At 48.0% G+C, this 122,659-nt stretch overlaps 6 protein-coding genes and 1 long non-coding RNA gene across 8 annotated transcripts; 5 read left to right on the forward strand and 2 right to left on the reverse strand.

Moving 5' to 3' along the window:
• The first annotated feature begins 727 nt into the window (after nucleotides 1-727).
• LOC149371778 (uncharacterized) lies at nucleotides 728-28,408 on the forward strand. The gene is made up of 21 exons (XM_089581108.1): nucleotides 728-824; nucleotides 1,428-1,510; nucleotides 2,268-2,350; nucleotides 3,153-3,305; nucleotides 4,405-4,537; nucleotides 5,403-5,521; nucleotides 7,549-7,630; nucleotides 10,624-10,773; nucleotides 10,922-10,957; nucleotides 11,092-11,181; nucleotides 12,698-12,766; nucleotides 12,860-12,949; nucleotides 14,796-14,929; nucleotides 16,577-16,630; nucleotides 16,711-16,749; nucleotides 17,132-17,149; nucleotides 17,234-17,248; nucleotides 17,329-17,358; nucleotides 19,128-19,148; nucleotides 19,357-19,434; nucleotides 28,190-28,408. The coding sequence occupies exons 1-21, from the start codon at nucleotides 728-730 to the stop codon at nucleotides 28,368-28,370; spliced, it is 1,755 nt and encodes a 584-aa protein (XP_089437234.1). The 3' UTR covers nucleotides 28,371-28,408.
• Nucleotides 28,409-38,239: 9,831 nt separating this feature from the next.
• LOC149371779 (uncharacterized) lies at nucleotides 38,240-47,643 on the forward strand. The gene is made up of 5 exons (XM_089585244.1): nucleotides 38,240-38,366; nucleotides 38,924-38,985; nucleotides 43,239-43,343; nucleotides 44,663-44,689; nucleotides 47,538-47,643. Exons 1-5 carry the CDS (start codon nucleotides 38,270-38,272, stop codon nucleotides 47,613-47,615), a joined length of 369 nt encoding a protein of 122 aa, XP_089441370.1. The 5' UTR covers nucleotides 38,240-38,269; the 3' UTR covers nucleotides 47,616-47,643.
• Nucleotides 47,644-49,185: 1,542 nt separating this feature from the next.
• On the forward strand, nucleotides 49,186-53,631 carry LOC149371780 (uncharacterized). The gene is made up of 5 exons (XM_089581118.1): nucleotides 49,186-49,291; nucleotides 49,600-49,661; nucleotides 50,926-51,029; nucleotides 52,687-52,712; nucleotides 53,540-53,631. The coding sequence occupies exons 1-5, from the start codon at nucleotides 49,186-49,188 to the stop codon at nucleotides 53,629-53,631; spliced, it is 390 nt and encodes a 129-aa protein (XP_089437244.1).
• A 689-nt stretch (nucleotides 53,632-54,320) lies between these two features.
• Nucleotides 54,321-61,011, forward strand: LOC149371781 (uncharacterized). The gene is made up of 3 exons (XR_016292020.1): nucleotides 54,321-54,457; nucleotides 54,543-54,614; nucleotides 60,769-61,011. It is a non-coding gene; the product is annotated as an uncharacterized LOC149371781 (long non-coding RNA).
• A 584-nt stretch (nucleotides 61,012-61,595) lies between these two features.
• On the reverse strand, nucleotides 61,596-70,201 carry LOC149371782 (neprilysin-11-like). The gene is made up of 4 exons (XM_089581128.1): nucleotides 69,201-70,201; nucleotides 64,671-64,996; nucleotides 62,888-63,240; nucleotides 61,596-61,967 (listed from the first exon to the last, which is right to left on the reverse strand). Exons 1-4 carry the CDS (start codon nucleotides 70,199-70,201, stop codon nucleotides 61,596-61,598), a joined length of 2,052 nt encoding a protein of 683 aa, XP_089437254.1.
• A 12,787-nt stretch (nucleotides 70,202-82,988) lies between these two features.
• Nucleotides 82,989-86,422, forward strand: LOC149371783 (L-aminoadipate-semialdehyde dehydrogenase-phosphopantetheinyl transferase). The gene is made up of 5 exons (XM_089566073.1): nucleotides 82,989-83,356; nucleotides 83,626-83,848; nucleotides 83,932-84,053; nucleotides 84,120-84,326; nucleotides 86,200-86,422. The coding sequence occupies exons 1-5, from the start codon at nucleotides 83,210-83,212 to the stop codon at nucleotides 86,341-86,343; spliced, it is 843 nt and encodes a 280-aa protein (XP_089422199.1). The 5' UTR covers nucleotides 82,989-83,209; the 3' UTR covers nucleotides 86,344-86,422.
• Nucleotides 86,368-109,467, reverse strand: LOC149371784 (uncharacterized). Of its 2 annotated transcripts, none has more exons than XM_089566071.1 (14): nucleotides 109,314-109,467; nucleotides 108,622-108,694; nucleotides 108,429-108,480; nucleotides 107,478-107,571; nucleotides 104,940-105,004; nucleotides 101,630-102,115; nucleotides 97,739-97,941; nucleotides 95,982-96,063; nucleotides 94,176-94,244; nucleotides 90,807-90,941; nucleotides 89,972-90,161; nucleotides 89,647-89,708; nucleotides 89,451-89,576; nucleotides 86,368-87,851 (listed from the first exon to the last, which is right to left on the reverse strand). In XM_089566071.1, exons 2-14 carry the CDS (start codon nucleotides 108,672-108,674, stop codon nucleotides 87,666-87,668), a joined length of 1,803 nt encoding a protein of 600 aa, XP_089422197.1. In that variant the 5' UTR covers nucleotides 108,675-108,694; nucleotides 109,314-109,467; the 3' UTR covers nucleotides 86,368-87,665. The 2 variants fall into 2 exon arrangements, with proteins under 2 accessions (XP_089422197.1, XP_089422196.1); XM_089566070.1 differs by having other exon boundaries at nucleotides 86,368-87,854.
• Nucleotides 109,468-122,659: the final 13,192 nt, after the last annotated feature.

Below are 122,659 nucleotides of genomic sequence, written 5' to 3' on the forward strand. Positions count from 1 at the left end.
TCATCATCAGCCGAACTACATCCACTATAGGAAAAGGACTCTCCCATATCTTTCCAATTAACCCTGTCCTGTGCCAGCTGCGGCCACCTTACCCCTGCTACCTTCCGTAAGGCCTAACTTCCAGTCAGGTAATCAGACTCGATGTCACCCGCATTTTGCATGAATACAAGCATCGCATAATAAATAGATTTTGCAAAGGCGTATGGGCGCTTCCTTCACCTGTCTCCCACCTTTCCTCCTGATTGTAACACCTGTAGCGTGCCCAGATCCACACCTTTCCACTACTTTTGGTAAAGTCCTTCCCCAAAGGCAGTACCCCCCATCCCCAATCCCACTAATTCTTCCTGGGAGGCTGCTTTACGGACCGCTCAGCCCGCCGGCAAGAAATGGCTGGTGGATCGGGCTTTACGTGAAGCACAAGCCCGTGGACTCCTGAACTAGTAGGGGACCACCCTGGAAGAATTTTTGTGTGTGTGTGTGTGTAATAAAGTTGTTTCCATCCATCCATCTGCATATATTCGAGGTGACACGGTAAAGCTCAGTTGAAGAATGACCCCAGGTGGTTTAAATTATCCGAAGCCCTCCACTAAGGTTTCCCGCATAGCCTCGCTTTGGGACGCTAAACCTTAGGCTAACGAAGAAACTTATTCGGGTTCAGCTAAAAGGGGGAGGGCACAAAATTGTACGCTCCATCTACCCCCGAAACTTGTAGCTGTGGACTACAGCCATGGCCGCGGTGCAACGGTCGGCCTCGTTGCCAGGAGGCCATCTTCGTGACTATGGCGCTGCCAGCAGTACTACTGCAGCCTTTGGCCCTCAGAGTGGTGCGGATTGGACGTCTACTGTTAGGTCGAATTTTAGAGATGTTCTGCGAGCTACACTAATTAAAATACATTGTTTCACTGCGTTAGCTTCGTTTGTGTTAACCTTTATGTAAAATGCATTTTTCTTTGAGTAACTAACGCTTACGGCAGAAAATTTATGCAAGCAAAAATTTGGCCCAAGCAATTTGGTTGCTTGCCTGTCGCTGTCTTCAGGCAGTGGGGCACGGCAATGCCATGGCTGCTCCTGGGGAAAGCCAGACGTCTGGCAGACCTTTATTTTAAACATCGGATGTGTTTATTGGAAAGGCGAATATTAAAGCTTTATTTTGTTAATGCCATCGATCCCTCCTCCGTCCAATTTTCAGATAACCAATACCATTCACGACGACTTCGGAGAAAAATTTAACAGCTCGGTAGAGGCCTTCCTCATGCGTGAGTATTTTAAACATAATTAGATCCTTTATATAAGTCAGTATAACCAATGACAGAAATGAAAAAAAAAGATGTGTGCAGTAAAATTAATAGCAATGTGAAGAAGATTGCGCTCAGCGAAGCTGCCTTCAAGACCTTGTCTTTCAACTTCACTTCCACTTCTTTTTGCAGTCTCACCAATCCAGACCGAATTCGACGAAATAGACCGCAATGACCTCGGGAGGATCAAGAAAATTAACTCCCTCGAATCCGCCGTAAGTGTTTGTTAATGCCGCTCGGGACTGGAGGAAACACACTAAGCAAGGCCTGTAGTTCTCCCGATATTAATCCAGAGGAACCAAAGTCGAACTAGCATCGTCACTTCGTACTCGCTCGTGGGGGATAATTAATGGTTTCTTTCTTTCGCTAAATTTAAGAAGGTTCATACAAGAGATATGCCAGCATTTAATAAAAACATTTAAGAGCTAAGTCAAACATTTTACCAAGTCAAACTAGACTGACTGTCCAGCGTAACGTGATAACAATTATGTCATTTTTACTAAAACAAAGCATTTATAAGCCAAAAAAGTGCTTCGAAAAGACGTACACGTGGCGCCACCACTCGCAGATTCGTCCAGCTGCGGCTCGTGACGTATATATAGCTTGGTTATTAGCGTATTTGTAGCCTGCTTTGTAGCCCTAAATGGACTGATGAGTAATAAGCCCAAGCCTGCACCGCTTTCTACAGCAGGCTGGCAGGGATCACAGCCAGACACCGGTGGGGTTTAGCTGTTTAGGCCTTGAGTTTAGTGCTCGCAGTGGCTGTCTTCTTTCATTCTTCCACCTTTCAATTCTCTGTTCCTCTCCTTAGTTCAGTTTATCTCGTTCTTGCTTTCGTGGTCCCGTATTTAAAGCTCACGCGATTGTCGCTATGTAAGACAAACGCAACTTGCGCAGTAAGGTCATTTGTATACACTCACGCTACCAAACGATGCCAAAGGTTTTCTACGGCTGTGCGTTTCTACTTCCAAGGTACTGGCTACTCGGTATCCCAACGTGACCAGCATGAGCCTCCTGGGCGCCCTGAGCCCGTTCGATGTGGTTTTCACCCGCGGGTAAGCGATTCCACGGGCTGCCACGAAATTTAAGATGAAAAAAATCATGGCACTGTAAAGTGTCGTAAGTTTAATCTATGAGGCATTTCGCACTGACCCAGCGGAAGCTTTCTGAAGGATGCCTGTCGTGGTCATTTCAGAAATACTTTTGCCCTTTGTCTGCAAAGCGTCACGTAATGTCTAACGTCGCGCTTTCTTTCCTTCAACTTGTGTGGCCAACTGGCCGAAAATTTCCCTTCTGCCTTGATTGCGACTACGTATTTCTCTATTACGGCCTCATATTTCTGCGCGGCGCTTGACATCACAGTGTTTTCTGCAGCATATAATATGTTACGTCGTCTGTTCTTTTTTCCAGGTTTATTCTCGCAATACTTCCTGAGCGGAAAATTGTTTTCTTTTAGAGTGATCGCATTCCCTGCACCTGGCAGGGATATGCGGAAATCCGAGCTAAACACCACCACAGTCTTACGCTATAATCTAATGGACGCGCTACAAAGCTCCGCATTAGTCGCGTGCTCTTACCATCAGAGTCTGCACTCCGTGGCGTGGACCATAAGTGCGATGTCTGCCAGAAAGTGGTGGCTGTCTGGAACGTGTCATTCATGGTCACGTGACTAAGGTGGGCTTGAGAGTGGGGGCTGCCGTGCGAAGAAGCGGTACCAGGCTGTCAGTATACCACTTCTCCGCCCCGGGGAAGTGCAGAAAAGTCTCCAAGTGCTTTTTCTCTTGCCTCTTGTGCTTCTCCGTCCGTTCAGTCGGTCGCCATCGGAGAGCTCAAAAGTTACGGGAGGTGACATTGCAGAGAGGAGTACGGCAAGGCGGCGTCCACGGCGGCCATCATGCTCGAGACCGTGGCTGCTGTCTCCTTCGTCGTCGGTATCCTCGCCCACAGCCAGGAGGTGCCCCCCAACAAGCGGAGCTTCGTCTCCAATCAGAGCGGAATCGTGCTGGTCGTGTACGTGTACGAATGGGATGGTATTCACCTTTGAAGAAAAGCACTTATGTTGTGTTGTCCATCTTCTGGTGTAGTCGTGTATCGTGGTTCTTTTAAGATGAAAAAGAAAAACCTTGCTTAACGGCTTTAGATGACTCAAGCTCACTCGAGAGACAAAAAACGAAGGAATTAGAAGAGGAGAGACACGAAAGCAAACCTCGCTCAAGTAAACAGGGTATCCTCAAGAAATACCCGCAACTCGCAGCTCTCTACGGTTTGTGTAAAGCGTTTTTTCCCCTTCTCAAGCAGTCGACTAACAAGTGCGTCGTCACGTAGAACACTGAAGACTGAACTAACCTTACTCCGAGGCTCCAGCCTCAGCCTGGGCAACACATTGACCGTGGATGAACTCGGCCTCAGCGTTTCATGCGACAAAAAGCCAAAGCCTTTAAAGATTTCTCGGAAAGGCAAGGCGCAAAACCTGAAATATTGTGTGTGCACGCGCTTTAGAATGCAGCATTAATTCACCCTTTTCATTTTCAATAAAACTTCTTTTTTGGGCGAGTTGGTTCAGAATGATTTAGTAAAAATTTATAGAGCAAACATAAACCACCACAGGGAGACTGCGCACGCGCGCGCGCATACACACACACACACACACACACACACACACACACACACACACACACACGCACACACACACACACACACACACACACACACACACACACACACACACACACACACACACACACACACACACACACACACACACACACACACACACACACACACACACACACACACACACACACACACGCACACGCACACGTCGTTACTGCGCTCGTCCATGTCGCCTAATACTAAATTTTAGGATCTGCTGACATTTACGCAGGTTAGACGCACGGCACCATGCATTAAGAGGATAAGTCGAAGACGGCCTCATCATCCTTGGCAAGGAAAAGCGAAACATTACCTCTGTACGATGCAAGCATTTATCCTTCAACAAGAAAAGGAGCAGAGAGAGGGAGAAAGATTGTTATGCGCTTGTCCTACTCAAAATGCTCAACATCACGCAGACATCATGCGATCCCTGAGAGCCCCCCTTCTGATGCCGCAGGAGTTCTCTGTTCATGTGGCTCTTCTGCACTGTCATGGCGCCATCTTCGTTGCTGTTCATGATGGGCGGCGTCATCTCGCAGCAGTACATTTGCGAGCCTTACTCGACAGGGCTGCTCCCTTTCATCGACGAGGTGAGGAACGCACGTGACGGTGACCGCCGCCACCGGCGTGGTTTTAAACGAAAAAGTCTTATTCGTGCAGGAGGAACATGACGCTGAGATATATATCTAAACAATATAGTACACTACCGCGCACGGCTTGCGAGGCCACTGGCTGTTAAACATCGCTTGCTGTGAGCATGTTTTTTTTTTTTTTGCCATATATACTGACATACTTGACTGAAGCATCCCCGCTCCTGTCTTGAGTGGACGACCTGGCCACTTACCGGGGATTAAGACCCTACTGACTATAGCCCTAAGCTGTCAGAAGCCCCAACTACTACCCGTTCAAGACTTCTGCTATGAGAAGGTCGTGCGATGCCTAAGGTCGAAACGTTTTAGACGACTTTCTGAGAACTGTGGTCGCAAAACAGCGACTTTTGGTACAGAGAGTGTTGGAAATGGTTGTGTTTGCATGTTATGGCAAATGCGATAGTTGCAAACACTTTCCGCTGTGGAAGTTTCAGCTCAGAACACGCGTTCGATTTTCTTCTCTTCTAATAAATGGTCACAGCGCCATTCAGCATGGGTAAGATTATAAGGGGTGATTGGTTAGGCAATCTCCACTTCAAGACTCGAGAGAGTAGGCGAGTATTCGCAAAAACATTGCATACACCATTGTATCGCTACGGCGGACGGATACAAGAGTGACTGTAAAAGCACAGCTCGTAGTTACGCCAACACCAGAGCCCTCCGAAAACGCACACGTCTCCTGAGATAAGCGTGCTAACGAAAAATACTCTAGTACGTCGTCTAAGAATCTCCTTGAGCACATCTTTCGAGAAAGCGACAGCTGCGCTACCACGTGCACCGCACTTCGTCCTCCATTCCCTTGCAGGTCGTGCTCACGATGTTTGTGCCTCATGGGGATGACGACACAGGTGTGCACCAGGTCGAGTACAACGCCAAGGCGCTGGAGCTCTACAACACCACCATGAAGCCGAGCATCGTGCTGAGGTGAAGCGTACGCGAACTGAGAAAGCTGGGCTTGACTGGCGTGACAAAAGATGGTGACGCTATTGCGTTGTAATTATACGCCGACCGCACTTGTAATCCTGGCTATAGCGACGACCTCACGGCGCTCGAGCTGACGCAGGAAAGGTTAAAGAGAAAGTGGAATAGAACTGAGAGACTTTTCGCGCCTACATGCAGAACTACGAGGTCTTAACTTCAAGAGGAGAGACTATAAAATTCGAAAATGCACTTGCAAGAATAACAACTAACAAATCCAGAAGTTGGCAATAGCATTTAAAAATAATACCTTAGGTGCATGGAGTACGCATACTGACAGAAAGCAAAAAAAGTGCAGCTAATTTATCTAGAATTTCTATCGTGAAAAATCTAAACGAGTACTTAGTACTACATGCGCTGCAGACACGCTCTCTGTCGCGTCTCTGCGTACGTATAATACCGACATGAATCACGCACCTCCGTGCAGGGCCTCGTGCTTTCTTCACTACGGGCAACTGCCTCGGCAGCTTCGAAGTTCAGCTACTGGGGCTGCAATTGCGATAGCAAATCGCGGCTGTGGAGGTGGTGGTGGTGGTGGTGGAAAACATTTATGTACAGGTATAATACAGGAGGTTATGCATGAGCTGACCCAGATGGGGTCAGCCCTTACAAATACTAGGTGGAGGTCCCTAGTTCGGGACCCCAGTGGCGTCGGCCGCCGCCCAGGCTCGCGCGACCAAGGCCCGTTGGGCCTGCAGGTCAGAGCAGCCGAGCAGGGTCGCCTCCCAGTCCTCCCGGGTTGGGTTGGGGTGAGGGGGGATAGCAGGGTTGGAGGGGCAGGCCCACACCATGTGGTAGATGTCCGAAGACTTCTCCGCACAGTGCGGACAGCTGCCCGAGAAAGAAGGGTCGAATTGTTTCAGAGCTGCCGGGCACCGCAAAGTATTAGTATACAGGCGGAGCAGAAGCCGCTCCTCCGCCTTTGAGAGACCTTTACACGGGCGGGGATAAAGACCATGGCCAGATTGATAGAGTAAAACGATGTCTTTGAAGGTGTAAGCTGGAATAAATTCGAGTTCCTGATCGTCAGGGTCGGAGGGGAATGTCCGGTGAGAGAGCGCGCGGGCGGCGGCGTCAGCTGCCTCATTTCCCTCAAGGCCCATGTGAGCGGGAGCCCAAACGATACGCCGGTGAGCGGGGTCACCGGTGTAGACGCTGTTTTGAAGAATGCGGTAGGCTAGATACGGTACCCAGCCCGGCTGGACGTTCCGACATGCCCCTCGCGAGTCGGAAATAATTGTTTTTGAATTGGAATCAGATGCAGCCAACGCAATGGCGACCTCCTCCGCGTGTGTTATGTCACGGGCTCGGAAAGTAAGGCCGTTCACTGTTTTGGATTGGTGGACGACTGCAGCTGTGTACCATCCCCCATGGTGGGGGCCTGAGGCATCCACGTAGAATACGCCGGGTTTCGATCCATAGTGGCGGGCCAGGGCTTCCGCCCGCGCCAGGCGCCGGCCATTATGGTCCTCACGGTTCATGTTCGCGGGAAGAGGGCGGAGGCGGCGAAGCGAAAAGCGAAAACGCTCGAGTGCTGTGCGATGCAACGTTAAAGAACGCCGCTAAGTGGTCGAAATTAATCGACGACTTCTTTCGCAGCCCACATTCAGCTCCGGGACGTTGAACCCGACCCAACACCAGCGCCACTATTGTTAACTGGTTGCCTTTTGCTGATAATGAATAAAGTGCGCTCTCCAGTTAACTATTCCGGTCGCGCCTCAGGTAATGCCTACTGCACACTGAACAGAGAGCAGATGACGTAAAATTGCAATGCTTTGCCCGCTATTACTGTCCTATCCTTCTGCCTCTTTCCCTTTCTCTCGCTTCAGAAATCCGTCGTTTTGGCAATTAGGAATATTTGTATACCTGCGCATAAAATTCCTACCTACAATCAGGCAGCTCGCTTCGCGTTTGCACATCGGCCGGTGTCGGTGGCATCTCGTTCAGAGCGGACTCGTTCTGCCTCCATGCAGAAGCTGCAGTAAGAACGAGACTCTGCTGGCAACCACTGGCTTGAGCGACATCAAGACGCTGGAGACAGCGTTGATAGTAGCCGTAAGTAAACGCGTACCGTCTTTGCCGAAAATAATCGGGCAACAGGGTTTATTTCTTTGCCGTGTAGTGGAGCAGCACACGGCACTCCTTGAGCTCTAAATCAGTGTAAGGCAAGGTAAGAACACTTGCCCTCACCTTTCAAGACCTTTTGGTCTATAGGGGTGCCCAAGAGCAAACTCCGTTGCCTGCAGACGTGACAGTCATGGAATTACTGTATTTTACTTACTTTCACCGGTAATATGTAATGTAATGAGTTACTTTACTGGTCTAGTAATTACTTTAAGGAAGCAATATCGCAGCAACAGTCAATAATTCATTACAAAATTTGTTTTAATTAAAACGCACCACTGCTCTTCGCATCGACAATACCGTAGTCTGTCGTGCGTCCGGTAGGGCGCCTCGAAAGCAAGAACGACGTGCGGCAAGCCTGGGCCAGCGTACAGGGTCGGCAAGTAGAGACCGGGGCCGCCAGTGTACTCTGTAGTCGGGTCGCTGCCGGCGGGTATGCGATGGAGTTGGCGGGTCAACGGGCAGAGGGCTATCAACTACTATCAACATTTCACAACCGGACACCGTCGAGTTGGTTCTCTTGTTTAACTTTTTTGTGTAAGGGGTTCGTCGCGCTGCCCCGGCACCGGTCATCCGGCGGCTGCAAAACAAATACTGCGAATGAGGTGCAGCGGGACCGGCGGTTAACCGATAGCGAGGAGCCTAGTCCTTGGAAGATCACGTTGTTGCCGAGAGGCGAAGCCGACACGGGCCCCTCTGGTTCGTAGAAGGGCGTGGGTCGTCCCAGTTCGAAGACGCACCGCACGACGAAAGACAGATGCCCCAGGGACGGACATGAGAGGGGGAGCGCGCGGCCACATCTGTGTGCGCATCCCCGGCTGCGTGTTAGCATTGTTTCTGTTGTCGATGTCTTTTGGTGTGTTTGCGTTGCATGTTCTAAGAGCGGAAATGCTTAACGGCTTCGTGGGACGCATACAGGCGGAATAGCGTATGGCAGGAATGTTACCAAAAGTAAGCCGCCGAGTTCGATTCCTGTGACCATCGAAGCAATAAAACTGCTTCGAATGCTTCAATCGGTGGATACAGCTCTGAGCAGCAAGGCGTTGTGTTCGCTGCTCGTTTGTGTCTTGAACGCTATGTAAGTGACGAGTGTGCTTCTGTTTTCGACGTTTTGTTGGCGTTGTCTCATCTTTCTAATGGCTCGTGTTCTAGGAAAGAAGAGCGAGGGGGTACTTTTCGGAAGTAATTATAATGTAGTGTCATTACTTCTTGGGACAAATAATAGGTAATATAATTTAATTACATTCGCATGATTTTAGGAGCGTAATTAGTAATGGAATTTAATTACTTTTCAAAAGTAGTTTTTCCATGTATGGTTGCCTGGTTGCCTTTGGCAATACGGTATGTTCTCTGTCGGTCAGGAACAAATTAGGAATGTAATTTAATTACTTTTCAAAAGTAATTTTTCCATGTATGGTTGCCTGGTTGCCTTTGGAAATACGTATGTTCTTTTTCGGTAATGATCAAAACGGATAGGCTTCAATCTCTGGATGATTGGGTAGAGAAGTCGTGAGCAGTTGGCAAAAGGGGAAAAAATGTACAGCCGGTTCATCGGTGACAGCGCTGAGAACACAACTGAAATTAATTTCAACAGCCCATACTTCTATCATCTTACCGGAAGAAAAAAATTTCATGGGCAAAAATATACAGCCCAGAGGATTTTGTTCTGGTCATGCAGGGTGGGTCGTTTTGCATCGCCGGAGTTTCTAATATCTTGGATGTGAGAGGTACTGTCGTCCTCACCCGTCCAAAGCTCAGGAGTTTCTAAGCCGCTACTAAAGCACGACTATGCGTTCAGTAGGAAACATTTTTTGCAGTGTTTTTTCGACAAAAGTCGTACGTATGTCTATTGATACTGTGGCATACGATATTTTCGTTGCGCATTTAAAAACCAGCGTGATTGCATGACAAGGTGTATCGCCGGGCTGATTTTGGGCTTACAATACATGCAGACACTTCCGGAGATGAAGGCAGACCCTTGCTACCGACTGAAATCATTGAATATACATTAAATATTTAGGGACGATCAAATGAATTGATGCGGAGGAAATGACATACCACTTTTATTTCACTCGCTAGTATTTCATTTCTGATTCTGACTTCCAACTCTATTCTTATTCCATTTCTATTGTAATCTCTTCTTAGATTTATTTTTGCTCAGTCATATTTAGTCCCGGCTCTTTCTCCTCTCCTCTACATGTGGAGAGAGGGGAAACCCCCTAAACACCACCTGCCATCTGCTACCTGCCGTGGTCAGTAGGTGGAAGCTTCACACAGGTGTCGACGCCGACACACTCGGCTGAGTTCGGGCTAGTTCGGCAATGGGAGCATGCTCGGGACAGTTCGGAAGAGCGTCGGGACATCTGTAGCCATTAGGGAAGGGCATCGCTCCAACTGCCACCAAGTGGACAGAGGGTGCGAAGATGAAGAGCGAGAAACACGGATGCAAGCACATCAGATGTCAGAAAGATGACGCGAAGAATGAACGCATGCTTTCGTACGTCAACCACTTTTTTTAGTTGTAGACGTTCTAGACTGCGCGGAATCATTTCCCGTTTCTCACACTTGCCGGCAATCGGTCCCATCGGCATCGGCATTATTATGTTCTCTCTCGATAGGATTCTTGCGCTAAACGTTCCCAGGTTCAGTTTCAAACGGTGGCCTGTCCTGGTCGAGAGATTCTCAACGGTCTATGCTGCGGTACGGCTCTCACGACCACCTTGGACCGGTGGTTCGCAACCAGTTGAAGCTGAGACCCACGGGTTGTTTGTTGTAGTCCTATATGGTTGTGATGATGATAGAACGCCCTCAAAAGGAATCCGAATGTCACACCATCTCCCAGTAATTTACTCGAATTTCTGCAAACTGAAAGTATCTCCAATTGCCTCGAATTGTACCATTCACTGAACTCTCATTGTTTTCAGAATCCACCGAAGTACCTCCTAAGGTTGATCAACAGAACAGCCTTCAACGCTAGAGGCTATAGCGAGGACTGGAAAGGCCTCATTGGAACGGACCTTGCAGATCTCGCGACGCCGATTGAAAAACTAAGCGATTCCCTGACTGCTAACTCGGTACGTCTGCAGACTACTGTTGAGATAGTTTGGATGCCTGAAATTGTGCTTCGATATAACCTGCAGAGCAAATTTTTACAGCTCCTTCCTGATTAAAAAGTCTTTTTCGGTACTCGATAATGCGTTGCCATTCCCATCTTTTTTTCAGCAAACCGGCCCCATAAACAACATAGCTAGTGCAAAGGTAAGAAGCAGGTTTGTTTAACAATTTATATTCCGCTTTGGAAGCACTGACGCTTCTTTTGGTTGCAATTCGCGATTGCTTGCTGGGCCGCTGCACTTCAAGGCGGTGCTCACTTCTGCCACGCGTAAACGCAGACGCATGTCGTCAAGTGGAGAGAGGCTGAGAAGAAGCTCTACGATTGCTGGGAGACCATGGAAAATACGCTCTCCGATGAGATGAATGCGGTGAGTGGCTATATGAAATAGGCAAAGCGTTCACAGCGCCTCCCGACGTTTTGAAAGGGGCCAGTAATGTGGAAGGTTGACCTAGTTGGCGCATTCTTGGATGTACTGCAGCAGAGAATAGCACGGCTAAAGTGTAGGCTCAATCTACGGAGGTGATGCTGCCATTACATTAACTTTTGGTGCGAAAGTACTAATACGGGGGTTCAGATCCTAGCAAAATCGTCTAGCGACCATCCGAGAGCAACATGGATCGCAAAAATTCTACCGGTGGCAGCACGTGACATCTCAAAGCACAGCCGCGACAGCACTGCGACAGGAGTGGCACGAGGACTCCCACGGATCTATGAATGTTAAGAAGAGGAAGACAAATTCTGCATATATGGATCGGGTGTGCTTTCCACTGTATACGAATATTGTAAACATTCTTTCTCATTTGGTGTGCCTTTTTTATTTATTCGCTTGCTTTTACATTATCTGATGGCTATATGTTAAACCGACAGCCATGCCATGGTAATTCGACATGTGAAGCGCGAAAAATGAATAAATGAATGTTTACAAAAAAGACAGCCTGAATCCGTTAACTGGGGCAATGCGATAGGGGATGGCAGTGGTGGGGAACTTGCTCTAAGATTGACTTTGTCCTGAAGGGCTATCTATGTCGTATGGAGTCAGTAGTTTTCGATGGAGGCGAAATGCTAGAGGCCCGTATACTGTGCGATGTCAGTGCACGCTAAAGAACCCCAGGTGGTCGAAATTTCCGGAGCCCTTCACTACGGTGTCCCTCATAGCCTGAGCCCTCTTTGGGATGTTAAACCCCCAAAGCCAAATCTTCCTTTAAAATCAACGGAGTCTAAACCTTGCGCTGGTTTTGTGCAAAGGAAAGGCACATAACTGCCTCAATTTGTAGGTGGACGCCACCGAGTACGCACAGCGCGATTGAGGTGTCCACTGACCCAGGTACCAAGTTACACCTGCTACTCAGAGGCTTCACACGGACGGACACAGCTGAAACCCGAGGAGGGCGGCTAGAAGTGCTTTCGCACTAAAAATAAATCAAGCTGTCAGCTTAGAGAGGTCTAGAAGGCATGCTGGATGGAAGCCTGCCGGCGAAGTACCCTAAATTTCCAGCAAGCGTACTGCTACATCAGCAGGCTCGGTGGAATGATTTTTATTTTCAAAGAACGTGGAAAGCAGCATAGCAGGAGTGATTGTGCGCAGGACACAGACCTCATTAAGTGCGTGCGCCATGGTCTCACGCGTAAGCTTTCAATCCAGTTCACACAGTTTCACGTCATTAATTTTTTTACACAAGCAAATACTTCTTATCTGGGAGAATAGCCAGAAAGGCTACCTATACAATCATTTTGAACCCTTTAAAACTCGGTTGCCTCCCTGTCAATTCGTTTTTTGTCCCGTAATCTGAGAAGGCTTTAACTTCTTGAGAGCTGCGAAGAAGAACTTCAACAACTGTAGATATCTTTGTTAGTTACGTGCCATCTCTTTCTTGTTTTCGCAGAACCATTACAACTTCATCATGGGCAAAGTTGGCCCACATATGCAAACCATCCAGAGCCAGACTCTGCATGTAAGTCTACACGCATGCGCCGTTACCTCCACGCCAGGCACTTACCTCAAAAGCTGCCGCAATTTGGTCTTCCCTTACTTTCCTTTCACACAGTTCTACGACGTTGTTGGCAGCTGCCTTCAAGTTGCTGTCATCTACAAGAGGTGCTTCGAAGTGTTCTGCTATGCCGTAGTGGCAAATTTGGTGAGACGCATCGGTTTTATTGCACGCAGATGGCGCTGGGCAAACTAGAGTGCTCGGACTGCACGCCGCAGAGCAAATAGCAAAAAGCGGGAGATTTGAAGATGTGTGACCGTGAACTGCACCGCAGATGCAGTATTACCGCTACTTCCGGAATTATATTCGCTATCACCCCTAATTTTCAAAGAATCTTAAAGGGAAACTGCATATGTTTTAGAAATCAACGAGCTTAAGAGAGTCGAACGTGTGAAACGTGCAGGTAAAGCATGCGAAGTCTTTTAGCGCTAGCACTTGAGATAGTGAAGTAATCGCCGATTAAAATCCGGACGCCTTTCAAGCTTCTCCGCAGCGCACAACTCCAAGTGGTGTGTGTGTGTGTGGGGGGGGGGGGGGGGGGGGGGCACATGATGACGTCATTGAAGTTATCGATACTTTTCCAACGCACAAACGCCTGCTTTGAAGGAAAAAAACCAACGCCACCGAAGGCGAACCCTGCCGAGAGATGTTAGGCAGCGTCTAACGCGTCAGGGCAGGGTGTGGCTGACGACATCGGTAATTTGAAATCATACCTTCCGTGACGTCACACTGAGTTGTTTGCACTCTTCCGGCGCATTGAGAAGAAGCGCGAAATTCAATAGTCAATTACGTCATTATTTTACATGCTAGTGCAGAAACACTTGGCATGCTTTACCTACAGCCTTCATAGACTTGAATCCTTGATAATCGTGAAATTCTCAAAGAAGTGCTGCAGTTGCCCTTTAATGAAATCACACAAACTGTTTAGGTGATTTCGCTACACTTAACCCAAGAAAGTTCTCTTAGATGCTGACTCTGTTACTATATTGTTGGTGGTTAAACAAAAACAATGAAAAAGACATCACGACATAAGCACGCTTTAAGGATACCACCTTACCTTGATTGGTCAACAGCTATATCTAGCCTAGTTTTTTCTTTTAATAAAAAACTGGAGGGGGACATTTAAGCTCCGCCTTAAGGGTACGACTCGATAGCGTTAATGGGCTAATGCCCATTGGTCATTAGCAAACGGGCATTAACCAATTGGTAAGGTTTAACGTTAACGCTAAGTAGACCATTGCTCATTCTCGATTTTGCATACATAGATTCCTGTGAGTCCAAGCGATGAGCCACTGCCCTGCGATGGAAAGTTCTGCCACCGGTGGGGCTTGCTTGTGCGACCCAGGTTGCACTTCCCGAGCAACTTCTTCCGACCAATCATTAATTTAACTGCCACCTGCCACAGTGGTCAATGTGCTCATAATTCGGTGGGCAGGTTGCAATGACGCCACAACATTACTAGGTGGCCGGCTTGCGTCCTATGTTGCTTCTGCGGGGATTTTTCGTCGTTGACCGTTATGTTCGTATAACGGCCGACGAAGTGCCGGATTTTCTGTGACACGAGCTCCTTAATACGCTGAACATTGTATGCGCACCTGTTAACTTGCATGCCCAGCCTCATCAGCAGGTAGTCTTATTTGTTTGTTGGCCACCAGTAGTTAACACCGCGTAACTCGATGGGCATGTTTTAAGCACGTAATTTTGAGAGAAGTATTGTCCCAAGAGATTATGAGCGAAGATGGTGATTATTATGGCCAACTCTTCCTCCTGTTCGCGAGACCAACTATTTCCGACGGCCATAGAAAATCAGTGCGACGTACCGAACATTCGTAACTCCGGCGGTGCATTTGAGTGTTCAGCGCTGCGACGCGCGTGCTGACAAGCGCGCAAATATAGAAACGTTTTCCCAGATTTCCTGGGTCTGGGTAATACCCTAACCGGTGACGTGTTCGCGTTTTACTCATGTTTCATTTATTGCTGTTTTGCCTCGCAGAACGGCGTGTGGTTCGCGCTCTGGCTGGTCTGCTTCTTCTTCTCGGCCACCATCCTCATTATTCTCAAGCTGTCCAAGTACCTGATGCGAATGGACGACTACATGTACGAGGGAATGGAGGTCGAGGAGTCCATGTGAGTTGAGTGCCCTTCCGCTTCACGCTTCTCGGAAACGCGCGGGTAGTGCATTTAAGGAAACACTTTGCGTTTCTTTCGATAGCAGGCACAAAAGCTTGCACAATACAGTCGCCGCCTGCCTTCGTTGTTATACGTACTGCGGCTGATTCTCTGCCTGGTTCGTTCAACATTAAGTACCCAGTTTATTATATTTGCAGCACCTTTTCCGAACATATTATTCTGTAGACAAGGCACTGTCGTGTTCTACCGAAACGTCGTCCAATATTTGCAGACCTCCTAGTTTAGCGTCAGGAGGAAGAAAGTGCAAGACTTGCGATATGCTTATCTAATTGGCAATGCTTCGTCCTGCATCAAAGCCTGATCGAATTCAGTTGCATCGGAGGCAGTTACTTCCATAAGCAACTGTTTTACATCGGCGACTAAGAGTTACGTTCAGCAGTAATGATTGAATTGAAGTGAAATTTTCACTTCCGACCGCTATTCTCCTCACGCTTGCAACGAACACGCTCAAGAGATCTAGCGCGACCAGTCCATGTTGACACGCTGTAACACTGCTATGGTTTACACACTATGAAAACCAAGAACAAATATTTTCTACTGGGAATCGGTTTTCATCAGACTGTGATCGAAATGCTAGTACAGTTTTGTTATTGTTTCGCGGCGTGCGTATGCCACTAAGTTATAAAGCTTTTACGCACACACGCTATATATATATATATATATATATATATATATATATATATATATATATATATATATATATATATATATAAGATATAAGGGTTACGCTGGCGTTGAACCCCGGAACAGAGGACGGTGGCAGGGAGGGGCGGCGATGGTTGGCTCGAGCTGTGTTGCATGATGGCCGGGGCGCGTAACGTTCGGCTGCGAAGTTCCAGGATGAGGACTGGGAAGGGGACCGAGACACCTCCACCAGATGTAACGGTCTCTATTCGGAGCGCAGACTCGTGAGTGTTGAGCGAAGAGCGCCACAACGGACACACTCCCAGGAGTCACTCAGGATTCCCAACTACACTTCGTCTATACCTTTCCGCTGTGTCGCTTGAACTGCAGCCGGTCGCTTCCATCGCAGTGCATATAAACCTAAACTCCCAGGTTTCAGCTCTCTTCCTAGGCAATAATCGAAAGTTTAGCATATCCCCGCTCCTCCGTGCACAGCATTGTTCTTCAATAATAATACCGCTTCAGAGACACAAAATCCGAATCCGCGCATGACCTGCGGCCAGTTTTTGGATGTGGACAGACGGTGTGGCACCTTTAGGCTGAGCAGTCAGGTACTGGCGGTGGTCTGCAATTTTTCCCTTTTCCACCGTAACCATATATGCTCTGAGGAGCGCTGAGCCGTTTATCTGCATGTCCCAAGGAGTCGTGATCAACCAAGCTCAGGGCAGTAAGGCAATCTGAGTGCGACGGATTTTTGATTTGTGGGCCCAAAGGGAATTTATCAACTGGTGTGATAATTGTGCCCTACCGCTACAGGTCACGTGAAATAGTGTATTCGGTGTGCACAAGCATAGTGTCGACAGATCCAGCGCGAAGAAGAAAAAGGCGCGAGCGAGCCGTGCCTGAACGAAGAAGGAAGCTATATATTGTTTCTGCCCTTCTCCTCGCTTTCCGTCACAGCGCCAGCCCACCGGACGACAAGACTTCGGGTCTGAGCGTCAGCTACGCGCCCAGGTAGGCTCAACAGTACGAGCCACTGTCCCACCTCGTCGCTCCTCACAACGTACTAATGCGTAATTTTCACTATACCTCAGTGCCGCTTCCAATATGCCCCCCGGCCAGTACAAATGGAGGTACGTTCCTTTATCACAGTTCATCTTACTCTTCTCCGTATTAGTTCTACTACACGACGCGTTATTTATGTGCCGTTAGCCAACCATGACACGACTTCTCTGCTTTCCTCGAATTTGAGAGGGTGGCTGGCATTACAGAAATTTGAATTGTTAGAGTTATTTCAAGCAGCAATTTGTTAAGAAATCTTCATCCTTGGGCACAAAGTTATTCTTTATCTACGTGCGGATTTTAGTATCTCACCTACATTCTAATGATTGCGCTCCTTTCTAAAATTTCTTCTATTGAGGCAAGCTCCTATTTTTTTGGTATAGAATGACGATCAAATCTCTTCATACCAATAATTGTGAACACTCTTTTGAATGATTTCTGTTTGCTTTACAGGCGACCGAGATTTGACTTGTAAGCACGGGAAAGACGCCGTATTGTTCTGTAGGGTATGCAAAGTAATCGTCTTTGCTAGTAACTAAGGTAATTTTTTTGCAGTGAGGGACGGTTCCAGTAAGTATCTTAAAAACGATTAGCGCGTCGTTTTGCTCATCGATGACCCACAAATTGCTGTAATCTTTCTCCAACACTAGGAAATTTGAAAGTAATCCTTACCAGAAGCCGTAAGTATTCAACATATTGCGTCAGTAGACAGCTGCTTCCAGCTCTACAGTTATATTCCAAACTCTCTTTTCTAGTGGTGGCAATTTTACGTGCAGTATAAAAACTGACCCCACGTAAAAGTAAAAGTCGTCGGAAGGCACCACGCACGTGAGAGGAATATTGGTGCCAGAAAGGTTCACTTAGCGGAAATCTTTACTACAGTAGGTTTTACGAAATTGGTTACTTAGTGGAGGAGTTGTTCTGAAGTACGTACGCGCACAATCTGTCGCAGATATATAGAGCAAGCGCGCAGTTTTTAACAGAAGACACGCCCTCGATTTGTGACGAAAACTCTCCGAACAACTGAAATAAGCAACTTTCAATTCGCTGGCAACATTAGCTTGAAAAGCGAAGAGAGCGCTTTCAGTGCCTTACTCCATGCGCGGAAAGGATTGTTGCTTGAGCGTTCAAGTACAGGTATGGCCGAAAGTTCCCAGGCCAGACGGTCCAGCTTTTGAGCATTGCAGTGGGCCATTTACGAAACACCCCAAGCTAAAGATCTCTACAGCGTGAAATTTCATTCTTTCCCCGCCTTGAGAACGTCGGCGGCTTCGTAGCCCTGGGAACTCTTGGCCAAACCTATGCTTTGGATCTTTCACTTTTAACGGCACGCAGCGCTGCACTGTTCACGAGACTACTTGTGTATCGGGCTGACACGCTCCTTTTGCGGAAGGCCACGCAATACTCGGGAATCCGGGAGCAGTAAAACTGTTTTCTGACGTGTGCAGATAACAGGTGCTAGGCCCATGCACAACTCAGTGAAAGACACCGCGCCACAGGAAACATGGGCTGACCGCACAGAGGGAGATATCATACGCGCAGCTCCATAGGCTTCCTTCACTGGGCCCTCTCGGTGCAGCCCTGTACACCGATATGCACCGGCGAAATATTCGTTTCTGTGCAGTAGCCTGGTGCGCCCAATTAAAATCTGCTTTACAACTTCCTTCTAATTAGCAAAATGCGTGTTTATACCTAATTGGGCACAGTGACCATGCACGGCGATTTAAACTGCTACTGTGTCTGTATATGTTACGCAGCTTGCGTTAGGCATGGGTCTCTCTCGTGACTGGCTGGTCGGTACTTCGCCCGACGCACTATAACTGCCATGTTTATAGTCAGAGCGTGAGCTTTGTTTGATCAAAAGGCTGCCTCAAATAGACACTGCGGGCAAGTTGAAGTTGACCTGCGTTCTAATGGCAAGGAAGTTGTGTCATTAAAAACAGAAACTTTAGTACGCATAAACGTTAAAATATGAAGACAGGCGTCGCCATCATCGGCCGTTTTCGCCAGCGAACTACGAAGCGTGAAGACAGTTTTTTGTGCGGATCCCTGAGGCTAGGCTACACCGCTATTCTCTTTCAAACTGTGATCACGGAACCCTTTTGTCATGACGTCACGAGTTTGAATCAATGATGACAAAAATTTGAAAATCTAATTTTCTCAATAATAAATGCGGCTTTTGCCACTGGGCAAATATTAACTTAGCCAGAAAAAACCACGTAATCAATTTTTATTACGAATAAAGTTTGGGTGCAATTGTCCGCAGTGTCCATTCAAGCACAGACAGCTTTGTGGATCCGAACCCGCTGGAGATTCTCCCAGTTCCTCGAGCAAGACGCGTGATACATAAAGAGAAAAACAATCGCCGATCTTTGCTAGCGAGAATTGAGAGTCAATGTTTTATCAAGCTGGCCTGATAACTAACGAGACTACGTGTTAAACCCAACAGAGACCTTGAGGAATTGATTGGGTAAGTAAATGACACCTTGCATGCGAATATTCACGAAACCCTTTCGCATGCGCTCTGGATTAAAAAAAAATGCTCTCTCATCTTTGTAAAGAGAAGTTTTAATGCGCTTGCGGTCGGAGGTGCACAGCGTGCTTTTGATTCCCTTGTCACGAGACACGAGCTTTGTTTCATTTGCGCTCCATGTCTGCGCTCCATGTCTTCGTTCCAGAGCCGAGATGGATGAATCCGAACTAGATTTTGTGCGCTGGCAACACGACCGCCTACGAGAATTCGTACCGGAAACGCTGTAAGTCATTGCCTCTGAAAAACGTCGTTTCGTTTCGTTACAGTGTGCTTTCGGTGTAGCTTACTTAGGCGCGTTGGCTACACAATCCTTGTTGCATGTTCGCTAGTACAAAGCTCAAAACAACAGAAATACGAACAAGCACGAAACCTTTCTTGTGACTAACCTCCGCTTGTTCTGCTGCTGCTTTGCACTGTGAGACTCGTTCGTACCAGCGAGGCCGAACCATGAACCGTAGTCGAACAACAGCCGAACAATAGTTTGCCCTATAATCACAGATGTGGCACGTATAGGGATACGTGCCTCGTATCTGATTATGCGGCCAACTGAAAATAAAAATAAAGGTCGGTACACCGTCTGGACTGCAGCTACTATTCGGTGCCCGAGTCTGACGGTGCCCAGTATTAAGAGATAGGCCAGAATCACAAACTGCCCGAATGCAATTACGCGCTCCGTTATTGACTGATCCCGACAGCCAGATACGATTGCCAAAGGAACGAATGACAGCGGAGGGAACACGACCATTCGACTCTGTTAACACAGGCCGTTGTTCAAAAATCTGCCGTATTTCTTGAGCTGCGCACAAAGGAGCTCACCAGAAGCGCTAGGTTACATTCCTTCTGATTTAATGTTAACGATCAGCTTAAACTGAGTGTCGTAGTGCTAACTCTAGTTGTTACGTCAGCGCCTCACAAAGCAGTATGACTGCAAAGTCCCGCTGTCTCCTGTTTTGAGATGAAATCCGAATGAGATCAATGCCCATCCCTCGTAGCGCCTTTGAAATGTTAGAACGAGCTATTCGAGGAGTGAACTGCTGCTCAGGCCCACACAGTTAGTAAGCAGCACCAATCCACATGTATCATTATGTGCGTAGATTTGTTAGGCACACTGCACTGGTAAACACCATACGGTGTTTCAGTAAAGAAACACAGCGTTGTGAAAGCTGTTGAACTGCTGTCATTAAATTAAAGGTCGACATCAAGCGGTCGATTTCTAAAATTTGACATTAAGTAAAAAGATCTGCAGTTGGATGGCGCAGCGACGCTCTATCCCTCGCGTTAGGCGACGATTTGTTAATAGGGCGCGGAAAACCTACGGACCGGTCTTGTGCGCAAGCGGCATTGCTAATCCGGTTCCTGATTTGAAGACGTCCACGCTTGCTTGCATTTAACTTTGGGCTTGTCACACACTGAAGAACTCTGGCCGCGCACATAATAGCAAACATGTCACGGCTCCGAGGCCTCTTCTGTCTTTTAATGCGCACAAAATCAAAGTGACGTGAAGAAAAAGTTGGCGTGCGCAGCTTGCACTCAAGGCTTTATGCACGTACTTTTGTTAGCGCTGAGCAACCGGGCCTTCAAAATGGCTGCTGGCACTCGATACGCTTCCACCCCTGGCTTCAGCCGCATCATTTTTAAAGCGAAAGCCTTTAATGGCTCATACTGTCGTCCGTTAACAAAGCGTGTCACACGCGTTTAACTATGGAACTATAAAAGATAGAAGAAAACCAATGGTTGCTTCAGATATAGGAGGTAAAAATGAACCTAGAAGCCAAGTTTGATGACTGCAGATTGATTAGTTAATATAATTATAGGCAAAAATTTCGAAATTGCGTCGAAAAAGCGCGGACGTCGATGTAGCCACGTGAACGATGGGACGACACATGCACTAGAAATCAAAAATCAAATCAAGTTTATTTCATATTTACAGTACATGGTTTATGGGGTATATACATCAGGAGGCCCAAAAGTCGAGACTGCAAATAGGGCCTCCTATGGCTACATGAACAGAATACATAAACCGACGCATGCACAACAATTCGAGGTAAAAAAAAAAAGGCAAATAAAGCGACAAAAAAGAAAGAAGTTGTCGTGTCCGGTCGCTGTGTTGAATGCAGCGAAAGACGCACACGGTACTTTAAGACTTCGTTTATTTAAAGCCGATGAGGGTGCGACCAGCGTCGACCGAGGCAGGAGCCGAACTGGCTGCCCGAAGAAAGGAGGGAGCGGAGAAGCGTCCACGGGAGGGAGTGGCTTCCCAAAACAGGAGGAGGATGCGGGGGCGCACCATGGGGGGGCATCTGGCGACAGCGTGCGACGAAGGGCAAGTGGTCGTTAGGAGGAGGATGCGAGTGGTCGTTAGGAGGAGGATGCGAGTGGTCGTTAGGAGGAGGACGCGGGGGCGCACACACACAAAAGCAATAAGGGGACACAACACTTCCTTCCCCCTTAGAAAGTTGCCTGGTATCGTGCAGGGGGTCGGCGCTCACGCGTGGAGGCGCGCTGGCTTTGTGCGCTCGGGGGAGAAACACTTGTAGGCTGGCTGTTGTTCGCTGTGTCTCCTAGGTCTGTCCTGGGCGAAGTCTCTTCTTCCGGGAAGAGGTGCCAGGCTATGTGGGAAGATGGTGCACGTGCTCTCTCCGCTGGCGGACAGCTCTCAGACGGCGTCGTAAATCTACGCAGCTGGTTGAGATGTCGGCGTGCTACTGTGCCATGTATGTTGACGAGCCAAGAGCGCAGGCCTATGCGTCTGACAATTGTAGCTTCCTCCCAGCGTGGCTTTTTCAGAAACTGTCGGGCGAGGACGCGCTGCCCCTCATTAAGCGTGCCGCAGCGCGGAATTGCTTTTTCTTCCCGGAACGTCTCTGCCTTTGGCTCGGGGAGGATGGCTGTGAGCTGGGTTCGCATTTCACGCTCGAACATCATTTTCGAGGGGGTCTCGCCTGTTGTGCTCTGAACCGTCGTGTGCTGCTTGAAGAGAAAGCGCGCAAGGCGGCGCTGCAGCGAGCCTGTCTGATCTCTTTCAAGGGCGCGTTTTAGCTCGGCTACGTAGCGCTCGGCTTGTCCGTTTGTCGCTGGGTGGTAGGGGGCCGATGTAACTGATGAGATCCCGTTGTCGCGATAAAACTTGAGGATCTCCGCAGACACAAACGGTGTTCCGTTGTCCGACACTACCTTGCGCGGCAGGCCGAACGTTGCAAATAGTGATCGGAGGTTGTCAATGACTGCTGCCGAAGTCGTCTGTCCCATTTGCCTTATCTCAAGCCACTTTGTGTAGGCATCTACGACCACAAGGAAAGTGCAGCCCTCAATTGGTCCTGCAAAATCAATGTGCAGTGTGTGCCATGGTGTGTCTGGCTTTTCCCATTCTGGGACAGGAGCTTTCGGCGGGGCGCTCCGGCTGCTCTGGCAAGGCTTGCATTCTCGCACCACTGTTTCGATGTCGTTGTCAATGCCAGGCCACCACATGTAGCTTCTGGCACACTTTTTCATTGCAACGATGCCCCGATGTCCGGCGTGGATGAGAGACATAGCTTGTGCGCGTAGTTCTCTCGGCATCACAACTCGGGACCCAAATATGATGCAGCCGCGATGGGTGCTCAACTCTGTAGCTCGCCTGCGGTAAGCGTCGAAGTTGTCCCCTTTGAGTTTATGCACGTTGCCTTGTTGAACAGCTGTGTAAACTAGCCGGAGAGCTGCGCACTTCTGCGTAGATGCTGCAACTGTGCCTGCTGTAAGCGGAGGTTCTGGCAGTGCTTCGAACATCAGAACGTCTCCTGGTGGAAATGGTTCGTCAACAGTTGCGTCTAGTGGCAGACGGCTTAGCGCATCGGCGTTTTGATGTTTACTCCCATTGCGGTAGACCAGAGCGTAGTCGTACGCTGAGAGTTTGATGCACCAACGTGTCATTCGCGGAGACAAAGTTGGTGGCATAGGCCTTTGTGGTCCCAGAATGCCCAATAGCGGTCGGTGATCGGTTATAAAGGTCACCTTCCGGCCGGCAATGTACTGGTGAAAATGTGTCGCCGCGTAGACGATGGCTAGCCCTTCTTTGTCAAGTTGCGCGTAGTTGCGTTCTGCTTGCGACAACGTACGTGAGGCGAAGGCGATGGGAGCTTCCCTTCCTTGCTCGTCAGTTTGCGATAGAACCGCGCCGACTCCGTACGGTGATGCGTCGCAAGCCAAAAGCAGAGGCTTCCTTTCGTCGTAGTGGCGGAGGACTGTACATCTTCGAATCAGGTCTTTCAGGGCATCGAATGACTGCTGATGGCGTGGCGACCATGTCCATGTCACATCTTTCCGAAGGAGTTGGTATAAGTCGTTGGCCACGGTAGCTCTTTGTTCCAAGAACCGGTCGTAGAACGTCAAGAGTCCGAGAAAAGCCTGTAGCTCCTGCTTGTTTGTTGGAGCTCGTGCTTCTGTGATCGCTCGCACTTTGTCCTCGGTAGGGTGAATGCCTTCCGCATCAATTCGGTGTCCCAGAAATTGCACCTCTGGCACCGCAAAACAGCACTTCGATTTGCTTATGCACAAATTAGCGTTTGCTAGTCTTTCGAGAACGAGCTCTAGGCGCACTGCATGCTCTTCAGTGGAAGTGCCACTGATGATGACATCGTCAAGGTAGACACAAACTCCTGGGATGCCCTGAAGCACTGTCTCCATGAATTTTTGAAATATGGCCGGGGCTGCAGCTACGCCAAAAGGCAGTCGCTTGACTTTGTACAAGCCTTTCAGTGTGTTAATTGCCAATAATTCAGCAGTTGACTCGCTCACCTTCAGCTGCTGATACGCCTGGGTGAGGTCCAATGTGCTGAAGACTCTTGCGCCACGTAGTACACTGAATACTTCTTCAGGTGTCGGTAGCGGGTAAGAGGACGCTTTAGTCGCAAGATTGACGGTGCTCCGGTAGTCTCCGCAGAGGCGTATGGTTCCGTTCTTCTTGCGAACTACGACAAGTGGTGTGGCCCATTCTGAATGCTGCGTCGGCTCGATGACACCTTGCTGCTCCAGTTTGTCCAACTCTTTTTCAACTGAATCTCGGAGAGCAAACGGCACCGGCCTGGCCTTCAGAAATTTGGGTTGCGCGTTGTCCAACAACTCCAGTGTGACCGGGGGCCCTTCGTTTCCTGGAATCTCTTCCGAGAATACTCTTTCGTATTTCTCTTGCAGTTGCTCAACCATGTTCTGGCTCGGCGTCTGGTGTATGCCGCATATCATCACGCCTAGTGGAGAAAACCAGTTTCTCCCTAGAAGGCTTGATCCTGTGCCCTTCACAACAAGCAGAGGTAGCGTATGGGTCTGGCCGTTGTAGTTAACCTGCACGTTGGCAGAGCCCAATAGTGGCAGATTCTGTCCTGACCACGTTCGCAGGTGCGTGTCGTCTTGTTGCAGGGCGGGTGCGTCAGATGGCCATGAAGTTCGGAACGTGTCCTCACTGATCAGAGTACAGGCTGCGCCGGAGTCCACCTCGAACTTAATCAGCTGGTGATGTACGCTTACTTCTGTAAAAATCTTCGGTCGCGTGCCGAGATTCATGGTGTTCAGGTCGTACAACACAGATGGTGTTGCTGATGTTGTTCCATGGAGATCAGATAGCGGCGTATTCTCTGAGGCGTTGACGCTGTGATTAGGCTGGGAAGGTGACTTTATCTTGGCAAGTCTCCGTTTCGTAATGCATGCTCTTTCGATATGCCCTCGCTTGTGGCAAAAATTACACGTGGCTGACTGGAATCGACATCCCTGGGGGTTGTGTTGGTCGTCACACCGCCAGCAGCGTTGTGCCTTTTTGACCGATTTTACAACAACAGAAGGCTTGCGCACCTGGTTGCTTGTCTGGTGTACCGGCTCGGTGTTCCGGCGAATCCCTCTCTGCTGGTGACCGGCGCTCTCCGCTCGAACGGCGATGTCGTAAGCTTTGCTGAATGTGAGGTCCTTCTCAGCGAACAGGCGCTGCTGCAGTGACTCGTCACTCAGTCCGCACACAAATCTGTCGCGTAACATCACGTCCAAGGGAAGCATGGTGGTGTTAGCAGAAGAAGCTGCGTCTCCCTCCTGCCCGGTAGCTGTTGTCGACAGCGTTCCAAAATTGCAGTCGGCAGCGAGCTTCTTGAGCGCGGCTACGTAGGCGCTCACAGTTTCTCCTCCCAGTTGATCTCGTCGTTGGAAGCGAGCCCGGCTGTAGACCTCGGATGGCCTTGGGTCGTAGTGCTTTTGCAGCGCTTTTACGATGTCGTCGTAAGACACTGCCGCTGGTGTGCTTGGCTGAATAAGGGCGCAGACAGTATCGTAGGTCTGCTCCCCGCACAGCGTCAGCAGGTTGGCCCTCTTCAAGGCTGGGTCTGTGATGTTGTTAGCTTCAAAGTAGAACTGAAGGCGTCCAACCCACGATGACCACGATGAGCCGTTGAACTCTGGTATCTGATTGGGAAACCCTCGCGTAGCCATGGCTTGTCAATAGCGTTGCGTAGCGCGGGTCGAATCCACTTTCTCGTCGCCACTGTCGTGTCCGGTCGCTGTGTTGAATGCAGCGAAAGACGCACACGGTACTTTAAGACTTCGTTTATTTAAAGCCGATGAGGGTGCGACCAGCGTCGACCGAGGCAGGAGCCGAACTGGCTGCCCGAAGAAAGGAGGGAGCGGAGAAGCGTCCACGGGAGGGAGTGGCTTCCCAAAACAGGAGGAGGATGCGGGGGCGCACCATGTGGGGGCATCTGGCGACAGCGTGCGACGAAGGGCAAGTGGTCGTTAGGAGGAGGATGCGAGTGGTCGTTAGGAGGAGGATGCGAGTGGTCGTTAGGAGGAGGACGCGGGGGCGCACACACACAAAAGCAATAAGGGGACACAACAGAAGTGTACAGCAAATGAATGTTACATAGTGATTGCAAACACAAAAACGTTATTAAGCATCTAAGGATTCAAACAAGTGGTTTTTTAACATTTTTTTGAATTTGTACAATGACATTGGGGTTTTCAGTGAAGGGAGCAAATTATTCCAAGTGGAGATGGCAAAGAACGATGTAGTTTGCTTTCCATAATTAGTCCGTACTTTTGGCAACAATAAATTGTTCGACAAAGCAAAACGCGTGATGTTATTATTTGTAATTATATTTTCAGGGACAAAATTAACACATATGTACTTATTGATGACTTTGAAAAGAAAAACCAGGACCTGAAATTTGTGGAGATGTTCAAGGGGCAGGACATGTAGTGAATGGAACAAAGGTGCAGACGGCTGGGTAAAAGAAGAAGAAGTGATGATTCTAAGTGCTTGTTTTTGCATAGAAATGAGTATAGAAAGATGAATTCTGTATGTGCTACCCCATGAAGTGATACAGTAATTAATATGGGAGTGTATGAATGCGTAATAGATTGAAAGCAACGTATCTAAGCTAAAGAACGGCCTTGTTCTGATGAGAGCCCTTATTCCGAAACGAATTTTATTAACAACGGAGGCAACATGATGATTAAACTTCAGGTTTGAGTCAACTATCACACCTAGAAATGTAGCAGAATGTGTTTGCGGTATTGAAATCGTCACGGCATAGTGAAAATTGTCACAGAATGGTCAGAAAAACGTCGGATTTGTGTCAAATTAGATAGGAAAATGTGTACTTAAAAACATTTTTCTGTGTTTTCTGCCTTAGTTTGCGCTGTTTTTTTCACCATGTACTTAAAAACACTTAGATCCCCGAAATATGTATAATTTGGGTATCGATATAGCCACGGAAACAGTGTGACGTCACATCCACCGGAAGTCGTCACAGCATAGTGTCCTCGGCTTTCGCCTCTCAACACTTTAGTCGCCAAAGTGTCCCCGCAATATTTTTTTTTTCACTTTTTTTGGCTTTTAGCAAGCTTAGGTGCCTCCCTGGAGCTCGCCAGCGTAACCTGTGCACATCTCGAGGGAGTTTATTGCTAGACTAGTTGGTGGCGGTTTTTCGAGAACATCAGCAGTAATTTTGGACGCACGATTGTTTATGCATCTTTCAGTAAGTGCTGCAAGGATTCAAATTCACCTGATAGTTTAGTTGTAACTGCACATATATTCCGTTACGTTCGACACAGAGAAAATTTTATTTCTCACGACGCAGTCGGGCGCTCCAAGCAGCTATCACTCGATCCTATTCCCAGCGCGTCGTGGACGTGCTGGATTTACTGAAGTAGTAACTGTTTGCAACGGTTTCATTCGTGAAGCGAGCCAGTTCTCCCAAGCTAATGTGTAGTACGAGTGAGGAATAAACTAAGACGAAAAAAAAATTGACGATGCTTCACTGCTAAGCAGCTGCATACAAGTACTTCTCGAAGCATTACGAACTAATCGGTGTCTTCAGTATGTTGAACGCTGTCGTCCACCACAACTTACTCTGCCTTTTTTTTATTAGATCAGCGAACCTTCTTTGATTTATTCAGGCATCTTCATCTATCATTACATATCGTTTTATGCCCCCAGGCAATCAACATCGCTTTAAAAAAAACTGCATTTATACACAAACATAAATTCATAGCTTTCATAAGTAATCCATCATCAAACTCTAGTTCAATGGAGATGTGCTGGAACCACCTCAGAACGATATGAGTTGGCCGCAAGGGGCAGATGTCCAGATTCGCTGCATAGGATTTCCAACGGCGCAACACACACACTCACAGAAGGAAGGAAAGACCTCCACGACACCACACAGCACCGTGGCTTGTGTTCTGTCGCCACCCCCCCCCCCCCCTTTTTTTTTGCTTTCCGCTACATTCACTTCTTCACGAAATCGCCCACTTTCGGAGTCTCCTTACCGATGCGCGTATATTGACCATGAGCAAGGAGCCCTCCTTGAGTCAAGCCAGGGTGCTGAGATGTCCTCGTGCGCGCATTCGTCGTAGTATGCCGTAGTCTGCATGTCGTAATATTTGGAAGTTAAAGGGGCGTTGATACAGTGTGAGATCGCTTGACCCACCACACAACTCACCTCTCGTGTCAATGGCGTGTGCAGGGACGGCGAAATGAAGCGCGTCAAAGAGATGCGCCAGCGGCTGGGCCTTCCGGCCAACCAGCCGCTTCCCATCGGCGGTGCCGTGCCCATGCGCCACAGAGGCCCCGCGCCGAGAGGTCCTGCGACCGGGACTCAGCCGCGGCCGCCGCGCCCACCACCACCCCCTCCCAAGGCGCCCTGAGGGCAAGCCGCACACCTCTATCAGCGTTCGGCGTGCTCTCCACGTCGCGCACGTGTCTTTTATTAAACGAACGCTGCAAGACGCTCTAATATCTTTTCTCTTTTTCTCAACGGCCCGTGTACTGTGCGATGTCAGTGCACGTTAAAGAACCCCAGGTGGTCGAAATTTCCGGAGCCCTCCACTACGGCGTCTCTCATAGCCTTAGTCGCTTTGGGACGTTAAACCCCATAAACCAACCATCTTTTTCTCAACGCTCATATTTTCCTTGGAGGTGAGCTCCAGCTTACATCAGCAGAGTTTGCTACTGGCATTTCTCTAACGCAGTTACCATGCTTAAGCTAAGCGCCTCCTTAAGGTGTGCATCCCTGGGAAGACGCCCAGTTGGCAAACTCGCAAAGCTGCTTACAAGAGCTTGTCCCGTCGTCTTTTTGCTTTATTTTTTTTTGCATTGATTCGTGCTGAGACAGTTTGCAGAAGCTGTACCCACTTTACTCACCACGGTGGCTCAGTGTTTAGAGTGCTCAGTGGTTAGGGTGCAGGGGTTAGAGTGGTTAGGGTGCTGAGGACGCGGGTTCAATTCTGGCCGCAGCAGCCGCGTTCTGATGCAGGCAAACGCAAAAGGAGCCCGTGTGCTATCCGGTGCTACTGCTCGTTAAAAACATTATTCTGCAGTCTTCCACTACAGCTCGTCTTTCTCATTTCATTTTTTCACTCCTTCCATCATCCCTTCCATCACGGCGCTGTTCTAGTGTCCACTGAGAAGTGAGACAGTTACTGAGTCTCCTTTTCTCAAAACGAATTTTCATTTTTGAAGCGAAAGCTACACTGGCCTACCCTCAGCGACTTCGCCGGTGTTTGAAAGTGTGTGTCGCAAGCGCGTCGTCACTATGGCAACTGGTTTCGCCACAGGTAAGCCGCGCGACAGCTGCGCCGCCACCGCCGCTCGCCGGGGCCGCCGCCGGCTCCTCAATCACGCCACAGGTGCGCAGTGCGCATGCGCCCGGCACTGAATGTAGCGGTCTCTTCAGTGCAGCCTTCCATCATTTTCGTCCGCTGGGTCCCTGGGCATTCAGGGATTGACGGCAATCAGCTGGCCCATCAGCTCGCCCGCGACTCACTTATCTGGGCACCGTTGATCCCCTGGCAAAAGCCCTCGGAGGACGATGGAAGACTCACCCTTCGCCGCACCATAAAAGAGGTCTACCTGGAGCTCCGCCTCGACAAACGCCTTTACCCTCCCCCTCATCCATCACTCACGGTGCCGAAGTGTCGCCTTCTTCGGCACATCCAAATGAATGCAGTCATCACCCCGTCCCGCCTCTTTCTCTATCGCTATCGATCGGACCTATCCTGTCCCAACTGCCCCAGTGTCTATGCTGACCTAGCCCATTGCCTCTTCTATTGTGCGGCTGCTCAGCAGTCGGGTTTCTACCCCCCCCCCCCCCCCCCCCCCACGTTCTCTATCCATCACCACCTGTCTCGACTGGCTTGGCGCTGAAGGGGAGGAAGAACAGCGACTTCTGGTCGCCCAGGCGGTCGACATGCTCGGCCTGTAAATTATGGTCGAATAAAGGTCTTCTACTACTACTAATAGAATGTGTACTTGGCGCCGGGAACAACAGTCAAGCAGACAATTGACGTGGTTGCCACATGTGTGCTTGCCTACGGCCCGGTCTCGGTGTTGTGTGTGACGTTGCGAGATTTCAACCGCAAAGAAGACAGTCTTAGCCAGAACATGAAAGACAAGTATAACTCCGATCTCGCCTCGAACCCTCTCGTTCAGACTACCCAATGGGGAACCGCCATCAACTTGGTCGATCAGAGGGAGACAATCAAGTTAAGTACTGTACAGACAAGGTTGAAACGGCGTCATACTACTTCACGGACCATAAGACAGTCATCGTAGCAATCAAAGAAAATGCTGAATAAAGCCATGTATCAGCCAGTGTCTCTCTTCATTAAGCATAGCCATAGATTAACCAAGTATAACCATGCCAAACGTAGCTTTCGCTACGTATATCCTGGCATAGCCGAGCTAAGCCACTGCAATTTTTTTCTATTTCCCCGTCCCTGCGAGATGTGTTTGTAATGATAGGCGATGAGGCGGCCGCTCAGGCGGCAGCCAGTATCAAATGTATGCCTTCAGACGGGACGGTACAGCAAGAAAGCTTTGTGCGTATTCCCGGTATTCGTTTCCTGTATTCATCAAAAAACGATTTACATATTAGTTCTAAATTAAGACTCTGCGATATCCTGCTATATGTATCTCTAAAAATTGTGCGTCATTCTTTGATACTGCTAACGGCAAATAATTCGGCCTTCAGAGCGGCCAAAACGAAGCGATGCACCTCTGCGGACGCATTTAATAAGTGCGGTTCAGTGAAGACGTCTGCAGCCTTTGTCATAAGTAAACGGCCCAAGACATTTGCTTCTAAGTCGCATAGTCTGGCCCTTGTGGCATCTGTGCTACTCCTAACCTTTTCAGCGGTCAGGACCAGAGATCTTCCCACCTTCAATAGATTCGGAACGCTTTCGACAGCGGCTCTTTGGCCCCTCTATACTTTGGATCCATATACAGGAAAAAACATCTTAAAACTTCATACAGCGCAAAGGATCGCAGCCCAATTTATTTGCAATAGGTGCAAAAAAATCATGGTCGATTTGCGTAGTTAGGCCAGATACGATTTAGGTGCGCTGGCAGTTTGGCTTTCACTGCGGTTCCGGTATACGGATCCAGTGTTCAGGGATGGCATTTGTTCGAATAGCGATTCTAGTTTTGTGCACCCGCACGTTAAAATATAAACGAAACCACACGCAGACTTCCCTAACCTGTCCTAGGATTAGATAGGTCAGGCGGCGGATGCGGGAAGAAGAGAATTTAGAATTGGCTATGGGCACATGGATAGGAGAGCGTGAGATTTCGAAATGATCGTGACAGAGACGAGCTTCTTTTCAGGAGCCCTCTGCCACACCAGGGAACGTTTGCTGAGGTCTCCGGCCCTCTGAGACTGGGAACCCCAACAGAGCGACGAACTAGGGCCGCACCGAGCATGAGGGCGTTTCGGCACCTACTCCAAAGTGCTAGACCCGAAACTTACCTTATGACGGTTTTTGCATCCGGCATTAATGTTCGACTGGTTCTGATAACATAGGCCACACTCAGGATATTTTATACCAGCCACAACTAGCTAGGCGTAAAGAGCGCCTTCGTCTCTCCACATCCGTGCTGAAGTGAAAACGCGCAATGGTTCTAACCCGCACGTTTTTACGCGGTTCCATGGTGTTTTCAGTTGTTCAGAGTTAAGATCCCGGGTTGTTGCGCACGGGGGCCATCAGGCAACGCACACCCAGCAGCCGCAGCTTAACTCTCTTTGGTTTTCTTTGTAACTTCAGGTCTGGGCTCCCTCCTCGAAAGGCTGTCCCCCCCCCCCCCCCCCCCCCCGGTGCCGTTCGAACGTGTCTACTTTTAAAACAAACGTGGACCCCTTGGATTTCGAGGGGGTCGCGCGTAAGTTCTTGGTTTCGACGGCACATCACACACGGCACACCGTCCCAGAGACGAGCAGCGAAGGGTGGGAGCGCGACTAGGGCAATACGAGCGGTTAGGACTGTGTGTTCGCCTTGTCTTTGTTTTCGCTGGCGTTTTTGTATGTTTGTCTCTGTGCTGTAACTACAAACGGAAATGCGTAGCGTCTTCACAGTATTCACGCGGTGCTCGTGAGTCAACAACCTCCAGAGCAATGTCGTGCTATTGGCTTCTTCAGTTTGAACAAAATTCTCCTCACTGGCTCTGGCAAGCGCATTTCCTATAGGTTACAAAAAGGGTACCCAGAATGCTGGGAACGGGGATTTAATGGCTGCTGTTTGGCGTGAAAGAGGGAGATCGGAGGAGATCGGAGGACAGATCAGACCAGGGACTCGTGGATCTCCGAGATAGACTTCGTTAAGGGAGAGTTTGACGAGCGAGCCATGATTCGTGACAGACAGAGTGGCGCCTGCCTACACTCTGGCCTAGTGCAAGTGTTTTGCTTGATCCGTGTAATAAAGTGTACATATTGTTACATGGGGGCAAGCAGAAGAATGAGACATGATGAAAGATGGCTATGAGATGTTTTAATGGCGGCTGGCCTAGTGTGAGCTCTCCGCCCGGCGTCACTGCCAGCTTCGTCTCCTTCGTGACACTATCGTAGCCATCGAGCGGTCGTACCGATCCTCAATGAAGATCACAGACGACGAGACCCCCGCAAAATGGTGATGGCTTGACAGGACGGTACAACAGAAATGGCAAGGTGGTGAAGTGCTGGCTGCCACGATGAAAGAGATCGGCGAATGAGTCCTGGCCCACGAAGCTTCCGGACCGCAGGTCACCAGGAGCCGACGGCCGAGGCCCTTGGATGCGCCGAACGGCACGGGCAGGGGGTCGGTGTCCTCACATATGGGAGGCGTCTCGTGTCAGTGCGGTCAGTAGGTCGGGTCACAGCGTCAGCTGCAGTTCGGCGTGTTTGTTGATCGGGGCGGGGGAACAACGGCGAGGTCGCTTCTGGTCTGGCAGGCTGGGGCAGAGCAGGGCGACGCAGACCAGGAACCCGCAGCCGACAGACGAAAGCAGACATAGGGCTCCGAAGCACGATGACCAGAAGGGTGAGAGTTGAGAAATAACCCCCAAGCTCCACCAAATGTTACGTGTCCTGAAGAAGTTGTGCAGTCTAGTCTGCAATGTGTCGCCAGATAACCGAACCAGCAGGGGACATCAAGACCAACAAGATCGTTCTTCGATCCCCAATATCGATCACCAATCCTTCAGAATTAACTCTCAGCTTATAATACTTTCAAATGACATGCAATGGATCTGCGGCCACTGGTGGCACGTGTTAAGTTGCTCCTGCTTTGTTGTAGGTATCCAGCTCCTGCCGAGTACGTCGTCGCTTTTGCCGCTGTCAGTCAGCAGCACATCAGTTCAGCAATCTGCGCCTTATCGACCTGCAAGCAAGCCCTTGGTGGTGACGTCATCACCGCTGACCGCGCCACCTGGATACATAAAAGGAACGGACAGCCCCCGGACCCTTGGGATCTGCGGCCACTGGTGGCACGTGTTAAGTTGCTCCTGCTTTGTTGTAGGTAGGGTTCTGTCTTTTTCTTTGTAGCTATATTTGTTAGTACATTGTGGCCGCTGATCCCGTTCTGGTCTGTTGGATGTTTGCAACTTGTAAACGCACCTTGCAAAATGGGCATTGATGTGAACACGTACCGCGCTCGCATTGGCACCTTTCTACCATCTTCACATCGCTGCAGTACATTAACCGTCCAAACAAATACCGCTTCCGCGCTACTTCAAGCTCTTTTACCACGACCTTCTTATGTACTAGCATCTGTATGCTTAGCGCTGCTCCTCCTTTCTGCTGGAGACATTGAGGCCAATCCTGGACCTGGAAAGGTAGAGGACGTTCTTAACTTGCTGAAAGACTTCATTGCTGAAAACGACCAAAATTTCAAGGCTACGACAGCCACGTTGGAAGAAATCAAGCGCGATGTTGTTGACATTAAATCACGGATTGATGTCATTGAGCAGAATATGGGTGGCGTGTCCGGCATTAAGGAAAATGTCTGTTCTGTTCATGGGGCGATTACTGAAGTCAAATCTGTGGTTGCAAGCACAAGCAATGACCTTGGAAATGTAGTTGACGATCTTAACAATAGAATGAGGCGAAACAACCTGTTGGTAAAGGGCATGCCTGAAACAGAAGGCGAAGAGTATGAAAATACCGAAAGCAAAATACTGGAATTCATTTCCACCCACCTTAAAGTTAAACTGGATGCAAACGACATTGAACGAGCCCACCGCATCGGCCGGCGTCGCGATGATTACAAGCGTCCAATCATCATCAAGTTCCTAAATTTCAAGGTAAAGGAAGAAGTCCTACGGAATGCATTCAACCTAAAAGATGTCGTGCCCAAAATGTGGTTGGAAGAAGATTTTTCACCCAAAATCCAACTACAACGAAAAAAACTTAGGGATTATGCAAAAAATATTCGGGAGGAAAATGAGCGATTCACTATTCGGTTTAATAAGCTGCAGTTACGTGGTGCAACCTACAAATATGACCCCGCTTTGGAACAAGTTGTGAAGGTATTCGAACAAGAAGCGCGCAGTCCTAAATGACCGGAAACTCAAAGCAAGTGGTCATCCGGCAAGCTTCGAGAAATTTCTGTGCTTCTTGCAAACTTCCGCAGCATTGTTCCCAAACTTGACACCGTGAAAGGCATAATTTTTACGTGCTCTCCAGACATCATTCTTGGCACCGAGACATGGCTAACGCCCGACGTTTCCAACAGTGAACTATCACTTCCTGAGGACCTAACTGGTTTTCGAAAAGACAGGAAAGAGGGTAGGGGAGGAGGCGTAATGATCGCCATACGGAGCGATTATCGGCCATGTCCTGTCGCCTTTGAAACGTGTCTTGAGCTGCTGTGGGTCATGGTTCGGCTCAAAGGTGTCACATATGTCATAGGTGCATGCTACCGGCCTCCAAACAGTCTTCCCGATTTTGTCGATCACCTGCACGATGCACTAGAATACATTTTCGCTACATACCCCCAAAGCATTGTACTGGTAGGAGGCGACTTCAATTATTCCGCTATTAACTGGAAAACGTCATCTGTCACTTCCGGATCGAATCGCCATGAATGTTCCCGCCTGCTTGATACAATGACAGCGTTTCATTTAACTCAGCTGGTACAGGAGCCCACCCGAGGTGATCACGTTCTAGATCTGTTATTTACAAATCTTCCTACTCATTCCCGCACCTACGTACTCGAAGAGATAAGCGATCACAGATTCGTCCACAGTTTAGTACCCATGTACGTTCCTGCCAAGCATATTACGACCAAATGCATCCTAAACTACCCGAAATGCGATCATGAAAAAATGAACCGCATGCTAAGAGACTTCGCGCATACTTTTCAAACCGCCTTTGTAACTCGCACGGCAAACGAAAATTGGTTGTTATTTCGCGATAAGTTGAAAGAAATCGAGCATGCCTGCATCCCAAAAATACACGTCAAAACAAGAACTGACTCCCCCTGGTTCACAAAAGATGTTAAGAAGTGTCTAAACAAAAAGAAAAGAGTGTACCGCAGAGCTAAGGAAGTTAACTCTGACAGCGCCTGGCAACAGTACAAAGACGTATCTGCTACGACCGAAATCGCCATAAAGAAGGCTAAAAACAAATTTTTTAACCACACTTTACCCGACTTGTTAAGAACCAACCCTGCAAAATTCTGGCAAGTGATAAACCCTAAGGGCAGCCATGAGATACCAGTATTGAAAGATGCGGACGGACGTGTGGCACCTCCAGAGGCAATGCCTGACCTATTCAACAAGCATTTTACAGATACCTTTACAACCGAATCAGTGCCTTTTAATTACCGTGAACCTCAACAACCGTTACTGCTTCATCCATCAGAACCAATCATCATTAGCGCAGCTGGTGTTGCCCGAGCTATTGAGCGACTTCCACTTAATTGTAGCCCTGGTCCAGACGGTATCAATACCAAACTTCTTAAACTTACCGCGCACGTGTCGGCTGCCTTACTAACTTTAATATTTCAGCAGTCTTTAGATACAGGATGCATTCCCGATGACTGGAAAACCGCAAACGTCAGCCCAGTTTTTAAATCCGGTGATAGCACGTCACCGGAAAATTATCGCCCCATATCACTAACATCTATTTGTTGCAAGTTGCTTGAACATATCCTCTTTTCAAACATAATGACCCACCTAAACGCTAATAACTTGCTTATTGCTAACCAGCATGGCTTTAGGCAAAAAAAGTCCTGTCAAACACAGCTATTTGAGCTCTTAACAGATCTTCATGAATCGGTACACGAATTAATATATACTGATGCCATATTTATAGATTTTTCAAAAGCTTTCGATCGCGTTCCCCACATAAGACTAATGAAGAAAATTAACAACCTAAAACTGCATCGCGATATCATCCGTTGGATCGGAGAATTCCTAAGTAATCGCTCCCAAAGCGTCAAAATTAAAGAGTATTCATCGAGCAGTTCACGAGTCATATCGGGAGTCCCACAGGGATCCGTTTTAGGGCCATTACTATTTTTAATTTACATTAATGACATAGCATCTAACATATCATCTAACGTGCGACTGTTCGCTGACGACTGCGTGATCTATAGAAGGATAGTCACCCCCCTTGATGCAGTTATTCTACAGACCGACTTAGTGCGCCTAAATGAATGGTGCGAGCTATGGCAGATGGAAATTAATATAAAAAAAACAAAGTTGATGACCTTTTCCACGCGCACTAATATACCTTCTAATGTCTACACAATTAATGAGAATACAGTTGAAAGAACGGATTGTTTTAAGTACCTAGGTGTTTATCTCAGTGCTGATTTAAGCTGGAACACCCACATAAATCACATCACAAACAAAGCATTTAAGAAACTGGGACTCATCAAACGTCGTCTATATCTTGCCAACCCCGAGACAAAGCTTCGCGCGTATACTACACTCATAAGGTCGGCTTTAGAATACGCATCTTTAATATGGAGTCCAAGTAGCGTTTCATTAATTAACCGTCTTGAGTCTGTGCAAAATAAAGCTGTCAGGTTCATCCTTTCTTCATACTCAGCGTATGAAAGTGTGTCATTATTGAAGCAAACTATCAGTATTCCCGACCTTATCACTCGACGCAAGTTCTCTCGTTTATCGTTTTTTCGTTCCTTGTACTACGATGGCTCCCCGTTCACAGCTGATCGCATCGCCCCTGCCCATCATGTTTCATCCCGGTCTGATCATTCCCACAAAGTGCAACCCATCTTCGCACGAACACTGAAATATCAAACATCACCCTTACTATTATCTATGGCAGAGTGGAACTCGTTACCGGCTGACATAGTTTCTGAAACTGAGTTATCACATTTCCAAACAAAACTTTCATCGCACCTTGGCCTACAAAATTCACAGTGATATTTTCAGTATTGTCGAAGCATTGTCTTATACGCTCAACCTATGTATCTTTCAGCGACTGCAGTGATGTGTACTTGCAATTTGTCTATAGTTATTCTTTGTATTTGTTAACTACTGTGTGCCAATAATCTGTATTGTGTTGTTTTCATGCCCTCCCCCCCTATGTAATGCCCACTTGGGCCTTTAGGGTATTTAAATAAATAAATAAATAAATAATCTGAATAATCCCAGAGTACTTGACATCCTCTCAGCCAGCTCAGCTTAGTTCTGCTTAATTGCGTAACTAGAATAAGGCGCAACTTAAACGCTTGTGTTAGTCGTCTCGTTGTTTGTGTAGTCTATGAAGCGCCTAATTCTAATGAATCATGGGACACTCTAACCTGCACTAAGGTCGCATTGCACATGGGCGTTTTTGCATCTTGACTCATCCACCCTATTGTGCATGCCGTAGCCACCGCGGCAGTTCGAGTGCAAATATGAACAAAAGGGAAAACGCGCACCTGTACAGAAACCTAAGCTCGCTCTCTTTTCGCGCTTGTTCTCTGTTTTTTTTTTGGTTACCACAGTAGCCTGTTGAAAAGGAGAATGCAGCCTGACGTATACACCGACGGCCCAGCCCAGCTGAAACAACAACAACAACAAAAAAAAACCCGTAGTCGCAGACAGTCATTAGCGGGATAAAAAAAAAATGTCATCAAGGGTCGTACTGCAATTATTTCCTTCTTTTCACAGATGGTCAAACAAAACGCTGCGGCAAGGGGCGTTTGCAGCTGAGCTTGGCGATTGGTGTTGCTAAAACAAGGTTGCAAAAAAAGAGGGGACACCGCCGTATGGTTTCGGCCGCGACTCCGTCTCTGCACTGAGTGTTGGTCGCGCGCCTGCCGAGGTAGGAAGCTTGCGAGGCATGCGAAGTGCGCACGCTTTGCTACTCGTCTGGCTATGCTTAGCAACAGGACCCTGGAGATTTTTCCGCCAAAACGCGCTCGCCTACGACCCCTGCAGTGAGTGCGACTACTGTACTTTCTAGGTTGGTTTTGGTTTATGGGGTTTAATGTCCCAAAGCGACTCAGGCTATGAGAGACGCCGTAGTGAAGGGCTCCGGAAATTTCAACCACCTGGAATTCTTTAACGTGCAATGACATCGCACAGTACACGGGCCTCTAGGATTTCGCCTGCATCGAAATTCGACCGACGCAGCCGAGATCGAACCCGCATCTTTTGGGTCAACAGCCGAGTGTCATAACCAGTGAGCCACCGCGGCGGCGTACCCTATAGGCATGAAATTCTTCTGCAGTGTCAATGAAGTAAAAACCAGGCTTCATAACAGTAGAAATGTATATCGCCACTGGTAATCGGACACAAAAGCCAAGGAAGTCGTATGCAATGGGCGAGAGGGCAAATTTATAACTGCTTTATGCTGAGTTCAGTTTTCATCTAATCGTCACACTCTGTAATTAGCGTAGAAAGTAACCTTGTGAAGCATTCTTGAACTGATATGGTGAAAAAGAACTTAAGAAAGCGGCGCTAATGTTTCGTAACTGTTGCGTTTTCGCCCCAGCCTACCCAGGAGCCCATCTTGAGGCGATGTTTCGTTGCGCCATGAGCACCATACCGGATGAGGTAGGCCTGGCGTCATTTTTGTGATTTCCTTTTCGTTCACAGCACAGACGTGTTTAGTCGAAGATTGCCGCAGACTATATGAATACTGATCTTGCTTTTACTTGCGTCAATGAAAACTTTCGTTGCAAAGTAAAGAAACAGAGGGGGGGGGGAGGAGATGTTGTGGTAAAGGAAGTATGTGTGCCAAAAATTGAATATAAAGTCGTGTTTCTTATGCGAATATGAATCTACGATAGTACACCGATTCAAATGGCTTTTCAGAACAAATGTTCAGGATTTCCGTACGAGGTTCAGAGGAGACAACTATTGGATGCATGCGAATGCATTCAAGAGAGAAAATTTCGTGATCGTATTAACCAGGCCCCTATCATTTAAAATGTTTGCTTCTGACAATTCAACACGACTGACGACTCTCATATCATAACTTTGCCATTTCATAAGGAAAACGATGTCACACCTGGGACTTGGCTCCCGTTTTTCCTTTTCCGTTTTTCAGGCGTTCCTCTAAAGTAATTTTTAGAGTACGTTTAACTCAATACGTTTGAAAGTATGACTATCACAATTTTTTGTAAAGTGAATAATATTATCAAGGCTGTTGGAGACGGAGGGGCCCTGGTGCTGCATGGCTGACTCGTTCAGCCCCGCAGGTCCCGCCTCCGAGGGACGGTGTCGAACTCCGTTATGGAGGAGACTGTGCAGTAGGTCTATTTTACATATTTACAGTCGAGAAAGGAGCGCTTCGGTCACAAAAGAGCATCCCGTTAAATACGCTTCGTATTCCCCAGACCTCTTACAGGGGAATAAAGTTGTGCGTCGACCTCTGTCAAGCCTTCTCTCTGGCTTTTTGTCGGCGCACCCAACATCCTCAAGATGTTGAATAAAATTGAATTGAATTGAATTTAATTGAATTGGAGAACGATATCCAATCAGATGGGCAGTTGTGGACACTGGTGGTCCCACCCACGGCAGGGGGCGGTGCTGATGCTCTCTCGCAGCTCGGTCGATGGAAAGGGAAGAGTCTGAGTCATCAAACACTGATGTGTCAATTTGACCACTGCGGCAAGTCTTCTGTTCGTTGCCTCCATGGGAAAGAAGTCTCCCGCAGTCTCCCAGCAGGTGAATGAACGTCCTCGTAATCCCCCGCCGGATGTCCAAAGCACGAGACCTCTGTCGAGGGCATAGCCGTCTTTCAACTAATAGCAACAGCTTGACCTCTCGCCGTACCAATCTGTCAGGCGACCCGAGGGCAGACTCGGCCACTGACGGCGCCGCCGTCGCCGCTGCTTCCGCCGCTGCTGCACCGTCGCCGGCCCTCGCCGCATCTTTGCTTCACGATGACTCACGTCAGGTAGTAATTCCTCCCAGGCTTGTGTTCTCCGATCTTAACAAGGCGCAAGAATTACTTGCCGCGTTAAGCGTGGCCCGCATGGAGCGCTTTCCCGCGCGATTCGTCGGCGTCGACGGCAGTGGCGCGTTCTTTTGCCGCCGGAGGGGACGTTTTTGATAAATCGTCGGGGTCTGGCAGGACAGAAAAAACGCCGACGCCGCACCGACGCCGGGAGAGGGCAGCGACAGAGGGCCAATGAGAGCCGGAGCGGGCGTCATGTGATTCTGGACGGAGCCACGCCGGCCGAGACAGACGCGCTCGCGAGCTTGAGCTTGAGAAGGCACTGTATCTTGACCACGACCCCCTAGGAGGTCGTGAGCTTTACACACAAAACTGCGTCGTGCTTCCCGGAAAGACGGGCGTTTGGCGCTCCGAGAGTACCGAGGCTTGGGTTTCGGGTTTCTCGGCCGAAACGGCCGAAACGGCCGAATAGCGTGTCGCCTTTCGGAGTCACTCCGCGGACGAGGTTCTAGAGCACTGTAGTCCGGGCATCGGCCACCGTGCATTTCTTTATTTTTTTAGTCTAGCTAGCCAGAGTGGCGAGCAGCTTCGCTGGTGTGTGCTTCTTTTCTACATGAAGCGTTTAATTCTGGAGAAAGTGGCGGGAAAATTGTTCATTGGTTGTGGTGTTGCGGGGGTGTTGTTATTAGACGCTTTTAGTTGGGCTTACGCAGAAGCTTGCGCACGCATCGTTTATTGTGTCGCGTGCGCTGCAAATAGTCTAAACACGACACTTTTAGCTGGCCGTGCCGTCTCCAGGTTGCTCTTCCCAAGGAACCTCGCGCGACCAGTGAATAATTTAATCGCCACGTGCCAGGTTGCATGTGCAACACTGCGCCAGGAGCTAGGACTCCCACGGATATATGAACGTTAAGTATAGAGAAAGACCAATTTTATTTATTTATTTATTTATTTATTTATTTATTTATTTATTTATTTATTTATTGAAAGTACCTACAGCGCCCATGAGGCATTATTGTAGGGGGGTTATTACTATATACAATAACACATGCAAAGAAGATATTGGAAAACATGTCAGCAAGGATAACACAACATATTAAAAGAAGACTAAATGAGTTTACAACTAGTATGAGTGATGGCACAGTGCTGGTAAACACACGAATTCTGCATGCATGGGCAATAACCATTAACTATCGCGTCATATTAAGGCGGAGCACGGTAGGGCGGCGACTGCCTTCACGAAGACAGCGCAAAGATAAGAAGGGGTGCGGCGGCGTTGCGGCGGCGTCTACGTAGAGCCATGCAGAGGTTGAACTGCCAGCTGCGTGGCATCGGATTGCACCACGCCGCAGCGCGCGGCGACTGCGTTCACTAAGGGCCCATTCACACTTGCGAGTCGCAAAGGGCACGCGACCAGCAGTCGCTTGCGACCAGGCAGCAGCTCGACAACACCGTTGTTCGCACTTGCAAGCGCGACCAGCGGGTCGCCTTCCCGTTAGATTCTCGTTTGAAGCGAAAACTCTCGGGAGTGGAATTGTTCGCACGCTTTCGAGAGTTTCATCCGTTTTGGCCGCGGTCCTCTAAACTGCTATTCGCATTGTACTACAACGACCCGAGCGAAGATGTGGATGTCGTGACGGTTTTGGGGTGCACCGCGGTTGTTCAAGCGTCATGATGACAGAGGCGTGCTTCTCTGGTGGGCCAGCCTACCAGACTACCAGCCTACCAGCCTACCAGCCTGCAGTATGACGGCCGCCGGCGTCAGAAAAATGCGCCAATAGTGCTTGCTCGCGTTCATACCAAGCCCTTGGGTAGAGGAATGTAAATGAAACATTTTTGAAGGTCGCTGGCCAATACCGAGATGCTGGTAGAAGTGATAACTGCGACACAAGCAAATTTCCTCCCATAGCCGCTTCGCTGCTGCTGCACAATGCGGCTCCACTGTTGTCTGCTAGCCCCGCTGCTGAACGCGTCGCAGAAGTCGAGCATGTTTTGATATTATTATGATACGAGGTCCACAACAAAGCGGTGACGAAAACAGCATCTTAATTACTAGCGGTGGCCAGGATCCGAACCGCCCTCAGCTGCGGCATCGATATGAAACCGGCTAGGCTTAGTGACGACTAGAGCAGCGAGATGGGAGCAGCGCAGGTCGTCGCCCGGCGCGCCCGCGAGTGGTGTGGTTACCGGAAGCTTGGCTCGCTCGCTGATTGGTTCAGCGGCTGGCGACTCGCAGTCGCAAGGCTGGAAAATCGAGCAGGGAGCGACTGGCCTGCGACTGTCGCTTTTCTACGACGGTGCGGGCCGGGCGCTATGATTTTTCATTCCTTTTACTGGCTCACCCTAATTTTTGTCGCTTTTCTACCAAAACGGTCGCGCGACCTCTGCGACTCGCAAGTGTGAACTGGCCTTAACAGAGCGGGTGGGGAGAGCGGGGTTTGTCACACACAAACAGTCTTCAAAGTCTCTGCCGAGTTTTAATTCCGAGCGGGAAAGCGCTTGTGAACGCAATTTCTTCATATAATGCAATGTTTCACTATAACAACCATTACATCCTCAGATAACCCGACGACACTTTTGCATTTCTTGTTCTCTTAACGTTTTTGCAATCGTCGAGAGTGTTCCCCATTGATTTTTTTTTATGGCAGTCTTAACTGTTCGATGCGATATTTCCATATTTCCATGACACAATCTTACAATTTTCAAAATTTTTGTCCGAGAATGTTGTACATGTTTTGTGTGTCTGTTTGGAAAGCAAGTCGCCATCGTGAGAAGGTCGCCTCTTTGTTGATTTCAAAAGCGTCAAAAAACAAATAGGGCGGCACATGAATAGAAACGATGAGACGAAGTGGTACTTTTCTCTCTTTTTTTCAGTCATGTTCACTTTTCTTTTTCTTTCTGGCAGGTGGCCGCTGAGGTGAACGTGATAATAAACCGCGTCCCGGGCCTCGCGCTGCGTGATATCGTGGATCTCATGTGCAAAGCGAACAGACAGTCTGGGACCGTCATGGTACGTCAGCATGCCAGGCCGTGTTTCGCGCAGCACGACTAGAAATGAAAGCGTAGCAAATGTTCAATCTTGCTCTGTATTACAATATTGCAGGATATATTTGAGCGTCAGTCCGTGGCAGTCTCAGTGTCGGTGAATCGTCCATTTTAGTGCCATTTTCACTCGAGGACAACCACAACAAATTACGAAAGCACCAGGACAATCTGGATCTGAGCTAGTTGTTTCACACTGCACTAAAAATAGCAGCCAACGAGGGACAGCACACAGCAAGGAGACACGACACGTTGGTTGCTGCCCCTCGTTGGTTGCTGCTTTAAGTGCAATACGAAAGCACATTGTTGACGCTTTACCAAGGTGCATTTATTAGTCCATTGTTCTTGGTGTTTTGCAGGTCCATAGAGTTCGATACAGGGTAAGGACAGGGCTAATTGTATTGAAGAGGCCTTTGTCCTGCAGTGGGCGTAATCAGGATGATGATGATGATGGCGACAGTTTGATACGAACCTAGCGCTATCCTTTCCACAAAATAACAGCGCGAAAAACGGGGACGAAGGGTAGAAAACTATAGGACAGCGTTTTTCATGCTGTTATTTTTGGAAAATGTATCACCAACTCGCCCGCCTAGCTATCGTGGCTAATCTTTCGCCGTTTGCGCACATCGCCGCCGCTAGCATTTTTTTAAAAGAGTGGAGCGCCTGAATCAGTACCACAGTGCAATATGTTGTCCGAGTTGGTCTTCGATTTCCATAACTGCAGCGCATTCCACGGAACAGCGAAGACGACAAACAACATAGCGCTGCACAACAGCGCCATTGTGTCTTCTTTGTTCCGTTAAATGTGCTGTAGTTGTGGAAGCAGAACTAGTACCTCGTCGTTTTCTGATATTTCAGTACTGTTTGAAATATCCGATAAATTTAAATTGCTCTTAGCATGCAATGCAAGTTTCAACTAAAATAAAGCAACGTTAATTGTGCTGTTCAAATTTTAAGTTAGAAACTTATATTACATATTTATCTACTAATCTTCTTTCCATAAAGCGCGTTTAGAGCTCTTTGCTATTGGCTACCAATGACGACATTGCTTAATAGCTTTGTAAGTGCGGTGAATCCCGTGGAGCTTGTATTTCTTCTACCGAACGTCGCCATGAGACCATATGCAATTCACTTGCTAAAAACCTGAGTGAAAGCGCTGCACTCCCAATACCCTCTAGCTTTGACACTACCTCCATCCACGTTCGATGACGAGCACTAACGAGCAATTACGATCTTTGTTTTATTCTTTTTACTATCACTAAACCACTTCCTTCTGCACTGTTTCAGTACGAAGAATTTCTTAGTGAACTTAAGGTAAGTGATGGTAAGGAAAGGCACATCTGCGAATTCTGAGCGAGATTCACGAAACTTCTCTGGCTTAATTGGAAAGAGCCTTTTGTCGTTGGCCAGTCATGATTCATGCTATCGTCTCGTAGGGGACCCTTATTCGGTATCAAGTTATTAATATGACATATAGCCGCCGCGGTGGCTCAGTGGCTATGGTGCTTGGCTGCTGGCCCGAAAGACGCGGGTTCGATCCCGGCCGCGGCGGCTGAATTTCTTTGGAGGAGAAATTCGAGGCCCGTGTACTGTGCGATATCAGTGCACGTTAAAGAACCCCGGGTGGTCGAAATTTCCGGAGCCCTCCACTATGGCGTCTCTCATAGCCTTAGTCGCTTTGGGACGTTAACCCCCATAAACCATAAACCTAATATGACAGATAATACGTAATATAACAAACAACAATAGTACAGACGAGGACCCCGGAGTCGCAGACTGAAATGGGCACCTCGATTAGGTGTGGCGAACTGAAACATATCAACAAAGAAGCATAAACAGAACTGTATATTGCAAGCGACCAAAATGAGTAAGTGTTGAATACACATAAAAAAAGACAACACGTTTAACAGAAACTGCACAGGGATGATATAGAAAAAATAATGAATAGCATTCATATACCGAAGCTCGGAAACTGACTAGCAAAAAGTAAAACTATAAAAAAGGAACGAAACAAATGCCGAGTATGTTAAATATGAAAATTAATAAGCCTGATGCGCAGAAGAAAAGAATAGAAGTCTATTGGCGATTTTCACGACATCGACGCCCCCCTGCGGCGGCGGCGCGAATTAGTCCAAATAGGGTCGGCAGCGCGCAGAACCATTTCTTTACTCCTTTGCGAGTGCTTTGTCGGCGCATTCAGACGTTGAATTTGCTATGAAATATTGGCAATTTTAATGAAATACACACCACACTAGCGCGACAGTTGCGCGCTGATGGTGCCGCGTAGCAAGCACTCTCGGATATAGCCTCCAGAGCGTCGTGACAAAATCAAAGCTAGGCAGCACTGCTGCGGGACTTTTGGTACGTCAGCGTGATGGAACAGCCGGAAAATATCCGTCCATTGCTTTCGCACCGCCAGCCCTTATAAAAGTGGTCTGTAGACAGTCTATAGACGTCTTATAGGCTCTATTGCCTTCCCATAGATATTTCCTTTTGTCTAATCAGAGTCCAAAGACTGCCTGTAGAAAAAAGTCTAGTAAAAGTGTATGGGGTTGTCTACAGGATTTGTATTGTCTATAGACTATGGTCTAGGATTTGTCTATAGCCAGTCTATAGACTCTCCATAGACAAAAGTCTGTGGGGTCCTATTAACTGTCTAAAAAACATTTCTAAGGGAGCAGCCCGAATAGAAGGCAGCTTTTGGTTGAGAAACTGCGAACTGGCAAGCCATTCACAGCGTAGTTGGTCCTTTGCTCGCGGCATTTTCAGTGCAGCGACGTATTTCTTCCTGGTGAGAACGGGGTGCCCTTCTAGCTTCCTTTGTTCTTGATTGAACCACTACAATGACAATCGTGGCTGGTCATTATTATTGCGGTCGCGATGCAGCAGTTAATGCTCCGGAAATCGTACCTCTTTGTAACCCAAGCTGCAAATAAAGTGCCGGCGTTTTATTTTGTCTCCTCTGCGTTTTAAATTTTCTCTTAGTGCCTGTTCATTATAAAGACTTGTGTTTCACGGTCTCCAAAATATATGCTAATAGCGAAGAGTAAGGACCGGCAAGAGGCGAGGGCGTTCGAGATGAGCCGGCGGGCAAGAAAAAAACAACAACAATAAAGTTGTGAGGCAGGTCGGGTTGACTCGCCGGCAAGGAGTATTTTTGCATGCGGGCCCCGATCGGTAAATTGCACTTAATCTGTTTCATGCTTCGGAATTGGATTATCGCCAGATGAAAGCAAGAACAGGAGACAGCGTATATACCCGCAGCTCCGAGGGAGAGCCCCGACTCGATGGTATCGAGTTCACGACGCGACGTACAGACGTGAGCAGGCTTGCCTCGGAGAGCCCGAGTGCTCCTTTGCCTAGAAAACTAAGCAAAATTTTACAGCAGGTACTACGTTTCATGGCCAGTGCTTTTGATGAAGCGAAGGACGGTATTTAAAAACAAAGAACGAGCACAATATCCTTCACACAGCACTTGCGTACTGCGATTTGTTCCGCAGCCCACCCCTTCAGCGACCTACTGAAGTATGCTCACGAAATGTACACACAGTCGCGCTGAAATCCAGGCAGTCGAGGGTCGGAAACGAAACTACCGCGAACCATTTTAGCTTATGACGTCTTGTCAAGATTTTGCGAAACCTTGGATACCTTTAACAACGCAGCAGTAAACCCAAGAGGTGGGTGGATTTTGATTAATTTGTCACCTTAAACAGACACTGAGCCCTGGTGATACTGACATCGCTAAAAATGTCCTGCAGGCTTGCGACGAACGTTAGAGGTTCCGCCTGCACGACGAACAAGCACAGGCCGACGATCAACAGCTTGTTATCGGTTCTAATACAGGGTGCCAGCTGTAGGCGCTCACTTCCAATGAAAAGGCGTGGCTAAATCGTGCAATCAAAGGAACTTGTTAATGCCCCCATGCTGATCATAGACGGAGTCCTCTTTGCGGTTGTCATTTTGGGTCGACTGCGGCGCCGCCTGTAGTTCGTGAAAATCGCCGATATCAAGGCATTCACGGTGCATAGCAAGAAATAAAAACCATGGCAAAGGGTGAATCGCCTGTGCTTTGGTGCCGGCCCAGCACTTACTCTTATGCAAGCGAAGTGACGTGGATCCAGTTCCTTTTTTTTCTACATTCCTTTAAGGGTTTACCTTTCAGGAAGAAGACCAAGAACGAACCAACACGGCTGTGAAGAACTGTCTCTCTGGCGTCAACAAGGAGTTTGGATTCACTTGAAACTGAATCTAATAAAAGGGCGATAGTCATCGGAAGCATTGCTTAATTTTTTTTCCTAAGGCACGGATACTAATCTCCGCAGCTCTTAGGCGCCCGTTTCTGCGTTTCGCGGCATCGCCGTCGCCGTTGTAACCAGGAGAGGGTAAAAGCGCAACTTTAAAACGGGGGAGAAGGAACCTCTGGAGAGCGACTAGCCTTTTGTGTGTGGCTGCCCCCCCCCCCCCCCCCCCCTCCCACCGCTCGCCGACGCGGCGCTGTCTCATTGCTGTATAAACTTTGTTTTGTGAACCTTTGGCTCCGACCCATTCTCTAGCTTGTGACCGGCGAAAGCTGGGCACCAAAAGACCAAAAACCTCTTGTCACTTGGTAGTTGGTCTCCGCTGAGCTTGTCACACTGAGTCGAGGGCATCTCCTTTGTGTCCGAGACCGCTACCCGCACGCGATCTAAGGAAGTCTGGGAACGCACGCAACAAGTGCGCGAAGTTGGGTGACAACCGCCCGAGCTGAAACGCATAGCCGCCGCCGTTTGTCACAGCGAACCGCCTGCCTATATAAATAGTTTGCTCTCTGGAAGTTCTTTGTGAGCCATGAGCGAGGCCACCGGTGGAAGTCCTTCGTATGCCCCTGCTGCTAAACGAGCTGCCAGAGAAGAGGCCCAGCGCCGTCGCCGCCAAAATCCAGAGGAGCGTGCCGCCGAAGCAGAAGCTTCCCGTCGCCGCCGTCGAGGTGATCCAGGAGTGCGCGTCGCTGAGGCATGCACAGGCTAAGCGCCGCCCGAGAAGACCCTGCCGTTCGCGCCGCCGAAGTGGGCACTTGAATGTAGATATAGAGAAAGCGGGAATTTTTTTTATGCGGGAGAACATCCCGTTCCTCTCGCTCGTAACGGCTCCCACAGCTGTGACAGCGGCTCCCACAGCTTGCGAAATACTTGCGGAGACCTCGTGTTTGAGAGCCGGGCATTGGTGCAGCAAGTCGAGCTTATATCCATCTATTTCTCCGACCACAAAGCTTCCTTCATGACAATCAAGAACTGTTAGTGGAGTGTTTCTTGAAAAAGAAATATGTGTGAAAAATAACAAGTTGTCTGTAATTGTACATACATGTCTTGCTCGAATTATTTGCCTCAGTCTATCGAAAAGCTGGAACAGCTGATGAGCTGCGCTCAAATTTCGCATTAGGAAATAACGTAATCGTCGGCAATATTTTTTGGTTAACTCAGTAGCCTATTGAAAAGGAGACTGCAGCGCGACGGATACAACGACGGCGCAGCTCAGCTGAAACAACGAGAGAGAGAGAAAAAAAAAAGAAACTCCCCGTAGTCGCAAGTAGCTATTAGCGGGAGAAAAAAAAATCTAGTCAGGGGTCCTTTGCAATTCTTCCTTTCTTTTGACAGATGGTCAAACAAAGCGCTGGGTCTTTGCAGGTAAGCTTTGCGATTGGAGTTATTAAAACAGGGGAGCAAAAAAGGCCAACCAAAACCAACCAAGCAAGAGGGAACACCACCGTACGGGTTCGGCGCGACTCCATCTCTGCACTGAGTGTTGGTAGTGCGCCTGCCGAGGTAGGAAGCATGGGAGGCTTGCGAAGTCCACACGCCTTGATGCTCGTCTGGCTATGCCTAGCAACAGGGCCCTGGAGACTTCTCCGGCACAACGCGCTCGCCTATGACCCCTGCAGTGATTGCGACTACCGTACCCTATAGGCGTGAAATTCGTATACGGTACCAATGAAGTAAGCCAGGCTTCAAAACAGTAGAAATATATACCGCCATTGGTAGTTGGACACTAAACCAAAAAAAGCCGCATGCACTGGGCGAGAGGGCAATTTTATACCTGCTTTATGCTAAGTTCAAATTTTCATCTAATAGCCACAGTCTGTAATTAGCGTAGAACGTAACCTTGTGAAGCATTCTTGAACTGATATGGTGAAAAAGAACTTAGGACCGCGGCGCTAATGTTTCGTAATGGTTGCGTTTTCGCCCCAGCCTACCCAGGAGCCCACCTTGAGGCGATGTTTCGTTGCGCCATGAGCACCATACCGGATGAGGTAGGCCTGGCGTCATTTTTGTGATTTTCTTTTGCTCACAGCACAGACGCGGTTAGTCGAAGACTGCCGCAGACTGCGCGAACACTGATGCTGTTTTTACTTGCGTCAATGAAAACTTTCGTTACAATATAAAGAAACGGGGAGCGGGAGAGATGTGGTAAAGCAAGTATGTGTGCAAGAAATTGAATACGAAGTCGTGTTTCTTGTGCGAATATGAATCTATGAAAGTACCCCGATTCAAATGGCTTTTCAGAATAAAAGTTCGGGATTTCCGTACGAGGTTCACAAGAGACAAGTATTGGATGCATGCGAATGCATTTAAGAGAGAAAATTTCGTGATCGTATTAACCAGGCCACTACCATGAAAAATGATTGCCTCTGACAATTCATCACGACTGACCACTCTCATATCATAACTTAACAAGACAAGCAATTTTATAAGGAAAACGGTGCCACACCTGGGACATAGCTCAAGTTTTTCCTAGCTTCAGCGCTGCTCGTCTGCATCAGGCGTTCCTCTGAGGTAATCTTTAGAGTGTTTAACTCAATGCGTTTGAAAGTATGACTATCACAATTTTTGTAATGTGAATAACTTTATTAAGGCGTAAGCCTTGCCTTCCTCGTTAGGCGAAAATGTATGTGTCTTCGTGCATGTGCGTGCGTGCGTGCGTGCGTGCGTGTGCGTGTGTGTGACACAAAGTGAGCGGGCGGGCGTACGCCTTTTCGCACGTAAGCAGCCCTAAGTGTGTCTGCCGAATTTATATTCCATACACAGCAATTGTGGACAAGAGCTTACTTGAGCAGGAAAGCGTTTATGGACGCAATTTTTCTTATAACGATATTTCACTACAGCATCCAATATATCCGCAGATAACCCGACGGCACTCTTGCATTTTTTGTTCTCTTAACGTTTTTGCAATCGTCGAGAGCTTTCTCCGTTGGTTTTCTATGGCAGTCTTAACTCTTCGATTCGATCGATGGAAACATTTTAAAAGAAAGATTTTTCTACATATCAGAAGAATGGACCTTTGCCTTCAATATTTCCATAACACAATCGTACAATTTTCAAAATTTTTGTCCGAGAATGTTGCACATGTTTTGTGCGTGTGTTTGGAAAGCAGGCCGCCATTTTGAGAAGTTTGGCTCTTTGTTGACTTTAAAAGCGTCAAAAACAAAAACAGGGTGGAACACGAATAGAAACGACCAGACGAAGTGCCACTTTTTTCTTTTTACAGTCATGTTCACTTTTCTTTCTTTCTGGCAGGTAGCCGCTGAGGTGAACGTGATAATAAACCGCGTCCCGGGGCTCGCGCTGCGTGATATCGTGGATCTTATGTGCAAAGCGAACAGACAGTCTGGGACCGTCATGGTACGTCAGCATACGAGGCCGTGTTTCGCACAGGAGGACTAGAAATGAAAGCGAAGCAAATATTCACTTTCGCTCTGTATTACGATATTGCAAGACATATTTGAGCATTATTCCGCGGCCATCACAGTGTTTGCGAATCGTCTACAGTGGGTATGTGCCATTTTCGCTGGAAGGCAACCACAACAAATTACGAAAGCACCAGGATAATCTGGATCTGAGCTAGCTGGTTCATACTACACTTAAAAGAGCAGCCAACGAGGGACGAGGCTCGTGTCGTGTCTCCTTGCTGTGTCCTGTCCCTCGTTGGCTGCTGTTTTTATTTTGTAGAGGTCGATGTAGACGTCGCCCAGGAGGCGACCGCGGCCACATTTATTTGAGGGCTGCCTGAGAAGAGGTAGCGGCAGAGCAGCGGCGGCAGCGTGCGGCCGAGCCCAGGTCCAGAGCGTTGATGATGATGACGTCCTCAGGTTTACGCCACTGCTGGCCGCGCTACAATTTATTTGTGGCGTTAAGGGCGTCGCACTGCATAAAACAAGATGTTGGTAACGAACGGTATAATACGTTACAAAAAAGCATGAAGCCCGGTTGTGTGCAAAAAGTCGCATAAACTTCGGGCGTGAATGTTTTTCGTTAGCCACAAGTGCAAATTGTAGTCATCGTTTGAAGACAGGCCTCCCTCTTGATGAACACGAGCGCGCACCAGCGAAGTTCCTGCGCATGTCCACAGTAGGTGGCGGACATTTGTGTCGGACATTGGCTGTTTTAAGTGAAATACGAAAGCACATTATTGAGGCTTTTACCAAGGTGCATTTATTAGTCCATTGTTCTTGGTGTTCTGCAGGTCCATACAGTTTTATACAGGGTAAGAACAGGGTTAATTGGATTGGAGAGGCCTTTGTCCTGCAGCGGGCGTAGTCAGGATGATGATGATGACGATGGCGACAGTTTGATACGAATCTAGCGCTATCCCTTCGACGTTAATTCTTCTACATCGCCGCCGCTAGCATGTTTTGTTTTGTTCTTTATTTTTTTCAAAACAGTGCAGGGTCTGAACTAGTACCACAATACAATACGTTGGGCGAGATCGTCTTCGAATTCAACTACTACAGCGCATTTCATGGAACAGCGAAGACAACATAGCGCTGCACAACAGCGCCGTTGTGTCTTCTTTGTTCCGTTAAATACGCTGTAGTTGTGGAAGCAGAACTAGTACCTCGACGTTTTCTGATCTTTCAGTACTGTTTGAAATATGCCAGAAAGTTTAACTGCTCTTAGCATGTAATGCCTGGTTCAATTAAAATAAAAGTAGAGCGAATTCAGTTGTTCTACCTTTTAGAAAAAACTACATTACATATTTATCTACTAATCTTCTTTCCATACCATGGCGTGTTTAGAGCTCTTGGCTATTGGCTACCATTGACTGCGTTACTTGATAGCTTTGTAAGTGCAGTGAATCCCGTAGAGCTTGTATTTCTACCGAAAGTCATCATGAGACCATAAGCAATTCACTTGTTAAAAACCTGAGTAACAGCGCCGCACTCCCAATAACTTTTAGCTTTGATATCTCCATCCACGTTCAACGACGAGCACTAACGAGCACTTACTCTGTTTTATTCTCTTCACTATCACTAAACCACTTCCTTCTGCACTGTTTCCGTACGAAGAATTTATTAGCGAACTTAGTAAGTGATGGTAAGGAAAGGCACATCTGCGAATTCTCAGCGAGATTCACGAAACTTCTTTGGCTTAATTGGAAAACGCCTTTGTAGTTGGCCAGTCATGATTCACGGTATCGTCTCTTGGGGGACCCCTGTTCGGTATCAGGTTATTAATATGACATATAATACATAATATGACCAACAATAGTAGTACAGACGAGGGCCCCAGAGTCGAAGACTGAAATGGCCATCGTGACTGGGTGTGGAGACTCAAACATCTCAACAACGAAACATAAACAGAACTGTATATTACAAGTGTTGAATACACACCAGAAGGAATACAGCAAATACCGAAGATAACACGTGTAATTGAAACTCCACAGGGACGATATAGAAAAATTAATAGCAATGCATATATCGAAGGGCTGATACTAACAAAAAATAAAAAACTATAAAAACGAGTGCAACAAATGCTGAATATGTTAACTATGAAATTGAATAATCCCGATGCCCAAAAGAAAATAGAAATCTATTCGACGCCCCCCTCCGGCGGCGCCGCGAATTAGTCCAAGTAGGGACGGCAACGCGCGGAACTATTTCTTTACTCCTTTGCGAGTGCTTCGCCGGCGCATTCAGACTTTGCTGTAACAATTTGCTATCAAATATTGGCGACGTTAACGACATACACGCCACATGAAAATCGCCGATATCCAGGCATTCACAGCGCATAGTAAGAAATAAAAACCATGACAAAGGGTGAATCGTCTGTGCTTTGCTGCCGGCCCAGCACTTACTCTTAGGCAAGCGAAGCGACATGAATCCGGTTCCTTTTTGCCCTGCATTCCTTTAAGGGTTTACCTTTCAGGAAGAATACCAAGAACGAACCAACACAGCCGTGAAGAACTGTCTCGCTGGCGTCAACAAGGAATTTGGATTCACTTGAAATTGAATCTAAGAATAAAAGGGCGATAGTCATCGGATGCATTGCTTTCTTTTTTCCCAAGACGCGAATACTAATCTCTGCATATAAAAATCATCAAAGAAGTAGCATCCTTGCGACAACCCACTCCGCGGGCGACCTCCCTGTATTTGCACCTGCGCGGCTAGCTGTAGCCTAAACCTTAGCATACAAGTTTAGACAGGTGGAACAAGCATTGCAACTAAATCAAAACTAAAAACAACGATACAAAGATCCTAGGAACGGCGTTTAAGAGGATTAATGCTTTTTTTTCACTTTGGTTACTGAGGAGAGCGCTCACTTTCCGAATTTACCTCCAAAAAATTTACATCGATAACAAGTAGTTCAAGATATGTAAACAGTGTTCCTCTACATATTTCTCACATGATCTGCTGTTCCGCTAAATTTTGCTCACATCGTTAATCAAAGCGAACTCAGGATCGCCCTAGGCAAACACGCTCACTCATCCCGACGGTCGCTTATGGTCTGTGATGACTGGTGCGTAGTGTCTGACGTGTGCACACAAGCATTGAGACGATGCAATTTTTTCGTGGAACCCGCAGCCCACGCGCCAAAGTACTTCGCACACTGCCGTTCACGTGAGTCAAACCTGGCAGGCTACAACCGAGAGTGGCGAACGCCACCGGAATCGCGTAATCTCCTAGCGCGGATGTCTCAAACGTCCGGTAGAGGTGAATTTCTGTACAGTTGCGAACCTTCCTTGGGTGTGTGTGACCCACATAACCACTCACTCGTCCCTTGTGTGGAGTGCATCGTTGCGAGCGTTGGAGATCGGTAACGCTGAAACAAGGTTAGAAATTTTTTTAACCGCATTTTTACACGGCGTACATAGCATGAAAACACGTGTAGACAGGGATGTTTGCTTTCTCTGACAGAGGCTGCGATGAGGAAGCTCTTCTGCTTGTGCGTTGTACTTCTGCTGGCGGGCGAGTTGGCTTTCTGCCAAGGTAAGCCTCAACTATGCGGCAAAAGCGACGCAACAAAGGCGAGCGCTTAGCAGACGAACGAGAGCAGCTTATACACCTGCCCATTCTTGACTTTACCTGTAACACCACTAGCACAAAAAAGGCTTCTTTAAGCAAAGCAGAGCGGTAAACTGTAAAGAAAAAGTTGAAATCTCACAGCAGCTGCTCATATACAGGGTGTGTTCTGAAAGTAGTAGGACTGGTTTTTTCCTGGGCGAACGGGCGGACGAAAGGTGGTCTGCGCGTGCAGGATCGTTGAAAGAGGATATTGGGAATGCTGGGGAAAATCGGCAGTCGGCTCTCGGCCGTTGATGGGAGGAGGTCGCTTGTATTGTGAACCCCTGTCTAAACGTCTCGTCACGCAGAATCATCGAGCGTTTACTGGATCAGCGATACGCGATAAAATTTTGAGTAAATCTTGGTAAAACGGGCAAAGAGACTCACAACATGATTAAGGAGACCTACGGTGACGCTTCCATGGGTAGATCAGGTGTTTTTTGAGTGGCACAAGCTGTTCCGAGAAGGTAAGGAAAGAGTGGAGGAAGACGACCGCTCCAGACGCCCTTCGACCAGCGAGCCCAACGAAAATGTGTAGCGAGCAAGGGCGTCCGCAGAATTTTTTGCAGGGGGGGGCCCCATTGGCTGTTGGCGCCGGAGGGGGGGGGGGGGGGGGTTATGTTCGTAGCAAAAGGCACTATTTGCGGAGTAAATTTATTTATTTATAAATAAATAAAATAAATAAGTAAAATACACACATGAAAGAAAAATTACAAACAGCAAATTAAAGCGTGGCTAGGAGAGATACATTGGAGTTTATCAACGAAGAAACAATTAAAATTAATAAAAATGCAAAAAGATACTATCACTTCGTGGAGAAGAGTGCTCAGTCTTGCTGCATACGGGTTCTCGACACACCCGGATTGATGACCAGCACACAGCACAATATGTTCACAAACACGCAACGACAGTCAGTCAGTAAACAGCAACTGTAGACGCCTCGGATTTTTCTGGGCGAATTGCGTGATGACACGGGTGATAAATTCATTCCTGTGTTTCATTACACGCTCTCGGTGCACACTCATCATACAAAGGCCGTCCAGTCTGTCGTTTGTCATCGTTGAGCGTAGCCACGTTTTCACTCTCCTCATTGTACTGAAGGAGCGTTCGACCGTACAGGTAGTAACTGGCAAAGCCAGAGCCACCTCAATGGCTTTTGCAACACCAGGGAAGAATGTCTTGGCCTGATGTAGAAGCTCGCAGTAAGTTATTTCTGATGGGTCCCCAGTTTTGTTGCACCACATCTCGTACCAAGAGATGGCCTCTTCCTTGAAGTTGTCGATGCCGTAAAAGCACTGGAGTTCTTCGGCGAGAACAGCGAACTCAACACGGCTCAAGTGCTTCATTTTTGATGGATGCAGCTGGAGAAGTTTGAAGCTCCTCTCATTGCTTTCAGAAAAGCGCCGAGCTAAAGAAGCAGTGAGGGAGTCCAAGTACGGCACATATATTGCCACACGGTAGTATTCCTCCGGCGACTGAATACCGTAGTTGTCTCGGTGGGCCTGACGAGAGACTTGCCTTGGCACAGATATCACCACATTTAAGTGATTGGCTGCCTCCCTTGCTGCATTCATGATGTTAGAGAACTCCTCTACAGCGTTCGTCCGGTGGCCGCGAAAAATACGTTGCAGCTCAGTGATGTGGTCATGCACAGAATGGAAGTCCATGGATACACCTTGCAGAATGTTCGTAACTGGTTCGAGCCGAGCGCTGTACTTCGCTACAATATGCAAGCAGACGATGAAAGATGAGCTTGTTGTTGCGCAGTAGAGGATGTGAGCTCGTTGTCTAGTTGCAGCGTTCGAGCATGATTCCGTGGACGCGAGCTCCTCGAGTGCTTCGACTATGGCCACGTAATGCTGAGAGAAGATCCTAATAGACTTATATTTTGCAGACCATCTTGTCTCACACAGCATCGGAATGTTCGGCACCAATTTTCTCCGGAGTACGCTCTCGCGGAAGAAGTTTATGGTTTGTTTGATTATGCCAATTGTGTTTCGAATTTCAGAGACGTCGTTCAGATCGTTGATGACGAGATTTAGTTTGTGACTTGCACAGTGGAAAAATAGTGCCTTCGGGAACTGTTTTTGTATAATTTTGTTCACTCCAGCTTCTTTTCCAGCCATTGTAGAGCATCCATCGTACCCCTGTCCAACGAGGTTCGAAAGAATCAGCCCGACATTCGTCAAAAACTTCAAGATTGCCGCGGCGATGCAAGCAGAGTTTAATTGCTCCAGCTCTACAAATCCCAAAAACTGCTCTCGAACGCACACTTCGGCTCCCGCCTTGTCAATAAAGCGAACGCCTATAGACATCTGCTCTTTTCCTGAAATATCTGCAGTTTCGTCAGCAAGAACGGAAAAAGCAAACGCTTTGTTAGCTTCGGTAACTATCTGCTCTTTCAGGATGTCGCCACAGATTGTGATGATCTCGTTCTGGACGCGGACAGAAGTGTACTTGGCATTGCCAGCAGAAGAAGCGAAGTGCTCCTGAAGTAGAGTATCTCCAGCTTCTACACGAAAGTCAAGCAGATCATTGAAGACTCCACTATCGGACTGCTTGCCGCGAATTGGCAAGTCATGCGTCGCGCAAAAGACAATGGTGGAAACTATTGGAAATAGTTTCTCACGGTTCCTTTCAACTTGCGCGTGCAGTGCTCTGTTCAGCTGCTCTACAACGGGTAGCTGCTTGCCTTTCATCACATCCATAAAGTTCTGTGAGGCCGTCATTGCCTCCTGGTGCCATTGGGATTTTACGTGATCCCTGCACGCCTCGTGCATTTTTCTGTAGTTACTGAAAGCGCGCACGATAAAACTTCCTTGAGTACCCCGGTGAACACGTGGAGGAAAAATGACGCAAAAACGACAAATAGCGCCTTTCGCTGTCGCTGAGTACGCAAGCCAGGGGGCGTAATCTCCCAGCCATTGATGTCGAAAAGGCCTCTTTCCAGGTGTTACATCCTTCTTAAAATCGTATGTAACATTTGGCGACCATGGCTTAGTAAGAAGACGTAACTTCAAAAAGTCCGGTATGCCAGTGAGTTTAGCTTTGCCTAGAAACTCTCCTAAGTCATATTCTTGAGGCAAGTTATTTGTTTTCTTGATGTTGTCTCCGGACTTCGATCCCAAGCAAGGAGAAAGGGAATCGTCTCGGCTTACTGCGTGACCGGAGCTCGCTGGTGAAGTTCCTTCCATGGAGACGACGACGTCGGCTACTGTCCGGTGATGAAAGGTTGCATCGCTCTGGTCAAATCCGGACTTAAATCCCAAGAAAGGAGAAATGGAATCATCTCGGCCTGCTGCATTACCTGAACTCACTGTTGACAGAGTCCCTTCCATGGAGTCGACGACATCAGCTACTGTCCGGTGATAAAAGCTTGCATCACTCTGTTCAAATGCTACACCGTTGTCACATATCACACCAGAATCTGCAGGGGCGCATTTGGATAACGCTTCGTCAGACAACCGCTGACGCTTGAAGAAGCGCCGAATGTCCATCATTCGGAACCGCGCGAGACAAAGCTAGCTATGGAGTTCTTCGGGGTTGGTAGTGTTAAAAATATATACACATTGATTGAAAAAACGGTTGAATGCGTACGTTGAAAACAAAAAATGACTATATATACAACGAAAACTTATTTACAAGATAAATGCACGCTCGCAGCTTCATACACCTCGCTCCATCTTGCTCGCGCAACCGCACAGTCGAGTATTTGCACACACACTACTCGCCGCTCGTCGTTTTCTCGTCCGCTGTCTTGATTGTTCTCAGCTTCGTTCACAACCGGCCACTAAAAATACCGAAGCACAAACACAGAGGCGCGCACACATGCAAGGGCCTACTTGCCGCAGTATCCCCGAATACGCAATTTGGGGGTGAAAGGAACGCCTCGTGACTTCCGAGGGGAAGGGACACTCGCCACTCCGGTCGGAAAATTTGTTTTGTGTGTTTTTATGGGGTTCAGAGCCCCAAAACGACTCAGGCTATGAGGGACGGAGTAGTACAGAGTTCCGGATAATGTCGACCACCTGGGTCTCTTTACCATGCACTGACATCGCACAGTACATGGGCGCTGTTGGGATTTGAGGCCCAGCCAGAGGTGACAGGCGAGCCAGGCGAGCCAGGCAGGCGCCATCGGGCTGCCTTGACCAAAGGCGCTGGTTTCCGGAGAAGATGCAAGGAACGCTGGTGTGGGGGCGCCTCTGGAGACTGCGTCGCCGCTAACAAAAGCAACTGCTAATCCCCTTTGCCGAAGATTCTGAAAGCGGCGCTTCTACCGAACTGCGCTCTCCCGTGGATCGGAGGAGACAGCGAGCGGCGGCGGCGCCAACTCATCGCCTGCTTGCCCTTGAGCAGCCCGACAAAGCGGGGGTGGACACGGCTGATTTGTCCCTCCCTCCTGAAGAATTCATCGGTGGCCGGAATGTGCACTGTCTGCCTCCGTGTGGCTATCTCTCTAGAGATCAAAGAAACAGGCACCCATCTCAAGACGCCTCGAAACACATGCTCGCCGGTGCCGCTGTATGTCTGCAACGACGCGTCCCCGGACGCGGCACTTTGCAGATGTGACCCAAAGCTGGAAGCGGGGCCGCTTTTACTCTTTTTGCTGAGCGCACCGCCGCCCCTGGTGTGCGGCCATCACTCACGGTTAGAGTGAGTGATTTTCCAGGGGGGTGCAGCCGCCCCCCCTTGCCCCCCCCCTCCGGACGCCCATGGTAGCGAGTGAAACATTTACTTAACAGTGATCGTAGAATGAGTATCGAATGATTGCTGATGACTTGAGCATTCCTCAAACCCAATTTTTTGAGATCGTGACAGAAAACTTATCCATGAGGAAAGCGTGCGCGAAGTTGGTGCCGGGAGTGTTGCCAGAGGAGGTAAAGGCGAACCGGTAGGATCTTCATCATGTGAATGAGGACCCCGGTTTTTTGCCCAGCACAAGGCGGCAACGCTGCCTCAGGCCCCCTACAGCCCCGACTTGGCACCGCCAGACTTTTTTCTATTCCCGAGAATAAAATCGACGCTCAAGGGGAAACATCACGGATTGGTAGAGGTGGTCCAACAGGCCGTGACGAGGGAGCTAAACAGCATTTCGGTCCAGGCGTTCCTGGAGGCGTACGAAAACTGTAAAACTCATTGGCAGCAGCGTGTAGGTGCGGAAGGGTGCTACCTTGAAAAATTGTAATCGTTTGTACTATTCTCTTGAATAAATTTTGTTTAAAAAAATGAGTCCTACTACTTTCAGAACAGACCATGTACAAGCACAGTGCTCGTATTTGTTTTTCTGCTATTTTTGTTTCTGCATTCGCACACAAATATTGCCTCTGAAATCTGACAGTTTCGATATTTGCAGCAGCTTAATTTCTCTTCTGGTGTTAAATATACTAGTCGCTCACGCTGTATAAGCTCCGTGATTTTGGGGTAAGTATTATAGGGCGACTCATCTGCACTCTTCTACCAGGCGAGTCTGCGTATAAGGTTTACTGACCGCGGCGTTTCTAGGACTCTAATCACCAAAAAAATGGTCTCACAGCAAAAATCTATCGCCCCCCCCCCCCCCCTTAATTCGACCCTATAAATCCTCCACTGTTAAGCAACAAAAAAAAAACTCGGGATGATCAACTCAAAATCAAAAGCGCGGCACGTCCCTGTTTATTGCCAGAGCTTGGGCGCTACTCGGTACTAGAAGAAACCGAATTCTCACGTGGCAGCTTTTTCAGATTAATACGTTACATCAATGTCACCGAACGGTTTTAAACCAGCTAAAGCTTAAAATTAGACTTGCACGCATTTTCTCATCCTAATACTGCTTTTCTGCCTAACGCAAATATTCGAAACTGAAGGTAGCTTGTTCCTTCCGTTTTTTTTTTATATATAGAAATCACTACAGCAATAAACGCAGCCACCTTGTAACTGAGCTCCATCCAAGGAGAAACAAAAAGAAAGGATACGAAAGATTATATCTGCCTTGTCGTTGCCCTAGCGTTCAAGTCACTGTCCTCTCATACTGACACTGCCTGCCTGAAGTTCACAGGACTAGTGGGCAAGCCCATCAGTCTTCACGTTTATTATTTTACAGATCCTGCGAGTTGTCTGGATCGACGGGTACTTTTAAACACCGGGAAAGAATACCTGAAGTCGCTCCTGGCCAAGCTTATACCAAGTTCCATCAAACAATACATCTCCAGCCTCCCTCGAGAAGAGCTCAAGACCATGCGTGAGATTCAAGACTATCCGTAGCACCAGCCCCCAGTAAATCGCGCACCAGCGCCCATTGCATTACTGCTGAGTTAAAACAATAAAACAATCCATTGAAATCGCTTGAAGCGTTGCATCAGATTGCGTGACGTGCCTTTAGGCACAAGAAGTCTCGGGTACAGTGTTCCTCAACAGCAACCACAAAACGGAAAAGCGTTGCGGTTAATGTTCGCACAGAAACAGTGTGCGACAGGAGAGGGCCGTTATCTCCACGACAAAAATCTTCTCTACATAGTTGTCTCATCCGAGCTTTCCTATACAGAAAACGGCAACACTGAATGACTGCAGCTCTTCTACAACAGCAATTACACTATAGGTGCACAACTCGCGCAACAAAATTTCGCTTAGTACATAATCACGCATACCTAAAAACTCACTTCAAATCGCGAAATCTCCGGGACTCTAAACCGCGCTGAAACGTTAAGTACCAAGCGGCTCACAAATGGGCATGTATATATGGAGCTCAATAATGTAGCGACTGCAGTTTGGAGACATGCAGTAACACTGCCGCAGCACGTCTGCAGAAACACGTCCTCAGTGAGGAAAACACTTTCTCCAGCAGCAGCGGCAATCGGTCCTGCAGATATCACTGCCGATACTCGGCTCCAAGTCGCCTTCGTGAGCGATCATCCGAAGATGCGGCACCAGTTATGCTGGTGCCGAGGCCTCCCAGAAGTAGCACGGTTCGCGGGACACCATCGGGGATCCGGACGAACAGTTGAAGGCATCCGCGAACTGCGGCATGTGTCTGAGCGGCACGTTGCAGCGGAACGAGGCGATCCCATTGGCCAGCGGAGACCGCGCGGCGTCCGTGTTCTCGCACTGCTGGTAGCAGAAGGACACGAAGAACAGCTGCTCCTCGTTCAGCCACCCGAGGCCCTGAAGGCGCTGAGCGGACGCCGTCGAAACGAAGGCCCTGTAGGCGGGGAACAGGCCCACGAAGTCTCGCAGCGCGGCCATCTTGTTCAGCATGGCGAAGCTGGCGCCCATCTCTTGTTCGTAGGCCTTTTTGAGACACCCCTGCCAAATTACATGGAGTTGTGTATTCGAATCGAATCTGCTAAAAGCTGTACTCTGTGGGAGAATTTTACACACACGCTGCGTCGTCCGCAATTCCATCTACGTTCTTCGTTGTCCTCCAAGTTAACGCCTTATAAATGCGCACTGGCAGGATAATATGTTTATGCACTTCCCTGTTAGTCTGTAGCTCCCAAATGCTCTCCACCCTATTCATGTTCTAGCTACTTTATTCTTGTGGTCCGGATCAGCAGTCACTGCTTGACCGATATAGATGCATTCCCTTGAAAGCACCAACGTCTCGCTGCCTGTCTGATTGCTCCCTTTCGGTCTGATCTGATTACTTCATTTGAGTCATGCATTAACCCGCCGCGGTGACATAGACACAGTTTTTGGCTCCTAAGCAAAGGCACACCTTTGATCTCTGCGTGTGACCAGTGCGGTTGCGACGAAACGATCAGCCACCTCCTCTGTGACTGCCCTCGTTTTGAGCGAGAGCGCGGTTTCCTAAGTGCTTCTCTGCTCCGCTTGGACTCGCGTCCTTTAACAGAGTCTAACGCTCTGGGGCCTTGGACACAACCTTCCAGACAACGGAAAGCGGTGAAAGCGCTCCTGACTTTCTTAAGGGACTCGGGGTTGCATTCCCGCCTATAATCTTTAAGTTTTCAGTGCGCGCCCTCTGTCTCTGTGACATAGTGGTCGCTGGACACTTAGACAACTCATTTCCTTGCCGCTCTTTTTCCTTTTTCCCCCTTTGTTCCCCTCCCCAAGTGTAGGGTAGACAACTGGGCATCGCCTGGTTAACCCCTCCCTGCCTTTCCGTCCTTTTCTCTCTCTCTCTCTCTTTGATCTCGGCAGCTACTAGTCAGAAAGAGGGCTACTATTCACAGGCCTTGTAAAACCGCAGCTATAGTGACTCTTACCAGCCGGGTTCCGAAGCCACCTTCGTCGTTGGCGGTGGTCGAATAGGACTGCTCGCCTGAGATGTAAAGATCCAGGAGGCCCATGAGTGCACTAGACACAGCCAACCCTAGGGCTCCGTAGTTGATGCCAGGGAGACCTTCAGATCCGAAAAAGGGCGGTATCATCAGGGCCGCCGGCACGGACAGCGTGTGATGTTCCGAACTGAAGGTCACCTCGGTGCTCATCGGATAGAAGAGCGGCTCTGAAGGCAGCGAGCTGCTCAGCTGGCACGCCCTGATTTCCATCGCCGCGGCCGCCCAGGCCGCGAGAGCGTTGCCGTGGGATTCATTCACGGGAAAGTATTGCAGGCAGTCTGGGGGCAAAGGAAAGGATTTTGCTATGTTTCGCCTGGCGCACCGTCAGAAGCCGAAGGGCAGCAACGTGCTCGTCATGCACGATGCGTTAGCACAAAATCAGCTGGGGTTGCTCTTCAGCAGTTTAGCGAGGAACCTATGGTACTCCTGAAACTCTCGTCAGGGCGAGATCAGGACTGGTCACGATACTTGAAAAAAAGTACCTTCTACAGCGATACACATTTGCGGCACGGATACGAGATACCGAACCAAAACTGATTTCCGAAAGAGACAGCCGGTACTGCATAGTCGATACTTCGATACACACTGAAATCAACAATACAATCAAGAAAACTTATAACAATTTTGACGGTCACGCAGATTGCATTCGCTGTGTCCGAGGTTCGTAGTAAGCGGACTTTCCATGTTACAGACAAGAATACAATGTCTGAAAGTGTAAGTCTTTTATGCGCGACTGCTCATTCAAACTCGATCCTATTACGGCGCTTTACAAGTTCTCCAGCGCAGTCACACGCTTCTCGCCGATACGCTTGCTGCCACCAAGCTGGTTCAGGGTCGCGATGTAAATAAACGCTGCAGAAGCGCGGCCAGTGGAAGGTGGTAAGTGGCAGCCTCGTCATCGTCCTCATCATATTCCTAGCAGTGCGAGAGTTCTCGTAGTTCGCCTACTATTACTTTCACCAGTATATGGCTTTCCGACGTCAGCGTCATCATACACATCAACAAAGTCATCCCACGCCACATCAGGTAAGGCAAGCTGCGCATCGACGACGCGTTCCCAGGCCGGCCCATTGTCTCCGGTGTGGGAATGGTCACTGAAAATATTTCGTGCTATGTGGGTTCGCTCATTAACAATATTCGTCCTATGTTTTCTCCTTTCATTCAGGATGCCACTGACTTCCTTTCACATGTCGGCGACCTTAATATCCCGCCAGGCGCGTTGCTTGTCACCGTACTGCACACGAATATACCTCATACGGACGCTATTCAGTACGTAATGACCACCCATGATGAGCACTGCCGTCAAAAATCCGGCGATAACTCCACTTTAGGCACTATTTTGAAACTTATACTTGAGCTTAACAATTCTGAACTTAATGGAAGTCACTACGTTCAAGTTAGTGGAACTTCAGTGGTCACCAAAATAGCACCTAACTATGGTAATATATCCTCATGGGTCACCCAGAAACCAAATTCCTTTAGAGCAGTGTTTTAAAACTGTCCTTTTACAGACGATTTATAGGTTATAGTTTATAATCCGGCATCACGGTGAAAAAACTGCTTACGTTCACTGCAGAATTCAATAGTTTTCATCCTTCAATATCATTCTCGCACGCGTACTCAGCATCAACTATGTATTTTCTTGACGTCTCGGGGACGCTCCACTCCTTCTGAGAGCGCCCCACTGATACCGCGCGATTGCCCTCACCTAGCTCTCGCGACCGAGGGTATCCCATTATGCGGACAGTCTTGGTCAGCTCCAGGTGGATGGTGAGCTTCTGGCCGGCGTTCATCCAGCTGCTGCCGTCGACGAAGGTGAGCACCGACCGCAGGATGGCGGTGATCATGTCGGACGCCTCGCGCGTCGCGTAGCCGCCCGGCGACACCACGCCCTCGAGGAAGCGCCTCGTGAACGCGTAGTGCAGCAGCCGCTCCAGCATGGTGTAGCAGAAGAAGTGCCGCAGCTCGTTCGCCTCCAGCAGGGCGGGCTCGGCCATGAGCACCACGTGCCTCAACGCAGACCATCGCACGAACCTGGGGTACGGTCGCGACTGTTCAACTGGGACAGCTAAGAAGGACCCTCTTAAATGGCGGGGCTCATATTATCCGCGGATTGGCGAACTGCGCACGCGTGGTTGCGAGTTCGTATGCCGTTCTAGTAATAGTAGCCACAGAAACTCGCCTGTGCCGAGCATGTCTTTCCACCGCCGCCATAATCCGCTTGACTTTCCAATACGTAATTAGTAACGTCCCTGTACAGTCTTGTCTGTCATATAAGTATTTAGGTGTCACCTTGTGTAACGACTTTTCCTGGAGTGCACACATCACTAATATTATCTCATCTGCTAACAGAACACTAGGCTTTTTACGACGTCACCGCCGCCATGCCCCCGACCATGTAAAATTCCTAGCATACAAAACACTTGTCAGATCAAAATTAGAATATGCCTCACCTATTTGGAGCCCGCATCATGCTTACCTTATCAACTCACTTGAAGCAGTACAAAACATAGCAGCCAGATTCATTCATTCTTCATATTCCTATGACATCAGTGAGTCAGGGTTCAAAGATAAATCAGGGTTATCACTCCTCTCAGTACGTCGTCGCATTGCCAGCCTTTTCTTATTTTACAAATTTTACCACACTTCACTTTCCGGCGCGCCCTACATCGTCCCGCCAACCGGCATATCTCATCGCACTTGTAATCCTTTCCAAGTTTCTCGACCACGTGTACGCACGGTTACTTTTGCAGCCTTATTTCCCCCCCATGCCATTGTGGACTGGAACGACCTTCCCAGAGCCACTGCCGCCATCATGTGCTCCGCGAACTTCGCTGAGAATCTTCATGCTCATTTGTCATCGTGTTAACACTTGCCGCCGATGAATATTGTACCCATCCCTTATGTAATGCCCCTCACGGGGCCTTTAAGGAAAATAAATGAAATGAAATTTCGTCTGCGAAGCAGCAGCAGCGAAGCACGTGAGAGGCGTACGGCTTGACGGTCCTTCCACCTGGTGGAGCGCCGCTGAAACGGTTGCTATGGCAACGGCGCTCCATCTGTTTGACCTCGGCCACCGCCGGGAGCTACGCGACGGCTCGACACCTGGCGCAGTATTGCTTACGCAATAAAATACTCCTGAAAGTTTTGCTTACATGTGGTTCAATGGGCCGCGCTCTCGTTCACGGCGTACCCCCAGCCGGAAATCACCCCCACGCGCACCTAACATGTTTTGAAAACACATCTCCTTCGAAATGACGCTTCATACTTTCAGAATCTGTTTCAAAACGGATCTGGTTGTTCTTCACGAAGTGATGACATGATAAGGTGCACTGTGAAATCAGAAAACTGCTTTGAAAACTTTCGTTTCCATGTAATCCCATGGGCGCTAAGCCCCCTTTTCTCTTCCAGTTTTACCCCAGCAGGCCCAGCCGACGTCAGCAGCGTCACTGCATCTTGCTTACGCCACAGATCGGTGTTTGTCTGCATGGGTGGCCAGTCTGACTCGGGATCCAAAGCGGCGCGGGCTCGATACTGTTAAGATTGTAGTACACGGGCCTGGAAAGATTACTTCCAGACGTGTGTCATCGTGAAGCAAGATGCGATGTTAAGGTCGGAGAACACGGGTCTGGGAGAAATTACCACCAGTCGTGGGTTGTCGTTAAGCAAAGTACGGCGAAGGCTAAGCAGCAGCGGAAGCAGCCGGCACACATGTCTTCTGGGTGGCTCAGAGTACCTGCTTTCTACTCGGCGACCGTTGCCCCAAGCCTGCCGTCATGGACCACACAGGGGACCCAGTGACAGCTGATTCCGATTTTGTACTTTGTCCGGTCGGAGTGCAGGACGAAAACGAAAGGGCTGAAGTTTAAGCAAAACAAGACCCCTTTCCGAAGTGCCTGCACGTGTCGAACACCGCCGCCGCGGGGAGACGGACGTTATCTTCCCCAATTGCTGCGAGCGTGCAGGGGGACAAAGGGCTTCGTTTCCTGTGGCTCTTTGGCGTGCCAAGCACCGCGACGAGCTGGCGGGCATCGTTCGATCATCTCCAAGGACAAAGGACCACTTTCCGGCCTTTCTCGTGACTTCGCGTTCCGGCCATGAGCGGCGGGTGTCATTTGATGAACAACAGATGCCGGTGACCCGCGGGAACCTTTGGCTGGCCGGAAACCACCACCTACCGCAGTCGACGCCTCGACGGCAACCTTCTTTCCCTCGGAATCAACACGTGACAGGGGCGTGACCCTAAGTGCGGTGTTGTTTGTGCGTAGAGGTGAAAGTTCTAGGCCCCTCCCACTTCGGCGTGGGCGTCCTCAACCTAGGGAATTTGGGGACCAAGAAGGGTATAAAAGTCGACAACGAATGCGGCAGAATCGTCTCTCACTTCGGTCTCTCACTTCTGATCTCTTACGCTTGTAAATATGTAGAATAAACCTTCTGTACAGTTTCCCCCTTAAAGGGCCCCTGCCCACCCTCGGGTAACAAACACTCTCTACCTCTCTTTGAGCGAGCCCTCCTCTCCTTCCGTTCCCTCCTCGAAATTTTTCTCTTCCGCTCCTCGTCGAGTAGGCTCGGCAAGGCAAAATCACCCCTTCCTTCTCCGATGTAAGCCGGAGGCGTGGTGTCTGTGGAGTGCGTCACAGGGCTACGTCATGGCCCCGCCTTCAATAGAATTCTTTTCTTGGTTTTTGCTGCTGGGTCTGTTCGAGGGGAGGGGGGGGGGCGCTGCGGGCGCGCACACTGAACGATCGAGAGGCGCGATCGGCTCGACCACCTAGACTTGTTAGCGAGCGCATCCTTTCATAGATCTGTTTGTCATTCCCAGTTAGCGAGCCACCTTTTCATTTTTTTAGGCCTCCCCACCGCTTCACGAGCGGAGGGGCGGAAGTCGGTTCTGTTCGAAACACACGGCGAAGTGCGGGCCCGGCAACCGCCCGTTGGCTGTGTGTTTGTGTCTTTTCTCCGCTCCGAAGCCCATATCGTTCATTGGAGTCAAGGCGTACGCAAGATGCATGAAGGATAAGCGGTGTCTGTGCGGAGCGGTCAAGTGGGCGAGCGAGGGAAAGGCTCTGCTGCACTAGTAATTAAAACCTTGTTTTGGGGGGCTTGCATAGAAGAAAAAAAACTGAGAAGGGAGCGCGCACGGAGAGCGTCTCGTGACGTGATCACGGCGGGGGGGCGAACCAACTCCCTCAGTTTTACTATTTTTTACTTTTTATGACTAGGGTTCAAGGCTGTCGCCGCACGGTCCCTCCGCAGGTTTTTTTTTTTTTGGTTCCTTCATGCGGGTTTGTAGTCATGAGCCAGAACAAAAGGCGCTGCGGAAAGCGTTGTGCAGACGACGCGACGCCAAGGCTACGCCCAACCTTTCCCGTCAGTCAGAACGATGCACCAATGGAGTGCCTTTAGCGAAAGTAACCCCCATGACGTCAACGGGGTTCAGAGGAGTGGGGCGGGCCGTTTTTGTTGAAGGAAAGAACGAGCGGGCTTTGATTTGAATTTTCGCAGCTTTTCGGGGCGCGCATGGCTCTAGTATTTTGCAGAGGTTATCTTCGATGCCTCATCTATGCAGTGGACTTGTTTTTCAAAAATGTCCGGACCCTCGTCAGTGGCCCTTTAATGGAGTTCGCCATCGTCCTTTGGAGCCGCGACCTGCGTGCCTGAACTACCCTCCCAACTCCAGGGCCCCTCCGTCCGCAACAATACCCATCTTACAGCAATATTCATTTCACTGCGATTAATTTACAAAGCATTCTTATGTGTAATAATGAAGTTTGGGTCCAAAAACAAATTTAAGCATACTGTAGCAAATTTCTCGAGCGATGATAATATCGATGTTTGCTGGACACCAGTGCCACTCTATAGGGGCCGAACCTTACTAATTCACCCCATCTCCGACGCCCAGTGCACAAGCGTCCGGATTAACCTAAGCACGGTCGAATTCCTTCGAATTAACGAGCGTTTCACACAATATAATAGTACATAAAATTCATGGATTCGGACATGGTGTCCGAATTATTGAGTTTTCCTAATTAACGCGGGTCAAGTTAAGGAGATATTACTGCATATAGCTGTGTGAAACAAGCGAAAAGATAGCGTTTTTGTTAGCTGTTTCTTGAACTCATTGGCATCGCATTTAGAAGCTAGACCGGCAAAAGCTTAGCAGGCTGCAGCGATACAAGTCACCATGCCCATCCTGCAGCGCTAATTCCTATCACACATAGAGCAGACGACCCCTCACCTGTTGAGCTGCTTGGTGCTGTACTTGGTGAGGACCTGTTCAAGAAACCGGATGATGTCGACAGAGGCGACCACGATGCAGTCTTCCACTTCAAACTGTATGTGCAGAGCATGTCCGAGGTAGAGGAACACATCGGCCACCGTCACGTTGGCCGCGAAGCGGCCGCCTTCTCCGAGCTGAAACGACTTGCTCAGGGGCCACCATGGCAGCCGCTTAAAGAGAGACCTGACGAACTCGTCGACGCTGATGATGTCGCTCACGACTTCTTCGGAGGCGTTCTTGCCGGTGACCAGCGCGAACGCCCTCTTGATGAAGTGGGCGCTATTCGTCACTGCACCGAGAAAGGGCGCGTACAAGTGCAGGTCGATCTTCTCGAAAACGAAGGTCCAGTTTCCTTTGCACGCCGAGGTAGGCCCTTGTCTGATGTGGAAGAGTGTCTCCAGGCCGTAGCGGATGTTCAGATGGATCAAGAGCTTTAGTGGGTGTTCGCCCGGCTCGTCGCTAAAAGAGACGTCCTCGACGCGAATGAACTCCTTCAGCGCTTCCAAGTCACGGACCGGGTTCATGCAGATCCGGTACAGGGCAGCGGCTCTTACTTCCGAGTACAGCGAGGTTCCGGAGTGGGGCACGGCTTCGAGGACGCTGCGCATTAGGGCGACGATGCGGTGCCGGTGCTCAGCCTTGACGGTGAACTCGTGCGGCCGCTGCACACTCCAGCGCTTGCAGACAAACTTGTAGAAGTCCGAGCAGGGCTCCACGTCGTAAGACAGTGCGTCCTGGAAGATGCTGGAGAACTGTTCGCAGCTGGGCGACGTGCAGAGTAGAGACGGTGTGTGCGGCGTAGTCGAATGGAAGCGCTCTTGCGGCGCAGCCGTGGCCGCACTGTCGTCGTCGGCCTTGACCAGGGCTCCGGCCTTGTTCCTGTACGACACCTCCAGGACGTGCCACATGGCGTAGATGGCGATCGACAGCACCATGCCGGCGACGAGCGACAGAATCATGCTTCGCCTGACGCCGCCCTGTGTGGAAAGAGCTTCTTTGCAGATTACTGGCGGACTATAGCTATGGCTCAGTTCTTTAACATCGTCAAACGTTCTCAGCCGAACATTAGGCGGATAATCTTTTCATCGAAGCTTGTTTTAATGTTTGCTTCTCGACGCTTTCGAACTCGCGAAATCGGTTTCAAGCCTGTTCGCGTAGCGGCGCTTCACAAGCCGCGCATTACAATCAAAACCCGCGAAGTAGACGCAGAGAGGACACGAAAGGCGCCCCTGCCCAAGTTGTGCGCGAAAGTTTCAGGCGAGCACACCTAGGTAATCTTTAGAAAGAGAACAAAAGAGCGCTTTCTTGTTTGGCGTCGCTATTTCTACATAATGATATCAGACGCAGATTCTTCCGCTTTCCGCGCCACCGCGAAAGAACAGTAGGCTTTCGTTTCTCTGAAGGATACTGGTGCAGTAATTCAGTGTGGCATCATTCGACGCCTTGCGAAACGGTTCGCTGCGCGTGATCATTAGGTGAATTTGTGCTCTCTGGCTCACTGCGCCAAACTACTTGAGACATAATGCAATGTTTGGAATGCTAAAGCAAAGTTTTCGGCTTAAACCACCTTCGAAGCAGCATCAGCCGAAAACCGCAATAAAGAGCGATTGTGTTTGTCGCATTGTTTTTAGTGCGAAAGCAGTATTAGCCTCCTAGCGAGCAAAATCGGCATGTGGTCGTACTGAGGAAGATGTAATCGGGAGAAGGGCTGCGATGTGCGACTACAACCAGGCATATCTAAATAAAGAGAAGAAAGGCGACGGGGAACACTTGAAACATGTAAAACCGTGGCGAATTTCGCCCATCGGGCTACGCCCCTTCGCTGGAAGTGAGCTCGTGGTGTGCTTGCCATGCACTAGCCTGAGATCAAGCTATGAGGGACTGTCCCTTACAAAAATTTTAGACCGTCCTGCAGACTTTCTATAGACTTTAGTCTATGAAATTATAGACTTTCTATAGACAAATTCCATAGACTAGTCTATAGTAGGGGTGTGCGAATATTCGAAATTTTCGAATATAATTCGAATATTATATTTATAGTATTCGTATTCGATTCGAGATCCAAGTATTTGTGTTGTCTCGAATATTCGACCTCACGCGAATATTCGTATCTAGCCGAATATTCATTGTGAGCACCGGCGTTCATTTCGGTCCGCAAGCCATATTGACAGAGACATAACAACAAGACGGCGCCCAGAGCAATGCGCATTCCTTCCTCCAAGGGCCATGCCGTAGCTGACGGCGCTGGTGAGCTTCTTTGTGGCTATACCTGCGAAGCTGTTATAGTCAAAGCTGTGCACGAAGTACCTCGAAATACGTGCCGGTTCAGTGCCAAATGAGAGGGCATTTTCTGTGGCGGGAGGAGTCGTTCTAGCTAGAAAGGAACTACCTCTGGCTGACCATGTGGAGCAGCGGGTTTTCCGTCACGACAACCTTTTATGTTCATCCCAGCAACGCGCGTTCGTGCTGATAGCAAGCTAGCCTTAATCAATGCTTTGTACCAGCTATCTTCTCTGATATTTCCACACTTCTAAGAATATTGTTCGAGACTGATACTTTTTGTGCAGCCACACACACATTCTGTGTTCATTTAAACATCGATAGTTGAACTGTGACGTTCTTGGGTGCTCAAATAAGTGTTTTGTAGTGGTTAAATGCGTCTGTCCTTGATTATTCGATATTCGATTCGATATTCGGAGCCAAGTATTCGTATTCGATTCGTATTCGAAGAATTTGATATTCGCACACCCCTAGTCTATAGACTTGTGGCCATACACTTTTAGTAGACTTTTGTTCATAGACAATCTACAGACAAATGTATACTGCAAGTCTAATAAACAAAGGTCTATAGACTTGCGGCCATACACTTCCTATAGATTTCTGTCTATATAGACAAATGTCCACTGAAGACTAATAGACATGTCTATAGGCAGTCTATAGACGCTCTATAGACTTTGGCCATACACTTCCTGTAGATTCCTTAATAACCATCACTCTCCTCTTTCTTTCCCTCTCTCTTTTATTTCCGCTAGCCGCAGTTCAGGTGCTTCAAGCTTCGTCAGCAGATGCCATGGCTAGCAACATTTTCATTCCGCAGTATTTTGTTTTTTGAATCAATCACTGATAATATAATAATGACCTTGCCCCTTTCACTATTCCTCTTTCTCGGAGTATTGATCATTGCTACCGTGGTGAAGATAAGGCTTTTTATGGAAACGTTGGTCAGCGTCAAGAGGCCTCCTCTTGTTCAATTTCGTTCTTCGAGAGCCATCTTTTCCCCTCTCATTTACTGTGTAAACCAAGAATTTCATCCTTTTGGCCGCACTCGTGATCCATATTCGGCATAGCGCGATTCAGCTGTTTTGCTTTGGCTGAGTGCTTCCGACGGAAACCAGGAAGGCAGTAGCCATTACCTCATCGATGTCTTCTGGCTCTTCCCGGGTCGGCTCTGTGACGGCCGTCTGGCTGGATCGCCTCTCAGGTTGTTCTGGAGGGCGGGTACCCGGGCTGTCTACTTGACTCGACGACTGGCCCCCTCCGATCCAGGAGCTCATCTTCTCTGCGTTTTCGCTGCAGTTCTCCCTTCTTCTGACCTTTCGAACGGTCTTCTTCTTCTTCTTCTTCTCCGCATGAAAATGGCACATACCTACGCGGGGGGATTGGCCAAGTTTCGGTGGTGAAAAAACGGTCTTTGACACCAATTCTTCTTCTTCTCTTTACTGGCTCGTGACAACATCAGCATGTGGACTCCTCCGACTGCGCGTGCAGCACAACGTAAAAAAAAGAAGAAATATTCCACTGGTCAAAGGGAGCGAAATATTAGAATATAATTGCCGGGAATTTGGTATTGTCAGTGTTTCCAGATATCGCTAACTCCCGTTTGTTTCCTGACGCACTGTTCTCTGCCTGTCTCTTAACCTTACACCTATCACTTTCCTTTCCGTAGCTAGCTCCGCTGTCCTCAATTTAATTTCAAGCCTCCAACGTTCTGCCCAAAAAATCACTACCGGAAAGGTAAAACTACTCCATGCTTTCCTCTTGAGGGGCCTGAGAGTACCTTCCGAATGTGCTCCACTACATTCTCATTCTGCTAGTTATTTCGCTCTCATGGTCCTGATCTGCAGTCACTATACCTGCCGAAGGTATACGTATTCTCTTACGAGTACCAATCCTTCGCTGCCTATCGTGACGTGTTGCGGGGATAAGGTAGCAGCAACCGGTGCAGCTGGACAGGTATATGATATAGGCTGCAGCGGACTAGGCTGACGGTGATTATGATCATCATGAGCATTGCCGACCGCAGCTGTCTTTGGTAGTGAGATAATCTAGTGCACAGCAAAGACATGACAGAGGGTCACAGCACATCCGCTGCAAGCACGAACGGTATATATTTAAAGCTATAGATACCGATAGATAACGTATATCAGAAATAGCGGTGACGTCACAGGGCGCTGACCATGACTGCGCGCTCGTCGCCAGTTCGCCAGGCTGGAGTGGAGCAAGGAGAGGGTTGGCGAACAACATCCGATGGTGTGCCAGGTTTATAGTATTGTTTACGTTTTAGCACAGCTTATTAAAAGCAATAAAATTCGCCATTAAGACATACGAGTTGTGAGTACATTTCAAAAATAGGCGTCATCGACAATCAGTAGACGTCAAAATGTTCGTCATATAGAAGCATCGCAGACGTTCATTTGGTTCCGTGTTGAAATTTTCTCTCCCTTACTTCAAATAAACTTTTCAACCGAGGTCAGCAGTTATTATTGCAGCTATACATTAAGCGGCAGCATTTCCACTTAACTCTGTCCGCAAAATTTGTCCGTCCGTCCGCCCATTCAGGCGGACGAGATCGTCTAAGTGCTGCTTGAATGAGGTTCAAAAATTCTCGTTTCCTATTTCTTGCAAGCGTTAGTAAGAATAGCGTCAATTTGAGCTGTACGAATTGCGCGGGGTTTTCAATGCTGGTTTTTTATGATGCCGAAGGTATGCAAGGCATATCTAGCTACGCAGCGAAAACTACGCAACGAAGTCTGCCGTGAGGGCGCCAAATTACGCGACCTGCCCGCGAGCTGTAAAAGCAAGCTATGCCCACGCCTGCCGACTCCAGACCAATCAGAATCGCAGGGAGGGCGCAAGATGGCGTCACGTGTCAGTGTGCTGTAGAGTTACTGTATATGCTACCAAAGGTAGCTAGCATATGCAGTAATTCTAGTGTGCAGGGGGCAGCACGTTTAACAAACCAGCGCGTGAGCACTATAGGGCCCGCGATACGGCAGCAGTCGCAGTACTATAGATTCTAGTACACTGTTGCAGTACTCCCAGTAGTCTTGCAAAAACACGTGACTTCCGGCACATATATTGTCATCCAGCTCGGATAGCAGTGTTGTCGGTAACGCGTTACAAGTAACGGCGTTACCGGTAACGCGTTACTTTTTTCGGTAACTTAGTAACGTAATCATTACCATTTCGGAACTGTAACGGGTAACGTACTTTCGTTAACATTTTCCGGTAACGTGAGGTGTCAAGTTACTAGTATCTTTTTATTTCAATTGTCCCCCTCCGCCACTTTTTCAGAAAAGAAAAACGCCGAAAATGATGTAAACAAAATCGACGGGTGCTCTCGACGACCCTTGTTGCAGCTCGCATGCATGCCAGAAAACACTTGCCCTTGACGACGCACTCAACTAGAAAAAAAAAAAGCACGAACACGCATTCACACACTTGTCTTCACCCCCAAACCACTCACACACACAACTCTGTAAAGAGTGGACGCTTGCCGAGCCACCAATGGATCATTTGCAGAAATTTGTAAGTCAGTTTCTCCGTAAGCTTGTTTTCCAGCCAAAAGGGCTCGTTCCCAGGCGACACACTCGCATTCTTTGTGGAAGCAGTTCCCTCTTCTGAGTAAACTCAGGAATGTCGCCACTTTTCTTCAAGATGGCCCCAAGAGAGCCGTCGAAAGAGTACAATGGTACTGCACAGGAAAGGGGATTGCAGTCAACCGGCTGTAGCACCGAAGTAGAGGAAAAAAGGAAATGGGCCTTTGTTAATTCCTGTGCTGGCAGTAGGGGAGCTACCTCACACTAAACTTTCTAAAAATTTTCTGCTGACAGCAATGTCGCTCCACCTTTCTCCCGTCATAGTCATCCCCCCCCCCCACCCTCTCCCCTAGCCAGAACAAGGAACAACGCACTCCCCACAGCACTGTGACTAAGGACGGCCTCCCTCCTTTTCCTGCCTAGACTCTGTTGCAAGCAGAGTGCGACCATCCGGAGTTACTATTCGCTTGAAGAATATGAGCGTGTCGTCAGGGTTTGAGATCTTTTGGTTGGAAAACAAGCCTTGAAGAGAAGACGAGTTATAGGTTACAGTTACAGCGAAGACGCACTGATTAAAATTTATGGCCATGGAGTAACGGCAAAGTAACGTGCGATACTTTTTTTCGGTAACGGTAACGGTAACGCGTTACCTTTTTTTGTAGGTAACGTAGGGCAGTAACGCGTTCTTTTTTTCTTAGCGTAACGAGTAACGTATGTAGTTACTTTTTTTCGGTAACGCCTACAACACTGTCGGATAGCGGGGGCCTCTTCTAAGTTTTCCTTCCTTCATGGCTCTTTGCAAACATGCGCTCCTTGCCTACACTCCCTCTCCCAATGTACGGCGCTGGCGCAGTAGATGGCGCAGATGGCGGACCGCGCACAGCTTCCGCGCCGAGTGAAAACGAGGCGAGAAAGGATAAGCGGGCGGCCGAGACGCCCGAAGAACGAGAGGAACGTCTCCCGAAAGACCCCGCCAAGCTGCTGGACGACGGCGTGTCGCACAGAAATATCAGTAGACGAAACTGCTTTCGCTACGTATATCCTGGCCTAGCTGAGCTAAGCCACTGCCAATTTTTACTGTTAGTTTTTATCGGATTACTTGATAGGCCATCTACTCCAGCCCAGCAACTCGCATACGGATTGTATTATGGACCGAACGTTAACTTGTATAGCATAAAAATAAAGCTGCATCAGTCATGGAATTCAGGGACAAAGTAACACGGTCTCATACAAGAACATTCGCTAGCTTCGAGTTATATTTTCTCTTCAGGAAGCAGTCAAGGTATCACTGAATAGAACGTATTGCAGGTGACCTTTTGGAATAAAGGACTAATGAGCAGTCTTAATATTCATATCGATAACATTACTGATAAATAGTCCCAGCAAGCAACGTACACCCCCCGTCAAAAGTATACGGCCCAAGGGGTTTGCTTGTGAGGCCTGCTGCAGTCCTCGTTATGGCGGCCATGGCCTCTCGAGAGAGGAATGACATCGCGTCCTCAATTCTCCCAAACTCTGGAGTGCTAGATATGCTAGGGAGCCCCGCTAAACAGCTTAGAAAACCCCTTGGACTGTATACTTTTGACAGGGACTGTACCTCCCCGTGTGCGCCCAAAAAGCATGGAATGCCCCAGTTCCAGTACGATATTTATCAAACATTTCCAGACCGTAGAGGCAGGACAGTCTCATCATCATAAAATCTTCCCGCCAGTCTTTCTTGATAATGCATTACCATTTCCTCCCATCTGAAATACACCAAGGTGGCAAACCCATTTTTCGCGTTTTCTTCAGTGATGGTGAAGAGGAAGCTGCGCAAGCTGCAAGCTCCTGCAAGGAGAGCGTCCCAGCAGCCAGGAAGCAGAATGCCTCAAGGGAACCCAGCAGTAACGTGTCTCCCCAGGCTCATCCAAAAATGATGGAATGTCCCACTACAACACTCATCGAACGTTTCCAGATATATAGGCAGGACAGAAAAAAAAGCAACAAGGTCCCATTAGGGATCTAGAAACGTTTTTTCGGGAGTGAATGCGTGAATTAAGCAGCAACAAAAACTAAACAACCTATTTTAGTGCGAAAGCGTTAAGGCTTTCGTTCTGCAGAAAATCCGGCGTCATCATAGGCGTCGTCACCGTCGTGACCGAAAAAAACCCCGGAGGCGCAACCTAGGTCACGTGACCTTGTGCCCATCTGATAGTGAGCAAACTGACCACCGTGGCAGCTGGCAGTTAAATGAATTATTGGTCGCGAGGGTTTGCTTGGGAAGAACAAACTGGGTCGCGCAATCCATACCGGTGGCAGCACCTAGCTGCCATCGCAGGGCAGTGGCGCGTCGCTTAAACGTTGCAGCCGTGCGTTAGGAGTTATATGAAGACTCCCAGCGACGTATGAATTTAAAGTAGAGACTTAACAATTCCCCATATGTATGCATTAAAGGACTATATACACCTAAATTATTGCGTGCTTTCTTCTTTCAAATGATGCGTTAGACCTTAGAACACATGGATACGAACGTGGTATTCACATGCGACCGCTAAATGCTGGTTCATCTCGAATGGCTGTGACGTGTAGCTGAGGCATGAAAAAACTACAATATAAACACTGACACGTAGTTAACTCACTACAGCAATTAAAACAGCCTGCTGCAAGAACTAGAATGGCAAAACATGACATATGGAAAGTTATTTTGCAATTTTTTCGTTCCTCATGTGACCTAAAGGACAGATGGTCAGATACACGGTAGCCATCGATCGGTTGATGAAAACGAAACATTATGAGAGAAGAAATTCAATTATATTTTTATTTAGCGGTCGCAGGCGAATACCACGGGGTGCTCCATGTACACCAGTGTCTAATACACCGTTTGAAAAAGAAAAGAGAGAGAAAACAAGCAAGCGGAGGCACTGCTGTCGCCGTCAGGAACGACGGGGGTAAAGGCTTGGGTGTGAAATGTAGGCTTTGCTCCCATAGGAACACATGAAAGCAAAAACTTTCAAAGAAGTTTTCTGATTTCACAGTGCAACTACGATGTCGTCCCTTCGTGAAGGATAAACAAGTTCATCCTAGAACAGATTCTGTATGAAGCGTCATTTAGAAGGCGATGTAGTTTTAGAGCATCTACGCATGGGAGTGACTCCCGGCTGGGGGCACGGAACGGGAGCGCGGCCCATGGAAACGGATGTGAGCAAAACTTTCAGAAATAATTTTCTCGTTTCACAGAGTACCCACGAAGGCGGCCGTTTGTTAGCAGCTGACGAGTGCTTTGAAGAAGTGTGACAACGTATGGTGCGTAATTTCGAAGCTCTCTCTGTAAAACGCCGCAATAAGCGCGTGTTGTGATGCTGGACACAATCCCAAAAGGCGCTCGATCTGCTGGATGTTTCCGAATCTCGCAAGCTTCTCGGGTAGTCCGACATGCTGCCGCGTGTGCTTCATTTTCTCACTAATGCAGTCGTTCAAACTAGATAGCGTAGACAGCATTACCTGAAAAAGAAGTTCACAAACGCCATGGCAAGCGCACGAAAGAGAACCACGCACTGCAGAAACGGCGCCGCGGACGACACACCGGCCGTTTCCGGCTCCGGTAGCATGGAAGAGCCAATCCATTGTTCCATGGTTCCACCAGTTCCACAGAGGGAGGAAAGCGCGAGCAGCTGCCGTCCCGGCTAGTTGGAGTGAGTGAGTGAGTAGAAACTTTATTGATTTATAAGATTTAGCCTGCGGTGGAGGTCTTCTTCAAGTCTTCTCTTCAAGTCTTGAGGTTGCCTCCTTCCTAGCCTTGGGTGGTCCCCTAGTCCAGGGCTCCACTGAGTCTGGCCACCTCGCTTGCGTGTGCTATGAGTGCCCTTTGGGCCTCTAGCTCGCAGCTGGTGAGCCGGCTCTCCCATTGCTCCGCACTTGGTGTGTCGTGTTTGTGGAACGATATGTTTCTGTCGCATTCCCATGTTATGTGGTATAGTGTTGGCCTCGCTTCGCACCAAGGGCATGTGGCGCGGTATTGAGTCGGGAACATCTTGCTTAGTATATATAAGTTGGGGAAGGAGCCTGTCTGTAGCTTCCGCCATTTTACGGCTTCTTCCTTGCTTAGCTCTTTGTGTGGTGGGGGGTATTTGTATCTTAGCCCCCTGTATAAACTTAGTGTTTCAGAGTACCCAGCCCCTAGGCTAGTCCAGAGCTCCTCCGGGGCTTGTGACCCCCCAGCTCGGATAGTAAGCCCTCGAGCTAGTTCGTCCGCCCTTTCGTTGCCCCAGACCCCCGCGTGGCCTGGTATCCAAATTATGTTATGTTTCTCTCTCCTCCCCGAGGGTGTCCCCTCGCTGAGGATCCTGAGTGTCGTTTTGCCTACCCTTCCTTTTGTGTAGTTTCGACACGCTTCTTGTGAGTCTGTTAAAATATTCAAGGGTCTCCCCTTTCTATCCCCCTCCCTCATTGCTAGGGCTATCGCTATCTCCTCCGCCTCTGCTACATTTGATGCCCTGGCCGTGAGGCTCGTTATGTGTTCTCCCTGGTGGTTGACGACTACCGCCACCATTTTATTTCCTCGTTCACCATAGTACGGGGAAGCGTCGGTGTATACCGTGCTGTCCCTGTGCCCTATTGTTTTTTCATAGTATTCTGCTCTGGCTCTCCTCCTGCTGGCATGGAGGTTTGGGTCCATGTTGCGGGGGATGGGTTGTACGCTTATGTTTCTTCTTAGTGCGTCTGGTATGTTTGCCCTGTTGTTGTGATGGTTCTCCGTCTCCCGACCCAACCTAGTCAGAAGTGCTCGTCCGGTTCTTGTGTCGCTGAGTCTTTGGAGAAACTTTCGCAGAAGCTCCGTAACTCGTACACCATTCGGGATGAACGTAACTGAAGCCCTCAATTTTATTTTTCAAATCGTAACTTCCATCGAACATCCTGGATTAAACAGCAGCATCGAGATTGAATTGGATCGGTTCTGCGTTATTGCGATATTTCGCCATGTTACCCGTCCACCAATACATCACTCGGCTGCTTAGCTATATGAACTCGAGGTCATGTTTTATCCATTAGAAGGTGTGTGTGTGTGTGTGAGCTGTATTAAGGCGAAAGCTTTTATTGCCTCATACTGTCGTTAGCAGACGCGTCGGCAGCCGTGTCGACAGACGCGTCGGCAGATTCGTCCGCCTTTCGGCGTCACTGCTTAAAAGGCTCAAGGTTCCAGCATGAATAAAGGCGCATCTAGTGAATGCATGGGCTTCATAAATAAAATAAAAGGAGTAAAGTCAAGAAAAGGAAAATAAAAATAAAAATAAGGAAATAAACAAAAATAAGATGTGAAAATAAAAAACAATAAAATTAAGAAAAGAAGCAAAGAAATAAATAAAAAACAAATATGAAAAATGAAAAAGTAAATAAAAACCAATGGCCAGGAAACGCTTTCGCCTTGCAGCACTTTAGAGAGCCAAAGTGCCCCCTGAATTTTTTGGGCTGTATTCCCAATGGAAAAAACTTGCATGGCTCGTCGAATTATTTTTACTAGCTTATAGACTCCAAATCTAAGACCCTGCTGTTGTAGCCACAGACTCTCGTACGTTAAGCAATATTATTTCATACATTTGGGATTCTGTGATGACACAAACGAGAAATGCAAATAAGCGGACTATGTTGCAAATACCTTCTATTAGAAAAAACTTAATGGCTCACTCAGCAATCTTTGCTACGAACATGTAAACGTAATGAGACTAGATTTTCAGGCACCACGACTGCGTGACATGCGCGTGTCATGAAGGTCATACTTTCGTATATTTTAAAAACGTCCTGCCGGCTGTTACACTTACGATCAAGACATGTATAAGCGTTTTCAGCGGCTATGCCCTAATTAATCACAGTTGTCTCAAAATTTGCCCAAAGTGGTTGGTGACCAGCGGTGGCCCGGCGTTGGCCTGTGTTTGCGTGCCTACGCGTCGGCTCGGCGGCCAATTATTGTCAGGCGTTTGCCAGTGGCTGGTTGTTAGCCTTTTGCCAATCACAGGCCGGCACAGCAGTTGGCCAGCCGTTGCCCGACGCTGGCCCGAGCGAAGTAGGCCAAGCACATCAGCTACCAGCTCGAGGCCGGCGAGTTACCAACCATCGGCCATTGACCAATTTCACTTGGGTTGTAGCACGAGCCACCTTTGTTACCCATTGCTATTTTAGCAGAAACTGCACATATAATGTTTAAATGCTTAGTTGGATTCAGTTGGAATGTCCAATGGGTTCAAATTGAGAATTTGGAACAATTGGTTACAATTAGACATTCCGAGTGGAATCAGTTGATTCAAATTGTGCATTTGGAACTAACTGAAATTTACAGTTGGGATGTTCAAATTGCCTCCAATTAAATGATGGTTGGTTCCAAATGCACAACTGGAAAGCCAAATCGGACCCAGTGATTCTGACATAAGTGAAACAGCGCGAAAGAAGAAGCCCGAAGGAGAAACGAAGAAGGGACAGGAAAGAGCGCTGAAGAGATGATTTTCGCCAGGGAACGTTCGACCTGCTGTAACGTTTCAGTATGGTTATAAGAGGCAAAAGTTTCAGAAGCAAAAGCATTCTGCAGTGTTGCATCGAATATACCGTATTTACTCGCATAATGCTCGCACTCGCATAATGCTCGCACCCCCCACATTGCCTATCGAAAATTGGAATTTTTTTTTTCCTCGCATAATCATCGCATCCCCAACATCACTCGACAGAACTAAGGAAAAGTGCATGCACTATCAAAATATAGCATTACCAAACTAATGATAAAAGGACTAACAGATACAAAGGAGCGGATGACCCAGCTACAGCCTAAGACAACTACAGCTCAGATAGGAAAGAAAATGATTACTTCAAAGCAAAGCGGAATCTTTGGGCTACATAAAAACATTCAAGAGAGCGAAAAGGCGAGAAGGTGTTTCGTCAGTTTTGTTCCGCTGGGACGAAGATGAAGAGGGTGAAGCTGAGGAAGCCGACGAAGCAGCGACCAGCGATAGCGATGGCAATGTCGACGTGGACTCCGCGGACTCTGAGTGATGGTGATGTTGCGGGCGGCCAGCCTTCGCAAATAAAGTGTTTCTGCAGCTAGTGTTTGTCGTCTCTGTGGTTTTATTACAAACGTAAGTCCTGCTTGCAATTGAAGTTTTGGTTAAATTTACAATAGCTGGCTTGAGAACCCCGGTTCACAGCCTATTTACATTTGCTTTCAGCACTCCAAAGCATTGTTCAAAAATTTTCCCCGCGTAATTATCGCACCCCCTAACTTCGCACCGATTTTCTGCGAAAAAAAGTGCGAGGATTATGCGAGTAAATACGGTAACACTTCGGTGTTAAGGTGGGCATTTGCTTCTAGTGCTTTAGCGCGAGACGTTCACGAAACCTATGTGAACGTTTCGGCTGGGTGGCCTAGCATCAAAATCACCAGCTGAGAGAGCTAGTCGGAGGTGTTGGACGGATACAGCTCTAGTCTGTGGTGAAGCTCCTCTCACATTCAGGACCGGCGCACAGATTCCTTCACGACAAAAAGTAGTCCATTATTATAACCTCTCTTGTCCCCTAAAAAAGAAGCTAATCACAAGAAAAAAGTTATGAGCTTTAGAATTTTGATACCTTGCTGGTTTAATAAAGTCACACACTAAGAACTGATTTCGTCTACTTTTGTGACTGGCTGCTCTTTGCCGTGTGCTTAATAAATAGCACGCCGAGGGGTGACGGACATATTCTACTCACAAGAACTCACAAACTACCGAAACCAAAACCAAATTTTATACGATGTAAGTACTTCATTATAGATACATAGTAAAAATTCCCATCAAGTTCTGTACAAGCAGGTTAAGCATCGGTAAAACTGAACAAAAAAAAAAGCTTTTGTTAAGACACCTAGCTGAGAGCGTTGGCTAAGAGCTGCTGCGGGTGCTATCATCACTATCATCATGGCCAAAATGGACGCGCCCAGTCACGCAGCATCCTCCATGCGCAGCATGCACGCAGCGCTGGTGAATAGACTCTGCAAAAACTAATTTACACCAATCTCGGTGGCTGTTTGTGGCTGTTTGATAAGAGATATGTTGTTCTCTGGTAGCAGAGAGCGCTATTAGCGAGCAGTCACCATATCTTGGACAACCAGCTTTTAAAATTATCTAGCCCACCGCGATCGGAAAGTGTAATCCAATGACGAGGTCCGTTCGGTGGGCATTTAATGTCCGTGCGTGGAAACCAACGCGGGAACAATGGCTCTACGCTCTGCAGTGCGTCCAACCAGAAGAAAAAGAGCGAATCGACAAGTTCGTGTTCACTAAAGATGCAAAGGCATCAATGGTCAGTGATGTGCGATAGAGTTACGCACTGTTCTGCTCAAACATCTCGACTAATGTTTTGTTCACTTCCTGCTTCTAAAGCTGTCTGCCAAAAATGACCAACGTCTGGCCTGAAGGGCAATTCGTGCTTATTGCGGTCACATTAAAGACGACAGTTTAACGTGTTCTTTAAATACCTAGCAATTTTTGTCACCACTGACTGATCATTTATTGAATATACATGCGCATGAGCGGATGAATGATCGACTATCTTACTTCCTTATCTTCTAGATCGGGCGTCTGCTGCTTAGAAAATGTATTAGCGAAATTATCGATGTGCCTTACGATGTACTGCGGTTAGGCCGAGACGAAAGCAACCGGCCTGTCGTAACGCGCCCAGAGATTCCAGATCACTCTTTCGACTTCAACGTGTCGCACCAAGGTGATTTTGCGGTGTTGGCAGCCGATGAATACCCCAGCGTTGGTGTCGACATCATGAAGACGGAGTATTCCGGTGATTAAATATAATAACAACGGCTAAACGCTTTCTTGTCGTGCATGTATACACGTAGTGACTATACATGCATCGCTTTGCAGGTGGCAAAACAATACGAGAGTTCTTCGCAGTAATGCAGCGGCAATTCACTCCAAGTGAATGGAACTTCATTGAACAGCCTGGCACTGAAAGTGAACTGCTTCGACGTTTTTATCGTCTTTGGGCAAGTAAAAAAATTACAGCAGCAGAAGGGTACTTTACAGAATGCTTTTATAAATTCATTTTACAGTGCTTAAAGGAGAGCTATGTGAAGGCCATTGGGTATGGATTAAGCATCAATCTGCAGCGGCTGGACTTCAACTGTTTGACAAGAGAGGTCAAGGAAGGTGCCATCACAAAAGACACACAGCTGTACTTTGATGGGCAGCTGCTTGCCGACTGGATATTTCAGGAAACCCTACTTGACCCCGACCACTGTGTCTGTACAGCACTTAATGTGAGTCCCACAGTCGGCATCAATACATATTCTTGTATATGGAGGAATACAAGTATAGAATGTTGACAAATCTCATAGCTGCATAGCTTTCTGCATCTTCATGCTTTGCAAATCATTTGAACACACTACTGAAAAATCCTGCCCACATTTTCTTTCATGACATGGCTTTGTACACATCCTTCGCCTAAATTATTTCAAAATGTTTCATCAGTTTTTGCACCTGCTCGGTATTGATGTTTTAAAGTGCACAGCTGTTGCAATGAGATGTGAATTGCATGCTATTCCATTACTCGCAGATAACATTTCTGTATACATCTACGGACAGAATATCATATAACATAGCTGCAAAGATGTGAAATGTGTTAGACTGAATGCGTATTTCTTGCCTTGTATGCAGTTTCTGCACATCACTGTTTCATTTGTTTAAAAGAACAGTGATGAGAATGTTTTATATGTTGCAGAGTAAGCTGTGCGCTGGTATACAATGCCTTTTGATCATGGCCTAGTGTTTTCATTTGTTTACAAAATGCGAAAGTTAGGGGAGCTCCTGCAGATAGCAGTGGTGCTCGTTCAATGCATTATATTAAGTGTAATTTGGTCTCGGTGGCCAGAGTATTTAAGCAGACGCACATGCCATTAATAGGCAAGCCAACATGATTGAGCCAAGCCAAGCAAATGGCTTCTGTCACAGCAAATTATCATTTGAAGCTTGCGTGTCAGAACTCAAGTACCAACGAGATGAACTGTGCAGGGGCACACAGCTAAACATGCAAAAAGAGCAGTAGCTGTGGCCGAGTGATGTCCCGTTTGTGGAAGCAAATAGACAATATATTTAGCCGCACTTACCATCCCGTTTATGCCAACATGCTACACCAAGCTCTTCAGCGTATGTTTACACCTAATGGATTGTTTATGTGCTATGCAGTCAAAATGTGCCCAAGAAACCTCACTGTGCAGTGGAATTCTCATTCACAGAGATATGTGTACATGACCACAGAAAAAGCCTGCTAGCTGGGCCTGTCCTCATTTCTGGTTTGGTTTTGTTTAAGGAAGTTTAACATCCCAAAGTTACAGGATGTGAGGGACGCTGTAGTGAAGGGCTCTGGAAATTTCGACCACCTGGGGTTCTTCAACATGCACAGACATCGCACAGTACACGGGCCTCCAGATTTTCGCCTCCATCGAAATACGACCGCCAAGGCTGGAATTGAACCCGCATCTTTCGAGTCAGCAGCCGAGCGCCATAACCACTGAGCTACCATGACGGCTATTGTCCTTGTTTCTAACGAAATGACTCATTATCACTGCACCTGCAATGGACTGGATGAAAGACATGCACTTCAACACCATTCTGAACACATCCAACGTTTTTGCATTATGCTGTAAAAAAGAATCTAGCTTGGTCAGTAACTAATAGCCTTGACTGAAATCTTACAAGCATACCTTTTTATGGACCCTATGGCACCTATTTCTCTTCTTTCACTCCAACCTTCCTCCCTTCCCTCACAGTGCAGTTAAGGTGCCCACCTAGAAGTGAGACGGTTACTGTGCCATTTCCCTTCTTTAAAAACCACTAATACCTTTTGTGGAATTGCGCACCAGGCTAAACATGTTTGTAACAGTGCAAGCGAGGCAGCCAGTGCCGAGCAGAGAGATTTAACTTCATGCTCTGTGTACAGAAATGCACTCAATGATGCAATACTGCTGTCCCCCTTTTTCCTGCAACTGTGTAATATCCATGACATTTCCTTTTGTATGTTCAAAGTATGCCAGTTTGCTCTTTTTATAGACACTTATAACATGTCTGAAACTAATTCTGGACAAACTTCTGCAAGTACACCAGAGTTAACCAGAAGCGATCTGCTCCTTTTAGGTTGGAAGCAAAGCTATTTCACCAGTCGACAACCACTTCACGATGCTGTCCTTTGAGGAACTTACCAGAGGAAGCCGTCCTGTGGGTTCGTCAAATGATTGTGATTGGACAGCATTTGCAGAAAAGTCAGAGTTTCCATGTTAAAGCTCAGTAACAGAAGTTCCCAAGGTCTTTTGCATACAGTTTATTTCTCTTTGTGTAAATAAAAGCATTTTCTTAGAAATTTTACAACCACCGTCTCGATACACTATACAGACACAAAGCTAAACATGATGCCGGCGCCAGTTCGGGAAAATGTGTAAAAATCTTTCCACGAAGTTCGCATTCTTTTGTTCAGTATTAGGTACTTACAAAGTGCAAACATTCTTATACTGAAAAAAAAAAAAAAAAAGGAAATGTCGCTCGGAATGTCACCGTGTGCTAGCAAACAGCTATGCAGATACAAACCTGCATTTCTTTTCTTCTGTCAACTATTTTCAAAGCAGCTTCTCTGCTCTGTTCAAATTAGAAATGCAAGTACATGTTGACTGAAGATGTTGATCCAGTAAGCAGTAACCCATTATTTTTTTGCACTATGCAGTGCACTCCAGTAGCGTACTAATCCTAGAATGTTTGACCTGTAAAACCTCAACGTAATCATACACAAAACACTCAGTACGCTGTACCATCAACAGACAAACATGTCGTCTGCACAGAACGACGACCTCTGGCCACACAGGGCAGTTACGGTACTGCTACTTCTTTGTTCTCCACGCTATCCTATTGACTAGGCTCTCTATGGGCGCTCGCAGTGTTACAACAGTTAAAGACATGCAGCCGCCACAGAAAGTACCCGCATGGAGTTCCACACACACGTTGATACAGGTGATCAGCAACAACGCTGTTTTCTATGCAAGGGCTGTGTGACCTTGAAGCAGTTTTTCTGAACACAACAATTCTGCCTTGGTAACTTGCATATGTCGCACACAGTACACCCAACGCTCCTGTAAAACATTTGAACGCAACGGTAGTAGTATGTATGTACATATCCTATGGAGCAAGCACTGCCACTACGATAACGCAACTATATAAAAGTGCAGCAGTCTCGCATGTTCAAAACACGGCAGCACGTTGTAATCGATCGTGCGTGGACTACGGTCAACCACGGCAGAGTGCTTCGCACAGCCTGCCACACTCCTGTACAGACTATGTCGACTACACACAGTCTATGGTCCAAGCACAAAAATTTTCAATATGAGCACCTTCGCACACCTTTCTGTCTTGCATGACACTTGTGCGAAGAAGAACCTGCAGTAATCACAAAAAGGGGCACGAGTCTCTGATCTGCAAGAATGCCCCACTTCGTGGAGGGGCCGCACTGCAGCAGTGCCATCCTTGTCCCATGCGGTCCACAAACGACGAAATTTAGCCGCCCTGCTGGCAGTTTGTGGGGCAGGCAGGCTGGCTGGTTGGCTGGCACCTGGCGATTAAGACAGGCTCTCCACAAATGCTGCGGGAAAGATGCCTTCACTGGAGGTGGTGCCCAGCAGTCTCCCTTGCCACCAGTCGCTGTTCACTTTGCATGTGACCTGGACTTTGTCTCCAGGATGCAATGTGAGTTCGTCAGCGTGCTGGGCTTCGAAAGCAAATGCGGCTCTGTAGATGTCTACACCCTGCTTTGCAAAAGACAAAAAGACGTGTTGCTTCAGTACACTTGGCTCACAAGCAGGAACCATAAAAATGACAATGCAAAGATAGCTGTATTTCAATTTCACTTCACATACAGCAGAACCTGAATATTGACCTTGCAAAAAAAAATGCATACGAGTTTGACACAATGTGTAATTTGATATAAAAGTAGTAGTAAATTTAACAGCATACGAACACATAGGATGGAAAAAATTATTTATGATAGCCACTTACTGCATGCAGATTGCCAAGCAAAACAGCCGTGAATTTTTTGTCTCTTCATCTTCATTTTCAGAGAGAACACATTTTTCAATGTTTCTGATGTACTAAAAACAACTGAGACCGCAGCCTTATATCGATGCACAGTAGCGATGAACTATGCTGGGAGCACGGAGTATGTCAGTTCTCTCAAGACCTCGCCGCAGTTTGCACTAGTGATGTCCTGGTTATCCGCAACGCTGACAATGATATCTTTGTCCACAAGCCCCGTGGTCTTTATGCCATCCTTTACAGACACAGTCACCTACTGCTGTCCCATCACAAAAAGCATCAGGAAATTCAGACAACTGGATCCACAAATCATAAAGACCTGTGAAGGCTTCGTCGGAACTCACCTGACAAAGAATTTGCACCAATTTTTCTCGAAAGCAGAGGCCAGAATATCGGAAGCAGTTCTATATATAGTTACGTTTTTGATATGATTCCACAAACTATCCAACACAGACAGGGTGCCTAGAAAGTAGACTTCTGGGTCTTCTCCAGTCCTCTGTAGGAGCCCCTGAATCGGAAGTTTTCTATAACCAGCCTTCACCACGTGAGCTGTCCCCTGGTCCAAGGGTTGAAGCACTGACATAGCGTTTGGCAGCGAAGTTCAATGTAGCTGGAATTGGCACTGTAGCAAGTGGGAAGAGCAATTGTCTACGAGGAGGCAGACGTTGCGATCTTGGTCTACCAGATTGTCATTCAAAGACTCCAGCCAATTGAACAAGTTTTTCCGGAAAAACCGAAATAACCGAAAAAAGAAAAAAATGTACAGTCGTATATGGAAGGTGAAATGGGACCGCAGTTTCACTTTACTATATCAGAGTTTACTATAGCGGGGTTATACTGCAGCTTGAATAGTGAAAGTGCGGTGTGAACAGAATCGAATAGTATATTAAACACTACATGCAAACTATTCAAAGCTTCGAATATTCGTACATCCCACAGACAGCTGTTAGCTGATGTGTCCAATCACTTGCAATAGGTGCTCCTTTCACAGATCTTGGAAAAGTGGCTCAGCATACTGATCAGATGATCAAGTTAAACACATATTGACCATATTTCCAATCAAGGTGCACACACTAGCATGAGTGGCATCAACAGGCAGGCTTCAAAGAGAAGTTTCTACTAAAGCTTTAATATAAAGTTTTAATACAAAAAAGAAAAATAGGGGCCACCACGAGAGTTCAGCATATTTCATACCTCACAGCTAAGGTCAATTTCCTGGTAAAAATTAACGGCAACTGACTTCACTGAACCAAATTATTAAGATCCATGTACTGAGCCACCTTTGGCATCATGTAGCAAAGGTAGGAAGGTACCTTTGCGGAGGTGTTTTTCGATATTGGCTGGACAAAGGAAGCCGGGAACTGTCCTCTTTTACCGGCGTGCTCTCCATACAGCCAGTCCTTGTTGATTCGAGATAGCACCACCACCGTATCTCCTTCCTGCAATCCACAGAATGGGGCCACTAGCAACTTTCCCAAGTGCACAAAAGCAGAGGAGGGAAGGACTTACCGCAAATCCCAAGTCTCCGACTTGCTCAGCGTTAAAGCTGTAGAGGGCAATGGCTGGGCAGCCTGGACAGAGTGCGAGGAAAGGAATTTGTGCCGTAAATGCGTGCAGCTGAACAATGGTGAAGTAGTCACGCTCAAGAGTGTTTATAACATGAAGCAGTACAGAGAACAGCTCAACCGATGCGAGACATACATGTATGTACTGGAAGGAGGAAGCGGAAGCAGCCATAACATTTGAAGCTGGAAGGCACCCTTTCAGACTGACTCAAGTCTCTGTGCTGAAATTTTCATGCAAGCTAATCTGTGCGCACACAAAAGAAGATCACCTGCTGGTTGTGCTTCGGGCTCCAGAAATGCAAGAGGAAAGCGGCCCCGCTTCCCGTGGAGTTCTCCAAGCGCCCAATCGCTGTCCAAGACACCGAGGAGGCGTACTAGATCCCCTTGTCGCAAGCTGAGCTCCTGGCTGGACTCGGCCTCAAAGTCATACAATGCTCGCCGACATGCCACTGCAACGCCCTGAAGAAATACACACAACGTGGATTAGTGGACAACTAAGTGGCAATGGCCACGTCTGATGGTGTGGACAACTCCACACACTAAATAGTAACATGCAGCAGTCATCAGCACAGCACTAAATACATTTGCCTACAAAGCAAGATTCCTTTAATAGTTCTCTTTGGTGCAACCAATATTTTGGTGAAACACAGGTGCTTCCCACAAGAAAAGCTCCCTACATGGACAAGCAACTACGCTGCTTTAAATCTTAATTTGCTCATCATTAAGCTGGAACAAGAGTTATTAAGCTTTGAACATAGTGTCTGTACCAACAAAGCTTGAAAAGCTTGGTTCGGTGCACTTGTTACTCTAGTGATTAAACATACAAGGCACCGCTGCAGCACATACTTTATTTAGCCTACACTTTACAACTTTGTTCCAAAAGCTCAATTCAGACCAGCATAAGGGACAGAGCTCATTAGACTGCCTGCAGCACTATACAGATAGTGTCACTTGTTTTTACTGTAAGAAACACCTATCCAGACAACCACTACTTCTCATTAGTTTGTGAACACCAAAAAAATGCTAATGCTAATTTGATACACGAGGGGGGGTTGGGGGGGGGGGGGGGGGGGGGGGGCGTGGCTGGGCTGTAGTGCAACTTACGTTTTCTGCAGAGCTCTTTCTCGGTGGCACCAAAACATCCAGACATCTTTTTGGTACCAGGCCTTCCTCATTGCCACAACGGCCACGGTACCATTCGGAGCCTTCTTCAGAAACCAGTGCAACCAGGTCGTGCACCTAGACAACAGACGAAGGCAATCATCATGTTATTTTTTTGGCTCCAAAGCTGTCGCTTGCATCGACAAAGTCAAGTGTTGATGCTGCGCAATCGCAAGAACGCCGCCATTGCTGAGCAGGTCCACATGTTTTGCGAAAAGTTTAAAATACTCTCCCACAGGGTTCACAAAGAAAACGAATCCAAAACACGAGTACGGTTCTTTTGCAACATAGTGCATGGCATTGCTTGTCCAGAAGTTGCCTGGATAGCACAGAATGGGCTATTTTGCACCATTATTAAAACTGAACGATTTGAATAGCCGCGGTACGGTAAGGAAAGAGTTAACCCCTTAACCATTCTGAATGAACAGAGCTCGTCCTTGCCAAGCCGTCCCCAAACCATTCGGACGAGTGTAGCTCGTTCCCAAAGAATAGTTTCTCCCCCACAGTATTTCGAATGAGCAGCACTTGTCTGTCACTTAGATGGTGTTTTGCTTGGCAGATGGCGGCATTGACCTCGTAATTTCTTTTTTCTCCAATGGCATGACAACCTGAGTTTTAAAAATGGCATCTGATGGAGGGGACACGTGTATTTCTGGCCTAATATCGCAGAAAAGCAGCTTTTCTTCGTAGTCCTCTTCCTCCGACAATGATTCAGACACCGAAGTGTACGCTGTTTCAGGAAGTGAGGACTACAGTGATGACACTGAGATGAGCAGTTCTTCCGATGAAAATGAGGACAGCTCAGATGTGAGCATCACAAGTGCGTGTCTGTGGATGAAGATCGACACCAATAACATTCCCATGAAACCTCCCTGGTTTCCTTTATTGGCTGTCCCTGGTAAGATGTTCACTACTACCTGGCCTGATGACTTGCTTGAATACATTCAGCATTTTCTCAAAGATGAACCCATTTCGATGGCGGTTGACGAAACTAACCACACCGCTGAGAAGCTGCCATCATAATGAGCACTTTAGCCTAAAAAAATGGGTGCCAGTGACAAAAGGGGAAATGTCGGTGTTCTTTGCTCTCTTGCTCTTGCAAAGAATTGTGCACAAGCTACATCAGGACTAGTACTGGTCCAAGAGCAAGCTCTTGTTCGCACCTATCTTCGGAAAGGTGATGAGCGGCAACTGGTTTGAGCTTCTAATCAGGATGCTGCACTTTGCGAATAATGCCGGTGCCATCAACCTTAGCGGTCGCCTGCAGCCGAAGGTGCACAAGATATGGCCATTTTTGGATTAGTTGTTGAAGAACTACTGCTTGGCCTAGGTACCAGAGAGAGACATATCCATAGATGAATAGATGAAAGCCTCATGCTGTACAAAGGCAGGCTGGGATGGATGCGATACATTCAGCTCAAAAGAGCCAGATATGGCTTGAAACTTTTCATGCTGAAGCTTCCTCGGCGAAATGACCAACTGTACTACACTGCACCTCAGTGAAAGATGAAAAATTGTTGGCCATGCTCTTTCTCTAATTAAATTTTTATTGTTGATTACCAACACATAATTTATTTCCATTATTATGAGCGATCATGAACTTGATTAGCAGCCGCTGCGGTGGCTCAGCGGTTATGGTGCTCGGCTGCTGACCCAAAAGACGCGGGTTCGATCTCGGCCACGGCGGCTAGAATTTCTTTGGAGGAGAAATTCTAGAGGCCCGTGTACTGTGCGATGTCAGTGCACGTTAAAGAACCCCAGGTGGTCGAAATTTCCAGAGCCCTCCACTACGGCGTCTCTCATAGCCTTAGTTGCTTTGGGACGTTAAACCCCATAAACCAAACCAACCAACCAAACTTGATTAGCCTAATCTGACTTCATGGCTGAATAAATTATTTTTTTTTTAACATTGAACACTTTCTTTTTATATAATAGTATTCGAAATCAAGAATAAAAAACAAGCATTTTTGTTAGAAATTCATTGATATACCAAAACGATGAAGGCGTTAATTGTGCGATTCCACCAAATAGTTCTGCTGCACGACAGTGCACTTGGCCGCCTGGTGCGTTGCTCTCTCTGCGGCACCTGACACTATATTCTGCGGCAAAAGAAGAGAGGGCGCACTGCTCTATGGCTTCTGCACCATTGCCAGAAAAAAGTTGTCATGGAGTATTGTCCGATTTAACTGAACACTGAAGCCCAAAGTGCCCAAAGCACTAGCCAGTCACAAGCACAGCAACAGTGTCGGTGAATTCAATTGCATGGTGGCGTGAGGAACTGCCAGTTTGAGAAGCAAACAACTGGCTACTAATTGCGTTAGATAGGTTTACAGATGCTAGCATTAGCCTCCTCGATATGATCATTTCCCACTGCTGCAGCTTTCTTGATCTCTCAGTTATTACTGGCTTTCATTCGGCTCTGCCAACTGATTCCCCTCCTCACATTTCTCTGTTTAGTGCTCCATGCTTCACCATGCTGCTATTTGCACTGTATGATCCCTAGAATGCGTCCATCTGCTTTGCTGACTGTCTCAGTTTGTTGTTTGCTTTGCTTTCTGAAAAATTGGGTATTCATCTTTCTGTCCTCATCTGTCCTTTCTGTCCTACACACCGCCCCCCCCCCCCCCCCCCCCCCCCCCCCGAGCTGCACCCCACCCCTAATAGTCACAAGAAGAAGAATAAAGGCGGCTTAGCGATACCTCGGTTGAAATTAAGAGTAAACGGGCATGCGCATGGCACGTAATGCATAATAAAGATAATCGATGGTACTTTATGGCAATGGAGTGGGCTCCAAGAAAAGGCAGGCACAGCAGGGTAGAGAGTAAAGTGGGTGGATGATTGGTTTATTGGTTCATTGGGGTTTAACCTCCCAAGACTCGGGCTATGAGGGACGCTGTAGTGAAGGGCTCCGGAAATTTCGACCACCTAGGGTTCTTTAATGTGCACTGACATCGCACAGTACACGGGCCTCTAGAATTTCGCCTCCATCGAAATTCAGCTGCCATGGCTGGTATCGAACTCTCATCGTTCGGGTCAGCATCTGAGCGCCGTAACCACTGAGCCACCGCTGCGGCAGGTGGGCAGATGAGACTAGGAAGTCTGCGGGGGGGGATAAGGTGGCCACAGATGGCACAGGAAAGGATAAGTTGCCAGGATATGGGAGAGGGCTCAGCCCTGCAGTGGATGCAGATAGGCTGGTAATGATGATGATGATGACCAGTTGAGCAATTACTAGTACCAACACACACCTTGTCATGGTAATCCACAATTACATAATTAGAGACGAACTGCACAAGAGTTACAGGCACTTACCTTCAGCGAGAGCTGTCCAGGGGCAGATGACTGGTAATCTTCTTTTGCTACTGCAGCCCCTGACAGATCCTGCGCAAGAGAATTGAGATGGGCCTGTATCAGCTCACAGAAGTCACTGCCTAAGGTGTAAATTCTATGCCAAGCTTAATGCTAAGACTTGAAATTTAGGTCCTAAGTACCTTATTAACTTGCGTAATTTGCACATTTTCCCTTTAAATTAAGGCTTCCAAAAGAGGTGCGCAAATTACGCAAAATTTTCCGAACATGTCCTAAAAAAACGCTTCAAATGTCTTAACGTGCAAAAAATTGGCAGTGGCTTAGGTAAGGTTAAGCCCGGATATCTCGAAGCAAAAAGCTGCGGCGAGACGGTGGAGGAGCCGCGCGTGTAGTGAATACGGTGTCGCTGGTGTCGCGTCCGCTGTCTCCGACGTCTCGTCTCCACTCTCCGTTCTCTCTGTGTCCCGTGTGCGCGGCCGCCGAAACCGAGAGGGGCGGGAAAGGAGGCCTGCCCGCACACGTGATGACGGGGTCCCCCCCGCTCTCCGCCATCATCATCGCTCCAGGGTAATCCGAGGTAGGAGGAGGAAAGGGCAGCGGCGGGCCCCGAACGAGAGAGGGGAAGCGCTGGGCACCCCCAGTGGGCGAGAGTTTTTTCGCCTCTCCTGTGACGTCCCATGCGCAGCTGTGGCTTTTTCTAACGACGGAGCACACGTGAGACTCGGAGTTGACTAGCCTAGTGAAGCTTTTCGCTTCAATATATACTATATATTGCCACCTACGGAAGTCTTGCAACAATGGGCGGCTGAAGTCAACAGCCTCCATCACCATCGCCATCAGCAGCAGTGCGGTGTGGCGATGTTGTGGCACCGCCAATTTGCGTTTCCGTTGTCACTAAGTTATTTTGGTTTGTGGCTGGGTGTTGTCGGCGTGGAAATCTCTCCCCGCAGAGATGGAGCGGAAGTCTTTTAGAGAATGCAGCATAAGCAATGCACTAGACGGCACAGAGGATGATGCTCTATGGGATGTGGGCAGCGAGAAGCAACTGTCATCCGACTCGAGTTCAGACGACTCTGATGACTCGGAGTAACGCTTGTGCACTTCGTGCCCTACTCTGTACTGCACACCCAGCCAATTCTTTAACAGTATTGCGCGACCACTGCCTCACGTGTTTGTCAGCACCTTATCACGGAGCGGCGAAAGAAGCAAGAGTAAGCGCATGTGTACACGTGTGCTTATCTCGCTTGTTTTGCCTCTCAGCGCCATTAATAAGGCGCTGACAAGCACACGGGTCAATGGTCGCGCGATAGTGTTAAAGAATTGGCCGGGTGTACGTACAAGTAGCATCTAAATGAAAATAAATACTGTCACCATTGTGCAGCTGATTGAGTCGCATTTGTTTCAAGGTAAGGGTGTCTTTCGGTAATTTTTCTCTTGTAAAAAATTTTTTTAATTTTTAGAATTGGTTAGCTGGGGGGGTCGACCTATATTCCAGTCTGACCTATATTCCGGTCTTTATGGTATGTAGCACAAATAGCACCTGCACATCCATGTGGAAAAGCTAACTTTTGGATGTCTGCTCAGAGAAAGGCAGCTTCTTGATTGCCTGAAGTTCGCTCTGTCGATGTGACGGCTAATTTTTCCTATACATTTATGCTGCAGCTCTACAGTGCACAGAGCTTATTCTATATGAAGGATAATTCGATCTGACCAAGTTCGACTGTATTAGCATATTGGGAGTAGATTTGTCTTTCTACACAAGTGGTACAGCACTCTGCAGCAAAGAACTCAAAGCCAGGTTTGTCTCACCTGCTGAGCACTGATCTCTTCCGCCGGTGGCGCAGGGGGTGGGTGCATCGGAGGAGGTGGGGACCACTCCTCTGTCGGCGAGCTTGAGAGAGAGAAGAAGAACGAATGTCAACCAAAACTCCTCACAACCAACATTAATGCCAGGCATTACAATCACCTGGAGATTAACGTTAGTACGAAAAGGAAAAAGTAATTCACTGAAATTAATAGGTCACGTACAAAGCAAAATTTTTCTCACAAGCTTTTTGTTGAGCCGTCAACCAGTTCACAGCAGCTACTTTCAGAAAATGGCAAAAGGTGGTATAGTGTCAAGAAAAAAAAATTAAATTGGCCAGAGTGCATGGTAAAATCTATGCTTTGCAGCTGTGCACTGAGCACTAGTGAGACTCTACTGGTGTCCCTCTTCAGAACCACACAAGCCACGCAGTAATGTTTACAGGCATTGTAGTCAGACACTGCCTATACCCTAAGCAGCAAAATACCTCACACAACAAAATATTTTGTCGCTCCATGCTTACATTCATAAGGACCAGAGCCTTGGCCTTTCTTATCAACAATAGCCATCAGGCAGATTTCACATCAGTCCTTGCAACAAAAACTTCATCAAGACATCGTTATTTTATCGTTTTATATTTTAACTGTTTGCAAAGAAAAACTGAAATGAGCTAGAAATAGCAGCCGTCACATTCAAGCATTAGGCCACCATTGCCAACATTCGCGGTGATAACTTATACCCCTGTCACACTAGCAAATTTAATGTCATTCGAACCTAACGGCATTCGATGCATCGAATGTCATTCGGTCTCTTTCGGTGCTACATGGAAAAAAATAATGTCATTCGAAAATGATGGCATCGACGATCAGTGAAAAAAAAATAGTCCAACTGAATGACATCAGCGCGCATAAAATATCTTTGAAATTGTTGTGCAGTGTTTCAAAAGCGGGTGAGAACATTTGTGTGCCATATTATAAGCTTAAAATATTATTTGCGGCCATTCTGCACCACTTTAGACATCAAAAGCCAAGCCAAGTACAAAGTCAACCACAAATCTGAAAAATGTAAACAAACAAAATGGCTGACATGGCGGCGCGCGAACACGCGCGGAGCTTGGAAATGACTTTCTAAAGGTGAACTGCTCAGTTACGTCTTTAAGTACCTTCGAGCTTAACGAACATGGCATGCCAACAAACAAGAATCACGCATCCCAAAATGACCGACGTTCGCGGGAAAGACGCTGCTTCATGCTCGGCCGCTGCGGTAGGCTACTGAGACCGAGAGTAACAGCTATCCACGACAGCCTCTAGTGTAAACAGATTCACACAAACATTAACTTTTTTTAGCAGAACTAAATAAATGCACTTTCTAAGTTTGGCAGTGTGCACACTATATTTTTCGCGTCGCTTGTACCTGCTGCGTATCTGGTGTCCAGAGTACGCATTCGGTTCGAGATCGAATGCGAATGAGTTCCCCTAACTCATTCGATGGCGAATGTCATTCAAACCTAATGACATTACATGTTCCCGTGTAGCAGTCGTTTAATGACATTAGGTGCTAATGTCATTCGATTCGAATGACATTAAATTTGCTAGTGTGACAGGAGTATTAGGGCTGCAATATCCCAATGCAGAGTATGGCATACCTGGACCACTTGCTGAATAGTAAGCAAAGCAGGAATATTCCCACATTATCCCTTTGTGACAGTGCTGAGTTTAAACCGCAGCAATTACTCGCATATGAACTTCGTCCCACTGCTCACCCATCGTCCGTCTCGGGAAAATTCCAGGGATCGCATGAAGGCAGGCTTGCCTCCTGAGACAAGCTGGGCAAAGAGGTGTTCCGTGGGAAGTTCCAGGCATCATCCTGGGGGGTCGCATCCCCGGCGCCTCCTTCGTGGGATGGTCCCCAGAACGTCGTGGTTCGCGAGTGCGGCAGGCCACGGCTGCCAGACCACGACACATCCTGAATAAGGAGAAACAGCCAGGGCACAGGGAAACACTTCAGAAATTCCATAGCCACCATCTACACTGCCCCTGCCGAGCTGCAGATATCTTGGAATCAAACAGCACCAATAATGCACAACAGGAGAGACGCTGCTCTCTGCCATGGCATGACAGTGAAATAGTTCAGTACACTATTTAATCACAGACAGCTCAGCTCATTGCATTTGTCTCATGTCTGTGTTATGTTCACATTCCTTCTTGCACTAGTAACCATAAATTTTGGAAGCAAACACAAACTAGCCGAGTTAGCCACGTCAACAGATAGCACAAATGGCTTGAAGCCAGCCCCATGCTAGCAGCATGTAGTGGAGAGGACGGCAACTGACTCCACATGCATGCTGTTTCCTTCATGATCCCATGATTAAAGCTCATTGATTTGATTTCCATTAATTCAAAAATCCAGACAATCAGGATTAACCACATGGTTTCAATGAAACTGTATTTGTAAAGAGTAGCAAATGCTTGTTATTTTGGAGGTAGCCAGGCATGTACACCCGTGCGCAAAAGTGGAGAGACCACGCGAACTGACAGAACTGCGTGCCAGCACTTTCTCACGGCGCAGCGCCTGCTTTCGAGATATGCATAGGGTGCCTGACCAAATAAGTTAACCCGTCTTTCTACCCATTTCTTCCAGACACGCCTTTATACACAGACAAATCGCAACCACCGCCATTCCCGTGGTCTCTGCACTTTTGCGCACGACTGTACTTACAAACCAAGATGGCGATATGTATGCCATGGCATCAGAATAAAGAACAGACTATGCACAGACTAAAGACACAAAGAACAGAGTAAGCATAGCCATTACCATTACAGTTGTACAGCTCCAGTGCCTGCAAGTGCCCTTCTCGTCTTCCTTTTAAAATCCTCCCCAATCACCATCATGCCATTTTGTTTAACCTTGCTCCAGACAGGTGCAGATAACAGAGACAGGCCACATGACCAATGTTGCCATTGCGTAGTAAGCATTACTGCAGCAAGGTAGTAGTAGTATAACATTTACACCTGGTCCTATGACAAAGCCAGTGAAGCACCAGCTGTACAAAACCAATAACTTTTCAACTAAGCAGAAACACTGCAAAACAGTGCATTGTTAAACTGAGTATTGGAGGAGTGATGCAAATGTAAGCGCAGCATTCCAAATGCTTACAAAAAACTGCTATGACACATATCATCTTACCATTCACAAGTGAAAAATGCCTTGCAAAATATGTGGTCGTGATTTATACTGCCGCAACTAGGCAGCTTACCGACTGGGAAGCCATTAATAATGTCCTGGTTGTTAATGACGAGAGCATGAGCGCTAGAGACGCTTGCTGTTTCAAAGGACTTTTGCTTGAACACTGCTGGCACATACATGCTATACAGCATTCATCGTAAGTTAGAAGAACTGCCACAGAGATTTTCACAAGGATACAGAAGACAACTGTGCGAAATTTCATAAAATAAGAACATGTCAAGACAGCTTACATTCATGTCACTTTCGCTGCTTAGAAGACGAGTCATAATTTTAAAAATTTCGAAATTTCTTATAGGTCCTGTGTTGCTTAACTGAAAATTCAAAATTTAAATAATTTAGCAGTTTCTTGTGGTCCCAGAAGATTCAAATCAACAGGTTTCTGCCAAAATTTGAGGAGGTAAATTGGTTCCCTACAGCAGAGCTTCTAAACACTAAACGCAGTTTTGAGTAAACAATCATCCCGAGATCGACCTAAAGGTGGAGGTGCCGTTGCTATGCTAGAGTGGATCGGCAGCTGGCAGCGCCCATGAAAATATACACAGTGGCAGTTCGCTTCAAAGTCTTCCGAGGGTTTTCTGCCAAAGAAAACGTACCCTCTCAAATGGATGAGTTGATATACAGCTTAAAATGTTCCAATTCCGCAAAAAAAAAAAAAAAAACAGTGTCAGCAAACACTACATGAAAGAAGCGTGGATTGCAGGGAAACAAGGGACTATAGTAAGCAACCGAATAACCCCTATTTTATGATTTACTCAAGTGGTTTTGCAGGCATTCCCTTCATGGGCCTGATATATTTATTGCATCGCACTTGCCTAATGGCAGTGTAAGGGTCGATGAGTCAGCATGAGGTGCGTTGGACAGTGGGAGGAGATACAGTGCTTTGTTGCAGCACTGACCGGTGTGGCTGTTGAAGGGCAGCTATACATGGGAGTCGGACTGTCGGACAAGGCTGGGCCGTTGGGAAGTGTCAGGCATCATCGTGTGACTGTCAAACGACTCGTCAGAAGGCCAGGGCCATTACCTTTGTGCATGCCAACCGAAAAACTCCCCTCAACCCGAAACTGTCCCTTCAGGAAACCACCAGCGAAAGCGGGTGAAGTCCCGTTCATCGAAGAAGACGTGCTGAGGTGAACGTGCCCCTCTGGGCGCCAGCAAGCCGTGCTGAGGTTGGCCCAGCCAAGGCTGTCTCCATAGAAAATGGCGCGCTCATGGGGACAAGGGACAGCGGCTGCCTGTACGGGTTGTGGAGACAGCGACGAGTGGAGAGGCGGACACATGGGGACGGACCCCTTACCCCCGCCGCACCGGTGGTCAAAAGTCATCGGCCCGTAAGTTTCGGGAGAAGAGCTAAGTGGCAGACAGCAGAGGTTGCTACGGGGTGCAACAAAGACCCCTCCCTCCCTCCCTCAATGGTTTATAGTATTCCATTCCACAGACTGACGTAGCATATACGGTGCTCATATTCTCGTAATTTTTACTTGTCAGAAACGATGAGCTTACGCAGGAGAACACTCACACTTAGCCGAATACCAACATTACTAGGCTGACAACGGCGCAACTCTATTTTTACCAGGTAATATTTTTGGTTACATTTCCTAAAACGAGTTATACATATCCGAAAATGTTTTCTCAGTTCCTTCAGGCAAAATTTGCTCACTGCTGCAGTGCGACGGATGCACAGTACTCTCCGCTCAAGTTTAATATCAATAACGTAACGAATAACGTAGAATAACATAGCAAGAATAAAAATACTCAGACTTGGTAAAGCAGACAGAGGGCACAAAATGGCTTGTTCAAACTGCAGTTTGCAAGCACACTCGTGTGTCAGCACCTGTTGAATACGAAACATAACTGACGGGAATATAAAATCGCCGGGCGGCTGCATTCTGTTGTATGAACAGCAGTGACTTGTTCATTTTGATTTGACATGGCACCTATGGCCATCGTCACTGTGTTTAAGACGCCGCGTGGCAAAGAATTGAAGTCGACGAAGGAAGTGCCGAAATCTGACGGAGGATGTCGTGATCCAGCATGAAATACTGGACATGGGCAATTGTTGTCTTCATTGTAACACAAGATGATAGCATGCTCACATTTATTTCATGAGAGGCAGACAAATACGAGTACACTGAAACCGCGAAACTAACAGTGGTCACCACGAATGCGTGTCATATGCGTGCATGTAAACACTGCTGGCTAGCAGAAAATGCAAGCGGGCGTCCACACAAAAGGAAGGTTTGACACTATGCTGCAAGATAGCACTCTGCTTGATCTCGCGGCCAATAGTTAGTACGGGCACATGCCTTCTCACTAAACTTGCGTGCATACTACACATTTCTTTACCCTTTTTGCTTGGTTTGTTTCAGCTGTGTCACTAAGTGCAACAAATCATTCAAGATATCCCTACCTGCAATGGTGGCACATCCAAGTCCAAGAGCGACACAGGGGCAGCACCATTTCCAGCCCCGTGGCCACCTGACGCAGCACTGCTCGTGCCAGATGAGCCGCTGGCCACTGAACAGGTGGGAGACGCCGGTGGAGAGTCAAAACTGATCAACAGCGAGCCGCTGTCTTTGCCTGCAGAAGCCCCGGCCGTAGAACCAACACGGTGCGGTGGCACGGGGGGTGCAGGTGCGGCGCCCTTGCGGAACGAGCTCCTCGCCCCGCTTCCAGCCACGGGCTGCCGTGGTGCGGGCCCTTTCCTCGCCTGCTGCTGTGTGCCCTTCTGCTGGCTCTTCCCAGTCGAGCCGAAGAGATTCAACTGCCCCCGCACAAGGCCTGTGCGTCTCGAAAACAAGCTCGAAGATGTTCCGTTAGGTCCCATCCAAGAACTTCCGTCCTTCTTCACTGCCGTACCAAATAACACATCGATATCTGCCGCAATGCCATTTCCCTGCAAACATGCACGTCATGAAGATTAATTTCTAGGCCATCTGTAATGAACACAATGTTTGCAACAAATGAACATGAACTCTGAAACCACATAAGTAGTTCATAAGGTGACCATCACTTTAATACACACGTTCAATACAATGCTCACCTGCAGTACTTTACTGTGATCCCCTAATCTCATGACAAAATTGTATGCGGTTAGTGGTTAGAATTTTTCCACGCCATACCAGCCCACGTTTTAGCACAAAAGAAAAAGAAAGCGAAAGAACTCTATGTCCATAACAATTTATTTTTACATAAAACCTTCAAAGTCTTCATCTTCGGATGCGCTATCGAAAAGGCAATGCGTCTGAAGCATTCTCTTCGCACTACGTACTTGCAAAGGGTGACTAAAAAAAAAACATCGGCTTCTCTTGGCTTGTCTTGACAATGGCGAGAAGCGCGACTGTCGCTATCTTTTGTCATTTCACATTACCTTTGCTTGGGGCCTCCGAAACGGCCGCGTGTTTAAGATCCTGGAAGTGGTCAACCCCGCTGTTTCATGATCAAGTTCACCTAAAAAAGTTGCGCACGGCGGTCCCCGTATTGAAGTATTAACCATGTTACAACCGCGTTATTGATAGTAATATTTTTTCGATGGAAAAAGCTTGAACATGAACCTGAGTAATTTCTGAACTCGCAAAAAAACCCGGAAAATTCGCATATAAGACGCACCCTTGTATAGGACGCACCAGCAAGATTTTTGAAAAAAAAAAAAAAAAACGCGTCTTATACACCGGAAAATACGGTAACCACTGCTAGGTTTTTAAGTTTTTTATCATACTAGCACTTTTGGAGTTCTGAGAGCATAAAGAACATGAACAAAGGAAAATATATGAATTCCATTTGTTGCTGCAAACCACACAAAAAATAAAAATGAACTGTGGCTAGTGTTCGAATGATTAAGTAAACAATTTCCCTGTAATGTTAACCAAAACAAGAAAATTTACCTTAGCACAAGCCATAGACAGGCGCTAACTCAAGAGGCAAGAAGTAGGCAGTTGGCACTTGCAGCGAAATGTCCGTTGAAGCTTGCCAATGAGTATACAACACAATGGATCAAAAACACCGAGCGTGGATGATAAGAGACTCCATTTAAGCATGAATAGAAGAGAAATTAATTTAAAAAAGTCGACTGTGTGCAGCACAGCAGCCATATGAGTACTGCTTTTATCTTTATTGCTGATAAGCGCAAGGCTGATAAAAGTTTCGAAAGAATTAGTTCTGCAGTGACTCAGAACTGACAACAGACACAAAAGCAAAGAGGTGTGCACATACTAACACTATCACAATTAAAAGCTTACGGGACAAGAGTAGGCAGAAAAACATTTATTTCGGTGCAGTAGTGCGAGATGTGTCAAGGTGTGAGAGAACATGCATGCTCTATCCGCCAGTGACAATACTATGCGAGTGGGTCACGAGGCAGAGCTACAACCGTTTTTCTGAGCAAATGTGTCCCATAAACTTTTTATTGCGATAGTACATCATCTGTTGAAGCCCAATTCTGTTGCCTTTTACTGAACCAATCCAACACAAAATGTGTTCTTGACGGAACTCGTGGGAGTGCAAGTAAGGTAGGAGACAGCATCACATTAGGTCCCTTTGAAATTACAAGAAAAAAATTTGTTACAACTCTCGGCATGGCATTTTCTGAACACGTGACCTGGAAGGAACAAGTAAATCTAGTCTGCTCTAAAGTGTGGAAAGCCGTTTGCATATTAAATAGGTGCCGCAATCTGTAACCAGTCAATACAAAAAGACTCCTTTACAATTCCTTATTGCATTCAAATCTCAATTACTGTACACTGATCTGGGGAAACACAACATCATATATAATTTTCTTATGCTCACGTTGCTGCAAAAGAAAGCAGCTCAAGCCATACAAAATGTTTCCTTTGCAGAACACGGACAACCTTTCTTTTATAAAAACACCATAATAAAGACTACTGACAAGTATGCTACAAACTAGTAAAGAGCTTTAAAACTGCAGTTTGGAGCGGTCAAGAGGCTTTGTTAAGTAATGTGGACTTAAAGAGGACATTTCAATTCTATCCTCATTGTCATCAAGTGCTGTTGAAGATTCCATTCTCGCACACATAGTATGGGCAGAAACACATTTCGCATACATTACCTATCATGCTCAACAATTTCATTTTAAGAGACACAGACATGGCATCTTTAAATAGTCAATGTATTTTTAACATTTTTCATAACGACTGAATAATTCTTGACATCATTTGGTGTGTCTTTACATTGTGGTATCACCCATACATGTAATTGGTATATTGAGGTTTAACGTCCGGAAGCAACTCAGGCTATGAGGGACGCCGTAGTGAAGGGCTCCGGAAATTTCGACCACCTGGGGTTCTTTAACGTGCACTGACATCGTACAGCACACGGGCCTCTAGGATTTCACCTCCATCGAAATTCGGCCGCCGCGGCTGGGATCGAACTCGCGTCTTTCGGGTCAGCAGCCGAGCGCCGTAACCACTGAGCCACCACGTACGTACGTGTAATGTACGAACAATCTCTCAGTTCTAATATCTTTGTAACAAACTTCCTGTCTTTAGGCTATAAATATGAATATAAATCATTGTGATTTGGCAACTATATAACCTGTGTGCACTATTACCAAATATATCTGTCACTGTTGCCTGGAGTGGGTGAGGGGGGTTGGTCAAGCTGTGTTTGTTCAGCTTTTTCCCCCACCTTCCCTTTTCGCTTTTATGAAATAAAAAGATTTGACTGATTGACTGAAGGTACCTTAATGAAAAGGCTATACTTACGCCACTATGAGATTCATTTTGCACAGAGTTCCCCTGTGAATGGAAGGACCCCACCTTAGGCGGTGCTGCACAAGAAGATATAAAAGGACATTAAAAAGTTTTACATGACAAGAAACAAATCTGGACAAAAAAGCTGAGAACTCTTTCAGCTGCACTGATAAGCTCCCTTGTCCAGCTTGCCTACTGGAAGACAGAACAAAGGACCCTGTTTGAATATTCATTCAGAGAGCCTTAAAGGTGCACTGAAGAGGATTCTGAACTTGTCTCTTTGCCAAGGGAACTCGATCTACACGTTCCTAGCATTCTTAGAAACTGCAACTTATTGACCTGTATGGCCGATTGATTTCCCTAATTAAATCGAATTAACGTCCGCCTCCCGCCCTTTTTTTTAAATTCTGCCTCGTACGATGGGCGGAGTCGACCAACGCGTGAAGTTCCTTTCAGCCAGCTCCGTGGAGGCTTTGCTTTCGCTTTATTTAGTTTTTTAGGTTTCCATGAATAAATAGTTTCATTCGAAAATAATATAGCCACAAAATAAGCCCGCAGAAATAAAAATACGCGCGGACTATTTGCTACTACGGACTACTACGTATTACTCCGCAGATGGCAGAGCGGTAAGCCGCCACGGGACTGGGTGAAAGGCACTCCGCGCGTTGGTCGACTCCGCCCACCGTACGAGGCAGAATTAAAAAAAAAAGGGGCGGGAGCCGGACGTTAATTCGATTTAATTTGGGAAATCGGCCATACAGGGCAATAAGTCGCAGTTTCTAAGAATGCTAGGAACGTGTAGATCGAGTTCCCGCGGCAAAAAGAAAAGTTCAGATTCCTTTTCAGTGCACCTTTAAGGGTAAAGGGGTTCTGGGCGCCCTGCCCTATGCCCGGAACCCTATGCCCAGAACCCTTCGCTTCTTCCCTCCACATCCTTTCCCTCTGCCCGGCGGACCCTCCCCCGCGGGACCTAGAGAACCTCAAGACCTGGGTGGACTGGGAGCCCCTGCTGCGCTCGGAGGCCCGGCCAAGCAGACCATTGCCACCGGCTGGGCTGCCAGTGTTATGGGCCTCAGGAACATAAACACTTCAGTGCAGTGCGGTCGCTGCAGCGACCGCACTGCACTGAAGCTGCGGGTCACTGCGGTCGTGCAGCGACCCAGGGGCGTGCCCCAAATTCCTGTTATAATAAAGTTTTTTCTCTCTCTATCCCTCTCAGAGAGCCTTAGGGCAGTGTCCCACACTTGCATGGCCACTGGTCATTTCACTATGGTTGCACAATTGCTGTAGTCTTGTTTATGATAGAAAAAATTTTTAGCTCATTACAAAGATAAATGTATTTACGTTTCATTAGTGTGCATTGTTATTAGCAGCAAATGTTGGTACCAGTAGAGGGAGCAAAAATGTAGGGCATAAAAAATACTCTTGACCAACTTGTTTGCTAGCATAACACCATCTGTCGGGCTAGTTGGTTGCAATCCATACGTAGCAGCAGTGCAAACACAAAACAGGATGGAGGAGATAGTACAGTGCTCTTTACTATCTTCTCCTTCCTGTTTTATGTTCGCGCTGCTGATACATATTGTTTGCTAGCGTGCAGTGTTTAGGACAAATTGCTGCACCAAAAAAGAGGGCTGCTCCTGTACTATAAATGAAATGTTAATTCACAGTATGTTTTTGGCGGTTTCTGGCTCTAGTGGCTGGTTATTTGAAACTGGCGCCCTAAAAAAGATTAAAAATGGCAGAAATGAGACGTATTAGAGGTTTAAAAGCTTCCTATCCAGCTCACAAACTACTGACAAACTACGTGCATATTAGGCATGTGTAAAAAAAAATTTGGTTGGTTTTGAGGAATGGAAATGACATATCAACTGCCTTCCATATCTGCATGGGCACCCAAACTGCGCCCCAAGGGAAAGGAGGAAGGTAGCAGTGAAAGAAGAGAGAGAGAAAGGGTAGAGGAGGAGGACCCTCTTTCTTACTTTCTTCTTTCACTGCCTCCTGAATCCCCTCTCTTACAGAAAAGCCTGGTGTCCACCCAGACATGCCAGACAATTACTACACATTTCCTTTCCTCAAAAACAAATTTTCAATTTTCAACAGCTCAATGGTCATGTTCCATTTCTGATGTTGCAACAAAACCTATCATGGTGTAGTAGAAGGCCAAAAAGATGGATGTAGATTCCAAGACAGACAGTTAATGACACAAAAAAATATTTTAGGAATTTCTTCGATTTAAATCATAGGTTTCTTAAAAGCAAGTCCTGGTAGGTTACTTTCTCAAAAGTGCCCGAACATTTGCTTGAATCATGCGAAGCTTGAATTAAGGGAGACTTTTTATTACACTTTATGTCCACTGCATTGCAACATTAGTTTGAATAAATTGTTAGATCAAATTATTAAGATTCCACTGCACATAAAGATGACCCATTGCATACATGCACAAAAGATGAGACAGCAAAAAAAAAAAAAAGGGAACAGCAACAGCAACTCAGCAGCCCTGCTTGCACAGCCCTCTGAAGCAGGCTCACAACACTGTGCAGCACTCACGAGGTCTGGGAGGCGGCTTCTTCTTGGGGGTGTGCACAACCTTTGGTCGAATGACCGTAGGTCGGCTTGGTGCAACACCATTTTTCCGTTCATTCTGCAACATAGACATCAACAAGATGCACTAAAACGTAATACACTAGAAGAGAAATTAGTAAAGTTAGTTTGCTTTGTGGGGTTTTTGAGTGTTTAAAGCCCCAAAGCAACTCAGGCTATGAGGGACGCCGTAGTGAAGGGCTCCGGAAATTTAGACCACCTGGGGTTCTTTAACGTGCACTGACACTGCACAGCACACGGGCCTCTAGAATTTCGCCTCCATCGAAATTCAACCGCTGCGGCCGGGATCAATCCGGCGTCTTTCAGGTCGGCAGCCAAGCGCCATAACCACTGAGCCACCGCGGCGGCCTTTAGTAAAGTTGACCAACTATGTTAAACTGCTTGTACAGATTTTGTGGCCACCTGACAGCAGGCTGAGGCTAAGCTGTGATCAATGGCCATCATATAACAGCCTGCATCATTAAAAAGGCTCACTGATATCCCAAAAGTTTTACTGACAAAACACCACACTTGATAAATAAATATCTGATAAACATCTGTTGATATAATTAGTGCAATCAGTCCAAGTGTGAAGTGCACGTTAGCAATTTGCTGTTTGCCCAACTACATGCATTGGCTGCATAAGATTAAATTAACATATAACAGTCTAACAGGTCATGATGCAGTCAGTGAGTCTAGGAGTACCTTCTGTATGTAATCTAGGTAACCGCCTCTAACGTGATGAAATAAACTTTAAACCTGAATAACAGGAAACACTGAGCTGCGTCACACAGGAATGATGAACTCATGTAAACACCAACCTTTTTTGACGTTCAAATGACTTTGTAAATAACAAATAAACCTACCATGCACGAGTTAGAATATAGTTTACCAAGTAGTATGCAGCTGACAGCTTACCTTGTTGTTATTGCTATCCCTCTGAGCAAGTGACGGCGGTTGCAGATGTGCACTGTAACATAGGACATTACCCCAATAGAGGACATGAGCTTCATGGAGTTTAAAAACTTTTCAAACCAACACAAGCCCTATTCGATTGAGAACAGCTGGTGGTCAAATTAATGTCACTTGGTAGCCAGGATCTATCACTCACCTAGCCTTCGGCAGTGGCGGTGGAGGCGCAGGGCGGAGCGGTTTTGTGGCCATAGGCGCACATAAGGTCGGAGCTGTAGCAAGAAAAAAAGAATTATGCCGCGAATAGATTACTCACTGGCAAGAGCACATGCGCAGCTCACAGCAAACACTACACTGCTGAGTATACGTGTAGAACTTTCCCAGGTTTCGCGCCTACTAATCTCGGCGGAACAGATGGAACGCTGATAAATCAAACGACAGGAAGTGAGAGCACTAGCCGCTTTAATTGCGCCGATTGCGCACAAGGAAGCGATAAAGGGTTTCTGAGCTGTCCGCGCTGTCAGCGGCACCAAAACTGTAGTAACGTTGACACGAACGCCGTGCAGGAAAGTTTCACGCGTAGAAAGCCGACGAAACACTCAGTGGAAGAAGCAACACGGTTGAGCGATGGAACGTTTTAAGCTCTAGGCCAACACCTGTCGCGTAACACTGGATGTCATCAGCACGCAAGGACGCACATAGTGACGCGAGGTCAAAACAGGTCGTCTTTCCTCACTATTTTATAACTACGCACAGAGCTGGCATCACACCACTACTGTTCAGTCTATGTGAGCGACGTAACGCCTTTCGCAGCCACAAACCAGCTGCTTTTGGGCACGGGAGTGACCGATGGGTAGTGTGAGGTAGTACGGAGCACAAAAGTGAACTTACCTGATTGCGTTCCGTTTGCAATAAGCCGTGTAGCGGAATAAACACGCCCAGCAATCACTAACACATGCTAGTAACTGGCGGCTCTTGAGTGTCACGGCGCTCCACCAACGGTTGGAAACTCACGCACCTACGCCATTTTTACGGACACGCCCGTGGCGCCGTCTGACCGCAGGAATTGCCTAAGTTGTGCGGCCAATAAACGAATTTTGTAGTGCAAAGTACACGCACGCCAACAATGAATGGCCTATTGTGCTGTTTCCTGAAACAAATACAAAGAAACTGAGGGTGTTACTGTGATTATGAAATGTAGTTGCGTTATTTAAAACCGTAAACTCTTAAAACCTTGGCTGACTACAATAGTACTAAAATAATAATCTTACCACCAGCATTACTAGCACTACTATACTACTCCCACTACTATTAACGTTACTATAGTAGGATACAACTTAAAAAAGAAACAGCAGTTGCTAACAGTGGGCCGCGGTCCGCGATATCTTGTATTACTCCGCTGGCCAATCGCAACAGTAAACGAAATCCGCTTTTTAATGTTTGACTATATCAAACAACCCACGTATCAAAATTGTAGAGCTCTTAATTTTTCTCTTGTGATAAGCTTCTTGTTTGGGTAAGAAGAAACGTTTAAGCAACGGACTACTTTTTTGTCGAGGAGGAATTCCGCGCGCGGAGGCTGAATATATGGGCGGAGCTTCACTGCAGACTTAGTTGTGGATAGAAATATTTTTCAGGAAGTGGTTGTGGTTTGTGGTTTGTGGGGTTTAACGTCCCAAAGCGACTCAGGCTATGAGAGACGGCGTAGTGAAGGGCTCCGAAAATTTCGACCACCTGGGGTTATTAACGTGCACTGGCATCGCACAGTACACGGGCCTTTAATTTCGCCTCCATCGAAATTCGACCGCCGCGACCGGGATCGAACCAACGTCTTTCGGGTCAGCAGCCGAGCACCATAACCTCTGAGCCACCGCGGCGGTGGCGTTTTTTCAGAAAGTGTTATACGTCACTGGTAAAAAAAAATGAGAAAGAGAGCCTGTGCCCAAACAATATCTTAGTCATTTTAGTTGTTTCGTTCACTGTAATATCTACATAAAGATACGAGTGCACGCAAGACTCTGAGGACTTGATTGTAAAGAACAATTACTGTAGCGAAATGGGACGTATTTTGCTAGTGCTGCTATGCATATATACCTAACCATGTGTGGTCCCCTTAGTGAACAACCTTTGACCTTGAACTTCGACCGTTAACTTTTACCTTGGACTTTGCCCTTTGTCCTTGACCTTTCGCCTTTGATTTTGAACTTTGACATTGAATTTTGGCCTTGCAAGTTGTCGGCAGAGGCGTAAGAAAGCCACGTGGTAATCACCCCTGTCGCCCCGTTTCACCTGTTACGGACCGTCGCTGTCGTGGTATTGAGATCGTCCACGTGTCGCGCCTCAAGCCCTTTGCCCGTCCCCCATCATCCATCATCCCTCTAACTCGCGACCATGATGGTCGCTTTCGGCTGGAGGGTTGGGGGGGGGGGGGGGGGGTGTTCGTGTAAGCATTGTGCGAGAACCTCATCTTCTATATTAATCATCATCCCCCATCATCGTCTTCGTGGCGTACGCCATCTCTGCCGGTGCAATAAAGCCTGCTTCGGGCGTTCTCAGTCTCACAATATGTATATGTCGCCTTCGATGTCTTGTGTAATTAAGGTCAGTTTTAAAAATGCTTGTGGCTAAATTACACACTTGGTCAAAAATATACAGCCCAAGGGGCTTGCTTTCAAGCAGGGTAGCGTGGCTCTTTAGCGCATTTGACAGTACTAAGCTTGGGAGGGTTTCATGACTTAAGTTCCTCCCGCCTTAGTGAGATTAGGGTCCCTGATGAAAGAGGAGCCGCGCTGCAGGGCTCAGAAGCAGACCCCTAGGGCTGTATACTTTTGACAAAGACTGTACGTCGGATGGACCCGGTACATATATTCTTCCCCTAATACTTCGGACGGATTCGACCAGTGTTTTTCAAGAATGTGGCTAGAAGTACGTTGGACGGACCTGGATCAAATTCTTTCCCCGCGAGTACGTCGGGCGGATCTGAGCAGTATCTTTCAATGTCCTGCCATTTAATTCTCGCTCGGTTGTCTGCTCGGTTTGTCTTCGATGCGCTCCTTTGGATTATAGTCTACAAGAATAGGCATACCTTTGGTTCCAGAACATTTGCTCATTGCCCGGAACAGACCTATTTTTCGTTCGGTGCATGAGCATACTTCGAGAGCGCCATGCACTGAACTTCCTACATGTTCTGCTATACACACACCACGACGGATCCTTCGGTTGCACCTTCTGTCGCACGTCGTTTGGTTGCGTCGTGTGAACTGCACAATCATTTGCTCCTGGATATTTTCAGGCCAACATATATGGGGCTCATGTGATTTGCGAAGTTTAGGCTGTTTCGTTGCGGCGCGCCACCGTCCTCCACTCGAAGTTCAGTGCACGCCGTATCCGCCTTCCAAGTCATGTTGCAATGCTGAGGGGGGCTGTTCTGCTCACCTTAAGCTCGAACCAGCGGGTGTTTAAACTCCGTGTGCGTGGACTTCCGTGCGAAAGAATAAGCTGCGAGTAAACCCATTTTCCTGGTCTTCCCCTTAAAAATGCCTATGTTTGCCCGGAACGCTTCCGGCTTTGCGGTTGCTCCTCTCCAGTGTTGATGTGTATTGTGGTCGAGTACACCTAATTTTGGTGACATGTATTCTCTAAAATGATGCGCAAGACACTTCTATGCAAGAATCACCATGTGATATTCACCTGCGACCGCTAAATAATTTATAATGGAATTTTTCTGTCGTGCTGTTTCGGTTTCAACAGCCGAACGCTGGCTGTGACGTCAAAGCGAGGTTATTGGTCACGTGAGATATGGAAAAACTTACCAAAAGTGAGGTGTCTGTACTCCTTTAACACGAACGCTCGAGCGCGTGTCTTTGACTGACATTAGCGCCGCTGGGGGTCGGCCGCTGGGTCTGAGGCAATATTAGGGTGGAACAAGGAGGATATATAGAATTTGCTTGGGGTGGAAGCAGGGCACTAGCTGTCTCCAACCGCCGCAAACACACCGTACAGCATAGTCTCGGACTCAGCAGCGCCCAGCGCTCAGGAGCTGTAATATCAGTGCAGGACGCGCAGTCGGGCGTTCGTGTTAAGCGTGCTGACGACGGTACGTCCACCATAACGTCCTCAACTCGACAGCAGCGTTGGCGCGGTCATCGCCGTCAGTAACCGTAGTCCTCAAATAAATTCGACATACTATTTCTTTTGCCATAGCTGCGAGGCGTAATATAAAAAAAAATAAAGATTTTGCAGGTAAAAAAGTTGGAATGATATTTTTTGCCGGTTTATGGTTTACGGGACTTAAAGGAAACTGGCGTTTTTTCTACCCCCACGAATTTTACTGAAACTTTCAGGGTAAGTTCATCGCAGTTTCCTGGTCATTTGTGCCGAATTTCGCAGTCGGGTTTCGTCTTGATCTGCCTTTTGCGGTAGAGTTACTGTATATGCTACCAAAGGTACCAAACGTACTGATAAGATAGTTTTCACGTGACGTCATGGGCGCCATCTTTGGGTACTGTGGCTAGCTTCTACAGTGTACGCGGGAAATGGTTGGTGATGGGCGGGTTAACAAAACGCCGAGGCTTTCGCTGCGTTTTCGGGACCCAGAGATGGCGGCCGCTATGACGTCGGTGAAAACTATGTATATATGCTACCTTGGTAGCATATATAGTAACTTTATTTTGCAGAAGGGTGTGGCGCCACCACACGCGAGCCGCGAGAGACACACTGAACGTCAACGTAGCAGACGACACGAAAGTGCAGCATGCAAAATGGCCACGCCAGCTCAGGTAGAAAATGGAAGCTCCCCAATTGTTGTCTTCGCGGCGAAAAGTAGTGACAGTGACTTCTGTGTCATGTATCTCGCAGTATGGAGGAATGTTTCAGTCTTTTCACAGACCACTCATCGACGCACGCAACTGCAGACTCGGCATTGTAGGAGCGTATAGTTTGAGCGCATTGTGCTGGGAAGGTGTATCTCCCCTGCGAAGCAATATCTTTACAGAGAGGCACTTATCCCGACTGGAATCAGACAAAAAGCCTGCAGGAAAGGCGTGGAATTTTTTGGGGGCATAGGTGACTCAACGCGGCACCTTACTTGTGCCCCGGAAACGGCCAGGTGTGGTCGGCCTGGGAAAGCGGTTTTTGCTGCGCAGAGGATGTTGACTTCCAGGAATTTTAAGGAGTTCCTAACTTCGCTACGTCCGTACGACAGCTGTGGAATCATAATGACCTCGGTTAACCTCTAACCGCGTTTACATGAATACGACAGTATGCGTCTTCAGTCGACTATTCGAGAGAAAAAGCTGGTTTTGAGAGGCAATTGAATGCGTGACTTGTCCTGCACTCTCTTCGTCGACGTTTTGCATTTTCCCTCCCTTAGTGGACTGGAATCGACTTCTGTCGCGTTCATGTAAATGCGACTATAGAGACACGACTCATGCTCATGTCGATCAGGATAACTGCAGCGCTGTTATGCATCAAGGATAAAAGTGGAGCACGATTCTGGCGGCAAACTGCGTAGGGAAAGAAGTACCGCGGAGGAGGGTACATACGAACGACGTTTAACAACTTGTCACCGGACCTCTCGTATGCCCTCCTTCGCAGTATTTGTCTGTCTTCTATGAAAGGCGGCTACTACACTGTGTTGGGACGCAAGGTAGCAGACCCCACCGCTGCCACCAGTTGTTGAGACGCAAGGTAGCAGATCCCGTCGATGCCACCCAGTTGTTACGGCTCGAGGTAGCGTGGCCAGTTGTTGTTGCACCAAGGGGCTCGTCCGGGATGAAGGAATGGTCTGAACTTCGCAGTTGGTTAGAGATTACAAAAACAAGCAGATTTAATGACAAGAAACTGAGACACTTATTTACAAAAATTTACAAGAGAAGAGCAAGGAATCAAACGTTAAGAGTTCATAGCGTCGAGCGTCTGGATGAGCCTGATACCCAAGGCTCAGAGCCACTGGATGGACCTATTACCGAAGGTCCACAGCCACACTGGATGAACCTATTACCGAAGGTCCAGAGCCACACTGGATGAACCTATTACCGAAGGTCCAGAGCGTTCGTGCCCACTTTGGTCGCAGGTTATATAGCCCAAGACTCCGCCCCTGCACCAGGGGACCTTCCATCGCGACACAAAAGATCGGCACCAGCACCACCATCGAAGACCTGTTGAGCCCCCTCACTAGGCGGTAACTCAGGGGGCACAAAAGATCGCCGCCACACGTCACAGACGCAGCTGGCCAAGACACCTGTTGAGAGCCCGCACGTGGCAACTGGCAAGGAAGAGGCTAAGTCCGCATTCCTAAGTCCGCATTCCGCATTCCTGTAGCATTGTGTCCTGTTGACGTCACAGCCGCAGCTGCGCAGGCGTCCTCTGATTCGTTCCGGGTTTTTTTCTTCAAGACGAGGGACACCCTTTCTTCTCCTGTCGTCGGTTGCTTCTCGAAGGGGAGGTCGTTTTCGCCGAGCCGAGTGCGGGAAGAGCCTCATTGGCCACTTCCCAGAAAGTCACCCTTTTCTGTGAGGTCATCGAGGGGTCAAGAAGTCAAACGACCCGTCAAAATTGCCGCTACGTAGAATCTCCCTTCGTTTCATCTCGGGTCTCAAGATGAGTCGTAACAGCTACCTCCCCCGCCAGACGAGTCTCGGCGAGTAGCAGTCATCGCTGCTGCACGAAGAGACGACTTGCAGAAGCATGCCAGAAGTATGCCAGAAGCCCTCTGCCTCTCGCAACGTGGTCTTCTATTACGCCGGCCAAATTCTTTGAGGCGTCTCTGAAACCCCAACCACATGCGCAAGCAAGCACTCAACCTACCTCCGAGCAAACCAGTTCCAAAAGAGGGATTCAATTTCGGTAGCATAGTCGTTGTAGAAAAGCCCACACTGAAAACTCCCAGGACCCACACAAGCCGAGAAAAACCGAACCTGCTACTGTAGACATTTACTTTCAAAACCGCACGAAAAAAACTATTAGTAGCAATTTTGGTTCATGGAGAGCATTCCGGACTGCTTAAAAAGAACAGCTAAGAAGTCCGCGTCCCTTCCTGCATGTACAAAAAAAGTAAACAGCTCCAAAAGCTGCATAACTGAGTGAAAATCCTGTAGTCCACTAGCACCACTCAGCTTTACAACTAAAAATGGGAACTCGTTTGCCTTCACCCCTGTCTCGTTTTTTTTTTTTTTTTTTTTTTTTCAGTGAGTCAATGCACAAAAAAAAAGGCAAACACTTATTCCCCGAATTGGACATTCTTTAGCCGCGCCCTGCGCGGTCGCGGTCGGATGGCCGGTCCACAAGCAGGTGCTTCAAGAAAACTGCGAAGTTGATTGGTTCCGCCTCCGCTCGACCTACTGCGGAAAGGGTGCGTCCTCCATTTCTTTGTCCCTGCCTGCCGCGACTCCCTCCGCCTCACGCGCTCTCTGCGGCGACCCTTTGTGTGGCTGTCGAGCCCTATTCTTCGTAACGCAAAGCATGCGTCTCGTGTCCAACGACCACGCCGTCTGTCGCTCTTTCGGCCCGCAAGGGCAGTCACCTGGGCTTTCATCGTGCCCATCCGCCTTCGGGAAAATGACACTGTGGGTTTTCCCTTTCCCTCAACAGTTCTCGCGGTGCTGTCCCGCGTTAATTTGCCGGCCCTCGCATCAGCATTAATCTCTGCCCTAGCCTTTCTCAATTGCTTGTCGCGTTCGCGATGTTTCTTGGGTAGCGACGCTACTCGTGCTTTAATCTGAGTGCTAGGCGACGGATTAACTGGCGAATCGTCTACTCCGATGGTTTCGTCTGAGCTGCAAAGCTCATTTTCCTGCTGTTTTACTATCGGAGCAGCATCCTCCTCATTCCGGGCAACAGAAACAATCTCGTCTGTACGGCAGTTTCCGGCGAGCGTTCCGCTCCTACCTGGCGCTTCACGGCTGCCGTCGGGCGATTCCCGTTCACTCTTTGTGTCGCTTAGTACAGCCTCAATTTTCTGACTGCTAGTGCTCTCCAGCTGCACCAGCGGTGTCCCTTGTCTGGTTCTGTCATCGCGTGCACACCGAACCTCACTGCATTCTTTCTGGCGCGGGACCTCAGTCTTATCTGCCAACGCGCTTTCTGTCTCAGGGTTAACAGCAAGCGCGTCACACCTTTCGTTTTCCTCGCGAAGCTTTCGCCTTTCCTGTTCTTTCTCCACACGGAGGCTTTTCTGCGGAATAGTCTCACACCTCTCGCCTGCCTCCTTGTTGAGAAGAGGTACCACTTGCTGGGGACAACCGCCCGACCTCTTGCTCAACTCCATTTCTAACTTACTGAGCTCAGCCTTTAGCTTCAGTAGTTTTGCTTCATTCTCACGTTCGCGCTGACGCCACTTTTCCTCTCTTTCTCGCTCTTCCTGCTGTCTGAGCTGCTCTTTTTCCTGCTCTTTCTTTTTTTGTTCGATGAGACTCCACTCTTCAATGAGCTCCTCATCATCTGCCCCCAAATCAGTAATGGCCTGAATGATCGCGGGTTTTCGTGCCAAACCCCTTGTCTCAATTCCCAATTCCTCACACAACAGCAACAGGTCCGACTCCTGCAGTTTCTGTAGGTCCATGACAGTTCTGAGTCTGAGCTATTTCCAAAACAACTATGCAAAAATACCAAACCTGTAAGATTTAAGCACAGGTGTCTACCAGTTCTAAATTTTAACCCTCTCTTAGAACCTGGTCCACATCAAAGGAAAAGCCAAGCACTCACCCACACACGTGATCATGACCTGAGACAGCTGCACTCTCGCTGGCCGACCGTTGTTGTCGCTTGTGGCTTCAGATTCCCATCGCTGATCCACAGTTGTTGGGTCTTCGTATCTCACCAGTCGTTGTTCCACAGATGTCGGGACTTCCAGGCCTCGAATCCCAAGGCTTCGGATCCCACCGCTGTTCACCAGTTGTTGGGACGCAAGGTAGCAGACCCCACCGCTGCCACCAGTTGTTGAGACGCAAGGTAGCAGATCCCGTCGATGCCACCCAGTTGTTACGGCTCGAGGTAGCGTGGCCAGTTGTTGTTGCACCAAGGGGCTCGTCCGGGATGAAGGAATGGTCTGAACTTCGCAGTTGGTTAGAGATTACAAAAACAAGCAGATTTAATGACAAGAAACTGAGACACTTATTTACAAAAATTTACAAGAGAAGAGCAAGGAATCAAACGTTAAGAGTTCATAGCGTCGAGCGTCTGGATGAGCCTGATACCCAAGGCTCAGAGCCACTGGATGGACCTATTACCGAAGGTCCAGAGCCACACTGGATGAACCTATTACCGAAGGTCCAGAGCCACACTGGATGAACCTATTACCGAAGGTCCAGAGCGTTCGTGCCCACTTTGGTCGCAGGTTATATAGCCCAAGACTCCGCCCCTGCACCAGGGGACCTTCCATCGCGACACAAAAGATCGGCACCAGCACCACCATCGAAGACCTGTTGAGCCCCCTCACTAGGCGGTAACTCAGGGGGCACAAAAGATCGCCGCCACACGTCACAGACGCAGCTGGCCAAGACACCTGTTGAGAGCCCGCACGTGGCAACTGGCAAGGAAGAGGCTAAGTCCGCATTCCTAAGTCCGCATTCCGCATTCCTGTAGCATTGTGTCCTGTTGACGTCACAGCCGCAGCTGCGCAGGCGTCCTCTGATTCGTTCCGGGTTTTTTTCTTCAAGACGAGGGACACCCTTTCTTCTCCTGTCGTCGGTTGCTTCTCGAAGGGGAGGTCGTTTTCGCCGAGCCGAGTGCGGGAAGAGCCTCATTGGCCACTTCCCAGAAAGTCACCCTTTTCTGTGAGGTCATCGAGGGGTCAAGAAGTCAAACGACCCGTCAAAATTGCCGCTACGTAGAATCTCCCTTCGTTTCATCTCGGGTCTCAAGATGAGTCGTAACAACTGTTTACGCCGTCGTGGAAAAGGCAACGGGCGATGTGCTTTCGGGCCACTGCCTATGACCGGCCGGGTGAGTAAGAGCAGGCAAATTTTTACATGTATTGATACTTTGCTGACATGCGTGTCCTCGCTAAACTGTACGCATTGTTTATCGATTTCCGCAGCCTTAGTGGAACTTTCTCCACGACGGCATGCTTGGCACGCTCAGATAAGGTTAAGTGTCGGGTACGGTCAATGGTTGGACATCGATTTTGGCCCAAATTAGCCAAGGTAAAATTTCAGTGGTGGCATGGGCTAAATTCTTGCCGTTTGGCGTCACAGTTGCTATGGCAGCAAGAGATGTACAAACAAGATGCACAAGCAAGATGCATAACCAAGATGCGCAAGCAAGATTTTTGCTCGGCTTTGACAATCGTATGAGCGCTTTCCAATTTGTGCGATGCTGAATGGCATCTGCACCTGCTGAATGTAAGCCATGGATATAGCAACATTTAGAGGTTCTGCGTCGTGGAGAAGAAACACGCGTGCATGACCAGCGTTGTTTATTTGGCGATTTTTTCCTGCATTGAGACAATGTATGGCAATGATGGTGAACGTCGGCTGACCTTGAAGCAACAGCGTTGAATGTCGCACGATAATAGAGCTTCGATAGGATTATTGTCTAGTGGTCATTGGTCATCAGTGCTTTTTGATAAACTCTGCAGAAACAAATTGTTAAACTCCTCTCTTTTAACGCGAAAGCCTTAGTAGCACCATTAGACGAAATTCCGTCGGCGACCCCGAGATGGTTCTGAAAAGATGGCGTCGCGTTGACTAGCCACCGAAGGGACAAGTGCGATGAGAATGCAGCAGATACCAGAAGCAGACACCTCTCCTCTTCCCCCTTCACCCCCGTCGCCTCCGACGCGTCAACTGCTCGCACTGCATAACTGGCGGACCTCTATGTGGCGCCAGACTTCCAGACTTCATTCGTACCAAAATTATGACAACCGTTTGTCTTACAGCGTTCCGGCTGGTGTCATACGATTTCCCAGTGCATGTGCTATACTTAAGATGGCGGCTAGCTTGGGACAGAGATTCGACCCAGCAGCATATGCACATTAAATTGTATGCCTTCCCAGACTCTTTACCTCTTTCCTTGAGGCGCTGTTGAGGTGTCCACCGAGATGTGAGACGGTTACTGTGCCACTTTTTGTAGCGAGAGCTACATTACGCGCAAGTCTCGCCGTTTCGCCGTGGTCGCACCGTGACCTTGAGCCGTTGCCTAACAACCGCCGCAGCTGGCGGCCGCCGCTTGCCGCGCCATCTGGCGTGACGTCACAGGAGGAGCCGGTGCCTCGGAGTGCCGGCGAAACCGAGTTGCATCCGCTGTGCGCATGCGCCGTAGGAGGGGGGGGGGGGGGTTGGTGCAGCTGTGTGTGTGTGTGTGTGTGTGTGTGTATATATATATATATATATATACACAGCCGCCGTGGTGGCTCAGTGGTTATGGTGCTCGGCTGCTGACCCGAAAGACGCGGGTTCGAACCCGGCCGCGGCGGTTGAATTTCTTTGGAGGAGAAATTCTAGAGGCCCGTGTACTGTGCGATGTCAGTGCACGTTAAAGAACCCCAGGTGGTCGAAATTTCCGGAGCCCTCCACTACGGCGTCTCTCATAGCCCGAGTCGCTTTGGGACGTTAAACCTCATAAACCAAACCAAACCATATACGGCTCGGTGGAGCCGTCGGTAGATATGAATAGTGAGTCGGAGAGACTGAAATAAGCCAGGCTTCAACTACAAGACGAAGAACCGGAAATAAAATAAATTCGTCACACATTGCTGCGTAACAAACGTACCGTCTTTATTGTAGCCGCAATTAGACGCAACAGGGGGATAACAACCAAAGCTAAACGTTGGACGTAGCCGGAGAGTAACCAAGCTCAACGACCAGGTGTAATAAAGTTTAACCGTACTCGCTACGTATATCCTGGCCTAGCTGCGCTAAGCTCGAAAACCACTTTTCGGATTAAAATTGTGACGCAACCGTTCGTCGCACAGCGTTCCGGCAATGTCATACGAATTATCTTTGCACATATAGCATACACCTGCCAGTCAAGTTTGAGACTAGCTCACGACAGGTATTAAGGCGAAAGCCTTTAATGCCTCATGCTGTCGTTAGCAATCCGTGTCGGCAGCCGTGTCTCCGTCCGTGTCGGCACATGTGTCCTCGTTTAGACGGGTGTCCACCGAGATATGCGAGACAGTTACTGCATCATTTCCTTTCCTCAAATACACTTTTCAGTTTCTTCATTACGGCCCCTCTTTCTTCTCTCACTCCCACTTCCTCCCTTCCTGTACGGTGCGGTTCGGGTGTCCACCGAGATGACAGAGAATTTCCTGTCCTCAAAAAGCGTTGCGTTCAAAGGGCAAGGCATCGCGCCGAATGGGTGGTGGCGTTCCTACCTTCCTGTACGGTACGGTTCGGGTGTCCACCGAGATGACAGAGAATTACTGCGCCATTTCCTTTCCTCAAAAAGCGTTGCGTTCAAACTGTAAGGCATCACGCCGAAGGGGTGGTGGCGTTTCTCCCTTCCCTTATGGTGCGGTTCGGGTGTCCACCGAGATGACAGAGAATTACTGCGCCATTGCCTTTCCTCAAAAAGCGTTGCGTTCAAAGGGGAAGGCATCGCACCGAAGGGGTGGTGGCGTTCCTCCCTTCCTGTACGGTGCGGTTCGGGCGTCCACCGAGATGACAGAGAATTACTGCCCCATTTCCTTTCCTTAAAAAGCGTCGCGTTCAAAGGGCAAGGCATCGCGCCGAACGGGTGGTGGCGTTCCGTGGACTGCCTGGCAGCGCTACAACACGCTGTCGCGTTCCACTCCTAAAGGCGAATGTTAAGCGTCATTAATTAGCACTTAATTAGTATTTAGTCATTAATCGGTAATTAGTCACTAATTAGTAATTTGTCCTTACTTCATCATCAGCCCCGCCGCGGTGGCTCAGTGCTTACGGCGCTCGGCTGCTGACCCGAAAGACGCGGGGTCGATCCCGGCCGCGGCGGTTGAATTTCGATGAAGGCGAAATTCTAGAAGACCGTGTGCTGTGCGATGTCAGTGCACGTTAACGAACCCCAGGTGGTCGAAATTTCCGGAGCCCTTCACTACAGCGTCCCTCATAGCCCCAGTTGCTTTGGGACGTCAAACCCCAATAAACCAACCAATTATGTGTGACGTCATCCAGTGGTGACGTCACCAATGTCACATAAGCAAAGTGGTGCGGAAAACGTTTTCGCCTCTACGCACTTTAGACAGTCAAAGTGCCCCTTAATTTTTTTTGAACCGAGTGTCCAAAAGTTTCACTCGGACGTTTGTGGATTCAGCGTTCGGAGGCGCGTCTGCGTTTCATTTCTCAATGCGCAACCTGCGTCGACGTCGAAGACTCACGATGACACACTAATACTTTCGCCTTCAGCGTTCAGCCGCCGCGGTGGCTCAGTGGCTATGGTGCTCGGCTGCTGGCCCGAAAGACGCGGGTTCGATCCCGGCCGCGGCGGCTGAATTTATTTGGAGGATTGGATTGGAGTAAACTTTATTTGTGCCTGCAGTTGGGCGCTCGCGCGCCCCGACGAGGGCCTACGTCGTCTATGAGGCTGCCGTTACTCGGCCCGGGTCTGCGCTCGCCGTTGCCGGCTCGCTGGGTCCCTGCCTTTCGAGCGCCCCGAGGACCTGCTGGACGGCCCATAGTTGTTGGTCATGGTCGTTGCTCTTCGCTGCTGCCTCCAGCCGCGGCGGGATTGTTCCTGATCTTGCTTCCTTTGGATTTCTGATGCAGTCCTTTGGATTTCTATGCTCATTTGAGAACTGAAGGACCGGGGCTTAAGTGAGCAACGTTCCGATTAGCGCGCTTACTCTGCGGCGGTTCAATTTCTTTGGAGGAGAAATTCGAGGCCCGTGTACTGTGCGATGTCAGTGCACGTTAAAGAACCCCAGGTGGTCGAAATTTCCGGAGCCCTCCAGTACGGCGTCTCTCATAGCCTTAGTCGCTTTGGGACGTTAAACCCCATAAACCACCCAACCACTTTCGCCTTCACATCAGGTAAGTAGTCTTAAGTACTTTCATAATTTACCTGTTACTCCAAAATAAAGTAGTCCAGTACTCTATTTTTTTATGTGATTTGCTCGTGTACCCAGCAAACCATAAAACATTACATGAATGGGCATGAGATATTTACGCTGGATATTTCGCATCTATTTTAGTCTTGTTTTACAAACGTTCACGTACCTACAAAACTAAAATTAGTTTCCACTCTAAGCTATAGTATCTACTGCAGATATTTCACCTAGGCATATATGCCAGCTGTTTATGGATTTACAGCACAGTTGA

Source organism: Amblyomma mixtum, chromosome 1 (assembly GCF_055824585.1).
Source record: "Amblyomma mixtum isolate Tamu chromosome 1, ASM5582458v1, whole genome shotgun sequence".
NCBI lineage: Eukaryota > Metazoa > Arthropoda > Arachnida > Ixodida > Ixodidae > Amblyomma > Amblyomma mixtum.

What these genes read in the sequence shown, in the direction of transcription:
- LOC149371778 (XM_089581108.1), top strand. Translation starts at nt 728, where the DNA reads ATGGCCGCGGTGCAACGGTCGGCCTCGTTGCCAGGAGGCCATCTTCGT. An exon ending in ACAACATAGCTAGTGCAAAG is followed by an intron (nt 10,958 to 11,091) that starts GTAAGAAGCAGG and finishes GCGTAAACGCAG; the next exon opens with ACGCATGTCGTCAAGTGGAG. An exon ending in ATGCCGTAGTGGCAAATTTG is followed by an intron (nt 12,950 to 14,795) that starts GTGAGACGCATC and finishes TTTGCCTCGCAG; the next exon opens with AACGGCGTGTGGTTCGCGCT.
- LOC149371779 (XM_089585244.1), top strand. Translation starts at nt 38,270, where the DNA reads ATGCGAAGTGCGCACGCTTTGCTACTCGTCTGGCTATGCTTAGCAACA. An exon ending in GCTCGCCTACGACCCCTGCA is followed by an intron (nt 38,367 to 38,923) that starts GTGAGTGCGACT and finishes TTTTCGCCCCAG; the next exon opens with CCTACCCAGGAGCCCATCTT. An exon ending in TGAGCACCATACCGGATGAG is followed by an intron (nt 38,986 to 43,238) that starts GTAGGCCTGGCG and finishes TCTTTCTGGCAG; the next exon opens with GTGGCCGCTGAGGTGAACGT.
- LOC149371780 (XM_089581118.1), top strand. Translation starts at nt 49,186, where the DNA reads ATGGGAGGCTTGCGAAGTCCACACGCCTTGATGCTCGTCTGGCTATGC. An exon ending in TGAGCACCATACCGGATGAG is followed by an intron (nt 49,662 to 50,925) that starts GTAGGCCTGGCG and finishes TCTTTCTGGCAG; the next exon opens with GTAGCCGCTGAGGTGAACGT. An exon ending in AGAATTTATTAGCGAACTTA is followed by an intron (nt 52,713 to 53,539) that starts GTAAGTGATGGT and finishes CATTCCTTTAAG; the next exon opens with GGTTTACCTTTCAGGAAGAA.
- LOC149371782 (XM_089581128.1), bottom strand. Translation starts at nt 70,201, where the DNA reads ATGATTCTGTCGCTCGTCGCCGGCATGGTGCTGTCGATCGCCATCTAC. An exon ending in AGCACCAAGCAGCTCAACAG is followed by an intron (nt 64,997 to 69,200) that starts GTGAGGGGTCGT and finishes ACCGTACCCCAG; the next exon opens with GTTCGTGCGATGGTCTGCGT. An exon ending in GTGGCTTCGGAACCCGGCTG is followed by an intron (nt 61,968 to 62,887) that starts GTAAGAGTCACT and finishes GTAATTTGGCAG; the next exon opens with GGGTGTCTCAAAAAGGCCTA.
- LOC149371783 (XM_089566073.1), top strand. Translation starts at nt 83,210, where the DNA reads ATGACGAGGTCCGTTCGGTGGGCATTTAATGTCCGTGCGTGGAAACCA. An exon ending in CATGAAGACGGAGTATTCCG is followed by an intron (nt 83,849 to 83,931) that starts GTGATTAAATAT and finishes ATCGCTTTGCAG; the next exon opens with GTGGCAAAACAATACGAGAG. An exon ending in GACGTTTTTATCGTCTTTGG is followed by an intron (nt 84,054 to 84,119) that starts GCAAGTAAAAAA and finishes TTCATTTTACAG; the next exon opens with TGCTTAAAGGAGAGCTATGT.
- LOC149371784 (XM_089566070.1), bottom strand. Translation starts at nt 108,674, where the DNA reads ATGGCCACAAAACCGCTCCGCCCTGCGCCTCCACCGCCACTGCCGAAG. An exon ending in TGGATGTGCCACCATTGCAG is followed by an intron (nt 97,942 to 101,629) that starts GTAGGGATATCT and finishes CTCCTTATTCAG; the next exon opens with GATGTGTCGTGGTCTGGCAG. An exon ending in GCCCGAAGCACAACCAGCAG is followed by an intron (nt 89,709 to 89,971) that starts GTGATCTTCTTT and finishes CACTCTGTCCAG; the next exon opens with GCTGCCCAGCCATTGCCCTC.